Source organism: Pungitius pungitius, chromosome 6 (genome assembly GCF_949316345.1).
Source record: "Pungitius pungitius chromosome 6, fPunPun2.1, whole genome shotgun sequence".
Classification (NCBI taxonomy): Eukaryota; Metazoa; Chordata; class Actinopteri; order Perciformes; family Gasterosteidae; genus Pungitius; species Pungitius pungitius.
This window is the reverse complement of record NC_084905.1, coordinates 18161529-18304460: the sequence shown is the minus strand read 5'-3', so window position 1 is coordinate 18304460 and position 142932 is coordinate 18161529. Positions and strand designations below refer to the sequence as shown.

General features: G+C 46.1%; 5 protein-coding genes across 7 annotated transcripts; 3 read left to right on the top strand and 2 right to left on the bottom strand.

The window, feature by feature from the left end:
* Nucleotides 1-31787: 31787 nt before the first annotated feature.
* nuak1b (NUAK family, SNF1-like kinase, 1b) lies at nt 31788-49035 on the bottom strand. Of its 2 annotated transcripts, none has more exons than XM_037451750.2 (8): nt 48575-49035; nt 47667-47924; nt 43032-43152; nt 39650-39801; nt 38544-38609; nt 38305-38424; nt 36729-36861; nt 31788-36175 (listed from the first exon to the last, which is right to left on the bottom strand). In XM_037451750.2, exons 1-8 carry the CDS (start codon nt 48704-48706, stop codon nt 35073-35075), a joined length of 2085 nt encoding a protein of 694 aa, XP_037307647.2. In that variant the 5' UTR covers nt 48707-49035; the 3' UTR covers nt 31788-35072. The 2 variants fall into 2 exon arrangements, with proteins under 2 accessions (XP_037307647.2, XP_037307648.2); XM_037451751.2 differs by having other exon boundaries at nt 47667-48274; nt 48575-49034.
* A 3889-nt stretch (nt 49036-52924) lies between these two features.
* Nucleotides 52925-61727, top strand: mov10l1 (Mov10 like RNA helicase 1). 2 transcript variants are annotated; one of them, XM_037450453.2, is made up of 27 exons: nt 52925-53032; nt 53318-53456; nt 53557-53744; nt 53913-54069; nt 54352-54464; nt 54628-54815; nt 54909-55049; nt 55226-55534; nt 55656-55853; nt 56034-56148; nt 56463-56640; nt 56743-56813; nt 56895-56986; nt 57087-57142; nt 57714-57808; nt 57887-57959; nt 58050-58231; nt 58333-58479; nt 58694-58815; nt 58907-59006; nt 59085-59231; nt 59494-59667; nt 59761-59910; nt 60082-60189; nt 61025-61165; nt 61259-61350; nt 61637-61727. In XM_037450453.2, the coding sequence occupies exons 2-27, from the start codon at nt 53360-53362 to the stop codon at nt 61662-61664; spliced, it is 3462 nt and encodes a 1153-aa protein (XP_037306350.2). In that variant the 5' UTR covers nt 52925-53032; nt 53318-53359; the 3' UTR covers nt 61665-61727. The 2 variants fall into 2 exon arrangements, with proteins under 2 accessions (XP_037306350.2, XP_037306349.2); XM_037450452.2 differs by having other exon boundaries at nt 52935-53456.
* Nucleotides 61728-64267: 2540 nt separating this feature from the next.
* Nucleotides 64268-65568, top strand: szl (sizzled). Its single transcript, XM_037452174.2, has 4 exons — nt 64268-64616; nt 64708-64874; nt 65048-65140; nt 65258-65568. The coding sequence occupies exons 1-4, from the start codon at nt 64333-64335 to the stop codon at nt 65566-65568; spliced, it is 855 nt and encodes a 284-aa protein (XP_037308071.2). The 5' UTR covers nt 64268-64332.
* Nucleotides 65569-67446: 1878 nt separating this feature from the next.
* On the bottom strand, nt 67447-71954 carry dbx2 (developing brain homeobox 2). The gene is made up of 4 exons (XM_037451790.2): nt 71292-71954; nt 70365-70448; nt 68403-68587; nt 67447-68259 (listed from the first exon to the last, which is right to left on the bottom strand). Exons 1-4 carry the CDS (start codon nt 71539-71541, stop codon nt 68068-68070), a joined length of 711 nt encoding a protein of 236 aa, XP_037307687.1. The 5' UTR covers nt 71542-71954; the 3' UTR covers nt 67447-68067.
* Nucleotides 71955-77380: 5426 nt separating this feature from the next.
* Nucleotides 77381-139809, top strand: LOC119195586 (protein kinase C-binding protein NELL2). The gene is made up of 20 exons (XM_037450622.2): nt 77381-77810; nt 78094-78222; nt 86427-86577; nt 87530-87703; nt 88259-88355; nt 90785-90857; nt 91695-91777; nt 92172-92300; nt 93723-93825; nt 96163-96254; nt 98111-98216; nt 98548-98676; nt 111119-111244; nt 119163-119285; nt 120443-120538; nt 130477-130617; nt 132002-132195; nt 134842-135018; nt 137874-138098; nt 139013-139809. Exons 1-20 carry the CDS (start codon nt 77759-77761, stop codon nt 139052-139054), a joined length of 2442 nt encoding a protein of 813 aa, XP_037306519.2. The 5' UTR covers nt 77381-77758; the 3' UTR covers nt 139055-139809.
* Nucleotides 139810-142932: the final 3123 nt, after the last annotated feature.

Below are 142932 nucleotides of genomic sequence, written 5' to 3'. Positions count from 1 at the left end.
CGACTTTTCTTTCCCTGCGCTGTAGATCATTAGGCATGCCCGGGTCATGCTGGGTATCGATGCAAAAGGATGGAAAAGGGGGAATGAGTCTGTCTGGCAGATGTGGCGCATTGACCTTGTTCGGAGACAAAAGCTTGCCTTCTGTGCTGGTGCAGAATTTCCGGAGGTTGTGCAAGACCAAGAGATGCCAATCTGACGTGAGCGTTAGCTGCGGCCCCGAGGGCTGCTGAGGAACTGTCATCATGGAGGTGAAGTGTGTCCATTACACATTCCTGAACCCTTCACAGTCAGTTGTGTATTCAATTCTGTGTTATTACCCTTTCTACAGATCTCTGTGCTAATCAAAGGGCCGTAAGAGGAGGGTAAAGTGATAGTTTAAGGTTCCCGTTCGGCACTTTTTTCGGTGGAATGTTGATTCTCCCTCAGTACGTCCAATGGGGTCAACTCATTATTTCCTTAGCCCGGCTCTTATGTCAGGGTTCCTGTTTGCTCTGTCGCTTATTGGGGCCCCGCAGATTGGGCCCGGGGTGTGTTTACAGTCAGCACAGGGGGACGGTCACTGTGGTCGTATACCTCCACATTCAGAGCTCCACGAGTTCACTGCACCTCGGGGACCGGAGCATTCCCCCTCTGGCGCTGCGGAAAGCTCCTCAAGGACTTGTAATCAGCAGACATACGCGAGACGCGCCTGAGACACGCTGCAAGACAGTTTGCCCCCGCTGGCACGTCACCAGCGAGACATCAGGGTCACACAAACTCACACGTTAAAGCCCCCGCGTGCCGCACCGTGAACGTGGTCCATTTGGGGAAGGACAGAGTTAAAAATAGCACGCTGTGACGTCGGTATCTCATAATGACATCCTGGCGAGACCAGATGCCAGATCTGCTCTCTGTTCTCTTCACTGCACTTTTGACATCGTCATGATGGAAATTTTGAGGGGGAAAATAGTGCACCGCTAGTCGAGAGGTTTTTCGGTGCTGGTGCTAAGTATAGGGTGTTATTTTGGAGCCGAGGACACAATGTCCCAGCGCAGCTACCACACCCACACTGAGGGATAAGAAGGGGATGTGTGTCTTGACATACCTGCAGTCCGAGACAGAAGGGCTGTTTTCTTCTTTAGTGACCATTAAAAAACTAAACTACAATAAAAGAGGCTCTGTTGTATCTTTGGCCTTTATTAGTTTCTCTCTTTTAGTAACTCTCTTTTATTGACCTACTTGTGAGGTGTTGCACTCTGATATACAGAGCAGGGCAAATCAAAAACAGTATCATCTGCATTCTCTCTTTTGCATCGGAAGTGTTGTTTGACATTCGATCTGACCCCGGGTGGCTGGAGGACTGCGGGGTCTGCATGCAGGTCGGGAGCTGCTTACAAGAAAAGCACAGCTGCTGTTTGAGTTTGTTGCGGATGTGTTGACCTGTGAGATAGCAGGCGAGAGATCCGAGCGGAGGTGTGAAAATGTCTGAGGTGTCTACGAGGGGGAGGCGCACGGGGGGGGGTAAATGTGTGAGAAGGCGAAGGAAGCAAAATGCCTCTCCTGCACAAGTTCGACTGTGTGCGTGCAAGCGTCCCTCTGAGTTATAACTGCATGTGCTTCTGTACGTGTGGGTGTGCAGCTCTCTGAGAACTCTCAACCTGTCATTACTACCCTACACCGCTGATTACTGGTGCTACATGGCCTGTGGAGCTGCACCTGGGAAGCTGCTCACACCTGTCCTGGCCCCCGCTCTGGTCTTAAATTGATTTAAGGGCTCTTCATTTGCTCCCCTTGTCAAAGCCGTCCTCAGCAGGCTACTTATTCCCATGTTTTATAATGTTTTTTACTCATGTGAATCAGCTCTTAAGAATGCCTTGCCCCATCTGAAGACTCTTATGTAACGGCAAAGCGACAGCACGTAAAACCACCAGGTGTACAGGATCTACACCTGTCGGGACACGTCGCTGTCGGTAACAGCGTATGTTTCTGTGTGCATGTTTACACGTCTCTGTAATGAGCTGAGAACCCTCATCACTTCTCTGCACACAGCTCTGAGAGTGACAGCTGTGGTTGAAGGTAAGTGATTAAACACTAATGTTGACAGGGTTACATGTTACATTATTTGACCTCCTTTATACATGTGTAAACCGTTAACTAAATCTGAATACACATCAATAATACAGTGGTAAATGAACAAATCCCAAAAAATAACATTATATATAATATTATATTATGGAATGTGAAAGTGCCTCCAGCACTACAAGCATGTCGAAATTGTAAAACGTATGACGAAACAAATGAAATATTCATGAAATTCCCATACTTACTCAACTGTCCTTTTTTGGTTTTGGGTGCTGTTAAGCCAACTTTAGCCTCTTACCATGTTAAACACTATACCTGCCAGTATCAACATGTTGCCCACAGGCATGCTATGTCAGCTCTTAGCCTCACACAGCCAATAGCATGGCTGTAGACTCTTCTACTATATTGTCTAATTTGGTACTAATGGGGTAAAACAAAACCTTATACCATCTGAATAATTTAAGATGATATGAAACAGTTCTGTATAATATTGTCTTTGCAGGGCGCCACTCTCCTCTCCTTATCTGCCGATAATTAAAAGACTCGCTTGTTTTCGACATTCTTGTGAAAGAGGTTTAAGGTCAAGAACCCTGAGAAAGAACCCTATAACTCTTTGCAGCTTTGTGTGACAAGACAGTAGATGATGAGGGAGGCTTTTCTTGGAAAGGTCGGACTTTCAAGCACTCTTTGTCTTGCTGGCTCCTGTCCGGGTTTTCCTTTCGACAGAGCTGCTTACAGTTAAGCCCAAGAAAGAGACTGAACCGCTTTCTTCTTCTCCCTTGCTCTATCTATGTCTCGTGTTCGCAACAGTCACCTAGCTTCCTGCCAGACTCGTGACTCAAACATGTTGTAGAGTCGACATAAATCCTGCCTTGGCCTTCACATCCATAGCGGGGTGGAAGAGGGAATTGTGGATCGGCTCTGTCTCGATCAAGTAAATGAACACAACCTTCCCGCAGAACTTCTTCCTCTCTCCTAGGCCTTTTCTCTCTTTCTATACTTATTTAGAGTTTCTGGTCAATGACGATTCCGGTGCTGGACTTGTTGATTTATGTCCCGCTCTGCAAAGACAAAGGCCGCACAGAGCTTGAAAGGTGAAAGGCTACGCCTTGTACATACACAGAGGTATGCAATGCTCCAGCCCGTCTGCATCCCCCACCCCTTGGCTAGCCGTGTTCTCCAAAAAGCCCTGCTCCATATATCATCTGTGCAACACCCCAAAAGTAGGTCAATAAAAGAGAGTTCGTACTGCAGCTCTTACAAACTCATAATGGGCCAAAGTCTCTAAATATGTTGTGGGTCAGTGAGCAGGACTTGACCTTGTGTGGCATGTTTTTTAGGCCATCCTCTCCACGGAGGAAGGAGAAAACTTCACTTTTCATCCAAAGTTTTAGTATAACATCAACATGTGAAATCCCAGAGAATCTGCATAACAGCCAAAAGGGACTCCACCTGTGTTTAGATATTACGGTATGTGGAGGGTTGAAGGACTTGACATGAAGCCTGTAGGACATGTAGGACATTCTCAGGCTCGGTGAATACAATCACAACAGTCTTGCTTAACGAGCTTTGTTTATACATACAGTACACTGCCAAATGCAGGTCCATATACTTTGAAACCATCAAAACCAAAGATGTTGATTCAAGACTTCCGTCTTGACTTTGACAGGATGGCAGTGTTTCACATTTTGGGACATACGATACTTGAGGACTTAAGGACGCTGTGTGACTTGACCTGGAAGCAGTAGTCGCCCACGTTGGAGTTGCAGAGAGAGCTCGGTTTTGCCTCGCTGTTCAAAAGCTCTCCAGTTCGGGCACCATCAACCCTCCCCGTGTCTCAAGTGCTGCAGGATCACATGTGGAAGTGAGGAATAAAAACGCAAAAATTGGAGGGGAAGCCGAGACACCCAACCCCCCTGTGGAGACACGCTTCCACCCATGCATTCCTTTCAAATGAAGGGAGTGTTCGTCTCACACGAGGGGAGCTGTCAATTTGTTGTTCTTCGGCGGCAGTTTGAAGAAGCCCGAGAAGACGGTTCTGCTCTTGCTAACGCTCTTGCTAACGCTAACAATAAAAATGATTTAGTCATCCCAACTTCGCTTCCGGGCCCTGTTTGGCGAGTCGCCCCCTCACATAATGACATTTGATGCCGCTGATTTAACAAAGAGAGAAAAAGAGGGAGAGAAAAACGTCGAGATGACACGGGGCGAACGCTGCTTTGCAAACGAGCATTGATGAAGCTTTCACTCAAAGGTGGGAGGAAAGGACCAACCGTGTTGATTCTTTTGCGACCCCAGCAAGATTAATCCCGAGTGTTATCTCAGCACGCTGTGTTTCACACATGTCTTTGCATCCCCCAGCCCCGTGTGTTGTCGAGGTGAAAAGAGAGGCTCTCCGAGAGGCCATTTATGTTGTTTTAGGCTCGAACCCGATGTTGCTCCTTAATGCAGTGTGGAGGAGATGAGGAAAGGGACGGAGGGCAGAGGGGAGGAAGTCGGGGAGTGGAGGAAGGTTGAGGCACGCAGGTCCCGTTGGGATTTGTTTTTGAAAACATACCATCATCTTCCATCTGGGCCTCATTGGACAGAGAAATCTGAGTATCATCCCAGTTATGCAACTCAGTTAAACCAGCTTAGACCTCCGTGTAGGAGAATCACCAGAAACATCTTTATACGAGGTGATCATCCAAAAGGTATTGCCGGAGAATCTGTTTTGGGGGGGAGATTTAGCGGCCTTGGTGAGCTGAAGGTCAACAGCAAAACGCTCTGGGTCTCGAAGGTGTGAACGTAGGTACAAGGTCTTTAATTTTGCGTCACAGGATGATGTTTATGGGTCGGAGGAAGTGTTTAGTGTTTAGAGACCATGACAGCAAACTATGCTCCACATGGCTCCAGGAAGCGACAGAAGAGCCAGTTGAGTTTCTGGGTCTGAAATAAGTTCTTCCTTAGCGGCAGAGGGGTTTATTGTTCTAGCGAAATGGGAGACGATTGATGCCTATAGGTAGCTGGGGAGAAAGCCGTGTGCGGCCCGAGTGTCTGGAATGCATTACATATCCGTCTCCCCGGTCGAAAAATACCTCACCTCACAACATCGCGCTCCCCATGTGGTCCGGCTCGCCACACAGGCCTCATGTTACAGAAGGATCAAGGAATCGCACGCCAACAGTCAATGGAACAACAGGCTTTAGGTTCAGATCCTTTAGGAGAACTGCTGGGAAAAGTTTCCTGATTCTGATGGACAGTGTTTTACTTATGAAGTTATGACTCGAATGTGTCATCATCAGGACAATAAGTGACAACTAAAATAATTCTTAATAAATCAACTATATGATTTCTGCTTTTAAATCAAGCCAATATAAATTTGTATAAAAAGCCACAGATCCACAATTTACTTTGGTAAACATGTATGTATTTTTTGTGTTTGTTTTATTGACATTTTCAGCGAATGGTTGGGCCTTATTGTTAAGTAACTATAATTGCATTCATGCATAAGTGAAAATATTACAAATAATCCATAATTAAAACCTACTTAAAATTGGCTGATAATATTCATGGGATTCTAACTCACTGTGGTTGCCTCTCGGTTGACTGTCAGCGGTGACCTCTTGAAGGCCTTTGAGATAAAAAGTAGAAAAATAACTCCTGTCTGTTATCTGGAGAACTCCAGACTCACATGTTATATTAGTGTGCGTACTGTAAGAACGGATGCCAGTGGTATCAGACAGAGCAGTGCAGCTGTGGATGACTTCAAGGCCCGTCTCCCTTTGCCTTTCTGGAATCTCCTTGCACACTTTTGTCTCAGCCAGTAAAGTTCCTATTTGGTAACTTTTGCCTTTTCCAAACAGATAAAAATGTCCAGGTTGTTCATCTCAGTTGAGCGTTTAAACTCAAAAACGCGTTTCCTTTGACGCCACTGTTGACCACGCGTTGCCCGCTTTGGGCGGGTTTAACGACACTGTGGACTATCTCCAAAACTGCATTTGCAACTATACTCTGGCTGTCACACAAGCACTTAGGCTGAGCCCCATCTGTGTAATGTGTGGGCTCATTCTAATCCAAACACCCCTTCATTGGCTCAATCAGCGTTCATATTGAGTGCCAATCCATTCTTCAAGAAGAAGGTGATCTAAAGGCGACCGGCCTCGCTTTAATTTATTATTGTGGGAGCGATCAATCTCACAAACACGCACGGAAAAATACAGTCACACAACAACCACAACCCTGAATGTAGCTGCACACGTCAAAGGAGGCAGTTGGTCAACTGTTGGTAGTTGAGAGATCTATATTTTCCGCAACGCACCAACAATCTGGCTCGCGTTAGCCTGTCCAGGGGTAACAAAAAGAGCCCCGAATTGCAGGGGAACATACCTTAAAATGGTTGCCTGCATCCACATGTTGCCTGGAAGCCTGTCAAACAAAAGCCCCTTCTGTTGTCTTTTGAAATGCGCTCCCTCGCTTTGAATCGTGCCATGTAAGGGGGAGAGCATCCAGATGTCAAAAGACTCAAGTCGGAGCTGCCCGCCATCAACTGTGGGCATTGAGTTATTATTACACAGCTTTGGAAATTGCTCCGTTATTAAAGCTGCAGGCTTATTCTGGGCTTCGACAGAACTCCGTGTCTTTGCCACAACAAGGGCAGAGTGTGCGTGAGAGTGAGGGACTGCGTGTTACATCAAAAGAACAATGGAGGCCGCTTCTGTAAATCCGAAAGGCCACCAAAGGAAATGTAAACGCAAACGAGAGCGGAAATTCATTTAAAATGAGGAGTTTCCATCCACATGTTTCAACGCGGTAACGTTGTCTCCCTGTGAGACCATTGACGACCCCCCCGCTGCATCCGCACTCTGGACCCCCCCTGTCTCCCGCTTTCATCTCCCAGTGTCACGTTACACAGCCGCCTCAGCCGGGAGCCCGTCGCTGCGGTTTTGGGGGTCAATGGGTCGCGCCTTTAGCCGAGCTTTGCGCTCACTAACAAAGATACCAGGGGAACTGCACTGTAACTGGACTCACCGGAGCCCAAGCTGCTACAAAGGTATACTTCAGGAATATTAGTCTTACTGGGTTGAAGTGTGTGAGAGCAACTTTGCTGTTGTTTACATTCCTTTTGACGCAAAAATGCAAAAACAGGAATGTACTACTGTTTTTGTTTTGTTTGTCATCGGTCACAGACTACTATAATAGACATTTGTTGTGGAGTTATGAGCATATCATTTTTTGCAGATTTTTTAAAAGAACATTTTGTTCCCCCGTGGTTTAAAAATATAAATTTTCTTTTTTCCAACCATGTGTCCACTATCTGCTTCTGATCTGCAGAGTGGCCTGTGTTTGTCCAATGCCTTAGCAAGCACCCTGGAATGGTTTCTAAACCCAAACAAATGTGGAGATATCATACCAGCGTGACATCCAGGGTCGCCAGCATGAACATGTACAATAACAACATGACAGGGTGTTGGCAGTAATGCAGTGCAGGAATCAGTGCTATTTGACAGAAATGTTGGATACGCGATTCGTTCAGTGCGATGTCGAACAAAACCACTCAAGCCTTATTTAGCGAACTGGGGCAAATTCACATATTTTCAAAGTGTGTAATATTATGCACTTTTGAAGTCTATTTCTGAGTCAACCCAGTTAATGTTGGTTCTGACTGCAAAATTGGACCCTTTCCCCACCACATAATCTCTCCCTGCTTTTGGCCGAAAGCAGCGTCTGCACCTCTCGAGCATCTCGGACCTCAATGTCCCAACCTCCCCAGTCCCGGCTGCCCTGGAATCACTCAACAACCCCGGCTTCATCCCTCACCTTCAATTTGTCTTTATCGCCGACGTGGAATGCCTGGTATGTTCAACCGGCTCACCTATCCTCTCCCACCCCCCCACACACACACACACACAAACACAATCAACAATGCAAGCACATGCCTGAGCTTGTGCTTCTTTCTTTTTTTTCCCCAGTGGCAGACATGGCTGGATAGGTTCAAACCAAACCCCTGTCACGGCACAAGCTCCCGGGCCTTGTCTGTCTGTCTTTCACTGTCTTTCACTGCGACCAGGTGGTGCCTTGAAGCCAAGTTCCAATCTGAGATTTCACCTCTTCTCCCCCCCTCCGTTACCCAAACAATTAGCCCCCCCCCCTTTGTGCCGGGTTGCACTGAGGAATCCTGTCGCCTGTTTGAGATATTCATACAGCGCCAGTGTTAATGAAAGGACACACTCGTCTAGCTCCCACTATTACTGCTGAGACAGTGTGGAAATGGGCCCGCCGGGGGGGCAGAAACGGATCCAGCTCGTGGATGCTGGGAAAGTGTGTCAGTGTCAGATATCCCAAAGAGAGAGAACTTGAGTGAATGCATATCTTTGGATGCATACATGCCCATGTAGACACAAAAATGCGTGCACACTAGTTCACATATTCGTGCTTTGCTCGCAGGGGAAAATGACGGATGGTGTGCATGAAATTCCCCACACTTTAGCTCCCCTGCATCACTTTTTGTGGGAATAGGTGGAGGTCCTCTTACATTTTAGCTGTCTCTTGGGAAATGTTAAAAAAAAAGAAGAGGCCCAACATGTGGCGCACACATACCAAATGAGCCCGGAAGTTTGCTGTCCTAATATCACGGCTAAACAAATGCCAAGTGAAACAAAGCGCTGCGGCCCTCCTCTTGTTTCTAACGACCACTAAGCTACACTCGCATCTCAGTAAAGACGTGATGCCGAGCGCCAGAAGTTATATCTCATGAATCGGGGGGGGAGAGGTTTGGTTATAGTTCTTTCTAATTTGTTTACATATCGCTCTGTAAAATATACAGAAAAATTGAGAGGGTTCATTTTGGGACACTTTGACTTTTCCGTAAACAGCAAGACTAACAGGATGTAAATGTCGGCCTTTGGTGTTTTTTTAGGGTTTCGATTGAAGCAGATCAACGCTCTCAAAAATGAGAAAACACAGACAATACACAATGCAAACTTCATCTATTATTTATCCGTCACCATGTCCGTATCCATCGATCACCACAAAAACATGTGTAAGCACACACTTTCTCCATTGTGCATCTGCAATGACCATTTGATAATACCTGTGCATTCTTGCGTGTGGTGGGTGTCCACACAGGCCCTCTGCAGCTTTGGGAGGCGCTCGATATGCTCTTTGTGTGCACGGTTGACTCTGAAAAGCGCCACTTCAGTGGAGTAAGCCTAGCCTGTCATTAGTGAGCATGGGCACGGGCACGCTGTTTAACCATTAGCAAAGAGCGGAGCTACAGCGCGAGGCCCCTGCCAAGAACAGCACCGCTGTGCCACGAGGACACAGAGGAGCAGGAAGGCCTGTTTCTGTGCCTTCTTCAACGTTGCAGAGATGTGCAACATGGGAGTGTGCAACAGATTTTACCCTCATTTTGCCTTCACAGGGGAATTTTGACGCTTGCCCCATGATAATCGCTCCAACCGTAATTCCGTTTTTTTCCAGTAACCCTTCCCTCTCTCCCCTTCCTCTCCATTTTCGAACCGCACACTCAACAGTGATTGACAGCCCGCTGGAACTCGGCCTCCTGTAGCAGCCGTGCTCTACATGTTTCACGGGGTTGTGGGCGACATGGCGAACACAGACGAACGCACTCGTGACGCAGGCTGGCCGGGGGAACTGTCGAGTCGATGCCTTTGAATTACAGAGTACGGCTGATGGCGGGCTGCTGCAGCAAAACCACCTCATTAGGTCGTGGTGACTGCCTTTAGCCGGCATTTCCCCCCCTCGACACGTCCAGAGAGGCCGCATCAGACATGGTGATTAACTGCAGAGTAAACACGTCCATCTCCGAGGTCTCTTTGCCATTCAGATGGCACCAGGGTTTAAATGTAACAATCATGAACTACAGCCCCCCCCCCCCCGTGAGTGATAAACCCTGCTTCCCAATATTCATGACATCTGGACAACACTATGCGGCAAGTTCTTGCAGTTTGGTATGATGTTGCTTCAAGTTTTTTTTAAGCTGCTGCCTCCGAATATCGAACTCTTCCTTTGTTGAAGCAGGGAGGAATGTTGTTTTGACCTGTCTCGAATATTACCCTGGAGCGCGAATAAATAACAGGAAAGCAGCTATGTAAACTTTTCAGGAGACGTTTTTCTCCAGAAATGAGAGTAAATAACTTTGTAACACAGCACTGCACGAACGTACAGTTTACACGTCTTCCCTTCTGACAAAACGTCGAGAGCTCTCTTCAAGTCCGTCGTCTGTGATTGACTTGGCCGACCGAGCTCACTACCACAGCAGAAAAGCATGCAAGGGCTGGATTAATTATTGCAATATCTGCAGCAAGGCAGGGCTAATTTGCTGCACACTTCATTTGGTTTTACTACCCCTTGTCCCATGGGGTGTTGTAACAGAGTTTACCCTTGTCTGGGGAAATGTTTTACCCATTTACTGAAATGCCGGTAGTCAGTTTTTTGACTCGGGGCAATGCAACGCCTTCGCCAAACTTCACTGCTACTGGCCGAAGAAGAGAATGAAAAAAGAAAGAAAAAACGCTGAGAGCACTTTTTTTCACGTTACAAGTTGACTCTACTACAAATGCTACACCATCAAAGCTAGTTTTTATTCATAGAATACTCATTGGAGAGTATATGCTTCCGTCTAAAACAATACATTGCATTTCTTTTGTTTAGTACACTGTGGCGCTACCTTTTCAAGAGTATAGGTCGGGGTGTCAAGGTCATGTTGAGGTCGTGGATGCAGCAAAGAGAGGAGACAGAGGTGTTGGGCAAGAGCTCCAAGCTGCAGACTGTGCGGCCTGCGTCTGGAGCTGCAACCGAGCTTTGCGCAGACAGCTGCAGACACCATGTCTGGATGAACAGCTGGCCAGGATGTCTGGGAGAAAAGGCGGGGGAGAAAGAGATACCAAGAAGAAAAAAAAAAATAGAAAAGATAGATGGACATAAAAAAAGACAAATGGGACAGTAAAGGGAAGGAAGTATAGCTAGACAGAAGTGACAAAAAGGAATAGACGAGGTCCAATACATCCAGAAGCTCCAGAGAGGGGCCTCTTTGTGGGAAAAAGAGGCGTGGAGAGTCATAAATCTGGCTGGACCTGGCTGTCCCGGGCTGCCTGGTTTTCACGCTGGGTTTGTTCAGGTGGCCCTCTCCATCAGCCTCCTCCTGCTGCTGCCGTTGCCTCCTGCTCAGTGGGATGAAAAAGCACCGCCGAAAGAGAAATGTGTCGGAGGGAAGGAAAGAAGCACTTGGGGGGCTTTATAGCTTCCTCACAGAGCGAGCGACATGGGGTGACACTTTGAGTTCCCTTTCCACACGGACAGCGAGGACAATAAATACATCACCAGCGTGAACCACTCAAATCAAATTGAGGGAATGAAGCCTAAATAAAGAAGCACTGGTGGGTCAAAAGTTTATTTCCCTCTCTGCACTATGCCCAAAATGCAATTTGTGGTATTTTTTCCGGCACTTTCATTTGACAGTAAAAATGAGTGCAACGGGAACGTTTCAAATGAAAAACCAAGCTTTCTTTCAGATATTTGTCAGCATTAAGCAATTTTGCTTTATGCCGAAAACTTGGTAACAATACTTCAGTTTGCCTCAAATCCCATAAACAGCATTTTAGATTTCTGTCATAACTATCCCAAAATGTTTTCAATGTTGGCTGGAGAAAACGCGGTCAAATTAGTGTGCTCCATTGCAATCGCTTTTCCTCGATTTATTAAAAGTTATTGCACCTCCACCGGCCGGGCGCTGGGAATCAATCAGGTGACCTTTTAGCCAGAAGCGGGATTCTCATGAAGGATGAGGGTGTCCCTCGGATTCACATCCAGTATGCATTGAATATGGGGACAAACAGTATATTTCACACACACACACACATGAATCCAGAAACAAACAAAACTAAAAACGTACATGAAACGCACAGGAAGCACAATGCAAGCAGAGCGCCGCATGCTTTTCCACTTTGTCTCACGTGCCGGTGAGAAAGCGAGCGGGCTGTGTAGACAGGGCCCATTTTTCTTTTTTCCTGTGGTCGGAGTGTGTGACTGGGGATTTATTTTCGCAGATCTCAGGAGTGTGGGGGGGGGGGGGGGGGGTCACTGTTTTGCTGAATTTGAAACATCTGAAGTATCCGAGGCCCCCCACCCCCCCCCCACCCCCCCCATCCCTGTTCCACATTAGAGAAATGGCCCATTCATTTGGACCTGTCAGGGTGCATAATGGTTCTCAGATCGTGTCTGCTTACTACTTGTCAAACTGGGTCCCACAAACACTCTGGTCCTTGATCTCATTATGTAATTTACCCTCCCCCCCCACCCTGTCTCTCTCTCTCTCTCTCTCTCTCTCTCTCTCTCCTGCACTCACTCACCGTAAAGGTAAGATCTTCATTGACAAAGATTGATTCACTAAAAGATTGGACCAATGTCCTGGCCGGAGATACAGGTTTGCCTGCGGGAGAGGTTTCTCGTGTCCTCTCCGTTGGAGCCGGCAGATGAATAGCATGCGGTTATTGCATTTGGCCCTGGCTGTTGGACACATGGCTGTCTGGGTTTCTTTTGCCCCCCAACAGGAAATATTTTTACTGTAATGGCTACTGAAAGATCTGGTTGAAGCTGAAAAATGAGGATTTCCAGAGGTTTCTCTCCATGCATGACAATGAACAGTGGTTTCTTTTTTTTTTTTTTTCTGGAGTTCAAAGTGAAACGTTACCCCGGCGACTTTCCAATACAACGGCGAGCCCAAGAAATTCTGACCCCGAAGAAAGTAGAGCATTGACAGTTGGTGATAATTTGCCATCTACAGTGACACTGCTGTGTTGACTTATATTCATTAACTGATGATGGCTTGTTTTGTCTGTAAAGGTCTTAATCTCAGTGCCACTGCCTTTGAGCTCATATTACATTTAGTGAAGGAAAATGGCTGTTTTGTGAGTTGAAAAACCCAATTTGAAACAGACCCGCTCATTTTGAATCCGGTCCACTTAAGGTAATTGAATTTGACTCAAGCATTTTTATTTTTTTTTGCTCCACTTTTGGCTTCCTAGCTGCTACATCACTCACTTTACCTTCAAACTAAGGAGAAACCAAGTCTCCATCCGCTTGATTCTTCACTATACCAATAATATCTGTTTCAAAGGCATGTGGAAAACCACAAAGGATGCATACACACACTCGTGCACACAAGCACAAACACATTTGTCTCTAAAAAGACCAATAAACATTGAGGTCAGCTGCCCTTGAGAGAAGTCTACCATTTTTGAGCGGGCTAGTTAAGGACGGGGCCCGGATATTTTCAGCCTCACGCACACTTCCAGTCTTCTAGGCACTATAGTTTTTATGTACTTATGTGACCTCAAAAAGACGAGTCAGACCCATTTCCACATCACTTACCTTTTAATTTGCGAAAGAGTATAATTCATCTCTTTTAGCCAGGGTAGTGGGGCCCCGGGGCCATTTCGACGGCCAGATTAATGGGCACAGAACTACACACATTCGCGTTTCAAAGACGATGAATCACAATAGCTGGGGATCACCGGACTTGAGGCTGACATGCCGATTATTTGCTGCTGTAAAAATGATCCAGACGTTTTACTGTTCCCCAACATGATGATATCTGCGGTGAAACATTGACATTACATGCTGAGTATTCGCATGTTAACGTTGTCATCATGAGGATATTTCAAAGCTGACATGGGTGTATTATTAGAAATGGATACTGGCCTGTGTGGGATGCACATAATGACTGTTGCAAAAAAAAACAAAAAACATTCTAAATAGTGACTTTGTGTCTTTTTCTTTGGTTTGAGGGCCCTCTCAACAGGTTCATGGACAGAAGAGCTGCATGGGATGCAGTGAATTTGATCTTATGGTACCTCAGTTTGCCCAAACTAACTTTTGAATGAAATGCTCTTTGCCATCCATATTTCCCCGGAACCGTCCGTATGAGATAAAAAAAAAGAATGCTGAACAGAAATAAAGGTTTCTGCATGAAAAATGTGGTCAAATGCAAAAGTCAATTTTGAAAACACAAAACATTTAGCATTTGTTCCTTTATTTTTTTCATACAGACCGAGTGATCTTTGTAAAACCCTCGCGTGGAAAACAACCCCATCATTTACCCTGAACAAGTGGTGACAGAGTCCATTATGTAAAGTTAACTGGGGTTTTGCTTCACTTGAAGTGGGGTAATTAACAGCACACTAAGTGCATTGGCCCTTTTTATTGAGCCATGAATAAGTGGAAACCCTTTTTACAGGAGTCAATGGTTCATACTCATGCTTTTTTTTTGGTGGGGGGGGGGGGGGGGGGGTGGCCAGACAACACAAGGCCCCTGACAATGATGGATGTAGGCTTTGCACGCATAGAGCTTCTCACATCCCATCTTCACCCGATAGCTCACCTCCTCACCGGGATCGTCTCCACAGGAAGGCACTCTGTTCAACGACCATTAAGTCAAATGCTATTGGTCGGAGGTTTGACCAGTGGAGATGGTTGAGTGAAAAGTGCTGGTACAACGATGTGTGCAGTTGTGCATGTGACCTTTTCTCTCTTAAGTCCTTTACCCTTTAGCCAGAATGTGTCAACACTTGAACTGCGCGAGTGAGTCACTTAATTGCCCACGAAGCTGCACAGAACTCTGTCGATTGTTCCTTGTGCCGACGTGTGGTTAGTGTGCCTCTGTGTTCATGTTCAAGTGCACCATGTGTTCGGATTTATGTTGAAATTCACAGCTGCCGAAGGTCCCTCACTTGACATGCAGCTTTTTTTGCACACGGTGCCGCTTGTTTTTCTCGTTAACGCAGCATCGCGGGCACATGAGAGTCCCACTTGTCAATGCACATGTATGTTTTTTCTGTTCCCCCCTATGTAAACACAGCTTTTCAGGCTGCCTGTAGAAGACAAAAGTCATGCAAGCCCACGCCCTAACTCCCCCTTCTTGCACCCCCCATCTTCCCTGGCTTAATTAATCTTCACAGTCAGACTGCTTGTATGGGAGGGGGGGGCAGACCATTTCAACACTGGTGTGATCGCTGGGTCTCGCCGTCATAGGCTGGTGGCGAAAGACATGTATCCAGGGTATGTGGGATGAGGTGGCGTGAGTAGTTCACTGATAGCTTTGCAAGGTCGTTGGCGTGATTTTTGCTGCCATGGGGCGCCTGACGCAGGTGTCCGAGGTAAAGAGCGCCGGGGGGGGGGGGGGGGGGGGGGGGGGAGACGAGCTGAGGTAGCTGGAACCCTGAAGCAATCCTGCTCCATCAGTTACATCAAAACTGTAATGAGAGGCATAGATGGCCAAACAGAATCACATCAAAGATTGAATGAGCTCATGTGGGCCCATGGAGTGGTAGCCAAATCAAGGAGGAGAGGATAAGCTATGGCCAAGGCCCCTCACGGATTTGGGGAGGCTGGAGGAGGTGCAGTTGGAAAATGAAAGACTGACCATGTGCTGATGGAAAAACGTGTTGGCTATACCCTTATTTGTATACGACTGATTCATTAAAGTTGTTAAATTCTAAGTTAGTGGAGCGTATCCGTTGCCTCCACATGGCAATCTCCACATGGCGCAATCTCAATGCGTGAAATTGAACTTTAATACCTCCTCCACCGCATGTAGTTGTTTGGTGCCACAATCATGCTCAAAACATTGTGTAGATAACCATAAGCAATTAGGATGCAACACTAAACCTTTTTTTCATGGTCATTTCAATGCAATTTGTGCTGCACAATTTTCAGATCAAATGTTATCTACACAAACACACACATACACACAGAAATAAATAATAATGAGCTATGACAGAGTGAGCAGTCCCTTGTTTTCTCCGGAAACAAGATGTACAACCGCCTTTCCTATTAGATTCAATGTAGGCTGCAGTAGACAAACAGTATAAACATTCAGGCTCCCTCATGTGGCTCAAAGGTCAACTGCAGATATCAACAATTAGTAAAAGACAGCAAGTTGTGGCAAGTGCAGACAAGCAAAATATTCCACTACCTAAATACTCTGTATCAAATACAACTGTAGGTCCGTAGTTAAGGATGTGACTTGACATCTGGCAGTGGTGTTAAACTGTGTGTAGTAGCACTGGTCTGTTTTGACTTAGTGGTGAATGATGAGAAATACGGAAAATGTTAGTCTTAAACTTGCAGAATTGTTATGAGAGTGATCTGTAAGAGACCTCATTGTGTATCCACTTGTAATATCACTGGTAATGGGTTCTGCCAGCCCTTTCTGCTGGCACGGTGCCACTGCAGTGTGGAGACAGGTCTGGCAATGCGGGACTACAGGGCTCAAGGGTGCAGCCACATTCCCATCTCGAATTCTCCTCAAACTCCCCAATAAATTGCTTCAGCATCTGTTTTTTTTTTTTTTTTTTTTTTTTCCCGACTTACACAGCCTAAACAAGGGAGGTGACTTATATGGAAAAGGGATGAGATCAGTTTCTCCCCTTGTCGTCCCCTGGGTGTCACATCATCACATGATCTTGGCTACGGAGCTCAAAAAGGCTCACGGACCCCGCTGTACCCATCTGGTGCTCATGAGGCCTTGGGGAGACATCAGAAAGACAGACACACGACACACGACACAACACGCAGGCCCAGACCGCGGGAGAGCTGGTGCATTTGGGAGAACATAAGACGTGCAGAGTACAAAGAAAAGGCCGGGGTTACACGTGCTTTTTGGAAAGGGAGGAATGTTGCCGGGTAGATCATGAGCAGAGAAATTATTTATCACCGCTCCCTCGATCATTTCTTCTGGCAGAGACAGATGGCCCGGAGTCCGATTGCATCACTTTGGACTTTCTTTGGGATTCTTGCATGCGTTATATTTTGGGTACATACACATGCGAGCAACCCATTCACCAACACAGAAATACACACACACACACACACACACACACACACACACACACACACACACACACAGGAGGAGACTGACAATTGGCAGTGTCAGCTAAATGTCATCTGCCTCTGATAATGATCTGACTTCATTTAAACACATGATCATTGTAGTGACAAAACTCAACTCATGCAAAGGAGTCAGTCTTTCAACAAATTGATAAAAGGGTATATTTAAAGCGTTCTTCACAGGATAAAAGATTAAGAAACCTTAAATTATAATCCATCATCTTTGGCACTAGAAAACTGGCTTTTTTGGCGGCTTCCAATTTCCTGTCTGCTAGGAAGACATCATCTAAAACTAGCTGGCAGCACTGTTAGGGTGAAAGGGTTGAGGTTCAGTAATAGAAAGATCATTTTGCACATGGCTGCATCATAGGTTTCAACATATCAATTCATTTGAAGTCATTGCCTTCTTGTTGTCAGTTGAGGTCCGTTATTTATTCATATTCAAAGGGGTCTGACTGCAATAACAGTCACTCGGTCCCCAGGACAGGATTACAATCTTGCTCCAAAGCACTTCACCAAGGTGAATGACTACGTGTAACTAAATAAGTACAACTGCAAAAAGATACAAAAATACAAGAATAAAATACAAACATAAATCATCATACTGAAGATTGTTGTTGGTGTTAGGTGAAAACCCCACAATTAAGAATCCTACATATTATACTTGCCTTAACAGTTAGATAATAATAAATATTGTGGACTTTGCAGGTTTCAAAACTTTTTATGATTTTGACGTAGTTCTGTCCGACCATTAACAATATTTCAAATATTGAAACTAAAGGTTTTTATATTATGGCCACTAGTTGATTCTTTCTTTGTTTCTCAGTAACTGTGTTTTTCTTCATGCAATGGAGATAAAGCTGGTCAGAGGCGTGGATTGGAACAGTGGGGAACTAAACATTTCTTTAGCTCATAAAGATTGTTAGCAACTCCACCTCCAACTGCGCAACTACTATTGATGACAACACTTTAATTATAGTCAACTTTACTCATTTTCAAACTAGCACGCGTTCACATCTCTTCCGGACACAAAGTGACTCAAGATGTTTTTCTATATAACTGCTGCTAGCTTTAAAGCAAGACAAGCTGCAGGGATGCACTGCTGTGACTGAGCTGTTATGCTGTCAGACTCTCACGTCTTAGCTTTCCAACAAGCGTGCTGCTGGTAAATGTTTCTTACAAGGGACAATTATGGCTGCATTCCATTCAGGTATTCCAGTGCCAGGCCCCTCACACTGTGCATGCTATCCCTCGCTGGCATTGCTTGCTGGCACAGTAAAATGGAATGCAGCTATCATTAATATTATTAGTTTCACCTGTTCTTTTTCCTGCAATGACAGTTTAAAAACGTTTGCTGCGGGGGAAGGAGTGTGGTAGATTATTGCTGCATGAACCTCGAAACCATTGTTCAAAGCTTGCTCGGCCAGTTAATCAGATTTTTGGAGAGCCTGCGAGTGTTTCTGAATTCTTCAGAACGTCTCAAAAGCTTAGAAATCTGTGCAGCAATTCAGGTTAACAAAGAAGAAACCGATGATGATCAGCAGAACCCCTGCTGCTCTATTGGTAGTTATACTGATCCAGTAAAACATTAGATAATACCTTTAAATGCTTTTGTTCCATTAAGATGGTTCCCAAATAAAGGTTTGCTTTAATGTCGCTCTGTGTATTACTGCCTTTAGGAAAAGGGTCACGATCTTTAATTGTGAGTGATCATCGCCGTAAACGCACACTCGTAAACATGTAAAGACTGCAGGGTATGAACATTCACAAGGTCAGTTTGGTCCAAACAAAACGGGCCTGCCGCAGTGAGGGGACATTCTTACGTGAGCTAAATTAAACCAGAGTGGATGATGATGATGATGATGATGATGATGCCAAAGCACAAGAATGAGCTAATTGCTGATTTGTTGTACAACACAAGTTGAAACTGCAAAGTGCACCTGACGCAGTTCTTTGATGTTAATGAAATACGGCTGGCCAACTGGGTTCTTCGCTCTGTACCAGGGCCCAGCGGCCCCAGTTGTGAAATAAAAACAGTCATTCTTTTCAGGATGAAAGTGAGCACAGCGATGGACCAACGTCTCACTCTCGATTTCCATTCATCTAATCTGTCCAAGTGCCCACGCTCGAAAACACACACACACACACACACACACACACACATACGCACACACACACGCAAGCACATGTTTTTCTTTTTTTTCAACATTTTCAGTCACGCTAAACGGCTGGCTGTAAAGATAGTCATGCCGTGGATCTCTACAGCTCCTCCCTTCACAGGTGTCTTCGTCCTTCTCGCGTCTTGTCTGTCAACGCGGAGATGAATCGCAGATTGGAGGAATTCCCTGGACTTGAGCGGATGTTTGGGAGCGCTGGAAGGCCTTGTTTTCCTCTTAGCGTTCACGCATTTTGGTCATAGCAGTTGAAGCAGAAAGAGAGAGGACGAGTGGAAATCAGGAAAGGAAAAACAACACGGAAGTCAGTGGTGGTATGGATGTGTCCGGAGCACATTTGGGCTATTTGGAGGTATGATTGGGAGACGGCTCATTTGAGAACCTCAAACACCGGCGTGTCCGAGCTCTCACATGTAAGGGGTGGGGTGGGGGGGGGGGGGGGGTTACTTAAACCTTTTGGCTCAATAGCTGTGATTTGGAGCTCATCTCACATGTTTGGAAATCACATTAAAAACATGAAAGACACTTTCTGGCTGGATTCTTGCTGTATCCACACCCGCCCCCATGACACACACACACACACACACACACACACACACACACACATGCATCAGCTAAATCAGACAGTCTGTGAAAGATATGAGCTGTACCTCCAAGTCGTGATGAATAGAGCGCAATACCGTGAACTTTATAATTATGATGATCACACAGGGCTGTAATTCTCACTCGACACACTTAACACTTTAGCTCGGCCTTGCTGGCACGGACACGCCGCACCAATAAATACACATTCCTGCTCTCCTTTCCGCAAAGATTAAAGCGCCGTTTCATGTGCTCGAATCTGAAGCTGACGCGTCGGTGTCTGGTTTTATCAGCATACAGTAGGCTTGCGCTGTGAGATCTTCAGTGTAAAGGCGAGCTGGTTTACAATATACAACGTTTTGATAAGATAAAATAGTGCTTTCCAACAAGGATACTTGTGCGTGATATGGTTCATCTGAGGGGGGAGGTTACCACGGTGTACATGGGGAAAAAAGAAAGAAATTACAATGAAATGAGGGAAAATGGAATCCCCATTTCCGTGCAGATAATTTAAACATTTGGTTGTATGTACATACGTATATTAGTTGGGTTAATGTAAAGAAAACAACAAATACTTAACTTAAAGTAAAGAATAAACGGTTAAATGTTCTTTAGTTTGGGCTAATGGACAAATGGTTGACGCTAGGTGTCACATAAATGGTTTGATACTATAGCTAGAAGTGAATAAATGGATAAATTATGAAACAGGTAATAAATAATACAGTAAATGTATTCAATGAATGAAATGTCCTGTTGCAGCTCAGGGGAAGGCTAATCTTACCAAACCACCGAAAAACATTGCACGAAAACATTGTTTTTCAGGCACACACACACACACACACACACAAACAAACACTGTGTTCTTATCATAGACATCCCAGAAGCTTACAGAAAACAAGCCAACATGCCAACACGACTCTCTCCCTGCGCTACCCACAATCCTTATCTGCAAAGTAAATAAGGGCTCCCATCCTGTCTGGAGGGGTTTTGTCTCTTACTACACCGAGCCTTGTCTGCCGACCATCCATAAAACAGAGGAAAGGAGAGGGAGGTTCAGAGAAGGACTTGTGAAAATGTTGCATAAGAATGTTGAAACATTGTTTAAAAAAAAAGGAATGAAGTGCTGCACATACGGTGTCGAGATTCCAAGATCCTTAGAGCATGTAAAGAAAAGTAACCTTGAATAAGATAAGGGTATATAAATAAAAACAGTTCACTGTCCGGGGGAACTGCTTGACAGGCATTTTTTTCGTGCATTATTCCTGAAGGTTATATTTGTCACAATCTTCACAGAAGAGGCCGACTGGAAAGGGGGCGGAGAGAGGAGCTACAACATGCGACGCGTGCACCACCCGCCACCACTCAGCTGCCAAGGTGCCCCAGAAAACCCCAAAAGCCCAACGGTAACAGAAACCTGCATCTCATACACAGCTGATGAACCCTCTACTCTACCGGAGGAGAGTTGTAGATTGTTCTACAAACAACTCAGTAACAATAACAATCAACGCAACCTGACAAAACCCACCCGTGAGCTGTACGTGTGCGCAACCTTCGTGACGGGATCGTATAGCTTCTAGACTTCCTGCTATTTTCCGTCTGCGGTTGGAGAAGCAAAAACACAAAGTTCCACTTTGAGTTGCCAAGTGGAGAAATGCAACAGTAAACACCAGCATGCCTCTCCTTTTATTCGCGTTGTGAGCGGCGATGCCAGAAAACAATTAAATTAATCTTTGGCAAAGGGCAGGAAGACTGTAAAGGACAGGATAAACACACACACACACAGGGAAAAAAATGGAGAGAAGAGATGTACCAGGAGTCGTCATTGCGAGGTAGAAAATGTGGGGGAACACAGAAACACGCCGGGCCGCTATGATGAGACATGGACGCCATCGCTGTTCAACTGTGGGAAACATCAGCAGGGGGAGAGCAAGGACCGGTTGCTGGTGCCAAACAGTGTGTGTGTGTGTGTGTGTGTGTGTGTGTGGATGTGATTATAAAGTCGTGAACACTCATGCACACATACAGTTATATGGCTGTAAATAAAAGAGGGCGGGGGCCTATTTAAGATTAGAGCGCTAAATGTTTATATCTACTCGCCATAAAAGCTGATATGAAAGTAATTGTTTACAGTGCAGAGGTTTCTTTACACAACCCCAAAACCCACAGAGACACAAAGTTGTGTGGACGTCTTCAAACAGAGACGGGTTACTCTCATCAATCAACAAAGAGACATTAGATGAGTTTTTTTTTTTTTTTCTATCTGGATGGCCTATAACCCCCTCATTTACACTGTTTTTATAAGGCTATGACTGTCTCTTACACGACCACATCTTAGTGAGCAGGCAGCATAAACAAAATGACCGTGTATATATAGGCCAATGTAACTGAGCATGCAAAGCGCAATGCCATCTGAAAACCAATACCTCAAGAGCCATTGCTGGATAAACTCTTACGTTGTGCCCAAACAAAAAGTTATTACTTGGCGCCACAGAAATAAGTGGAGGTAAAAATAGTTACGGTAAAATAAAATACTCCTACCGAGTGACACATTGACGTTTGCCCGTCAGTGCAAACAACGGTGTCATACTCCTGCGGCTGCTTGGAGAAATACTGCCGGGAGACACGTTCCCAGAAAAAGCCCCCCCCCCCCCACCCGCCCTTTTTTTTTTTTGGTCTGTGTGCTGAAAAGGATAATTGCACATCTGAGCTCACACAAGATGCCTCGCTCCCTTTCCAATGGCAACATAAACTTCTGCTGCATTCTTGAGAGAGGAGTTATGTTGACCTCCTCTTCCTCTCCTAGAGTGTTTGTGTGTGTGTGTGTGTGTGTGTGTGTGCGAAGGAAAGACTGAGTGTGCATGCGTGGTGTGTTAGTATACAGTAAGTGTCTATGATCACATGCGCCGTATGTACAGTACAACAGGGTGTGGTGCTGGTTTTTTGAACCGAGGGGAGGATACAGGGGGGGGGGGGAGAGCTTTACTGGAGGGTGGTGAATCGTGTGGGAGAAGGAGAAGACTTTGGGTGGTGGTGATGAGAAGGAGGAAGGGAGGGAGGGGGGAGGGAGGGGGGGTAGCACTCCAGCCGTGTTTGAACGTTTGTGAGTCAGTCTTTTGCAATGAGGGAGGAACAGAGGCCATGAATGAGAGTACTTGTTTATGTGGGTCAGTAGGCTCTCTTTAACCCCTTCAGCCTTTTCTGCCTTTTCACGGGAAGTAGCTGCTCCACCCACACGGGTCGTGCCTGACCGGAACACTATGTGTGCAGGGAAAGGAAGTCAGACACATCACCAGCGAGACAAGAAAAAAACCATTTTTTAGGCTCTGCGGCTCAACAATTGCGATATGATGCTTGGTTTTCGTCACTCGCTGCAGCTCAAAGCTTCTGTCTCCATCCGCAGAAAGCAGAGGTTAATTGGAGTGCGATTGTCTGTCTATGTATGAAACTCTTCTCTCTGCGGGAGGGAAACCGGATCAGGTCTTAGAGCTCTAAACTGTCGCTGACATTTCGCTGAGAGCCAAATGTGGCGAAGGAAGCCTTGGCGCGCTTAGCATCGCATGCACATAAATTGCTTGTCCCTGTTTATGCAGCTGCTTTATTCAGAGGAAATTCCAGATAAAACGGCCTTTTCAGGATGCGAATTAGACGAAGGAAAATGCCGCGTGTAAACACTGTAAGTGCACCTGGTGGAGCTCAATCAAAGCTCTGCGAGCACCGACCCTTTGAGTCAAATTTAAGATGGAAGAGAAGGTAATTGACTCGATTGTGCACCTATTGCTTGAAACTTGATAAAATAATATAAAAATGTACCGTTTTCTTAGGGGAAATTAGCTAAAATAACCTGAATACCTTTTTAGAACAATATAAACCCCCGTCCCGCAGTTCAGAAGACCCGACCTTTTCAGTCAGTCTAAATAAACCTGTGGCGACCTTAGGATGGACGAGCTTCACAACAGACTCATACAGAGTGATTCACCACAGCATGTCTGAAAGTGGGGAAGAACAATGATATCAAACGAACCACCCCCCCCCCCCCCCCCCCCTGTGCCACACAGGCTGTGAAGCGGACATCTGTCCTCCGTAAACCCACCAGGATGTCACTGTCAGGGTGCAGAATGTCTGGAATGTTCCCTTGTGGTCAGTGGGCCAGTGAACCAGTCATTTTGCTCCCAGCGTCTGGCGGCGCAGGGCGACTCGCTCCACCTCTCACCTTTGTGGATTACCTTTTTGGACCAGGCCTGAGGCATTTCTAACTTAGGAGTTATGATTTCGACCTCCGGGGGGGGGGGGGGTCAGCCGGTTGGGGACCACCCTCGTGCAAGCAAGTATATCAGCTGTCACATTGTCCAAGGCGCTCATATTTTGGTTGGTGAAATCACATTGAGCGGCTTTGCAATAATACTTTGATACTTTGACGTCAGCTGGTCAGGAATGTCCGTCAGTCCGCTTCCGGTCTTGCTTCTCGGCGCACAGCTCGCCGCCTTTAGCGTGTCGTTACACAGCGTGTGTACGGAAGGTCTGCGTTTTTAGAAGGAGGCGCGTGCGTCTCGGTTTAATGTCTTTGATGTTGTCAGGTGCTGAGTGTTTCAGTGGTTCAGGAGGACAAGTCATGGCAGCTTCCCCGCTCATCGCTGGTGAGAGTTCTGAAGAAATTGTCAGGTAAAAATGTGACAAAATACTTTTTGCATGAAAGTGATATTATTGTTTTCTTTTCCTCTCTGAACCAGTTCATAGCCTTTGCTTGCGGTGAGTATCTGCTGACTCTGCAGGTCTCCTTATCTGTATACAACTTTCAGCCTCATTTATCTTATCTGTTTTGGTTCAAAACTCGTTCTCCATCATCGTTATTAGACCCTCAGAGCGACTGATGTAAACAGACCACTGTTGGTGTCCAGTGCAAAATGAAAATATGTCCTTTTCCAAAAACATTAATAAGTGGTTTTGTTTGCTGGACCCAACTTAAGTTTATTTTGACATGACCGTAACGAGTGGAAAGTGACCTGCTGTTTGGTTTGACAGCTCAGAGGTCCCCTCTCGTCCCCCACGTTTTTTGGCTGAGTATAAAAGCTCGAAAAAAAAAACGTCCTCATATTTTTCAGCTTTTCAGTTTACCTTCTCCTAGGCACAACTCCGCTGTCATTCATCCCCTCTCAGCTCATTCTTCTACCTGCTCTCCTGCTACTGCACATTTGTTATCATCGTGCCGTCGGTCCTCCTCCAACCCTCACTTTCTCCATCATTCCTCCCTGCGCCGTCTTTTAATTTGACCCCAGCACCTCCCTCCCCTCTCTGTTGCGTGCAACCGAAGGAGGTATACTCTTTCATCAAGCCTGCACAAGTGGGGGGGGGGGGGGAGTTAGGATTGAGGAGGAGGCGGAGGGGGAGTGGTGGTGGTGGTGGGGGGGGGGGGGTGGCTGCTGGGACGGATCCATTTTCAAAGCGCTATCTTTTCATTTGTTTTCCTTTGACATTTCACTGCTGTTTAGAAAGGGGTGAAAAGGAAAAAAAAGAAAAACTCACTCACATACTGAGAAAACGGCCCAGATGGTCGTCGCTCATGAACGGGAATCTTTCAGGAACAACTCACCAGCTTATCTCCCGTGTTAAGACGAGACCCCCCCCCCCCCCCCGACTACAGCCGACTCCAGCAAACCGCAGCTGCCAGAGGGAGATTTGTATCTTTGCCTGGGATGAAAAAAAAAAGAAGAAAAAAAAAGCGCAGCGTTCGCGTCCAAGTGTCACCTTAAGTGAGCATCAAACAGGACTCACCTGCAGTCGCAGAGCGCTCGATTTAAATTGAAACCCAAGCGTTTCCAAAAAGTGCTTCCCCACCCCTTGGTCTTGGCAGGCAGCACAGACCTTTATATCTGTCTCTAGGATGTTCCTCTTTTCTTAAATCAATCCAGGAAGCGTATATTCATCCCCCCCCCCCCCGAGGCTGCTTTTAATCCCGTCATCACGAAAGGAACCACAGATGACCCTCCTCATCTCCGTTTCCTCCATTCTCGTCAGTGACACGCTATTGTAAAAAAGCAGGAGAAGAGGAAGGGATGGAACAGAAGGGCCCAGGGTGGAAGGACAGGAAGGCGAGCGATTACCTCAGTGGTTAGCACTTCATTACCTTGTGTCTCACGTTGTTTTATGTGCATGTCTGGTGTCTTAGGTGGGCTGTAATGGGATAGTGAATATCAGGCCCCACATACTCCCTCTTCCCTTCAAAAAGAGACACCGGTAGATGGACCACCCTGACGGGGATCAATGTCAACCTGGGCTTTACTACCAAACATTCCGAACGTGGCAAAGAAAAAAAAAAAAACGTTCTTGGTGATACGTGGTTACAGTTGATCTGAGCACATTATCCTAATGGACAGGGTGTCCTCTGCCAAACTACCTGCTGAAACACGAGACTAAATGGACTGCTCTCACGGGATAAATTGTCAGAATGTGGAGGAAAAAAAACAAACATGGTAAGGACGAGCTGAAGTCTCATCCGGGGTTGGAACGTGTAGAATGAACGTGTGTTTGGTCACGCAGTGATTCATCTTCATCTGGACGCCGCAAGCAAATGAACACCGCTCTGTCTCGTCCTCAACAACCAAAATCATTCGACCTCCCACTTGAAGTCTATTCAACTCCCCCCCTGGTCCCCCCCCCCCCCCCTCCGTGTGAAACGGCCCCGGCCAGGTCTGGAGAGCCGCGGAGGAAGAGGAAGCTGGACAGGGGAGTCCACACCCCGTGCTGATATCAATCACTGCAATATCAGTTTGAGGATGGCCAGTCAGTCGGGTGCAGCTGATAAGGCCCAAGGCGAAGAGATTGTGTGAGGCTGCAGCGTGAGAAAGTGTGACGGCGATGCTGTAAAGATTTAAGTGACCACATTAAAAATGATTCTTTGTGTCTTTTAATCAAAACTGGATGGGAATTCCCCTGCTCAAAATTTGGGACACAATTAATATTCACACGAAAAACGGATAGGGCGAGAAGAGAGGAAAGTAGCAATGAATGGAAAGAGAGTGGAAAAGCAGAGGGTGGGGGGGGTGGGGGGGGGAGGAAAAGAAACTTTAATCACAGAAACACTGACCCATAAAAGAACGAGAAGCAGACACAAGTGGAAATCAGAGGAATGTTATCCAGCTGGGGGATACATCCATCCATCCAGTTCTCTGCTGTATTTCTACTTTAAGCTATGGCTGAATTGGATCGGGGGGGAGGGGGTTGGTAAAAGCAAAAAAGCCTCTGAAACAAAAAAAACAAAAAAATTGAAGGATGAGCTAAAACCATCAGTGCTAAAACGTAGCGGCCGTCGGATCGGGTGCCCGAGAGGCCCGAGCCGCGCGTCTCCGGGCCTTGGCCGCGTGACGCCTTTGTTCCACGTCGCTCGCCTCGGCCTTTCACACTCCGCAGGGAGACCACGGCTCCCCTACGGAGTGCTGAAGGATGTCTAATTACCTGAGACGGCTCGGCTAGCCAGATCGCTCGGTGGACTGGAACTGAACCCGCGTCCCCTCACTGGGCCGAGGCCAAATAGCTGCATTCGCGCTCACACTGCTGACCGTTGACTTTTCGTCAGTGTGCGTCCTGATGCTAACAAGAACAAGATGTTTTGTGATTGGTGAATTCTTATCAGCAGCTTGAGGATCGTCAGTTCTGGAACACAATGATACCCGAGAAGCATTTCCTCCTCTTGGCCTCTTAAGAGGTAAAGTGGGCCTGAATTCACGTTTTAGTAGACTTGGCCGTGTCCCATCGTGTTATTTTTACAGCCTCCTGTTCATGCCCTAATCACTGGGGAAAAAGCACTCCTTCGCCGGGTAAACTCTCATTGCCATTTGGATGGAAAGGGTTTATCTCGTGAAATAATGATGTAGTTGTATCTGAAATACACCCTGAGGAATGACAAGCATCTACACAGCCAGGGTTTACGAAAAAGGACAAGCGGGACGGTTTTGTCTCAAAAAACTCTCTTTCCGACATTTGTGGATTCGTGCATGGCTATTTGTACTTTGCATTTCCACTGCAGTGCATCGCCTGCGCTATGGGGTAATCTTGTGGAATGAATTGGCCTGTCCGGCCCATTGATGTTTTTGAGTGGCATGCTGCAGTATGTCTCTCGACAAGGCCCAGCTCATGCGGATCTGTGCAATCATGAGCAACAGGTGGGCTTGGACGGCGTTCCTTCCGCTGCAAACAATTTCGCTTTGAAACCCCTAAAGCCTGATCCAAGACAGGAAAAACTTCCCATTAGTGCTGCTTATTTTCTTTTCACGGACCACACACACAAGTACACACACACCAAAACATTTAAAAACATGGACTTCCATTCATTTCCTGGAGATTTAAACCAAACTTGAACCATAACTTTGACAGTGGCTAACGCCGAACCGAACGCCTACCTTGAAGGAGAAGTACAGCATGTTAGGAGGTATGTCTATTCTATGTCTATGTCTATATGGCTTCTGGAGACAGGTTCTGGTGTGTAGGTCGATACCATTCTCATTTACCTGTCCAAAAAAACAAAGCTATAGCCAGCAGACCGTTAACTCAGCATCCAGATAGGAAACAGATGTAAACAGCTGGCCAGACTCTGTCCAATGTGAAATAAATAAACTACCTGCACCTCTAGCTCACTCTGATCGGCTTCGTTCAATCTATATTGTATTCTGTGTGTTTTCTCGGCTAGTGTGTCTGTCCAGATCTTTAGAGGTGCTTTGTGGAAGGATTTTATCACCTCGGGGCCAGGCATCGTGTTCATGAAGCGGATGTAGTCAACGAGATGTCAGCAATTGGTTTGTTGACATCCCGTTTTTTTTTAAATGTATTGCTTATTATGCAACTGAGTTCAACCCAAACTCACATCCGACAAACAGAAAATGGTTACAATTGTTTTTTATGTCCTGAAGACACGCTGCTGAGGGGTCCAAATTCCCCCCCCCCCCCCCTCGAAACGTCCACCGTGCACCGGGACTCTGGAGTGGTTTGAGAGCGGGCCAGACATTCCTGAAGAGATCGCCGCCCAGACACCCCAGCAGCAGCAGCAGCAGCAGCAGCAGCAGCAGCCAGTCAGCAACAAATTCCAGAATAGTAGCGCTGCCGCTAAAAATAGTCATCTGGACAGGGAGAGGGACGGAGGGAGAGCTGGCTGCGCGGATGGAGCACCGCTGGATGGAGAATGAATGATAGAGGAGTGGAAGCCGAGCAGGAAAGGAGGGCTTTATTCCATTCCGTATCCAGTCACAATGTTATCACAGCGGCGCAGAGGAAAAGGAGTCCCGCAGGGTCGTGAGTCAGGGAACTCGTGTGAGAGAGAGAGAGAGAGGGGCGAGGGAGGTCATAAAAAATGTGCACAGGCGAAGGGTGGCCACGCATTTGTGTGTGTGTGTGTGTGTGTGTGTGTGTGTGTGTGTGTGTGTGTGTGTGCATGTGAAAGGGGCATGGAAAGCGGCCTCTCAGACTGTTATTACTAAAACAATGTGTCAGCTAAGCAAGGGAACACATGCTTCACTGTACTCGGGACTTTCTTCGGGCCCGGCCCTCTGTTTATTTTTCCTGCAATGAACGGCACAGCTCGGTTTACAACGGCCACCCTAAACCTTCGCTGCAGAACGTCCCGCCTGCGACAGCCGCCAGACGAGCCCAGGCAGCATAGACCTCGACCCTTTTTCCTCCGATGAAGCCATTTTTTCGACGCGTTGTCAATGCATAGACATTTTTCAGCTTCTTCCTCTTTTTTTTTTTTTTTAAGTCTGCTTGCATCCTCCTACGTTATGCAGGGTTCCGTATCTCGAAAGGCGTAGAGTCAGGGTCACGCTGAAGGACCGGAAGGGGTGCGTGGGGAGGGGGCCTGCGGGTGGTTTGGCATTTTGAATGTAGCTGCCGTCTCCACCAATGAGCCCTCGCCTCCAGGGGCAACAGGCTCACCTTCCCCATGTGGAAGGAGGAGGGTGAAGGAGGGAATAGTTCAGAGGCTGTAGCAGCTGGACTTTATTTAGGGGTCAAAAAGTGAACCAGAAATTGTTCTACAGACATAGGAAAATCTCTTTGAAACTCAGATCATATCACTGTCAGTGGTGCAGCCGTAGAAAATTCAAAAGATTTTTTTTTTTTCTTCTCCACAACATTTACTGCGTCGGCCTTTGAATGCGACTGACAATTAATTACCATATGCTTTTAAATTGTTGAATAATTGCCTCATTATTGTCTCTCCTCTGCTTGTAGATTCTTGCTGGCATCTGACAACTGTAATTTGCAGATGTAATTTTGCAAAAAAAGACCTCTGCTTGTTCCAAGGACAATTACAGTGTATTAGTCTTTTAGAGAATACTTCCCCAAAAAAATGACTTAAGAAGATGATTGATGTAATTTTTCTGCAGTTCACTGTCCGTGTGACAAAGGAAACATTGTTGCAGGAGGGATTTATATATAGACGACTTGAAGGTCTACTTTTATAGCTCAGACAAGCTTATAAAGGCCAATTTCAGACTTGGAATAACTGTTTCAGCGTGTGATTGGGGGAAACCAAATCCTGCTCCGCACCATGCTGTAGAAGAATTTCATGTTGTCTTCCTGCGAAGTCTGCCGCTTGTGTCTGGCCAGCGCGAGCTGGGGTTCAGGACCAGAGCCCAGAACGACTGCAGGGCTTCCAAACATCGACATCCCTCCTGCAAAATGTGGATCAAATTAACCTAAAGTAGCAGCGGCAGCAACGTTCTCCCTCCACTATCGAACGAGTGTCCAAGTTTTAAAAACAGATTCTCATTTCTTCTCGGAGCCAGACATGAAATATGTTCTCCGCCTCATGTTGTCTGCTGTTTGTTTGACTCTGTCAGTTCTCTAATTAAAGAAATTGCTTCTCTCCAGAGGCTGTTATACTTTTTAAATCCGTTTTTTTTGTAAATATCAGCAGGTGTGCTGGGTCTAAAAAAAAAAGAATAACACTATTGATTAAAGATGTAAAGTCAACACTTTTGTCACGTAACTGCCCTGAGCATTCTTTGCCCGACACAATGACACACAACAGGCAACAGGTCTTTCATTGTAATCCATACCGAGGACCTCTGCTTCACACCAGAGGACCACTGCAAACATTCCACATGCGATAGCTTTCCTTGGGGTCATCTACTGCATGGTTTTCCATCCTCTTCATTTGATATTTTGTATGATGTCATTCACTTTGGTGTTGTAGAAAAGTGGAGCACCTTTTAAATTGCCATGCAGGACACACAAATCACACACTGACCGGCCCTCAATACAAGCTGTGTCAACAGGCATCTCAAATATAAACTCAAAAAATGTAAAAGTATCAAAACAAATTCCACGGAATCATGGTCACGTTTTTAATTTCTCCTTTTGATTGGGCGCCCAAATGTGCACAAATGAATGTGTATTACCGCTAATAAGCTTAAAAATTGATTTTGGGTGGAATACATAAGTATATAAGTTCATTTAGGCCGTGTGGAAACACTGGCGGACGTTCTCCTTCGGTGCCTCCGCCTTGCTTAATAAACAAAAGTATCAACAAATGTTTTCAGGCTGTTGTTTAAGTGTGACACGTTGACCCAAATCTTCTGGCTTCATCAACTAATTAAATCCATTTTAGAGATGCAAATAGAGACACCTTTGCTATGTGGAGCACCAAGGTTGACCTCCTTCCTGCCTTCAAGTAGGTTTTTGGGCCACATGTGCTGGAGAAGAAAGTGGGACATGTCTCCGCTAGTCGTTTCTCCCAAATGTCAGAAGGCGATTTGGATGAAGTATTTATAGTTCGGTCACACCATGACCCCTCGGAATAATTTGTTTATCCAGTTCAACAACTGGATGAAACCAGAATTCGTCAAGCAGCCCTCGACCTCAGAAGACCTGAACTGTAAATAGATTAAAAGGAACACTAGCAGTGTGCAGTCAGACTATTTTGTGAATTGGATGAAGGGTGTTTGCAATTTAAATGTCCTATACTTATTCATCCCCACTGAGACCAATTTATACCTGTTTGTATTGGCAGTTCCTTCGTCCTATTCAGGGGAATATCTTAATTGCACTTATGAAATTTGAATGAAAACACACAGCATAAAAAGAAAACATGGGTAACTTTCAAGATCCATTTATTTGAGTTGATTCAGAACTACAGCAATATTGTGTCGTGTAGAAACGCACCCAGGTGGACGTATTAAGACATTTTACAGGATTCGAGGAGCTGTTAATTTCTTACTCTTAAAAATAACACGGCTGACTGCTGCTTTCACAATGAGATGAAACCACTTGATTTCGTACAAACGATTCTGTTCTTGTGTGCAGTCGGACCTGAACACAACACACAGTCTAGAGTAGGCCCGAAAGCATGAGAAGGGAGTATTTGGGTCAACAAATGAAATGGCTTGATCACCAATAAATACAAGTATCAAAACACATTCATAATAATTTTCATTATCAAAAAAAAAAAGTAAGGAAAAAAAAAAAAAAAGGGTTGATGAAAGATACCAAAGGCACACGACTTACTCCACCTCGGCAGTCCAGGATCACCCACAGACAAGAAGAACTGTGGCAATAGCCATCAATGGTAATGAGCCATAACAAAAATAATACTTAAATATCATAATAATACTAATTTACTATTATTGTCATAACAATATCCAGTCAAGTTTTTCTATGATTAGACTACTGCTAACTAACAGATATGCACCACGTATTTCCAGTTTGGCAGAGTTACTGTTTCACCATCCGATTTTGGACTTTGGCAGAAGAGCAAATCCAACTTTCTTAGGGTCAGCTATCAAAACATCAATGAACAATCTTGCATTCTGACCCTTTGCATTAAGTGTTTTTAATGAACTACTTCTGAACTGAGCTTCTCCCTCCCGCAGGTGTAGCAAAACAGATGGAAACTGAGACCACACCAACTTCAGATCTGAAGTATTTTCTGCCATAACATAAAGCAATATAAAGTTTCTTATATTTTGGAAAATCAAAAACAGAAGCATAATGAAACAAAAATACTAACATAGTATAATTTTCTCACTGTAAATCCAGTTGACCATAAAATGCAATACAAAAAGGCAATAAAATGCAATATAATACGCAACGGGTCTTTCATTGGAATTGAGACCCAGGACCTTTGCTTCGCACCAGAGGAACCCTGCAAACATCCACCATGAGATCCCTCTGGGCTGTTTACGGCATGTTCCTACATCCACATCATTTGGTATTTTGCATGATGTCAGTCACCGTTGTCCCACTTTCTGCTGCGGGAACGGAGCGTTAAACACTTTCTAATGCCACGCAGGACACACAAATCACACACTGACTGAGCCTCAAGACAATCTGTAGAAACACTCTCCAGCATCTCAGATAGAAACTCAAAAAGAAAATGAAAAAAAAACGGGATTTGAAGCCAATGTGGGGATGATTTCATTGATTTATCGGGACTTCCAAGTCAAAAAAGAAAAAGAATCCAGAGGCCTCCCATTAGTCCCTAACTGTTCTTCTGAATCCTGCCAAACCATCAACATATTTTGGGTTTAAAAACTTCCCATCAACTCTTTCTACTCATGTTCTTTGCTTCCACTATTCCACTTCACAATTCCTTTTCCAACAATAAATCTAACACCTCGACCTTTTTCCCGTGTTCTACAGGAAAGTCCTTTCTGACCTCAGCGCCTTTACCGAGCATCTCTCTTCCACACACACGCTTCTTCTCCCTTCAGCTATAAATCTCTCACGTCTCTCTCTTACTCTCAAACGAAAAAAAACAAAAAAAAACAATGGCTGGCTAATTGTGCTCCGTTGACACAATGGAGTAGTATACACAGCTGGAGGGCTAAGCACGCACCGCAGATCCCACCTGTGCTGAGTCGGGGCCTGATAGAGATCTCCAGCACCAACACGTCTCCAGCCTTTGTCTGAGGAATTCGCAGCGTCATCAGCAACCTAAACTAATAATCTTGCTTGGAGGTTTTTTAAAGAGCTTTCGAGGGGGGAAATATTAACCAGATTGAAAGTTATGAGTGTCTTTGGTAAAAGAAGATTAAAAAAAAAAAAGATTCTCAGGTAGTTTTATCAGGTAGCCCCGAAAAATGTGAAAACTTCCAAGGTTGAGTGAGCCGGGGACATTCCAGGACTGTGAGATGGTGTCTGGCCCATCTCCCTTCGCTAAGTGCCCCACTAGGTGAGTCCCTCCAGGCCTCCTGGTGCTGCCAGCAAATCTGTGCTCATCAAACCACCTAAACTGCTGACAATCCAAACTATGGGCTTAAAACCCAGACAAAGAACACTGAGGCAGCCTCTGTGGTACTCTACATGTGGAAGGAGGGGAGTCTGTTTGATCTCAACTGTCCCCGGTTTGACCTTTGAACCCCGACACAAGTAAAGCTAGTCGGGCCGTGCGCGCCCGAAGGCCCTGGGTCTCTGCACATTCACTTATTTTCAAATATTAAAAAAAAAAAAAAAAAAAAAAAAAAGCACAACTGGTGACAGGTTGGCCTGGCTTTTCTCTCCACTTTAAGGAAATGACATAAATAATTCTTAATTATGAATCAAAAAAGGCACTTCCTACATATTCCCTGGCATAATACATATATATAGGTCATACGCTTTTATGAAGGTATATTTGTCTACGTGTTTTACAAGCGCAGACACTGTTATATATGCTGAGTATATATACGTTTCTCACCACGGAGTAACATAAGTATATATGTCAGTTCCACTCAAAGGAGCTTTGGACTCTTCCAGTAACAGCCAGCGCCCACCAGTTTTGCACTTAAAACTAAAAAGCTACAAAAGTATTAATAAATAATCAGCAATGTCCGTTTTTTGTTCTTCTTCTTTTGGAACAAGACCCTGGTTGGTTTCTCTCTTTTTCTTTTTAAAGGAAGTAAAAGATCACAAAAGCGTGTGCTCTGTGTGAGTTTTTAAGGTGCTTTTGTAAACTCAAACTCGATACGGGTGGTGCACGGGGAGAGCCGACCGGCCTCTGGTGGCTGCGTTTGTGATGATTCTAACTTGCTTTCTTGCTGAATATGTAAACATGTCGAACACAGCAAAGTCTACGGGGCGGGGGCCAACCAAAAGCCGACTGGGTGGCATTCTCCTGTGTGTCGGCTCCTCTTTAGCCCCAACGGAATCCCCTCCGGTCAGAGACAAGTGCACGAGTGTGTGTGTGTGTGTGTGTGTACACTTATGTGCGAAGAACATATCATTTCCATCAAGATTTCAGCACCCATTTGGAAAACCACTACTTCCCAAAAGGTGTATCCCAGTAACACACTGGTCGTTAATGCCACCTGTAAAAATCACACACACACACACACACACACACACACAGTCATGATGAATTCCTTCTGCGTCCTCCCTCTCTCTCTCTCTCTCGCCCATCTGCTAAGTGAGGTTGCCGCTGATGTCCAGGGCTTGCTGGTACACCTGAGTCATGTCCTCCAGGTCCCCCAGCAAGGAGAAGCTGCCATTGTCCCCCGGGGAGCCTTTCGTTTTGGGGCCGCGGCTGAACTTGGGTCCCTGGAGCGGCGGGGCCGCCTGGAAGCCCTGGAAGCTGGCGAGCTGCAGCAGGTCTTCAGCCGAGACGCAGGCCCTGATGTTGGGGCGCAGGCGCGGGGCGGACGGGTGCCACTCGGCGCCGCCGATGGAGGTGGGCGACAGCGACAGGGCGGAGCTGTCCTCCCCGACGATGCTGGAGGGCCGGCTCTGGCTGCGCGACAGGCCGGAGTCGGCCGGGGGATGAGGCTCCCCGAGGACGCCGGCCGCCGCCGCCGCCGCCACCGCCGACGGAGGCCCGCTGTAGGTGGAGTATTTGCCGTTTCGCTTCAAGATGCCCTTTCGACCCATCATCCTCCTGGGCGGGGAGGTGGCCAGCAGCGACATGCTGGCACCGCCCAGCAGCTCGGAGGACTCGCTGCGCTCCGGGGAGGAGTAGTACCCGGATTCCCGCTGTTGGTTGTTCTTGAGGATGCCTTTCCTGGGCAGCGAGGGCACCATCTTCGCCGGCGAGCCACCTCCCAGGCTCAACTCCTGTTCCTCTTGGTCCGGACTCGAGGCCTCCTCTCCGCCTGCGGCCTGCTTGGGCGGCGGCGCCGGGCCCAGCTCCACTTCTTCCAGACTGGCAGACCGCTGCTCCCCGGTGAGCCGGGTCTTCAAGATGCCCTTGGGTCTCTTCAGACCCGGCTTGTCCTCCGCTCCGCAGTGGGCCTCCCCGGCTTCAACATTTTCCTTCTTGGACTTTTTGGGCCTCTGGCGCAGCAGCTGTGGCAACGCGGCCGCCTTGGCTCCAGAACCACGTGGCTCAGTGCGGTTCTGCCAGTCGAGGAAGCGGGCCAGCATGGGCGAGCCTCCGTGATCGCGTTGGGTCTCGCAGTCACACACACTGTTCTTCCAGCCCCAGTTCACCCACCAGTGGTTGGCTATGTCCTCCACTGTGGCCCGGCGCTCGGGGTTCACCATCAGCATCCAGCGGATCAGTCCCCGGGCGTCTGGATGGAAACAGATGCAGAAACGCAAATAATTCAATATACAGGCTTTAAACAAAAAGTCAAGTGCTCTTTTATATACTTATTAAAAGTATAAGTCACTATATGTCTTTCGAGTTGTATTTCCATTGTTCACAACGGTGCATCTTTGGTTAAACAACCCAACAAATGAAATTTACACCATGTGAGTGTCGCCCAGAGCTTAATATCAAAAGGCTTTTTGTTGAGATTGATTAAAAGAAATTTGCACCTAGTTCTGACTATATGATTGATTGATTGATTGATATTATGATTCCACATGATATCAGATTAATTCTAAATTAAACTGCTAACGTGTAACGAGTTGTATGACAGGTTTGTACCTTCTGAGATATTATTGTGTTTCTTTATATTGTCATACTTAAGGAATTGTGCATATTTCATTCAGAAGTTACTAGACTTTAGAGTATTTTCTGAAATGTATGGACAGAAAGACAAGCATCAATGTTTTAAGTTTATAAAGTTGAACCTTATAGTTTCATAGATGTGGAAAAAGAACAGAAGCAACATAAAGTACCTGAGGACTGGGTGGGCTCTTTGTAGTCGCCGTTGCTGATCTGGCGGATGAGGTTCTTGTGGTCTCCACCATCAAATGGCATTGTCCCGTAGACCAGGGTATACAGCAGCACCCCAAGAGCCCAGCTGTCCACCTGGGGACAACAACAACAACAACAACAACATATATAGTTATAAACTAGTGTTACATTGGTCTTTCTATCATGGAAATACATGTCTTCATGTTTTGGTTTCATTAATAAATGCATGTCTCAGACCTACGAGTTGTGCGTTTGCGTTGCAGATGTTATGGCAGATGCCGGTACGCTGGGAAATGGCTTGTTGTCACAAACATAAATCCTTTCTTTAATGCCCCGTCCCACTCTGCCCTGGTCTGCCAAGATAGAAACAAGCACCGTCTGACCTGCCGATCTAACGCGACGCGGCTTTTCTAAGCAAGCGGTTACATGGGGCTTTGTGTCCGGGGGCGCGAGGAGGCGCGGGGGCCCCGTGGGGAGCAGGTGGGAGTGGAAGAGGCCAATGAGTCTCGCTGGAGGCATGCTGCCATTCATTCGTCAGCAGACGAGTGCGCGAGAGTGAGAGAGAGTGGCAAAGAGGGACTTTGGTTAAGGGAGGATGAGACGCTCGGAGGCGTGAGCGTCCGACGGCGGCAGCGGGAAGTCAGGAGTTGCAAGTGTAGGAAGAGGAAATCAGATAGGACGGGTTTAAGGAGCTGGTGCACTTCCTCCAAGGACCTGGACCCGCATCAAGAATGTCTCTCCCTCCTGTCGGTCCATTCCCGAGGGCGAGACAGGGCCGGCACTATTGTTGTGTTCTCTTTTTGATGCTTGTGTTTGCTGTAATTTGTGGCCTCACCCCAACCGGGGATTCTGTCATTTTGATTGTAATCGGACTGCTGTAGTTTTTAGCACTCTGGAGTAAATTATAGTGAATTACGCTAAATTGAATGGTTGGACTAGAATATCTAAAAATGCAAGTTTTTTTCCCCCGTTGTGTTGCTTTGTTTTATGTAACTGATGCAATTTTAAAGCCAACGCCTTTCAGAATGAGTCTGGAATTGCCAGATAAGTAGCGTCGAGGAGATTTTTTTTTTTCTTTGACCAGAACTATTTGACTTTGACCACGAGCGTCTCTTTGAGGCTGTGGAAGCTCATTCCGATCCCATTAGGATGAAGAGAAAGTGAGGAAAAGCTATCCTCCAGTTCCTCACATCAAAGGGCCCAGACATTGAGGGAAGGGAAGTACATGGAAGGGATGCAGACAGTATTTGAGCTGACCCACTGAGGAGATGCAAGAGATGCCTCCCTTTGACTGGAGACTAATAGTAATCCCATCAAAGAAGCAGAAAGCAAAGCCCTTCCACCTCTTTGTGTACGGCCTATACGCGTTGACGATAATCACTCGTGAGATGATAAAAGCTTTACAAGGTGAGCAATCTGGGAGGTTTCAGGCTAAATTTAACAACCAGGGTGAACAATGATAATGATGGATGGATACATCCTGTTGCAGAAATTAAGTTCTCACACACACACACACACACGGCCTTTTAATCATGGTCATTGTTCACTGGCCCTCACCTCTGGGCCACGGTAAGGTCTCCCATTGACGATCTCTGGCGAAGCGTAGAGCGGACTGCCGCAGAAGGTTTGCAGCAACTTGTCCTTGTGGTACAGGTTGGACAGCCCGAAATCAGCGATCTGCCACCAAAACAAGAGGTTTTGTCTGAATCGTACTGTAACCACGTGATTGTTAATCTCGCACAAAAAAAAAGATCATTTGAGGGTTTTTTCGGTCACGGGTCACAGGACAGACGTACCTTGATATTACAGTTTTCATCCAGTAGCACATTTTCCAGTTTCAGATCCCTGTGCACCACGCCATTCTGAAAGACAGGGAGAAGTGGTGCATTGGTCGATGCATTATTCATAGAAGATGGATCGGAGTCATGAACACTCCATTGTGTGCACTCGGGGGAAATCAAGGAAGCCTGTTGGTCTTGCACTCTTTAATTGGTCTTCTTCCCCTCTGGGGTCTTTATGCTCACTTCTGCTGCGATTTCTCTCTTCAAGTCGACTCACGTAAACATGAGCCTGTAATTGCCACCCTGCGTGAATGATGTTCTTACAAAATCTAGGGATTAAAAAACAACTATACTGTCAATGTTAATGGCTGGGTGTAAAGAAACGGAATTAACATGTGGTATGCAGACGGAAAGACAGAATCCAGACCTCACTATCGCTCCACTGCGCATCTCCCATCGGCAGGGAGCTCATGTTCACTTGTTCCTGATTGGCGGATACAAAGGAATAAATGTTTGTTTGCTTGTCAGTGACTCACACCACGGCACCCGGGGGGGATGGGGGGGATGGAGGGGGGGCTGTGCTTGGCGGTGATGAGTCATCATTTCGCGGTTGTCTGGGACTCTCCGATCTGACGAACATGACATCATTCCTATCTCCAGCTGGGAGGAGGATGAACAGGGTGACAAGAGAGGAGCCTATCGATTTTGAGGTTTTGATGGGAGTCAGTGATATGTGGCCAAAGCTCAATCTGTGATGGAAAGTTTCGGGGTGTGGGGGGCGGGGGGGGGGTCGGGGGGTATCTCGGGACATCCATTTGAGTGCCAACAGATGAGGACCGAATAATGCCGGGTCTGTTTGGCTCACTGTAATCGGAGTGTACGCCTGAATTAAAGTGGCCTGTGTTCCTTCTTCACTCTAAAACAGATGACTCCCAAACACCAGCGCCAAGAAAAGCACACTGTGTAGGGCCTGCAGATAACTAACTGGTTATGGAAGTGCATGGTCAACGTCACAATAAGCACGCAGCAAAAAAAACTGAAAAACAAAGTCGAAAGAGGAAAGGTGAACCACAGAGAGAAACGTTTGTTCCCCCCCCCCCCCTTAAAATGGGTTTCCTCACCTTGTGGCAGTGGTGCACGGCGGAGACTATCTGTCTGAAGAAGTGTCGCGTCTCCCGCTCGCTCAGGCGCCGCCGCTCGCTGATGTAGTCGTACAGCTCGCCCTTGCTGGCATACTCCATCACTATCACGATCTTGTCCTTGTTCTCGAACACTGCGAAGCGATGAAACATTTGGAGTCGGTTCATGTCAACATTGAGACGGAAAGACGGGTGAGGTGTTAATTTTGCTCTTCCCCTGTTTCGTTTTTTTTTTTTTTTTTGAGCCGAGATGCAAGTTCCAGAAGAGCGCAACATAACATCTCTACATTTCTCCCGAGGTTACATCACCCAAACCCCACCTAGTGCATCTGGCTCCTTCACCACATAACAAGGAGGGGCTGTTAACTGGATCAAGCCCACTCCTCAGGGGGGGACCAGAGCGAGCGGAAAGCAGAGAGGATTTAAGGGTGTTGTGTATTTCTGTGTGTGGACTACAAGGAAGGCCAAGGCAAAATTCATGCAACTTATCCTGCATCTTAAAGTTTGAGTACAACATAATCGAAATAAATGGGAGCCGCATTAAAAGTGATGACTCGTCGCACTTCTGGTGACCGGAGATAGTAATGTTAATACAGTTGTATTACTGCAATGCCTCCCCGTCCCGCTGTAGTCCCCTAACATATCATTCCGTGTCAGTATTTAGCCTTCTAGTGTATAATTTCAACTTGGCAACCTACTTCCCTCCCGGCGCCTTGGCACGGAAAGGAACCGAAAAATGGTTAGGCAGGGAGAGAAGGACAGGGAGAAGGGAGGCAGAGGGAATGCCGAGGAGATGACAACCACACAGTCGCTCAAGTTGCTCCGCATTGTGCGGGTTGATTTTCCCACACAGCAGGGTCACCGGGGGTGAGGGCCTCTGCTTTCTGCACCCTTGAGTGAGCACCTTCATAGTTTGTCGCACTACTCCCTCCCTCCCTCCAAATCCCAGGGTTCTTTTAAAGATATAATCCTCTACAAAAACACACAGTTGCTGAGTGATGGTAATGCTCTGTGATTGTGACTGTCTGGCCCCTCGGGGAGTAACAGACGGGGTGTGTAAGCCAATCACCTGGGGGGGGGGGGATGCAGAGCAGAACCAGCACTCTGACTGATGGACAGAGCCGTGACCTGGACTGACATTCGTGGTGATCCGCGGCGGTGGGGTCGCGCTTAGAGAGTCGGTCCTCCGCTTGCACTGGCTTTTACCTTTGACCCCTGTTGTCGAGGTAATTACCTGGCTTACATAACTTGGGTCTCGCTGTCACTCACCAGGCTTTGTTCGCAGGTCGAGGCCTCAGGTCTGACTTATTAGCACCTATAGTCCTGCTGCCCTCACTGATGATAGACAATGATGCAATCTTGCAAAAGGGGCAAGAAATGTCCTATTGACGCAGACGATAAATAAGCAAACATTGGAAACTTGGTGGTTATTAGCTGAATGTCAATGCCATGACAAAAGATCTTCAGAGTTTAAATGACTATTTAAAGCGTATGTTGAATGGCTACATGATTTGTTTGGCGCAAGAAAAAGCAACCACCAAAACAAAAATTAAAATTAATTAATTAATTTTCAAATTTTCTTTTTTTAAATTCTAAACCTAAAAAGTCCCATCCCGGCCGTGGCGTCATATCAGTGTACAGACATGAGAGTAGTATTGATTGTCTCGCAGTCTTACTTAGTTATTTAGCTATGACATGCGTGGAGGTGTTACCAACACGTTCAATAGCTTGTAGTTGATGTGTCCTTGCATTTACAGCATTCTGCGGGATTTATAATTTCTTTTAAATTGTGCGCACTGGGGCATTGAGCCCGAGGAGCGAATAGCAATATCTGCTTTTAAACGCTCGGCACGACATGCTGATGGATGCGGAATGGGGGAGGGAGTGGCAAAAATCAATCTGCACAAACACATCTGGTTCAGCTTTGCTTCACACACGGCAGTTAGCAGGGGCTGTCCAAGAGGGTGTTGCCGGATACACAGATCGCGGAGGCCTCCTATATATCTGTAAAGCAGGGCTGGTCGGAGGCCAGGCCACAACAGTAAACCGTGGGTTTAAGGAGCGCGAGCATGGAGTCTGGTCGGGTTTGTTGGTGGAGTGGGGCCGCTGATGAAGGAGGGGGCGGCGCACATTTGGAGTTTGATCAAAATGAGGTGTTCTATCAATTATTCTAATACAAAACACGTACAACTTGTCTGCGGTCAGCTGACTGCTGGCACGTTTCCATGACAAGGAGGCTACGTTTGTTGCCTATCGACTTAGCAATAACAACCTGGGGATTTTGACACCGAACAAAGGACGGTTGGAAAGCCAGTTTGGGCAGTGGCACAAAACCGGCTGCCATTGTGCCAGGGCAGCTACCCTGAAAAGGCCATTAAAACCGCTGCCTTGTTGACACAGGCATAAAAATAGTCACAAATCACATGAAACCGACTCACGCCAAAACAGCGCCTTGTGACTCTAATTGCCTGCACAGGCAACACTATCAGAGATGATTGATTGCATGCAATATGGTGAAGGAATTCAATGGGAATTGTTCAACCTTTACACACACCATTAATCCCAATCTATGTTTTCTTCCAGCAGAGTTAAGGTCACTCAAAGGTGCTCATGCATAAAGAAGGAGCCGTTTCAGCCTGACTTGAAGGCTTTGATATTAAGAGAGTTGCTTCCTGGGGTAGATATACGCTGATGTTGCTCCAGGGAAGGCTTAAGGCCTTTCCTCCCTCTGCATAGCACCGTCAGACAGGGTGCATGTCTGGGTGACTGAGGTCACTTCAGCGTGACCCCTACCATCATATGGGTAAAGCTGTAAGCATTGGGAACACACTGCACTTGATACACACAACCACACACAGGCCCGTGCATAAACAAAATTATTCAAAGACATATGCAAACACACGTATGTGCAAGCACACACCCACGCACACAAAAAAGTACAGTCTGGTTCCCAGCTGCAGTTGTCTCTAAGTGTCAGCAGATGTCTGGCCCTGAGATCAAGACCAGAGAAGACAAGAGATGATACCTCTTAGATGTGGTAGAGGCAATCCCTTAAAATACCACCACTTTTCCACGAATACACATGCACACACACACTCACTCAAGAGAGATCCAGGCGCACACTGTGAAAGGCATCCAGACTCTTACTGGCCAGGGCAGCTAGACAGAGCAGATGAGATGAATAACATCCCAGAGCTGTAGTCCAGGTCTTATTATGACATCTGCACGTCATAACATGACAATCCTGCAGCTCGGCCACAAGTGCTGAACGAGGTGAGGGGGGATTTTTGGACATGTGTGTCTCTCTTTACGTGCGTTCAAAGCAAAGAGGACCGCATGATACAGGTGTGCAGCGAACCCTCACCTTCATATATAGAGATGATGTGTGGGTGGCGGAGGGAGGACATGATCTCAATCTCTCGACGTATGTGGACCATGTCCTGCTCGTCCTTGATCTTCTCCTTCCGAATTGACTTGATAGCAACCTGGACACAGACGACAGAGGATGATCAGTTGACTCATAGCGTTACAGAACATTTCGATTTCACAGTAACAGGGAGCTCTCGTGCCACACAATTTGCTTTTCGTCCACGTTAACTGATTACATAACAATATTTGTGTAATTTAGAGCAGGGAAATGGGACTAAAGCACATTTATGTCACAGTGATTATCTTATCGGTGCTCTCTAAAATGTGCGACTGACGCAGGGTGCATGCTGCACACCATGTGCCGCCCGTGTGTCTCGGTAAAAACATGTGAGCCAGTACTCAGTATGTACTGTACTGCTACATATCTTTCCATAATAGATTTGTTCAACCTCATTTGCCCGCCCCCACTCGGGGGTTGCTGCGGGCCCAGCATAATGACCTTTGACCTCCTCTCCAGGCCTCGCTGGTATGACAGCCAGATGAATCAGACACGGTAGGAGGTGCCATCTTAAACTCACACTGTGTAATCTACTCAGGCTCCCTTCACAGTATGAAGCCAAATGAATGTTGAAAACAACCTTAGACGTGATGCCATAATGGAGGCTTTCCTTGTCGTCTATTGGAGTTTGAGCGTACATTTTAACCAGGTGACAGTGTCTGGGTTCGGGCCTCCGATCCAGACCCTGCGACCCATCTCTAACAGAGAGAGAGATCAGAAGTCATTTTCACGAGGTTTTCCACAGGAACTTTCTTCTCTTAAGGGACGCTGCTGAGGACAAAGTATCATACCAGAGAGATAAGCCAGGTGTTACATGTTCTGGGTTCCCTGGAGGAAGGCTGGAAGGCACGGAGGCCAAGAGGGCACCTCCATAAATCATCAGACGTCAGTATTAACCAACACCGCCTCGTTTCCTCCCCCGTCAAAAACGTCCTTGAGAAGACGAGACGTCACCACCCCGGCCTCTTATTTTTAGTCGCTCTGATTAACAACAGCTATTGGCCTACTTTTGAAAAGGCCTTAAAATTGGCCAGCTGGGAATTTTATGGAGGATTCGAGAGAATGCGCAGGGGTTTGAGGAAGTGATTCAGGCTACTTGACTCGCCTTTCACAAGTTCAACAGTCGACAACCACACATGATTTGACGTTTTTTTTTTGCTGTCATGGCGATACCACCGGTGTAAGAGTCAGTTACAACTGGATGCATTCAAACCAAAGGGCTATTTACTCCTTAAATCAGAGGTTAAGGGCCTTTTTCCAACGAGACCAATCGAGAGTACACAGTCTAGCACATGTCACTATAATTGCAGCCTAAACATTCTGGATTGGGTTCCGACTTTGCTTTGATTCGGCCTCTATCGAGTCTGTTAGGTCTGAATTCTGTTAGTTTAAACTTTTGTCCTCCCCTTAGCGAAGCGGTGGTATTCTGAGGAGCCCAGCTTTATTCCATTCAGCAGAAACCACATGCAGTAGTGAGTGCCAAGCTAATTACCGTGTACATCAATAAAAATAACCCCAAACCGGAATGGTTCCCTTCCAGAGCATGCCTTGATTACATAGAATTTAAAGAAATGATACCATAGTAAACAAGATGGGGTCCACATGCTGTGTATTTAATTGAGTAAAGTTGTTTGTGTCTTAACACTGATGTTTATCTTTACCTCATCAGATTCATCAACATTTTATCACTGATTCCCAAAAGGTAAGTAACATTTTTGGGGTTTGTGTTTAACAGCGAGGTTCTTCCTGGATTTAATGTAGGAATTAATTCAGGAATTCACTAATTTAGGCAAAATTACCTCCTGCAAGAAACCATCCTGCGTAAAAAAAACGCTGCCTAAAACACTAACATGATTTATTTTTTTTTCCCCAAAAAGGATAGTAATCAATCTTTAACAGCCGTGATCTTTGGTTCCGCGTCGCACGTCAAGTCATCGACTTGAGCCAGCTCTCCCACGTTGGGCTTGAGAAAAAAGCCACGCATCTCTGGTGCATCTCCTCGTGTTCCCCTGGCCCGACCCCGACCTGGATCGCTGCACAGGACTTCAGATCAGCCACTTGCCAGCTGGCCCGACACAGCTACGCTTGTCCTTAAGTGGATCCCTATTACTGTCAGTCACGGTAAACAGGCGCCGCACTGCTGCCCCGCGCCGGCCTCTGCCAGGTAGGGGGCGTGGCCTCGTCTCCCCCCCCCCCGAACCCCCCTCTTCACGGAGCTGTTTGAAGTGAAAGTCCACGCTTCGCTTCAGTAGAGCCTGACATCTTCCTGTGCTTTCTCAGGCCATTAAAATAGATGAAGTATTCATCACAAGCTCACCCTTCTCCGCGTTCTCTAAAGATCACGATCATCTGTTGTGTTTCGAGTGTGTGTGTGTGTGTGTGTGTGTGTGTGTGAATGTGTGTCTGAGTCAGACACACATTGGGGGAGGGAGAAAGTGAGTGGGAGGGGAGGGGGGGGGAGGCTCGTCAGTTTTCCAGAACTATATTTTCAAACACAGCCAGGAATCATAATACCTCACCACATATAGCAGAGGAATGTCAGTGACTCCCCCCCCCCACACCCCCCACACCCCGTGCGTACCTCTCCAGTGAATCCATTGTTGGAAAATGATGTCATCTTGGGCTTTAAACTCGTACTAATTTAACTCTCAAACCCCTTTAACCGAGGCTTGTTATGGTGGTGAGCTTCCATGTGTCTCTGTGCAAACTGCCCCTCCCTCCCCTTTTGTCCGCGATGGATCCCCTCATGCAGGATATTAACCTTCTCCTTCAGTCTCATTTCCTGCTGAGCTGTCACCACGACCTTTTCACTACAGTCACCCTGGATGGCAAATACTACATTAAGACACACAGTGTGTCAGAGCGTCACAGACCACTCGGGCCCCCTCGGGCCCCCCTCCCCCCCCCCCCCCCCCCGAAAACCCCCCCACACGTCACATTTTTCCTCCGCTGTGATCTCTGCGATCAGTTGCACTCCTGCGCACGTCGACGGCTCCCCGCTGAGCCGCCGACCACTGCGACATATGGCGCCGCAGATTAAAGCGGCCGCGGCCACTCAGTTCCACTTTCGCTGACACGGTGAATGTGCCCGCGTCTAATCGATCCCCCCCCCCTCCCCTCCACCTCCCACCTTCGGCTTATTGCACACATGCGGTGACAAACAGTCGCAGTCGCGCACAGAAGCTTCTCTGCCTTTCTTCTCTTCTCAGTTCTCGTTGGTCGTCTCATTCGGTTTTGAGGAACGAACCGGGAAAAGACCACAGGGCTGTATCTGCCACACGGACACCAGGGGGTCAGAGGTCAAGTAAACTCTAGCAGCGCGGGGCCAGACACACACGTGGCCCGGTGAGGTGACAGTCACGCTTCTGTGTGTTTCTTCTTGCTGGTACTCCACGTGCGGAGGCTTTGATTTCCAAAAGGACCGCCCTAACGTATACAAACTCCCACGTGAAACACGGGGGGGGGGGGGGGGGGTGCAAGGAAGTCCTATACTTTACTGAGATACTATTTAAATGCTAAATGATTACAGGAGAGTGGAAGGCATTGACTTTTTACATGCAAATGTATATGGTGGCAGGTGTTTTTATTATTTTGCCCACCCCATTTTTATCAGTGAGGGTAGTGACTGAAACCCCTGTCTGTGTAATGCAATGCAGATCAATAGCACCAAAAACAACCTTAGAATTGATTCAATACTTCTCTTAACCACTATAATACCCACTGTCATCTAATTTAATTTCACATAGAAACACTCAAATGAAGAATTTAAGAGGCTGTCAAGTACTGTTCAAACTAGATATACACAATAAATAAACGTATTTTTATCCTTCCAGTCAAATATTGTGCCATTTCACGGTGAAAGTGAAAGAAAGGACGAGGAGCGAAGGGTTTACGGCGGTTCCCCTGTGAAGCAAGAGCTGTGCAACCATTGGGGGGGAACATAGTTGACCTATGAGTTTCCCCCTGGCCTTCTCAGCTCATGGAAAGCACCTCACGTCCTGCCAGAACGGGGACACGGGGGGGGTCACATTTAGCCACAGGGGGAAGTAAACTTGCCTACAAGTATACATCAAATGGTGGGCACAGAAAGAAATATTTATAAATCTATATATAGCTTACACATAATAAAAACGGAAAGTGTTGGACCGACTCATGCAAACACACGCGCGCGCACACAGCAAAATACCAAACCGAAAGTGAGTGTCATAAACACTGCACATTGGACTGGCTGAGTCCAAATATCCCTGGAGGACTGTTTATGATGTTTACTGGACCACTGAGTCGCATCAGTCAGTCAGTCAGTAGCCGGATTTGCACTCAGGCATCCGGTGGTGAGGCCCCGCACAGGACACGGCGTGTGCAGCCACAGCTCCGCGGACCCAAGGGCCCCTTTTGAGCATAAGGGGAATTCCCAGTAGGGAAAAGGGGGGGGGGGCATGCATACGCCTGTGAGAGCAACAAAGCACTTATTATAGAAGCAAAGTGGGGGGGCTTTGTTGTTGTAGCTACAGCATGCACACAACAAGCTAAAAGCATCGCAGACAGACGTTTTCAACCGCTGCCGTGGCTCACCTCTCTGCCGGAGCGGCGCTCGATGGCCTTCTTGACCTTGCCGTAGGTGCCCCTTCCCAGCGTCTCCAGCAGCTCGTAGCGGTGCTTCAAGTTGTGCTTGTGGTGGTGTTTCTTCACGCCCGAGCCCCTCCGCCCATCGGCGCTCGCCGGGGTCTCTTCGACCGAGGAGCCGCCGCCGGCAGGGAGGGATGGAGCCGGGGGAGGCGGCGAGAGGTCACCTCTCGCCGGTATCCCCGCTGAGGTTTGACCCCTCTGGGCCTGGGGCCGGGTTGGCGCCCGGAGGGGCGATAAATAAGCGGTTTCCATCTCACTAGGGAAGTGTTTAAACGACCTTCCCACTGTTAAATATGTCAAACTACCTAGCTAAAGTAAGTTGCTAATATAATACTTAAAAGGTCTAATAATAGTAATAATAAATAAATAAATTACAAGGAATAACGTGTAGTCTACTAGTCATAGCCTATTATTACATGTGGAAACTGACATTTCCAGATTGTCTAAGTTGATCGATTGGGTTTGATCAAAGTGAACAGAGATGTTCTCTTACCTGTTCATGGTATTATCTCTTTTTCCTACTAAATCTTCCAAATGATGAATCACCCACATGTCTAGAAGAACATCATTGGTACATAACTACCCGATACATAGTCCTGTGTCACAGGATAACAATGAATTATAGTGCCAATATGAGATAAAATATGTCTTCAGGTTTCGACAGTGGGCAACATGCCGGAAGCTGAATACACGTTGGATTCAAATATGAAATTATATTTATATATAAATATATATATATTGGCTATAATGTTTGTGCAAGCTTTATCCCAATCAAAAAATAAAAATAAAAATAAACGACTAAATCAATTGGTCTGATGTGTGATCTAGCTGTGTGTATCTCCTGGCTCGTTCACCTCATCTGTCGTCCTAAACGCTGCCGACATCACCGACTCACATCGGAAAGGCGAGAAAGCTGCGACGAAACCGGCGTTTTGGATGAAGATGACCCTCATTTTGCCCTCCTCGGCCCGGGTACGGCTCCTCATTCATCGGGGCTCTGTCTATTGTGCGGCTGCATGCTCCGTGCAGTGGTCGACGGCGGTAGAGGTGCGCAGGGATCGGACACTATCTCAAGCTGAGACGTTTTGGGTATCGCCATGGTGGTTTCGCTGCGCCCCTGCTGCTGCTTCTTTCGGTGTTTTTTTTTTTTTTTTTGGTCTTCGTGTGCCTTTCTTTCTCGTTTCTCCCCCTTTTCCTCTCTGTGTCCTCAACGTGAGAAGCTGTGAATAAGACTTGCGGGAGGATCCGAGACCGGAGGCGGGGTTTTACGCAGACCTCCTCCTCCTCCTCCTCCTCCTCCTCCTCCTTCCCTCTTTGTGCGCTCTTCCCGTGTTTGATATGACAGTCTGCGGATGAATTCAGCGGCGTAGCTGGGACCCCCACCCCCCCCCCCCCCCCCCCCACCACCCCCTTCACCTTCACTGTCATTCATCTTTATCAATCTCTAATCAATACAGGTCCATTGATCAAAATGAACTCCCTATGTTTATATGATATGATTATTAGCTATTTATTTTTAATGGCCCAATCCGCAAAAGGAAAAAGCTCTCTGATGACATCAGGACATCAGAACTAATTGTAGCACTTAAATTGTTCTTCTAATGGCTCTTATCTATAATAAGATGTAAATCGGCTTATTTGATGAAATTGCATTTTCTTGTCTCTTGCTCTTCTGAGTTTGTGTCCTTGTGGTTGAAATGCACTTATTGTAAGTCGCTTTGGATAAAAGCGTCGGCTAAATGACACGTAATGTAATGTAATGTAATCTCATGCTTTGTTTCTGAGACCAGGAGGCGACCTTCAAAGTCTGTTATGCCAGAGTGGAAATGTGCTAAATGTGTATTGCTTCTAGTGGCCAGTAGGGGCGACTCATCATTGGCCTCATTAAACAATGTAAATATGACGGCGTGGTCTCAATTGATATATTTCAAGTCTACTCCAATACAATATTACGCAAAGCAAGACATGCAACAAATGTTTTTGATGAAGAAATGTATCAATACGTGAATCAGGATTTCTTTTTAATTTGTTCAAAAGGCATCTTAACGTTAAGAGATGTGTGTTTTAACACTGCTCAGAGGAAAAGAAAATGGTCCGTATCAGGATGTTCTGTTTCAAAACATCACAAGTGTGTGTGTGTGTGTGTGTGCGCGCTCGCTGCCAGGGCGAGGAAGGGTTTCGGCATTTGCTGGATCGTAATAGGCTGATCTTCACAAAACAAATATCTGCCTCTTGTCCCAAACAACAGCTGCTGCACAACGCTCCAAAAACAGTTTGCCTGCAGTTTTGTCAAATCGAAACGGAAGAAAACTCAAGAGCACTGTGAAACAAAATGATAAATGATCTGAGATACTCGGGTGTGTAATGTTACACTAAACTGTTCGTCTCAATATAATAACTAACAGACCATCATATGTTGGCTCTGAGGGCCTTTGTAATGGTCTTACACTTCCCCTGTGTTTTATACACGGTCACGGTGCCAAATGAATTCCTATTTGCATCTGGTTTCCATACTGAGAGCGGACAGAGGCGGATCTCAGAAGAGATTATCTAATTAATCACGTTTTTTTTTCTCGTTTTTTTTTCTCATGTGGGCGGCACCCCACTCTCCAGCCCAGTGTAAACACACAATCAGTTTGTTACCTGAAAAAACAAAATAATAGATCTTTAACTGGAGACAAATCGCCACTTTAACAACTGACGATTCACGTTCGCCCAAAACTACTATGAAGATCTATTCTGTGTACTGTCATGCTTATACCTTTGGGGGGCATTTCATATACAATATCATGTCATCATAGAAAAATATTTTGATTTAATTTCTATTCTATTTCTATAATCTATTTTGTTGTCGGTTTTATTTCATTTCATTGAGAGGATATACATTAAATTCATTCTCATTCTCATCCTTTATACAATCAACAGGCGCCCTGCTGTGTTTAAACTCAACAATCAGGTTGTGTTGACTGCACAGCTCTTGGATCCCAGCTCTAATGACGGAGGGGGGAGTCGAGGCTCGAGTCCATAGTGTTTTTTTTTGCCCCCCCCTCCGGTCCTGAGGATGGCTCGTACCGCTTGTTGTCATTCAACAGGGTAAGCAGAGTGTCCACTTATAGCGACACATGACTCTGAGATTAGTATGTGATCTGATCCCTGCCATGGCCTCGTTTGCACTCTGCAGCGGACTCCAGGGGCGCCACTGCCCTCTTGTGTTGAATGTGTACGTCACAGCAACGAGAGGAAGAAGAGGAAGGCCCCCCCCCCCCCCGTGAAACTAGTGACTGTGATTCTAGGCAGCGACCGTGGAAACAGCTCAAATGTTAATGCACTGACACTTGCCACAGTCTTCTGGAGGCGCAGCATTTTAAAGCACCTACATAAAAGTGCTTTTGGGGAACAGCTGTAAATCATCATAACTGCTCTGCCATACAGACCGTATCAGTGTTTTCGCAAGTCCTACTACTTCCTTTGCAGAGTCATGCACGCCGATTGACAGCTGAGCATTTTCCAAAGCATACCATTTAAAAAATATAAAACCTTGAAGGGTGGATTTTTAAAACCAATTTTATGTCAGAGTAAAAACTGCTTGCAGACATTTGCAAGATATATATATTACATAAAATTCTAAAATAATGATGTTATTGTAATAACCTGTTGTAAAATTATCAAAAAGCTCCAGAACAGCTCGTAAATGGACCTTGACTTCATCAACTGCTTGTTCCAAGATTAAGAATAACCCTTGAATCCATATTTCTAACTCGACATTGCTCAGAAAAACTTAAATCTGGAATTCTGTGATGACTGGCTGAAGTCCAAGCAGTGAGGAAGACTTTGAGATGTAATCATAAGGTAGATAGAGAACAGCTTCCTAATGGACACAACATGAGATCAATATTTAACAGATTTTATGCTGATGGTTTATTATTTACAACAACACAAGTACACCATTACCATAATGACCATCAGACATATTGATTTTGTATTATTAATATCGACTATGAAAATATAAACAAGAATTTCTTATGTTTAATTTACCATTCACTGTGTGTGTCATTTTAAATTATTGATCGATCAGGCTTGTAATGCAAATCAGCAGTGTATGTATTGCTGTTGTTGCTCGGTTTGAAACGCTGCAAAGGAGGAATCGGTACGTATTGATTTTCAGAGAACTTTCATTTGGCATAACCGTTGCTGTGTAATGTCTCAATACATTGAATATATTCAGTTAATAAAATCTCTTCTCTATCTATTGAAAAATATAAACATAAAAGTTAAAAGTGATTTGTAGTAAACATCCTTTTACGTGTGTCAAAATAAGTTTCAGAATAGATTATGTACAAAAAACTCTAAAAATTAGAGTGACGTGGCAGGATAAAACATATTTAAAGTGTATATTCTGTGATGTACTGTTTTTTAAACCTTGCCAGCGCTGCATGACAATAACCAAAGACACTGGTATGATGAATCCATTGGGCCATCGGGCTAACACCTCATATTTGACAACCCTGTTAGGAAAATATGAAATGTGAACCTATGAAATATGGTTCTAATACTAACACGCAAGAGGGAGGGATCAAACTTGGCAGCAACATACCATATTTAAAGGTTCTATCTGGCCAAGGAAAAGCTTGATCGTACACTGAAATAATGCTGAGTGGCATTCAGAGGTTTGTGTTGTTCCCTCAACCCGCGTCTATAAAAAGGAGGATAATAACAGGGGGGATAAACTGGCAGATAGCAGGTGTGAATGAGATGGGACCGCGAGAACGTGCAGTGGGCTGTTGCTAAAAATAACAGTAAATGTTTTTCATCCAGATGTTACATCTGCAAAAATAAAAAAGTGTTTCACAAGATGCCAAAAACAATCCAACAGATGAGTGTCAAATTTAGCTTAGAAAGCTCGCAAATACTTATTGATACTGCATTGCATTCTTTAATTCTGGTAAAGCAAAAATGATTCACATCGGGTTCTCCAAAGAAGCAAACGTGCGTCTCTAAATGTCAAACTAATTTAGTCAAACACAAGAAGCTTTTTTGAGGCATGATAACAAACATTTTCGAGTATTCGAGTAAGCAGAGACAAAGACATCAGACTATTCTGAAACGGCTTCCTCAAACATTTTGGGTGGCGCACAGTGTTTCCGGCACACGTAGGGTCGTAAAACTCGTATATAACAAAGTTCGCGTCGGTCGTGAACGTGCGTACGCGCGTTCTCGTCACGTGCTTAGCATTCGGGCGGAACCGAAAGGGTCTCCACACCTACACGTGAAGCGTGAACGGTTTCGTTAATATTTGCGTAAAGAACAGAACGGTAATTCAGAAATAATTTCTTCGTAGCTATAACATGTTCTCAAATAATGGCGCATTCACGCTATTCTTTGTGTTAGGGCTGAGGTAAATTCACTGCAAAAAATAAGTTTCTAGTTGATACGGGCTAATCTTAGCTAACTAGCATCGGGCTATTTGGCGAATTTGACCCAATTATTTTGGTTCATTTGAAAACCGCTTTCTTTTCCTGCACGTGGTAACTTAAATAACTCTCAAGCGGCAGAGGTTTGCGACGTTTAAACACTCCTAATTGGTTTTGTTTTATGAGTGGGTGGCTTGCTGAAGTTACCCCAGCTTCCACCTTGCAGACATGCTCACGGCCGTGCGGTGCATGCTGTCTAAGCTGGTCTCTCCCTTGTGGAGGACCGTGGAGGTGGACGAAGAAGGCCTTTTCTCCGGTACAGCAGGTAAACGCAACGTGACCCCGGTGAGACGGAAGTGCTGCAAACCCTAAATCACACACACATATCAAATCCCTTCTTATCTACACTTCTCGTGCTCGCTCAGGCACGAAGGACATCCGCACCCTGCGGGCCAGCGTGGTGACACAGCTGTGCCTCGACTACGGCATGATCGACCACGCAGTGTACTTCACCAGCGGAGAGGTGCTGGGCGGGACGCCGCTGAAGGAAGGGGACCTGGTGAACTGCATAGCCGTGCAAGACGGGGCCCACGGGGGGTGGAAAGCTTTAAGGGTGAGAGTCCGTTGAAATGTGTTGCACAGAACGTGCAAACGGCACGGCGAATTGAGCCTGTGCTTGATTATTGTTCCCTCTACCTGCAGTAAGTCAGTCAGGGAAAACAAGGGCCTAAATCTTGATGGAAATTGTGTCCGACGTGCAGCATTTAAATGTGACGTTTAGGTGGAGAAGAGTGCAGATGCTTGGGAGGACGGTGCAAGAACCTCAGAAGCTGACAGTTTGCAGCTGCGGACTCTCATTGGCACGGTCACATCCTTTGATGGAGACGGCGGCTACATAAACCAGACCACGTACTTCCCACGCAGCAGTCTCTGGGAAGGTACCGATCCTCAATGTACTGCAAACACACTGTGAGCTCGTTGACCCTTGTAATGATTTCCATGAAGTTGTTGTTGCAGACTGTTGTCTACACCCAGTGTGGCCGTTCAGTCTCTGATGTCCAGCGTTCTTGACTTATTTACAGCTACATTTATTTTTTCACAATGTTGTATGTTTTGTTTGCTCTCTCACACACACACACACACACACAGTAGATGAGACAAAGTCACAGCCACACACCAAAAGTGTGTACCGGCACATTAACAATGTCCCACCTTGTCAGGTTATGAACCAATGAAAGGAGACTGGGTCCAAGCAAAATATTGTGTCAATCCTACAAAGTGGACCACCCAGGCTCGTTCCGTGGTCCCTTTACGGTACCAGCGCAGAAACCAGGTAATTTCACCTCAATTGAATAGTCTTACCCACCCATTTGAAAAATGCTTTGCACTTCATTTGCATGGTGTTATCAAATATTGAATACAATTTTTATTTTATATTTCAATCTTATTTGGTTATAAGTTTTACTACTTTTTACTAAATGATCCATTGTCTCCAGGTGCATGTGACCAGTCTGAATGGTAAAATTGGAGTGGTTGAGGACAGTGTGTACTTCAGCCTCGACTCTCTGCTGCTGCCTGCCCACTACAAGCCTTTACTGGGGCACCTGGTCAACCTGGTAATGGTGGAGAGCAGTCAGTCCTTGTACTCCTGGAGGGCCCTGTGCATGGCCCCCTGCCTTCAGAGGTGTTGGACTTTCTTCTCTTTTTATAGGGCTTCAACTTATGATTATTTTTAAAAATAGTTTAGAAATGGAATTATTTTTTGTTCCTTTTGCAGTGGGAATATTTCTGCCACACATTTTCCGGAGGGGGAACTTAAGAACATTTTGGAAAACAAAGGGGGTCTGGATGTAACAGACTATGGACATTTTGTGGATCTGATGATCGGGGAGCAACAAGAACTCGTGCTCTGGATTCAGTGAGTGACCGAAGAAAGAAAATATGTTTCTATGATCTAGAAACATGTTTATTATTAGCAATAGTTACGTGGGTACTTTTCAAACAAAAAATTCTTGCCACCTGAGGTTACAAATATTTGACCACCAGTATCTCAATACAATGTATTGTATAATTTTGCTGTTTTTCTCATAACAGAAATAAAGGTTCAGAGACTCACAGGCTGAAGTACTGTGACTTTTCTGGCTGGGACTCAGAGAAACAGTTCACTCTGGTCACTGTGAAAAACTCTGCACCGAGACAACAGCCTTTGCCAAAATCCTACTCAAAGTCGGAAAACTGCTCCGACTCTTCAGAAAAACAAGCCGCTGATGCGAGAGCGGTGCACAAAGAAAATGGCGAGGTGCCGGAGGAGACCATCCATACCGCTGGTGTGAGGAGACAGGACAGAGATGTGGATATTTTACCAGGAGAGAGGTTGCCTATTTTTGTGGCCTGCAAAGCAAAGTAAGTTCTCTCTTAAACCCTCTTAGAGGCATCAGCATAAATACCAGAGGAGAAATGGATCAAAAAGATAAATGTGCATGCTGTCTGGCCGTATCTAAATTCCACGTGGCACATCGCTCAGGATCCTGGGAAGCTGTGCTGAGCTGCTGTTGCTGCACTTCTCCTCTTTCACCATCGGGAGGCGCCTCGAGGTCACAGTGGGCAGCAAAGAGGAGAACCTGCTGCGGCCCTCGGTGCCCTACAGCTGCAGAGATGTACGTCGGGGCCCAACGGCGCCTTCGAACGTCATCACCGTCTCTGCTCCGAAATGCGCTCCAAGGTGCCGAGGCCACGAGCTAACGATGAATGTCATACCTACCTCACGCATGCATTCCAAATAGTAATGGATAGATTAAATGGGATATTATTTTTTCCAGCAGGGAGCTTCCAAGGAAATTAACTTAATTATTTATGTCCCTTTTTTTTCTTTTCTTTTCAATATTGACCGTCCTATCGGAAGGCCAATCCAGCGGCGGCTGCCGAACTTCCTTTCTAACTATCCACTGCCGACGGCTCTCAGAGACTGTGTGGAGGCACAGAACGACGTGCTGGCAGCCCAGCCCTGCCTCGGAGAGGTGAGCGTGCCTGTGATCGAGTAGAGTGACATCCAATTTGCTCATTTAGAGGCAGGCTTCTGGCGCAATAGGTATTGACTAATGATGCATTTAAGCACTTTGTGTAACGGAGTCTGCCAATGTTTAATTTATGAATATCTGCTTCCTGACTCAGTCTCCTAATAAAGGTGTGAGCATCTGAGTCTTTTAACAAAGCAGGGTGACGTATGATATGTATTGACCGTGTGTTATTGAGAGAATGGCAAATCATTGGCTCCAGTAGTTCTGTTCTTTGTGCTGAGGCAAAGAAAAGTTTTTTTGTTTTGTTTACTCAGGTGCTATCGGCATCCAACATGCGTCAGCGTTTCTCGGTGCTTCTCTGGCTGGAGGAGCTGCACGCAGAGAAGGAAATGAGAGAATTCACCATCATCGGGGCCCTCCTCAGGAAAGGGGCGGCCTACCTGCACCTAGAGGTCCTCGGGTTGGCCGAGGGGCGACCGAGCCTCAGTATCGGTGAGGAGGCCTTGCTCGTCTCTTTGGTAGAATTATTGCCACGGTTCATGTTATGATTCTGCTGAGCAGCAGCCGAGGGGCTTTGACGACTTTTCTCTGCAGGTGACAGAATAGTATTGAAGAAACCGCAGACTGGCGGCACGGTAGTGGAGTACGTTGGTTATGTTGCAGAGGTACGGAGATATTTTATACTCTGAAACATTTTTTCGAATGTTCGGCAAAGATTCATTCTCCTCTTTTTTTCTCTCATGCAGATAAATGATGAAACTGTGAGTTTGAGAGTGAACTCAGATTTTCAGTGCAGCTACCTCGGAGAGCCTCTGGATGTTGAGTTCTCTTATAACAGGTTAGGAAGAAAAAAAACCTTTCATACATGCAATGTGCTCTTATTTCGTTAATTAATGATCAGTTTTAATTAGTAATATTTTGACCACTCTCATCACCAGATTGACAATGAGGCGTTGTCACAAAGCACTTGAACACACACAACATTTTGGAGAGAGTAAGTCGTGTTTTTAAATTGCTCTGGAAGACTGTTTTTTGAAAGGAAGTGTTACATTGACGGATGCCTGATTGATGGATCAACACAGTTTAGACATTACGAAGCCAAAGTAGATTTCTTGAGCGCCTATTTTCCTCTTTGCTGTACAAATTCATACACACATCAAATATAAGGAGTTTTGGTTTAAAAAAATCAATGTACATTTGGATAATAGACAATGTAGAACATAAATTCTAAGAAAGGCGTGGACTTTGTCAGCAGAAAACACAGTGACAGTACCGCTAACTCCGCAGTTTCTACCTCACCTCCTTCTTTTTGTTCACCAGAGTGCAAGAAAGTGATACAGGTGCATCTCATCCGCTCAATCAAAATTAAAATAATTAACGCTTAATATATATCAATAAATCTAATAATATTTGAGTTTACCTTTTTTAAATTGATTTACAGACATTAATAATATTTTTGATATCCTAATTCATCAAGATGCATATTTGACATACCAGCTGAGTGAATTTAAATTTGCACATCTGGTTTATTTCATGGGGGTTTACGTTTTCATATTGTTGTGCAGTTCTCTTCCCCTGCAGAGTGACGGTAAAGACCTCCCAATGGACAGCGAGGTGGATAGACGAGTCAGACCAGAACAAAATAATGCAGGACAATAAGGTGAAGGACAGGGGACGTGAAACGTTGTTGTCATTTACACAAACTTTGATTAAGTCTAATTTGTATTTTGAAAAGCAGGTGCCAGCCATTACAAATCTCAAAGCTTCCAGCCTTTCCGTCGACGTGATGTCAAAGGCCACACAAACCAAGGGTACACTATTGGGCCTTTTGATTTGGTAAAAAGTTGTATCTTTTCATATCAAGATGACGTCTTGTGTTTGTGTACTTTTTTTCCCCCTAGATGGTAGTGTGCCATCTAAACCCGTCCCCAGCATGGGCCACTTCTTCAACCCGGTCCTGAACCCCGCTCAGAGAGAGGCGGTGAAGAGGATCCTGGCCGGGGAGTGTCGGCCCCTTCCTTATGTGCTGTTTGGACCGCCGGGCACCGGAAAGACCATCACCCTCATAGAGGCCATACTGCAGGTACTGACGGGCAGAATCTCCCTCATCATTTTGTCATTTGCTGCTGAAGATGACTCTTCTCTCCCCCCCCTCCCCCTTTCCTCCCTCCGGTACACTTCCAGGTTTACCACTTCCTGCCCAGCAGTCGCGTACTCGTGTGCACTCCATCCAACAGTGCTGCTGACCTCATCTGCATCCGCCTCCATGACAGTGGTTTCCTGCATGCTGCGAGTTTGGCCCGTGTCAACGCCTCCTGCAGGCAGGAAGAGGTACTGGACGGCATCAGGGGTTAAAAACATTCTCTGTGGAGTCGTCTCATTTAATGTGTCTGATGAAAGGGAACCAAATGCATGAGCCTCTGCGTAGTGAGGAATGTACAGATCCGCCACAATTGTCAATACGGCTCCTGTCTGTATTTACCCTTTTTTTCTGTACATTTATCACAAAACTTCATGTCGCGTTGAAATGTCCTTCTTATTTTAGTCCATTCCTGAAGTGCTAAGACCGTACTCAAAGGCAGGGGAGGACATCCGCCACGCCTCTTTTCACAGGATTGTGGTCAGCACCTGCTCCAGCGCCAGCATGTTCCATAATATAGGACTACAGTAAGGCCTGGGCTGAGTGTTGTACACCGTCTAATTGGGCTGCTCATGTCCCGTCGTCTTCGTTATTAACTGTCTATTTTCTTTTCCTCAGAGTGGGACATTTTTCCCACGTGTTTCTGGATGAAGCCGGCCAGGCCACAGAGCCAGAGTCCTTGATCCCCATGAGTTTTCTATCAGAGCAAGATGGCCAGGTAAAAAGGAAAATGAACTTCATTCTTGGTGAAAACGGGGGTTGACAGTGACTTTTTTTAATTATTTTTTTTGCTTAGATTGTGTTGGCCGGGGACCCCTGTCAGTTGGGTCCAGTCGTGAAATCCAAGCTGGCCGCTGCCTTCGGCCTCGGGGTGTCGATGCTGGAGAGGCTGATGGCCAACACACTGTTCGCCAGACATGACTGGGGATACAACCCCAAGCTGGTCGGTGCACTGCAAGCATTCTGTATTTGTTTTAAATTGAAGGGTTTTATTGATGGCAGGTTCCCACAAACATTATTGAATATGACACATATATCGTTTATATCCTAACCAGATGCTAGATTTCCTGTCTTTTTTATATATATATATTTGAGTGCCGTTGTTGATGCGAGTGTATCAAGATTAACAACAAATGAAATAAGAATGCTCAGCAGACTATTTGCATGCACTGTATGCATAATGAATAAAACTTTTGCTTTCACAGGTTACTAAGCTGATCTACAATTACCGTTCTCACAAGGCCTTGCTCGCGCTGCCCTCCAAGCTCTTCTACAAAAACGAGCTGTGTACCAAAGCACCGAAGGCCGAAGTGGAGACTCTCTGCAGGTGGAAAACCCTGCCCAAAAAAGGCTTCCCGCTCCTCTTCCATGGAGTCAGGGTGAGGGGATGAAAGCGTCCACGAGGAGCACTCGTTCAAGTAACTGTCAAATTCAGAGCCCACGTCTGATCTATGGAATTTGCTGTGCACTAGGGCACAGAAATGAGGGAAGGTAACAACCCGTCGTGGTTCAACCCAGTGGAGGCTGTGCAGGTTATGATCTACTGCTGCCAGCTGGCCAAGAAGCTCTACAAACCGGTGGCCGCCTCTGACATCGGCATCATCGCCCCCTACAAGAAACAAGTACGACTGCACGGTTTAATCATAGATATCATTCCTTCTCTCATCTTACAAGCTTTCTGTCATTTCATTCAACTTTAATGTAGCTTGAATGGTTTCTATTTTCTTTTTTTTTTAACTAAGCGACTGTATATTGTAACCCAGCAGTATCCTTGTTTCTTTGTCATCCTCCAGTGTGAGAAGATCCGAGTGCTGCTGGGTAAGGTCGGCCTGTCGGACATCAAAGTGGGCTCCGTGGAGGAGTTCCAAGGACAAGAGTTCCTCGTCATCATCATGTCTACGGTAGGATTAAATGCAATTTGGTAGTTGCCAGCACCCGAAATGGGCTCTCTTCTAAATTACACATTGCTTTGCCTTGGTCCAGACATGTCAATGTAGAGGTGATTGGTTAGATTCTGCAGGCTGTGTCACTATTAAAAATAGTGCGACCTCTGCGTTCACCCTGATTTTTACAGTTGTTGGCACCACCTTGTGGTAGGTGTTGCAGTTTATAAAGAATCTGATCATTGGATTGTTAGTAGTACCAAAAAGTATATTCCCAGTCTGGTTTCTTAAACAAATACAAATTTCATCCATTTAAATTTAGCTGGAACACAAACTATTTCTTATTCTCTTTTTTTGGTGGACTGTTTTACAGACTTCACACACAAATCATTCAACATTTGTCTTGTGCTGATGGGCCATGGGATCCTATCAAAGGGATGTTGAAAGTTTTTTTTTTTTTTTTTTTCTCTCCACTTACATTGAGGCAATTTAAACTAATTTACCATCAGAACTTGGATGTTTGAAAATCATTATCTCTAGAATCTGCACCCTGCTGTGCATTTCTGGTGGAGTGGCACGTCTGCCCCATTGAGAGGCAGGAGTGAATATTCACCCATTAAGCCCCACCCTGTTTAGCAGCCTGTTCATCTTCACCCTCCGAAGGTCCTGCTCATCAAACTGGAGCAATAATATTTATGTTGAGTGACAAGATGGTGGACTATTGCGTGCATAGCAATAATAAAATTTGATGTTTAAAAGAGAAAATAGTCCTGAGCAAATTCATACGTTATAACGTTCCCATAGTTTATTCCACTGTTTGGTATTTTGCATTCCTCTTTTCTTCATGATGTAGGTGCGCTCTAATGAATCGGTACAGAGTGAAGATTTACAGAGTGCGCTCGGCTTTCTGGCCAACCCCAAACGCTTCAACGTGGCCATCACTCGTCCCAAAGCCCTGCTCCTGTTGGTTGGAAACCCCCACATTCTCATCAGGGTGAGTGACGACACCCTTTTCTCTCCATGGTTTCATTAGAAATGTGTTTATTATAATTGTTTCATTGCTTCTAATCCCTTGTTTCCTTTTCAGGATCTATGCTTCAGGGCTCTCCTGCAGTACTGTTTCATCAACGGGGCGTACTTGGGCTGTGACCCCCCTCCCTTTCTAAGAGACTCTGAGATGTACGTAAACTGGTCCTCCCACATTCATATTAACACTAACTAGCGGCTTTATTTTGTACACTTCTAGAATGAAATGTTGTCCGATACAGTAAGGACATGAGGAATCCAATTGATTATGGGTTGAAAACTTTTTTTATGGTAAAATGTAATGTTTTTTGGTTACGATGATTTCAATGGAAAGTAGAAGCAATTTCCAATTTTAATAAACATATTTTTTTCATGCAAGTAATTAAAAAAGCCCTGGGAGATCCAGTCGTGTTTTAATGACTTCTTTTTACTCCCACAGTGTTGCAGAACAGCAAAGGGCTGCATAAGAGACGACGTGATGTTGTGCTTTAGCTCTGGCAACCTGTGTCATTGTTAACCGTCCCCCCCCCCCCCCCCTGCGGCTTATCTCTGCTGAATGTTTGCATGTAAAGCTTTCTTGATCAGTGTTTAAAAAAAAAAAAATACATTTATTTTTCTGTGAAAGCAGCTGCATGCTCCAAGTAAAAATAAAGCTGACACTCGTGTACACTGCACAAATATGTCCTGTGATTATTGAATTATAGTGGACTGCATCCCCCAGGTCTCCGCTGAGAGCCGGACATTTAACAGAAGTTCATGTTTGAGCTCTTGGGAAGTTGAGTGCGTGACCCGGGGGTCGGCGCCCGAGTTGTCTGCCCACAAGGCCCGGAGACTGGATGTGACGATTGAGTGCTACTGACAGTCTGCACAGGGCTGTCAGTCCTGCTGGAGCCCAGTAGGGAGGGGAGGGGAGGGGGGGGGGGGTGAAGCTCTTAAGTTAATGAGGCTCTTATGTGCTTGGAGGAGACAGCTTTTATCTGAGTCGACTGTGTTGTGAGGCAGGTCAGACGCCCCCCGCGCCCTCCTTACCAAAACACACCTCTGTCTTTGAATGTCCCAGGTGTTCATGCTGCTGTCCCACTCAGACATCACGTACTGTACATATGACGGAGGATCAAATACCCACAACAGAATTCCCACTGTGCTGCACAAATGATTTTTTTTAACCTTCTTTCTTGATGCTGAAAATTGACGGATGACGAGTCTTAAGAGTTGACTTGAGTGAGAAGCGTAGACGTGTCGTGGCTCAGTGATTAGTACGGTAGTAATAAAAATAAAAAAAAACGTAGGGAAGCCCATCCTCTGAATGTTGATCCTAAATCAGACTTATTTCACATGCTATGTTACATGAGAGAAAAAAATATATTTTTAGTGTGCATTCCTGCTTAAAATATAGTTGGTAGAGCCAGAAAATGTGATTTCGACTTAATCTTTAGTTTAGATTTTGCCTGAAATTTACCTCAAAATATGTGACTGTATGAAATAATCCGGTGACTATTAAGACTTTGGAACCTTTAACACATTTCAGTGTACCTCCGGATACGGTAAATCTGTCTTGCGGGTGAAGCGTGTCTGACAGACAGGTGCCCATCCATTCATCTCATCTCACCTTCTCATTAACTAAGACTGGGGCAGGCGGCACAGACACTGTGTCTACAGGGCGGCCATTAGGCCCGACAACAGACCCCTGCTGGGCTCCCAGCGTGGGGGAAGCTTGTTAAATGTGTGGCCCTATTGTTCCCCTAAATTGGTCTGTGAGTCTAATTGCCCAGTTAGTCCCCTCTTACGGGCTGGACTCGTCTACCCAAACTGGAACCAGCCTCCACTCATCAGATCAGGCTGTAAAAATTGGCTTAGCTAGTGGGGGGGGGGGCTCTGGCTGGCTGCAAGAGCGCAATCCTCTCCGCAGACAGGGCTGACACGCACGCCCCGGCAATTGGGTTTATTTTGGCACGGCTCCACAATGAGTGCGATAGAGACCTCTGATTCATGAGGGAGGAGTCCTCGGGGAGAAAAAGAAAAAGGCCCACAAGAGGCATCAGCAAGATAAGCATCTAAATCTGGAGACAGACGACATCCAAACACACGCACGTTGACGCTGTAACGTAGTTCCATTGTCGTATGAAGAGGCTCAAGCTCACTGAGAAGGGGGCAAATTAGCATGTTTCTTTGTGTGTGGGCTCCGTGTCTGCATCTGTGCCGAGATCTCTGGCGCCTTGAATGCGATGGTCGTGTGCTTACGACCGAGGGTCAAAAAGAAGCATGCAAGTGAAAGATTATAATTTCTATGTCCTTATGGCAGTGCAGCACAGCTCTGTGTGTGTGTGTGTGTGTGTGTGTGTACAGTGGTGCCAGGCTTTGCTTTGTTGATGATGAACGAATGCGATAAGCCGAGGAGGTAGGCTAAAAGTATTTTGCACGTGGCTGTGAGTTTGTGTCACTGGGAGATCAAAGCCAGGTGAGCCAAAGGAGACTCTACTTTGCTAATGAGAAGTGGAGGCTCTGCCCGGTGAAACCCTCCAATTAGGAAGCAGGGACACATGAAAGAGCCTTTCTAATGTGAAGGAGTCTGCCCGTCTGTCTACAAAAGCCTCAGATTCATTTCTAAAGGAGCATGCAGAGATGGATTTGTGTAACTGTTGGCCAGATTGTGTGCCCGATTTGCAGCACGTTGGACTTCAACAATTTCTTCTCCTCGAGCCCCCCCCCCCCCCGTTACCTTTTCCACCCTCCGGGACTCATTAAAGCAAATGAAGCAGATTCCGTGAATGAGCTCCAGACAGTGAAAGCTGGGCCGTCATCAGCCATTGTGCAGCCTCCGTACTCCCCCTTTCACACACACACACACACACACACACACCCTCTCCCACTAGTTATTACCCCCCCCCTCCCCCCCCCCACCCCACGTCTGCAGTCATCCCAAAACAAGCCGTTGTCTCCAAACGCGTCGTCTCTGCGTCTTTGATAGGTGGTTGATAACAGACTCGCTGGCTGACCCCTGCTGCATATAAAGCCGGGGCAGCGTCTCCACAGCCATTCGAGAGGACAGGAGGGTCTCTTGAGAAGCTCGCATCCAAATCCACCTCGCTGCGGATTTGTTTTTTTCTTCCTTCTTCTTCTCCTCCTCTCCCCCAAATGGCTGTGTTGTTCTTCGCCGTGGCCCTGCTGACCGCGGCGTGTCCCTCGGCGGCGTTCGACATGGGTCAGTCCACCCGCTGCGTCACCATCCCCAACCGGATGAAGGTCTGCAAGGATGTCGGCTACTCCGAGATGCGGCTGCCCAACTTCCTGGGTCACAGCAACCTGGAGGTTGAGGTGGTGCCCCGTTCGGAGGACTGGAGGCCTCTGCTGCAGACCGGCTGCCACCCTCAGGCCCAGACCTTCCTCTGCTCCCTCATCGCCCCCGTCTGCCTCGACACGTAAGAGGAGCTTGCATGGCTGGTTCTTGAGTTCTGTCCAATGCGCTGGTCTTTATTCGTTTTTCTCCCCCCCCCCCTCCCCTTCCTCCAGATTCATCCGACCGTGCCGCAGCCTGTGCGTGGCAGTGAGGGACAGCTGTGCCCCGGTGCTCGCCTGCCAGGGTCACCCGTGGCCCGCGGCTCTCGACTGTGACCGCTTTCCTGCCGAGGAAGACATGTGCCTTTCTCCCCACGCAAAGTTGAACTACTTCACCAAAGGTAACGCCTGACATTAGACTGCTGACTAATTACCGGATCCTCCGTTTGACCACAAGCCGCCTCGTCATTCCACTGTTGGCAGGACGACCGACCGAGTGCTTGTTCTTTTAGGTGTCCTATAAGTACTGTCTGCCCTCCAGTTTTGTTAAATTACGTTCAATTTGCTTTCGTAGGCGTACCCAAAGCCTCTTGCCAAAGCTGTCCGTCTGTTGAAGAGGCCCCTGCAGTGAAAACGGTGCTGGATAGCTTTTGCCAGCATGACTTCGGTAAGTTTCAGAATTCTTTCACTACGCTGTGGTTTCTTTTTTGTTTTTTTGTTTTCTTGTCATTTCTTAAAACCAGATGCTTAATAATCGTTTTCTCCTCTTTCACCCCCCCATCAGCCGTGACCGCCAAACTCCACCGCCGCCGCAACCCCGCCGGAGAGCCCGAGTACGAGATCGACGGCCGCGTGGAGTTCATCCGCCAGGGGCCCCTCCTGCCCTACGACACGCAGCACCTCCTCCAGCAGTGGCTCCTCATCAACCTCGGCTGCGCCAACGGCCTGGTGCGCCCCGGCAGGTCCCAGCTCTGCGTGCTGACCGGCTCGGTGCGGCACGACGGGACCCTCGCTCTCGCCCGCGTCTTCCCGTGGAACAAGAAGGACGCGAGCATCGCGGTGGCCACGCGCAAGTGGAAGCACCACAGGTGCTGAGCTGGTGGAGGGTGGAGGGTGGAGGGTGGAGGGTGGAGGGGGGGGGGGGGGGGGTGGGGTTGTGATTGGAGAGAAAGACGGCTCGCTATCTCATCCCAGCTGGGGCAGCACACAGTAATAGAATGCACTCAAACCTGTACATAGTGTGAATTAATGTAAACCCATTGTAGATTATATTTTTCTTTAATGATATTGGTGTATTTATATCAAAGATGACAATAAAATGTTACAAAACAAACAATTGTGTTCGCCTTTTATCGCCCCGTGGCAACTTTGGACTTCTTTACACAGCAAAAAGAAAGAAGTCATGAGAGGGTCCTCATGACTTATTTCTCCACAAGGTGGCGCACTGACGGAGAAGCAGAGCACGGGTTCACTTCAAAAGGACCACGTTCCCTTTTTTTCATTGTCCCATTTTCTAGTTTCAAAAAGGGGATTCACAGGCGTCTTTTCAAGGCAATGTAATAATAATCTTTGAAATTTTGGCCCTTTTCGCTTGAAAAGCTGATTTTATAATATTGTTCACTGCATTTGCAAATGAGTCATTGCGAGATGTGAACAGTGTCGAAGCCATCTGTAGAATGACTCATGCGCTGCAGATTTGTAGGCTAAGTAGCGCTAATGAGGAGACAGATGACTCACTTTAAACATGAATGGCCTCGTTTTCATGACAAGGCCGAAGCCAGGGCCGTGGAACAAATGGCACGTTCTATACTTATGTGATCCTACTCATTTTTATCTAGTGCTCCTGACAGATCATCTAAAATAAATGTGCAAGTGCTAAATGCTTTAAGAGATTTCAATATTCTTAGTTGCCACAATTATATCTAAAAATTCCTCAAAATAAGAGTTTATATATTATAGTTTATAATTCATTACATGTTGTATTTCCTGCCAAAGCAAGAGGCTTTTTATGGGGCTTTTATAGGACCAGTTATTTTAGTTTAGTTAAGTTTAGTTGAGGGGTTGCCCCTTTTTTGTATTTTTTTGGACTTGAATCTCAGCTCAAATTTTATATCTACACCATTCACAAATGTTCATTATTTTAAATGATTGAATTGCCTAAGCATCAACCTTTTCTGCCCGAGGCGAACTTTGTCTGTACTCAGTAGTTAATGAAACAAAGCATTTGATGTGGAAGAAGTCTAATTTCCCGAGTTTAGTTTAATCAAAACAGTTACAGCTCCTCTTCATCTAATCCTGCACAGCAGAAAAAGAACCATAAAACCAGGTTAGATTACAAGATGATGAATGAAATGTTTATTTAAATGCGTTGCTATGATTTTAAGTGACCCAGCATTTTTCCCCTTTGGTTTTGTTAGTTGTACCTGGAGCTTCCTGTGAGGGTTGTCGCTGCTCCAACTGGTGGCCATTTTCCTTCCCTGATAGATCCCTTCCACAGAGTCATACAACAGTGTGCAAGAATGCATGGCATCTCCACTGATGTGCCCTCCGAATTTGGGAGTTCTTTTATTTCAACTCTTGACATCGATCATCCATCACCATCAATCAACTTTTCAACCGCCGTTCACCCACCATCAATCACCGGGGTTCGTTTCGAACCATTTAGCCCAAATATCACTACGTGCTATGTGTGTGGAGCGATATTTATTTCCCAGGAAGGATGTAGGAAAGCGTGGTGGCACACTGACACCAGAAGGTAAGGAAAACGCATAAAGTCCAGGGGTGAGCGTTCACGTTACTCAAGCAACGCTTAGATTTTATAGAGGGAACGGTTGACAGAGGTGATCCTGAGGCTGCTCTGGGCTTCGGAGGACACTTCAACAGCCCCCCCCCCCCCCCCCCACAAACAACACATAATCTACTGAGGCTCAAGCAAAGAGAACCATGGTCTTTGTATCCGTGCTGGCCTGTGCATGCGATAGAGAAGCAGTCCTTTAGTGTGTGCATCTTGCATTATAGTTTTATGATAGTTTATGATAGTGAAAATAAAGGTGCTGGTCACATTCTTTTTAATAAGTAACACAAGCTGTATGTATTTCCAGAAAGTATAGATAGTGTATCTGTTGAACTGTATATACATAGTCGGAATAATCAATGTGGAAACACTTTATTTACAGTTGACCTGTGTTCACGATCATAAAAAAAAAAGAAGATATTTACAGAATGTACCAAATGATTTGAATTCACTTTTGGATTATGTCACAAAGCTGTCCCAAAAAAGAAAAGCGTAAATGCACTGAATGAAGAGACTAATTGAAGTGCATTTGACGGATTATAACCACAGCAACCGGGAAAGAGTTTTCAGTAGATCGTACACCGAAGCCACAGAGACGCAAAGAGATGATTGACACAGCAGTTGAACCTCATAGTAATAATTAATAAGGTTTTGACAAAACATTCATTAAAAAGTTAACGTTAGTCATGTTAGTCTCGACAGTGTTTTTCATCCATGTCATTTTATTGCCCTCCCGGTACTCTTTTTAATCGCTTTTGTGGATTTGCGAGTCGCTGGTTTACTTCACCCATCACTATCTCTCATGTGTCCCAGCCACTCTTCTGTGGCGTTGATCTCTCCGTCTTTGAGTCACAGTGTTTCTGCAATGGTTCTTCCTCCTCCTGAGCAAGACCTCGGGCCATGAGCTCATCCATTGGGGATCGAGTGTTATGAACCTCCTTTTCCTTACAGTTCCGCCACTTCATTCGGCGGTTCTGGAACCAGATCTTTACCTTAAGCATCAAGAGAAGGGCAGATGGTGATTATTGTAATGATTATCAACATGGGTAAATATGTAAACAGATGGGGTTTTTTTTACGCTTTGTCTTTTAGGTTTTAGAGAATAACCAGGGGATAAAAAATCCCCCTTAATTACCTGGGACTCCTTGAGACTGAGATCTGCTGCCAGCTTGTTCCGATCTGTCTTGCTGATGTATTTCTGTCTCCGAAAAGTTCTCTCGAGCTCTTTCCGTTGTTCTTCAGAGAACACGGCCCTTCTGAGGATCCCTCTTCTTGATTTAGGACTTATATCAGCAGACCACATTCGAATATTTGCCACCTCTGAAACGTAAAAAATAAAATAAATGAATATCAATGTGATAACTGGAGCTACTATACATCTGCATCAGTGAGATAATGATCACCGAGTAGCAGCTGTCATTGGTGATACGTGGAAATTAAAGTACAACTGGAGATTACGGAGGTTGTGTGACTTGAATTGAAATTTAAAGTGTTTGAAAATGTAGACCGTCTTGATTTGAATGGCACAAAATCCAACAATCAATATGCCCACTTTACCAACCGCATTTCCTATCTTTTCAACCCTAGATTATGCCTCTTTTCATCACACTTGCTTCATCACTCACATTTGATTTCTCTTTATCATTTTGTCCAATTTAACAAACTGGGGGTGACTAAAGAGAATAAAAAGCCACTTGAACTGAGAAGAAGCGATTTGGTGAACTGTGAGGACCAATCCCACGCTACTTCACTCACAGGTGCAGGCGCAACAAAAGTCAAATGGAACAATTGATCAGATCTATTCAATGTTGCCTTTTTAATCTGTACGACAAATCTGCACATGGACCACCTCTAGGGAACACATAACTGGTTTGGACATGCTTTTCACTTCTCTATTGGGACTCAATGGCTTTCACTTAAAGAGCTGATTACCGGGTCATTCCTGGGCAACGTGTGTGTCTGCGCTAGTGGGCCAAACACAGAGCCCTGGGGGACACCAACAATAGGGCCGTTCAATGGAAATGCCATTACTCGATGGCTCAGTGGCCCAACACTAAATCTTTTCACTTGCAGGTATGAAGCCAGTTTGTATGAGAAGATGAGCTCGAAAAAGTCTATAAAAGTCACTTTCATTGAATTCTTTATGTCCTAGTCAAGCAGCCTCCAATGGGGAGGAATGAGAGTTGAAGGACAGCAGAAAAGAGGGGGGGTTTGAGGACGAAGCTCTTTAGCCAGACAATGGTCGGGGGATGTTCCTGGACCAGCCCTCTTCTGTGGAGAAATGGGCGAGCGTTTTGTGCTCGGCGGAGTTCATTGCTGCAGTGAAAAATTGCAGCGAGGTCGCGTGTGGATGGTGGAGTGAAAGTGGCAATTGGTCACGGCCAGACCGGGCATTGTTGTGGTGCCGGGCACTGTGGGAAAGTGTCAACCTACTAAAAAGACTCGAGAGACCCGTGGGCCGAGGGGATGATATGTTTTCTGATTTGCGCTATTTTAACACAACAAGTTTAGATTGCACAGATATACAGTATAACTTAACCAATAAGCAGTCGGATAGTACCAAAATGAGAAAGCTGTGCGTCTTTGTTTATTTGAGTGTGATAAAGCCCCTGCACTCTACTTAGGTTATACAAACTTTAAAAGTTCAAGCGAAGTTTGGAGCAAAAATTGAGGAGCAGTTACATGTTTTCTGGATGTTTTCCATTCTATTGACAACCAAAGGTGATACTGCTGAAGGAGAGGTATGATTTGAAAGCATCTTTGTTATTCAGAAGGAGGAATTCCCAACTGGTAATAATCTTGACATGACATGAGACAGGATGTTTTTGTTTTTTTTGCTAGAATATTTGCGCAAGTTAAAGTGTATTTTGGGAAGTACAATATAGGGGGCCTCTGGAACTCTGGAAAGCCTTGCTGCCCACCCTTCTTCCTCCATCCTAAACAGCCGTGAATGTTTATGAATAGAGCCGTGCAGAGTTGAACGGAGAATTAGCTATTTGGCATTGCATCGGTAATTAGCTGTGGAAAGCACGGGGGACCCCGCTGCTAATGCTTAGAGAGTAGCTGAGGCATAGCTGATGAGGCATAAATCACTCACTGGAGAAAACAGGAGGGGGGCTGGACCCACCGCAGCACGCCAGCAGATACGGCGGGCTCCGCAGGAAAACACTGCTCAGTACACCTGCAAAGAGAGACGGGAACAGTCAGATAGGGTCATGTGTTTCACAGGTGAGACAGGTACAAGACGCCATGGACTGTAGCCGGATCACCGCCGGCTTTAAAAGGCATTTGGATCCTTGTTTTCTATATTTTTTCAGCAGTGTTAAACTTTAGGTAATCAAGGGTTTAACTGTTTATATTATATATTTTAATGTTTGCTTAATTATGGTTTGGCTCTAATAACACACACCATAGTAAGAAATAATACATAATTGTACTGTTTACACAGGTTAATATTCATTTCATTTAAAAATGTCGAATTAATCTGCAGTCATTATTGTTTCAATTTAAAATATTACTTAAAATGTCATTTGATTTCTGAATAATTTTAAATTTTTTAGATTATATGTCATCACATTACTGAGAGCGAGAGACTTCCCCATTGAACCAAAACTTTTTACTGTGTTTTCAAATGTTAAGTCCTAAAACAGGCCTCAAAGAAACAGCTTCTTTACTCTGCTAGTGAACAGAAACACGTGCTCAAAAAAAAGCAAGGGAAATTCAATTTTTTATCATTTCTCTGGATTCAATTATTTTATACAAGGCAGTGCGTCAGTGACTTACGAAGTGACATACAATCTTTTAATGCACTTTTAAAACTATAAATAATTTCCAGGCACAAAATTTAAAATTTCCTAAACAAATTAAATGTAACAATATTTATCCTTTAAATGAATATAGCGTTTTATTAAAAAAAGCAAGTAAATAAAATAAAAAATAAAAATAGCTGGCTTTGTGTACACAGTGTAATTTAGTAGATTCAAACATTCCAAATATAATGTTTCATTATATTAAATCAGTGTACCTGAGTGTGGTAGCAGCGGCCCTCCTAAATCTTTCCCCTGCTGGGGGCTGTGGGCCTGAAAGGCTCCGTGCTCAGAGCCCCAGCTCCTCCTCGGGCGTTCACACGCGGCCCTTCGCAGGTGACGGACCGAAGGTGTCTGCGACTGCAGCAGATTGTCGATGAGAAAACTCTTTCCAGAGTTCCCGAAGCCGGGTGGAGCAGGAGGAGAGCCGGCCATATTCCTCCCGGCGCAGCTGTGAACTGAGACCATCCTGTTCACACACAGTGACCCTGAACACTCGAGCTCAGTGACACTAAATTCTCCTTTAATCCCTTCTTGAGTGACCAGGCCAACTTCATTAAACTCGGGAGGAAAACAAAAGTTCTCTCCGCTCGTCCTCTTTGGGCCTGCACTTTGCTGCGGGGCCGTGCGCTGATTGGCTGAGAGGCTCTAATGTGCTTCTCAATTCAGATAAGGCCGGGGCCTTTCTGGAGTGGCAGAAGGTGGGTCTGGCTCATTCATTATGTCAACTACCCTATTAAATGATAGACACCAGAGACAATGAACTGCCGGCCAAAGTTTAACACGCACCAAACACTCTTCTCCAGTAGTAAATAGTTCTCTCTTTTCTCCAGCCTCCCATTGTGCCTCATTCAAACCCCCGGAGTTCATTTGCAAAGTGCTTTTTCTGTTTCATTTTAGAAATGTTGTTCACTGGAGTGTTTTCTTGAAAAAAAACAGACCACGATAGTGAAAATAAATATATATGGGTTGTCAAAGTAATGTAGTCCAATTTAACCTCAAAGATAAGCAATGGGGCAAGTAGTACATTTTCTCCCCCTTACATTCTCTTATAGATGATTGAGTTATCTTTGTGGATATTTTTTTTCATTTCATATTCAATTTGGGGGACTTTTCTCTCCAGTTATATGCAATAATGGGATGTATCAGTATTTCCATTGCAACTCAGCTTTCTGGTATCTAAAATATTTTAAAAGCAAAAAAGTGAATGTTTCAAACAGAGACACATTTATTGCATTATATTGAAAAACTTGAATTCATTCAAGGATGAAAGACAACCTTCCCACTCATTACGTGTTCCACTTTGGTAACTTTTAATCTGTCATTGCTTTTATTTGACCTTTACAGAGGGGCTTAAAACCTCTCTCCGGGTCCCCATTGAGCGGTCATGTTGCTCCACAGGCATCAGACTCAATCACTTAAATGTTTATTCAGTACCAGTTGTCAGTTATGGGGTGAGTGGGGGTGGGGGGTTTGCAACTGTAGAAGAAATCTTTGACAGACGTGCATGCAGGGATGTTTATGTACAAACACGTCCGATGAGAGGCTTGTGTAACCTTTCACACTGCAACTAATGATCCTCGGCATTAGAATAGAAAGGTCCAACAAGAGGGGCGACAGACCCGGAGTTCAGGCACAGTAAACAGGCATATCCACACTGGTTGGAGGGGGGGGGGGGGGGTGACAGGGAGCTCCGGTCCGCGCGTGTAGATACCTCATGCTGAGCATGGAAATTGGCCCAGACAGCTCGGCCTATTGTGCGACGGCCAGGGAGCCAAAGGTTGCTTGTAATCAAATTTGAGGTTTTATTCCTCTGGACTGGTGGAGAAGGCACAGCGCTCTGTCACATGATGAGTGTTAGCAATGTGCAGCTATCTACTTTTGTTTAGTGAGCGCGTGTTAACATGCTCCACATGGCCCGGGATGGTCCCCCCACGGCGTTTTTGTTTGGTGGAGAGTCATTCGTTCATATGACAGAGAGAAAACCAGAGGCGGACACCACACGGCTTCTAACAACTGTGTGCGTTTTTTAAGCTTTGAAAGGACGCTGATTTGTGTCCAGGTACGTTTTTTATGTCATAACACTGGGAATATTTATTTAGCTCATCCTTAAGGCCTCTCTGTCCTTTTACTTTAATTAGCCGTTCAACAAAAAATAATAATGTGCAGCAAAGTTTTTACAAGCACCAAAAAAAAAACGAACAACCCTCTCTGGGTTTGATTGATTCCTGTTAGAATCACGTATTTGTCTGTGTTCACAGACATTCTGGGTAGAACCAATCTCACACGACTGCTGTGCACATTTTAAAAAGGCACGGCCAAGAGCGTATCATCATTAAGATTCACCACTTCGTAATTAGCCAGATTCCAATAGAGCTCTCCAGGAGAGGGAGGTATAATTAGGCTATTCTTAAAAAGTGGGTCCTGGAAACAGCCTCAAGCAAGTTCATTTGAATTTATTTGATGTCCATCTCTTTTTAGAAATGGAGGGGAAAAAAACAGGGGTGCCTTCATTCAGAATCCTCACAATAGGCCTCTTGAAAGCTGGCACTCTGCAGACCGGCTGAGATCCCTTTTCTCTTCTTTTTTAACCCCACTGAAGCTCTTAAAAAGATACCGGCCCATTGCACACGCAATAGATATTCCACCACTCGAACTTAATATCGTGAATGGAGGGCCAGGCTCTATGAATCAGGGGGGAAGACAATGCGCTTAGCTTAGCAGCAAACCGGCACTTTGTGTGCGGTGTCTGTGCCTCAGAGGAGGAAGTTTCTAATGTGAACCTCGCAATTGTGCGTCTATAGAGTTCTAATGAGCTTCTGTGTGCCGCGTTGAATGGCTGCAGGCCATTCACCGCGAGGGCCCAATGAGCCAGCTCACTGCACACATTCACAAAAGGGTCCGGGGAGTGGTGGGAGTGGCTGTGTCGGGACACTGCGCTGTGTGGGCAGTCCATAAAAGATCAACGTATACGCATAACCGCGCTTCTGTTAAGTGTGGAAATTAAGCCGGTAACATTTAATAAACATGTTCTTCACTCGGTTTCAGCCCGCTGCCAGAGTTAATCTGGTGTTTTTATTGTTAAAAAAAAAAAAAAAAAGGAAAAAAGGAAACGTTTCCATGACTCAATCCAGAGTGGATGAACGGTAACATGCCTTGATCTTTGCATGTGTTGAGAAAATGGAGCTTTTGCAAAACAAAGATGTGAGACTGCCCACCCGCTGACCTGGGAGGTAATCAGAGACAAAAGTTTAAAAAAAACTGCCTCTGCAGCATGTTAAAGTAATTTACTTGTTATGGACAAAGGTCATTGACTGAAAATACCACATTAATACTTTTCATTTAATTTAATTTACCTAATATCAACTTCTACAAGACATGTAGTCATGTTGGTAAGGGCCAAAAAAAGTTTCCTTTCTCTACTTTGGCATCAATTAAAGTATTTGTGCATTGCAGGCTGAGAACACTTGATACTTATACTCATGCATACATGACATTACAGTTTGACCTTTGAGAGAGGCCCCACAGTACAAAGTCTATTGCTTTTCTATGTCAACCCTGTTTCTGCAGTTACTTTGTGGCGTCCCATCATCGTGGAGTCTTTAGCCCTGTTGTGGTCCAATGGCGACACTCTCTGCCGCACCTCAGTATTGAAAGCATTTGGTATCGTCGCTGCAGTTCACTTCCTCGCACACAAGATGGCGCTGAGCAAACGAGGACCTCATCCTTGCAGCTCTACAACACTGAGTTAAACTCAACTTGTGACATCACTAAAGCTTAACAATTAATCACGATGAAGTTATTGAATATGGGAACTGTCTGTTTTCAGCTAAATCTAAATTACAGCTATTAATAGGATTCTTACTGGTCTCATTTAAAAGACGATGCAACAGATGTACGCCGGGGTTGGAACACAGAGAGTTTGTCTGCACATGATTTCAACACTGGCACAGCTACTGCGAGCAATTTATTTTGGTCCAAGGTATTAGTGTGTCTATATGGAGCCTTCATGGCCATAGTGAATATGCCTCTGAGAGTTTATACATCAGCCACCTGGATCTAGTAAGGACTTCTAACCTTAACCTGAGAGATTCTGTTTGCATTTTTTTACATGTATTACTTTTCATTCTTGGCGGGCCATATACTTCAAAAAGGCTTATTTTCCCAGATAGCACTGTAGGCAATGTAGGCATTACAAAGTAATGACATACCCTGGTTTGGTACCCAGAAGAAATCTAGTTTTATTAAAAATGAATAGAGGATTGGGAGGCTCTAACATGCAGCAGATGTGACTCTCTCTGCCACTGCAGAGCCATCGCCTGCCTGGTTTTATTGAGTTTAGCCGCCCATTAGCTGCACACCGTGGACCCGAGCAACAGACAAAAGGCTTATTTGTCGAAACACATCAGTTTGGCACGAATCATGATTAAAATGTGTCATTGGCATTAGTAGAAACTGGATTCAAAGTGAAGGGAGAATTGATACGACATATATATATATAAATAGGTGTTAATCTGGAGTACAGCACCACCCAGAATCTAGAACTATTATCATATCTGCTGGCCTCCGATTCAACAGACCAGCAGAGCCAACAAAACACTTTCCCAGTGATCCAGGGATGGGGGGTTTGTTGTGGACTTGGGACACGCCATTACAAAATGGCTGCGATTCATGTCCATCTGGCAGGAGCTTGATTAGCATTCAAGCGAGATGCAACTGTTTATCCTTCTCTTTAAAAAAAAAAAAAGAAAAAGAAAAAACATCACTGTTATGGCATGGCTGCCGATGAATGGTTATGTCTCACAAGAGTGACTGGCTCCATGGGTGAAGAAGATGTAAAAAGGCATTCAGAAATATTCAAAGCACAGAGCATCTGTGCTCTATAAAAAGGAACTGACAAGGCTGAGTCACTCCGACCGCCAAGCACACATTCTCATACCACCTGCCAAGGAGCCAAACTTCAACTTTACTGGACAACTAAATGAAAGAACCAAGTGGTGTGCTCACAGGAAGTCGTAATTATGGTCATATTAACATTTCAGCATCTATGGAACACCACAACCTAATTCTTTAAGGCCGTTGCTATTCTCCCAATCGACCTCAACCTGTGAGGACATTTTTAAAGAGGAGTAAATGAGGTCTTTCACGTCAAACTGGAACAAGCGCTCACGACCAAATGAGATTTCATAACCTTTGACTCTAATGGTGGACAACCCTCCTCAACTAGAAATATTAGTTCATGCTATTATCTCTTTTAATATATTAAAGGTAAGAAATATATAGGAAAGATAAGATATCTAGAGATAATGATACCTCATTTGACCAGGGGTAATTGTTTAATATCCCAATTAAAAATAATTTTTCGTTGAGTTTGTCTGGCAACTGTACAGGTCTCACATTTGTGCCTCACAAGACATTACTCTTATCCCACGTCCCCTTCATTAGCCCGCTTCGCCAAGAAAGCCCCATATGACTTTCATTTGGAAAGCATTGCTGTCAGGGGTCTCCTTAAAGCCCCTTACTCCTGCTGCATTAATCTTCAAACCGTTGAAAAATAAAGGTCACACCTACATTTTTTTTTTTTTTAATTCATCAGAGGCCCTTCTCCGGCTCACTCAAGAACTGAAGCATTTTCTCCTGAGCAAAGGCCCCTTTTTCCTTATAACCAAGATATACACAGTACTTTGAGAGCATGTGGAAGTGCTATCTATATCTGTGGGACCAACCATTTGTGTTGCACTATGATAAACCTTTCGTGAGGTCAGAAGCTTATGGCAGAAAAAAAAATCTGTAAATTATTTTGGTTTGTTAAATTTGCATTTTAATCTAAGAACCCAATAATCTGAACATTGGTAAACGTTTTCCTGTAATTTATTATTATTGTAAAAATGTTGAATTCTGTTCTTGCCTATTTAAAAAGGTGGTTGTGGTGGTCTGGGGAACAAGGCTCGTCCATCTTCTGGAGGCTGCGGACCTTCCTGTGAACTTTCAGCGTTTAACTGGAATTAATAAACTCCCTCTCCCTCTCAATTTTAATATTGCCAAATTAGTTGCTTCGTGGAAACCCTCAACGCGAATTTATGGGAAAATATCGATCCGCACGACATTGATGTCTCTCAACAGGGACGCACTTGTCCGTCCGCCCCCGGCTGAAGGCGCGCCGCTGGTGATCGATTCGAGGGCCCCGCTTCGGATCCACGCGCGCGTTCTTATCTCGGGCCACAAGGGGGCTTCATCGTCCTTCTGTCTTTCTTTCCCTTACTCCTCGACAGGTTTCTCCCCTCCCTCATACCCTCCCCCCCCGCCGTATGAGCGTCTGTTCCGCTGGTGAGGCAGCGGCAGCTCGTTCCGTGCGTCCTCCGGTAGACACCTGTGCCGCCGCTGATGCCGCCACTGCTGCTGCTGCTGATGGCGCAACCCTCGCGTTACGTGGAATAATTTGCAACCCTGTCACCTTGTGCTCCTTCTATCCGGATTAGATTTTTGTTGTTGTTGTTCTTCTTGTTCTTGTTCTTCTTCATCCGTGCACCACCGGGCGTCTAAAGTTGCGGTGATGCCTCCGCTCAGCCTTTGGGATTGGTAACAGCCTCCCGCGCAAGGGTGATCCATCATTCGTGTTCGAACAGCACTTGTCTCTCGGAAGTGGACAGAACAATGGACTAATTTTTATTTTTATACATTCACCATGGAATTATCTCAGCTGTTTGTGTTTCTCGTCGTATCTTGCGCCTCCTCAGGTAGGACACCGGGCTGTCACTGATAACAGTAACCGTCTCCCGCAACATGTAGACGGCCGGATGAGATACACATCATTCCGTTCGGTGTTTTGTAAGATACTTACTGCCACCTCGGCTCCACAGACATAATCAGACCCATTTGCTGTAGCAGCTGGTTAACACCACAGTAACCTTCCCAAATCTTCACTTGACACCTGCAGTTAGATTTCTCTTCACAGCATCCCAGGTGTCCTTGCCCTGCTGACAACAATGACCCTCCTTGTTTTTTGTGTTTGTTAATCAGCTGTAGGATTTGGGGTCGACCCTGCCCTGCGCATCAGTCCGTTCGATGAACTAGCGCTCGGAGAAGGCTTTGATGGAGTCACTCAGGTCCAGGGCTTCCACAGCGAGTCCAGAGCTTTCCACTTCCAAGGTACGGTAACACACCGTCCAGAGGTGGGAGATGAAAAATGGGTCCCAAAGTGCTTTCAATGAGAAGCGATTGTCGCAAATACTGTGGTCCCATTCACATTTTGTTCAGACAACGTGCAAGTTTGCAGCCCGTTGAACCCCAAATCAGCTCCTCTGGTGAGAAAACCTCAGATTATCTGACAGTAGCGGAGCCTGATGTGCTTGGTTCCTACTGTCCGTAGCACAATTGTGCATGCGGACTGTCAGCGGGGGGGGGGGGGGGGGGGGGGGCATGCGGTGCATTTGCAGTTCTCTTAATGGGACTTGGCTCCGGGGTTATCAGAGTGCCACCTGCCATGAACAATAGTCGATGTTAGGTCTTGGTGTAAAAAAAAGGGGGGGGGGGGCGGGGGCGAGCACGGGGGAGTGATGGGTAAATCACTCAAAGAATCATGGACGGATTGAGCATAATCCCATTAGGCAGAGACGTTCGCGGCGATGCGTGGCGTGAGTGAGCGGGCCGCTCGCATTTCGCAATTCCCATTGACGATGATCTTCTGTAGCTTCAAATCGGTCTGAACACCACAATATGAACGGGTGCGAAGAGTTGTGTGGCATCATGGCGGGATGAGTTATGTCATCCACGGCATTTGGGAGATGTCACGGCTGCAGTCGTACTTGACTCTTATTTGCTCTGTTTTGTTACATCTCTGTCATTTTAGATGTCAGACTCGTTGCGATCCAAACGAGACGGTCAACCCCCCCCATCACAGCATCATAACCCAGCCAAAAGTAGCAACGTGGGGGGGAAGGGTGTTGGGGGTAGGGGGGGGGGGGGGGGGGGGGCTGCTTTTGTTTCCCAAGATCAGCTTTCCAAACCAAAGACGTGGCAACATTCAGATTTTCACCTGCAGGATGTCAACGTGGATCGCACGAAAAAAAAACAGAAGTAACAACGTTGTTCTGGGTCAGAGGAAACAGCAGAGTTCTTTGTCGACATTTTCCCCCCTCCCCTCCTCGTTCCCGAGGTCTTCTAATCTCCCCGCACAGCCGAGCTGAGACAGGCAGCACTTCTGGAAGGGAAGCAGCGACTCCAACACCTCTGTGAAGGCGGCCCATTTGATGTCCTCTATCTATAGACGCCGCTCAGAAGTGCCGTGCACAGGCAGGTAGCGGGAGGAAGGGTTGCAGTAAAAGGGAGGGGAGAGAATGGGATAAACAACCACAGTTACAGAAAGAAACTCACAAAAAAATGAAAATCCCGACTGGCACGCCGTCGCCACCGGTCTCTGGTTTTCCTCCCTGCGTTACTTTTGCTGCAGTTACCCGGGCGGAGGAGGCGACGCTTTATTTATGGCCGAGCTCGGCTCCGTCCTTCATTCCTCATTCGGGATGTCTGTGTTGAGTCGACGACGCGCGATGAGGAGGAGGAGGAGGAGGAGGCAGGGAGAGGGCCGTACCCGGGCAAAGCGGACCTGGGCTTCTGATCAGAAATAGACAGGGGAGAGGCACATGCTGTAAAGATGCACTGAGACTGAGGGAGATATGTATATATATATATATATATATATATATATATATATATATATATATATATATATATATATATATATGAAGAGAGAGAGAGAGGCTTGCATACAAAGAGAAGGAAAGCAAAGAAGAGGAGTGCGGAGCGGAGCCGCCTGCCAGCTCTCTGAAACGCTGCGCTGCTTCCACATGTAGGGATGCTGGGCTGGCTGGGACCAGCAGATAGGCCCTCGGTGACATTCCGACGCTCATTAGATAGCAGCCAGAACACATCCACGGCCGTCCCCTCCACCGCCCGCCCCCGGAGGGGAGGCTGTTATCTCTGGATGCTGGGTGGAGGCGGGAGGAGGAGGAGGAGGGGTAGCTGCTGCGAGCTGACAGGGAAGAAGCACAGGGGGGGGGGAGTGTAATTCCCAGTAAAGGAACGTGTACATGCGCGGGGATAAGCAAAATTTGGTGTTCTCAATGTCTTTGTGGCTGCGTCTGCTGCCACTGTGAGAAAGAGAAGAGCAGTTAGCAGTGGAGGGGGGGGGGAGGGAGAATCGCTGTTTAGCGACACCCCTGCTGATGCTTTGGTAGGTAGCTGTCAGCGCTACATAGCGTGGCATTAGGCGAGGTGGACCTCAGGGGGGGGGAGGGGGGGGGCATGATGGAGAGGGAGAAAAGCCCCCGGGCTATGTTCCTTTCATGTCCCGATGCCAGGTGAGGAGGCTGAGCCACGCCACGAAAGCACCACATCATTAGCACTTCCCCCCACAGTTTTTAATATCCACACATCCAGATATCTATCTGTCTCTGTAAAAAAAAAAAAAAAAAAGCGAAGGGGGTGCCACACCCAGGAGCCCTCCCTTCCCTTCCCCCCAACACACAGTCTGCCTCTCTGGCTACAAGCGCATGGACCAGACTCATTTTGAAGTGCAAACAGCACGATTGCTAGAAGCATCCTTTCAGCTGCAGAGCAGGACTCCCCTGTAATTGTATCCGTGTTTGTGTGTGTGTGTGTGTGTGTGTGCACCCAGTCGGAGGCAGCCTCTTTCTCAGACTGTTTGAACACCACCACGCGAGGTGTTTCACTGTAACTTGTGCTGATTATGTCCCTGAATGCAGCGACACTGGAGTGTAAGAGGATGGAGGAGACTCATTTATAATACAGCAACACGGCGCGTGAAAGGGGGGGAAGGAGGGAGGGAGGAAGGGAGACATGGGGGAGGATGGGGGGGCGGCACTATGTGTGAATGTGAGTCGTCTGTTATCCAGCATTAATGGGAGTGTAATAGTGTTTGCACAACAACGGCAACAGTGTGCTTCCACCGTAGCGGCCGCACTTGTTACCGAACTGCACGGCACTCTGGAGGGTCGGCCAGTGTGGAAGGATGTCATCTAATAGGTGGACCGGCAGCTTTGTTCTGAAGAGGCCAGATGCGGGCGCCTCCGCGTGAGAGCAGCTCTGCTGCGCTGTGCCGTGTGTGTTTTCGAGCAGATTCTCGGGGAGCCGTTGACGTAGAGAATTATTCGGTCAAAGCAAATTAAAAGCAAAATGTAATAAGGTCGAAACACTGACGGTTAGTGTAACCTTAATGCTAGACTTTAAGCTCTCTTTATACTGTAAGGTGCTTTGAATAGGAGCCACAAAAAACAATCACACGTCGGATCGAGGGAACTTATGATAAGTATATTTAGCCGTTGGTCTCAATGCAGTTTGTTGCATAATGCAATTTGAAAGGCAATTAAAAGTGGAGAAATGGGGATAGTTTAATTAATACAAAAACACACAACCTGGTTGTTTTCACCCTTTAAACCCTTTTCTAGTCCTTTAAACCATTCAAAATAATAATGAGCACTTACGTGATTTTGTATGAAAAATCGTGTGACCTACAAGAGAGAACTTAAAATAGTGCGTTAGTGTTAATATTAAAGCAGCCAGGCCCAAGACTCACTCGATCCTAAGAAAGCACTAAACGCCGCCCATAGTGAAACTCGAATGAGACGCTCTGGAGCAGATCAAAGCTTTGAGGATCCGTTTGTAACAAATCTTTTCACTTCCATTTGTATTCTCTAAAACCTACGTTCTCTCCCTCCAAAAAAAACCAAAAACAAGGGTTGTTGTCATCATTGCTTGTAGAATTGCCGGAGACGCTATAAGCAAAGATGCTCAAGGGTGGCAAGGATATTTCATGTTAAAGCTGCTCCATTTATCCGAGGAATAAGTATCTGAAAACAGTTGCCTGCTCGGGTGCATTTTGCCAAGAGATTCAATATCAATGCAACAGATGGGAAAGACAAAATCCACAGTCTCAAGATGGATTTCAAAGTTTAGCTGGAGTTAATATTTCTGCAGTCTTCACAGGACAAATCCATTGTTCCAAAGTTACAGATTTTTTTTATTATGGAATTCCCCTGCGGGCCTCCTCGGTCTCCTTGCCGAGCCGCAGCATAAGGATAGTAACACAAGCGATAATTTGGTAAAAAAAAATATACCCAAATGATTTGTGTAACAGACTGAAAAAGTCTCACATTAGTTATAGCAGAACTTTAGTGCTTTTGTGCAGAGGGAGGAACGGGCATTTTATCCTCTCATCTCTTACATTGCAATGACTTTTATTGCTTTGACGGTGGTATGGTCCACGTTCATTTAAGGTGTGTAAGAGTATTATAGGTCTAACAGGAGGCTTTAAAAAGTACAGAGGGTCATTGCTTCGTTTTCTCTCATCAAATGGATTTAGTTCTGCACAGTGGAGCAAATCTCGTACAGAACTTTTAGGACTCAATGATAGATCAATGTTTTTAAAAAAAAAATCATTTTATGGTGAATCACATTTTAATCCGGTTAAAAAAATATGGCATCTCCACATTGATTATCCCACATTCTTCCACATATGCCATCATTTGTTCTTTCTGCTGCTGCACGCCTCAAAAAAGTTACCCAACCTTTTTTCCAAACTGTTGACTGACATCATCCCCAACCCCCCCTCCCCCCCCCTGCGGTCAAAGTCTGCTGTGCGCGCTGCTTTGCGAGGCGAGCCTGATCCGGTGTTCCACGCAGCAGCGCCGGTGACCGTGGGGACGCTTCCTTCCCCCCCCCCCCCCAGGGCAGTTATGCGGTCTGGCGGCTGGAAGGCTGTCATTAGCTCCGTGTGTGCGTGTGCGAATGTCAGACACGCGGCCACCGGGGAGGTGATCTGAGAATTGGGGAGAAATTGCTGGCCAAAGCAGTCCTGGAGGTGCCCTTGGCTCGGTTTTTGTATTTGTTCCAGGAGAGTGGACACGGTGGGGGGGTTGGGGTTGGGGGGTGGGGGGGATGCAGATGGACGGAGCCGGGTGGAGCGTTCAGGAGCTCCAAGAACTAGCTTTTGGGGCCGGTATGTGTGTGTGTGCACCCCAATCACTGTGTTAGCCTGTGCTTCTGCATATTTCTGTGCTTGTCTTGATTGAGTCAATATTTGATATTTGAAGCAATAGGCCAGTGTGCCTTGTAGTGTCTGTGTGTGTGTCTGCCTGTGTGGCCAACTACACCTGTTTGTGTCTATGTGCGCTGTGCATTTGTTGACAGTAATGACGGGTTGGAAGTTTTTCTGCCGGTGGAGAGTTTATCATTACTCTAATCCCTCCGGAGAGAGATATCCTCTTGCCTAAACCTCCCAAATATATCCCTTCCCTGAAATCAGGCCCGGCAGATAAGTCACTTTTCAAAGAGAAAACCCGACCACACTTTTGCATCGTTTGGCTACGTGTTTCTTCTTCCTCTCCCGATTGGATCACTGCGTATTTCAGGCCCCTCTTGGATCTACGTGTTTAGTGCATCTCGTGGCTCCCCCGTAACTGGTTCGAGAGATGCCTCATTTGCTAAATGTCATTTAAAGAGTTGTTGCAAAGAAGTAAGATGTGTTATTTTCTCCTAGCAACCCACCAGAGACCAAATAGAGTTCTCATTATTCACACACAAAAGTGTCAATGATCGTCATTTCAGCATTACTGTTGTTAGCTTTGTTGAAAAAAAAGGGGGGGGGGGGGGGGAACTCTACCGTTTTTGGACTTTGTATAAATACAGTTTGAAGGGAAAGCAGTGGGCGAGAGAGGGATTGCGTCAAAGCCGGGTGCATCTGGACTCCCGAGCCATGCTGCAGGGCACCTGTTCTAAATGCTGATGTTGTGTGAGCACTGGATTGGTGCAGCGCTGGCAATATGCGTCCAATAAGAACACAGTGAGGGGATAACAGCTGTACGAGGAGGGGAGGGGGGGGGGTCAAACAAAATAAGACCACATTAGAAGGTTTAAGATTAGGAATAAAGCCGAGGGATGGGGAGCGTAACCATTAAAGCACAATGTACCCGGGAGATGAGATTAGGATACGGCCAAAAGCTGCACTTGCTTCAGATGCTACCGAGTCGGAGGCCGCTGGGAGATCTCCAGTGAGCTGGTGAAGCTCGTATGTCTCAAAAAAACGCTTTCCCACAATCAGCCGGTCCGCATAGCCTGGTTGTATAAATGTGCCGATTGGAATTTTATGCGCTGGATCATCATTTTCAAGCCATTTTGTGTCAGTGTCTCACATGGGAGTGGTAGTTAGGAGCAGGTGGCTGCCCCATCCAGGCGCTGCCAATAGGTAATCGACCAAAGGCCCCCCCCCCCCACAGCGGGACCACATTGATTTGGCAGAAGGGAATGCCGGCCCAGCACAAACTTATATACTGCTCTTTCATGAATGTTTTTATGACGCGGTCACGTGTTCTTAATCCTCCGGTGCCTGTCAAGAGCGGCGAGATCTTTTTTTTGCTTTTCACGCGGGGCAACCAAACACAGGCCAATCTCATCGCTCCATCCGAATGAGAAGATGTCTCCACCCTCCAATCCCCCAGAGTCCCATTTGAAGCAACCTCATTCCCTTCCAAGTATTAAGACTGGTGATGAGAGTCCTCCACTCATAGATCAAAGGCTCATAGCCGCCCAACCTGGGAGCTGCCCGCTGATGCAGGTTTTTTTCAGTTCTCGCCATCCACCCCCCCCCCCCCCCCCCCTTCTGCCAAATCCTGTCAGAAGGGACCCCGCCCTGACACCTGCTCCCACTGTGCTAATTTCGCTCATGATCGCTATTCAACACATGCCGTGGCAATAGGTCGACCACGATCATATAGTCGTGGACGTTGTAAATCCTGTTTGGCTCAAAATACAGAAGGCCAACACCACAGAGCAATTTATTAAGAGTTATTATAATTAAATAAAAGACACAGAACTATGGCTGTGATTAAAACTCATGGTCATTTGGATCCAAACAATAATAATTTCCTAACATTTCTGAGATTATTGTCAGCAGTGCTCATTTGGATTTGGTTATTAAAGTGGGATCCGTTGATGGCAGCAGATTATTTCTGTGCAGAACTCCTGTTACGGTCATTCGACCATCTGTCCCACCTCGGCCAATGTCACTGGGTCCCTAAACTGGCGCTGCATCTATTACCATCTAATCTGGTGGGCATTTTTTTCGTTTGGAGAGACATTACTCAAAACGTCAGTAATGAGTAGTGAGCAATGAGTAATGCCCTTCCCGGATGGGCCTGAAGGTCTCCATGAGGAAAAGGCCATTGCTAGCACGGTAACATTTCGAGTGGACGTGAAGAAGAGCTTGAAAACATTGCATCCTGTGTAAGCCGCGAGTGCACTGCGAGGGCCGGTCCTCGCCCTGACGTTGCTCGGTGTTTTCACGTCGCTTTTGTGTTAATTGGTTGCTTACCCGGCTTTTGGAAGTCATCTTAATACACAGAGGACGCTGCCACGCTGGTTTCCTGGAGCGCCTGAGTGTGCCGCGGCATCTTGCGTTCATCCCGTAGCTGCAAGTGAACTCTTTGATGTGATTGCTTCTGAGAAATAGCATATTTTATTGATGCCTCCATTAAAGTAGCGTAGACGACTGTGTAGAGTTGGAGCGGAAGAAAGGGGGGGGGGGGGGGGGGGGCACAGGCACAATGGTGCAAACAGGAGCTTACCAGCTAACTACACAGAAAATGCCTTCCCATCCTTAACAGTACCATCAGCCTTCGGCGTCCTCTCTCCAAATCCTCAGCTTCATGTTTTTATTCCTGCACTGAATCCACTGATGAACAATGGGAGAGCTGATACAAAGTAACACGCTGGGATACAATATTCGGTAGCAATACGGTATCTGATGAACTCGTGAAAGGGGGGGATGACTTCAAGGTTAATTTGAGCTCAATGACCTGGAACGCTCCAAAGCGTCCTCGGCATTTCTTTAAGGAGGGCGGTTACATGAACCTTTTTATCAAAACGGTTTTGGGATCAAAATTGTCAACCGCCTTTCAAACCAGTGCAAGGTAATACTAGCAAAATGTTTTGTGGGTTAAGTCTTGATTTGTAATTCATGAATTCACATCAATACATCAAATATTTACAGCTTATGGCCTGTGAAATCCCAACCAGAATGTTCCTGTTTCCCTTAATTCCGAAATGTCAGTACCATCTCAATTATGAATTGGCCTTCAATGGTGTGAATAGTACAAATTATAGAAGAAACCTCTCACAGTCCACATGGGGAACCTTAGAACGCTCCAGCTGCTTTGAATAGCACCTCACACGGTGGCTCGGACGGGTGAAAGACAGGCAAATTATTAAACGCTTTTGGGGATAAAAGCGCTTCATAAACGCAGGCATTTACACAATATCCGATACGACTGTCTTCCTCCTAGGATCCGCCAGGGAAGTGATGGCTCCCGCCGAGGTCTCGGAGCTAATGGTCCAGAAGTTGAGAGGCAAGAGTGAGTTTACGGTGCTGGCGACCCTCAAACAAGACCACCTCAACTCTGGGGTCGTCCTTTCCATTCACCACTCCGAGCACAGGTAAGATACGCTCACATTTAACATTATGAGGTATTAAAAAATAAAAAAATAAAAAAGATACATATTGTGAGGTTAAGGTGTACGTTGGCCGAGTGAGACAGAATGTGACACTCTGCAAAGCTGCAAATAAGTTGTTTTCTAAATTTAGAACCACCCTTCTTTTTTTTTTTTGTCCCATCAGCGGTCTGCAAAAAATGCTGATTGAAACCTGGATATTTGTATTTGATCTGTGTTTAGATGTCTTACGGCCCCAGTCGGGTAAACAAAGCAAATCACCCCGTGTGCCAACTTGTTATTCACAGTCCACCAACGATCCAAACATTAGGTCTGGAACCGGGGATCAGTAAGTGATGAGACACTATCTGCAGTTAGCATGCTAATGCTTTCCATTAGTTAGTGGTGGCTGAGCCGTTGGGTGATCAAGGCGGCAATCTGAATCCACGTAATGCGCTGATTGAACAGTTTGTACATTAAAGTCAGAGCTCGCGGGGACGTTAATGACTTTCCCCGCCGATGATTAGCTTTCCCGGGCGTTCACATGCAACAAAGCTTCACGGTTCACACGGAGAAACACGGAAAGGACTAATTCAGTGTCAGACATGTTCATGGAGCCTGGGATCAATGTGCATGCATGGCTGGGGGAGAGTAAATCTATTAGATTGGGCTCGCAGATAAATCAACCCACTGCTACACTCGCAACGAGTGTCTATTTTTCCTTTGAATCAGATTTCCAGCAAATGACTGGTTTTTAAATAAGTCTGCCTTTAAAAGGCGGAGGTGATGAGTGCGTCTCGGCGGCTCTTTCCATTAGTGTCACCACGCCGAGTGATTCTCAGTGGTGTGTGCGGAGAAGGGGATTCTGCAGGAATACTAATACGGTTTCAGTTCTACCGGGACCGCAGGGATTCTCCAATCCCCCTAAGGCCACCGTGGCGGCTTTTGGTTCCCGCAGGTTCCTGGAGCTGGAGAGCAGCGGCCAGCGCAGCGAGATCCGTCTTCACTACCGCACCAAAGGCCAGCAGCCCCACACTGAGGTGTTCCCTTACAGCCTGGCTGATGACCAGTGGCACAAGGTCTCGCTGGCCGTCAGCGCCTCCCATGTGATACTGCACGTCGACTGCAACAGGTGAGCTGCGTCGTCCGACGCTGGACGATGGAACGTTGCCTTTAAATGTACTAATTTGCACTAATTTTAGATTAGGGATGAACAGATCCCAAATCACAGACTGGTATCAGACCCGATGCTGACCGACAAAAGGAGAGAGATGCAGAGTGAATAAACAAGAAGAGGTCATAAACATAAGATTCATGAAACTGAAAACCTGGTTATTATTACCACAGGCTTAAAGCCTTAACCTGGCTCATATAAATGGTCTCCACGCTGGTCCAAGCGCACCTTGAGGTGACCCGCATTATACGTGCATCTGCTGTGTGACTGCTTACGTGTGAAGATCCACCCTGGCACAACAAAAAGGCGCAGACGGCTGCACCATGTGGGTCTAGTAAAGCATGTGGCTATCTGTACCGTCCTTGGGGAAAGCGTTAAAAGCAGGATTCAACAGGGCGAGACCTTGAGTGCAGGACGGGGGGGTATTGTTTCCTTAAATGAATAAACAGAGTTTAGAAATGAGCAAATAGACATTGTGAACCTATTTAACCACATCTCATCATGATTTTGCAGGATCTATGAGCGGGTGGTGGAGGCCCCGTACATGGACATACCCCAGGACGCTTCCTTCTGGCTCGGACAGAGAAACGCTGCCCACGGCTTCTTCAAGGTGAGCCTTGATCTGTGGTGAATGATTCAAAATTGGCAGGAGCCATTAACGCATGTCAATTGTTCCTGCCCCACCCACTCAAACTTGTTTTTATCTTGTCACTCTTCGTTTGTCTTCATCTATTGTAGCTGTTGGATTTAATAACATGCATTTCTCAATGACTACTATTTTAATTTCAGGGTTGTTCTTCCCACCCTAGGAATTGACTTTTTTTTTTTTTGGTCGCCTCTCCCTTAGTCTGCAGCTAAGCCCAGTGCAATTATCCCAGCCAGCCCCACACAACGCAGATTTGGGGAGAAATCATTAAATAGCCTCTGGACTACGCTCATTAAGCTCGGGTCTATAGTGTTGTTTATCAGGCAGGGAGACATACATCGCCCCCCGCCCCCCCTTCCCACCACGACTGTACCGCTCTCTCAAACGTCCCACTCGGAGACACGTCGGGGCAAAAATGTCAGCTTACCCGCAGCAATAACTATTTTAATCAGTCCGCTAGTGACTGGCCCTGCGTTTGTACGGCGTGGAGATGTTGATAGGTGTGTGTGTGTGTGTGTGCGTGTGTGTGCGCGGCAAAGCTTTGCACATTGTGTCCACGGCGTTGCGGTTTTTTTCACTGTGTTAATTGGTGGATGAAAGGAGCCGCCGAGGTCACTCGCTAATCTCGTCACGTAGCAGCATCTCTCGCCGCCGCTCTCTGAAGCCGTGATTAGTTGGGAGGAAGGAGGAAGGCCGGTCTTCTTCTTTTAAAAAACGCACACTACTTCATTAGCGCACATGCGCTCCCACGGCGCAACCAGTCGATGTCCTCCCCCCCAACCCCCAACCCCCCGTGGTGGTCAGATGAAGACGAGAAAAACTACTACTACCTTCTTTATTTACTCGCCTGGCGTTGGCCGTTTTGGAATTGCATCAGTGTTGGGTCATCTGGAGTCGATTTGTATGCAGATGCGGCAAATTGTCCCACATCCTCGCCTCGGAACGCTGAAGACTATTTCCTTTTAATTCAGGCAATTTCCAGATGCAACAAGGAACAGCAAGAGACACGTTGGTCTGATTTGATCTCATCCTCGGATTTTATTTTAGAGTTGTGTTATTAGTCGAACTGCTTGTATCGGCTCATGAATGTTAAAAAAATGTAGCAGAAAATTGATCTCAGTGCAACAGAAGTGATTCAGCTCTCACTGGGCCACTAGTAGTTTTTCCACTAGTTTCACATTTCCGGTTCAGATTTGGAGAATCATCGACGTCCCACAAACCCAATCACCAATGACTCAAAATGTCTCGTTTTTTTTTCAGCTTTCATAGTGGCGCATTGGTCATATGATTTATCTTGTGGTAATTATTCCTTATTGCAACAACGTCTTGATACGAACCAAATTTTTTTTTTCCTTTTAGTAAAACAAGAAACTAAACCCAGGAATGCAGACATGTTTTCATCCAATCACATGGGATCTGGGGAAAAAATGCCAATCAATACCGTAAATCAGCTCGAAGATAAAAGGACGTCACAAGAAAAATGTAGCTGAGATCTAACTTATTAATAAGATAATTGAAAGCTCCTTATCTCTGTCCACCAACACCCAAACAAATGTAATCTAATAAAGTTTTTCGGACACTCTTTCCGCCGCTTCACTTGAACTACTAAGCAGTAATTGCGTAGCATTGTGTTTTCATAACAAGTTTGACGGACACAACTCCAATCTGCTTCCATTTCAGCGCGTTGCCGTGACGAATCAGCGCATCATTTCCGCAGGATTTGGAATTCATGGCCAGTAAATTGAAGTGGCGAGACAATTTAAAAAACAATCTGTCCTAAGTTGCGCGGCTCCACATCTGTAAGGGAAATAAAACCACTCCAGGAACCAACTGGCCCAGGTTACCATGGCGACAGAGTGTCCGTGTGCATATGTGTATAAGTATCTGTGTATGTATTTCGGCCAAAGGGAAGAAAAGCTATCAATTGGGTGATATGAATCAAATTGAATCTGTATCTTCTGTTTATGCTTATCAGAGGAGAAGAATACAAATTCCATACGCCTTCCTAAATTCCCACATCATTGGGAGGTTAAGCCCTCTGTTGGTATCCGGTTTTGATGTGATTCATCCGAGCCACAACCCGGGACACACACGATCTCACCAATAACCCCCGTCTATCTCCCCGATCCACGGAAGAATGTGTTTGCAGTCACTTTTTGGATTTTAAAGCTCCTTCACTGTGTTCTGTTTTACGATTGCAGCAGGGAGCAACGCTCCCATGAACACGGCTGTTGGTTTTGCGTTTGCATTTCCGCCCCATCTCATGCGAAACATGTGCCACTCTTATCCACTTACCACACATTATCACGCTCTATCTCGTTTTTATTGCCCGCCCCGTAAAGGCCGATGTACCCCGGCGTCTGAAATGCTTGTTTGCGCGTCTGCGTCCGCAGGGCGTGATGCAGGACGTGCAGATCCTGGTGATGCCGCAGGGTTACATCTCACAGTGTCCAGATCTGAACAGAAGTGAGTGCCGCTTCTTCCTTAAGACACTGAAGAAACATTTCGTTGAGTGTGTACTTGCATTTCAATTGCCTCTGGCCAGGCCCTTGGTTGAGCTAATTTGCTCTTATATTTAATTTCTTGAAAGGCTATGAAAAAAAAGGAGAAAAAAACGCTTTAAACACTTCAGCAATTGAGAAACCATTTTTGCCCCATTTTTAGAACATAGGTTAGTAAAATGTTTAGCAAATAGCAAATCAATTAGAAAAAGCAATATTTCAGCCTCTGCTGTATGTGTTTTATTATTATAATAATAATTCATGTGTCTACGTTCGTAGATCAGCATGACTTTTATCAGATATTATTTTTGTCTCACAGCAATTACCAGAGATCTCAAGAGGCCTTATTTGCTTTGCCTGCACCATGATGGCAAACTATCCAGCTGTGCAGTTTGTTTGCAGTAAACCGGCTCACAGGAACGAGACACCAACATTTCATAACTTTAAACAATTTTCACACAGATGTTATGCGCCCACGCATCAAAAAGTCCAAAAGAAGACTGTTTACTGCAGTTTACTTGGAATGAGGAAACCTCCAAATATATTTACAATAACATCATATAGAATTAGCGACCTACAGCTGGTGTCTATTAAATCAAGTTAGCTATGGCTTTTATTTTAGAATTATATGTTTGTCCTGTTTCAAGGTATATATTTATTTTATATGATTGTAATTATTACTTATTTTTCAAATAATTGGATGTGGATTTTTTTTCTCTGACTCTAAAACTGCATTTTAATTAAACAATGTAGTTTTTTTTGTACTAACTTACAGTGCGCTGTATTGTGTCTTGTATCTCAGCATGCCCAACCTGCAATGATTTCCACGGACTTGTGCAGAAAATCATGGAGTTGCAGGATATCCTCGCTAAAACATCAAGCAAGGTAATGTAATGTGATAAAATGACCCTTCATTTGACATCCAGTCCACAAACGTGGAACGGTGGTATCTTAAAATAACAGTAATTGTCTTTTTCAATAAACTGATACAATTACAAATTGTGCAGTGCCATAAAATATCCAATTGTCATTGTGCAACTGACATTGGCATTGCTTGCAACAGGCGGTCATTAACATTAACATTAGGCGTTGGCTATTACCGAAACCCTCTCTGTTCTGATGCAGAAACACGAGTGTGTCTAATGGCTTACCTTTGTAATGCCGCGAGTTCGCTTCTGAAGCTCTGCTTTCTACATGTGAATATAAACAAGCTCTCATCTTCCCTCCTTCTTGCCTTTTGTTTTGTTTTTTTGGGGTTGGGGGGGGGCGGCGTGAGCAGCTGTCCAGGGCGGAGGAGAAGATGAATGGGCTGGATGGCTGCTATTGTGAGAGAACCTGCAGCGTCAAGGGGGTCGTCTACAGGGAGGACGAGGGCTGGACAGATGGCTGCAGGAACTGCACATGCACGGTGGGTTTCACTGGGTGTGTGTGGAGATGTTTCAGTAATAAAGGGCATCAGGGGCATTACATTTGAAGGTACAAACCCACTGCATCTGGAATGATGTGCCTGTCGTGTGATTGTGCAGCTGTTGCATGCCTCCATGCATGTTTACAGGCATGCAAGCCCTTCGTGAAATAAATAGATAAGGGACAACATGCATTTTACATCACGTCTGGCACTCCGTTTTGTGTTGTGTGTGTGTGTGTTGCAGAATCTACAGTTTCATCGCTCCCATTGTAGGTCTTGGCTTTTGTTTTTCTCTCCTGTTCATCAATACTATGACGGTGGGGGTTTGTGTGTGGGCGTGTTTCGTTGGTGTAGAGGTGCAGAGTGCAGGGGCCCCCCTTGTCCACGGCTCGTATTCTCATTATGTCCTTGCATTAGAGGCGGGTTGCCCCAGTTATACAAGAAAAAAAGATACTGTATCGAAAAAACCTCCACAGTTCTCAGGAATAGACACATCAACAACAGCGCTTAGTAACGCTCAGCGCTCTCAGGGGTCCACTTTGTGTTACATAAAGTGTGAATAATTGGCAAAAAGAGAATTAGGGGCAATTGGAGATCTGGGGCTTGTACCACATTAGCAAACAGATTTCCCTGCCTGTCAGTCTTCCTAACTTTGGAACATGAAACTCATTCACTGCTATTGAACTCCTCCAACCAGCCAATCAGATGCCTTCGCGCACCACTACCCAACATGCAAAAAAAAATAAATAGAAATCAAATATCTCTCAGTGCACTGCACCTAATTGCTCTTGACAGATGATAATTATCATCAGGGATTTGTTCTGGCTACTTATCCAATGAAATTGCTTCATTTGGATCGTTGTGTTGCCATTCCTGTGCTGCAATTAAGGAATTAGATGGGATATGTTCCTTACCTTATGTGTGCCATTTAGCTTCGACCTTTAAAATGCAAAGGTCATGCATTAAGATGTTATCAATTATGTGGATCAGGTTCATACATTTTGCTGTCACAGAGCTTCCATCCGTGGAAGCAATGTTAATTACCGGCACAGCCGGGCAAAAAGAGAGCATTGAAATATATCGGGTTGCTGTGGAAATCTTCCGTGGCTTTTGCCGCTTGGAAGAGTCAGCGAACCCTTGATTTCCCCTTTAGCATATTTAACAAATGCAACAGAAGGGTGGACAAGAATGGGACCTGGTCACTATGCTGAAATAAATGGTAAACATTTTTGTGTAGTAATGGTGTCTTTTCAACTGTCTCGGGGAAAGCATGAACACAAAACAGTAAGCGCCAATTTGAAGAGATGCTTGAAGTCCAAAATACGTAGGCATGTCGGGACCGCGGCCATTCCGGTAGCCGCCGACCCCGTGGAACTCGCTCTTAAAAATAACCCGTTTCCTCCCTTCTCTCTTTTCGACCAGAATGGCACGGTGCAGTGCGAGGCCATGTCCTGCCCTCCCTCTCAGTGCCTGGCGGGCACGGCGCCTGCCTACGTAAAGGGGGCCTGCTGCAAGGAGTGCCAGCGTGAGTGGAGCACCCTTAACCTCAATCACCCTCCTACTCTTATACAATCACGGGCGCAATCGGCGCACTGACGCGCTCACACACACATACACACACACACAACAGCAGAACCACCAGCAACAGATTCAAAGATTAGCATCACGCCTCCTCTCGGGCTGCCTGACAATTGACCGGGGCCTTCGGGCTGCGTTGCTAAGCTACCTCCTAACATGCCTCCCGAGATGAGTCCGTCCTTTTGCATGTACACGGCGCGATCAATTATTCACGAGCTGGCTTCAAAACACGGCTGGCCCACGAGTCCCGCAGACGTGAGCCGGTGGATCGGGGGTGGGGGTGGGGGGGGGGTGGGCGCTGCATGTTATGTAAAGTGGTTCCTATTTACGGTCGCGAGAAAAAAAGTTGAGACGGCAGAGATGCTAAATGCCCGGAATGACGCTCACTGTTCCTGGCAGCGGCGTCTTCCTAAATGTCCGTTTTTCTAACTCTTGATCTGTGATGTGTTCTTGCCGGGTAAATTATTCTGTTTCATCACATATCTACATAGAGGGTCGGTTTTTCTCCCACAAGATTCAGCACTGAACTCTTATTAGCCTCCTCGCCGCAGCACTCTGCATCTCATATTCTCTCAATGAAAATGGATTTCAGGGGATATTAGCTTTTCTCACCCCATCATTCTTCCGGTAATAACCCAAATTAAACCTTAATAAATGTGACGCATTGGCTTTTAGAAGGTAGAAGACCCCTCCGTCAATGCACAGGACACAGGAATGGATCACCGTAATAATAATACGATTGTTCGCTGTGAATTACAGAAGGCCACGGAGCACATGAATGATACTTTGCGTTTGTGTAATATTTCGTCGTAGATCTCACTCCACAGCTTGAGCAAGCCGTCTTCACTTGAGAACTTTCTCACCACACACACACACACACACACACACACACACACACACTCTCTCCCACACGCTGCTGCCGTGGCTCTGCTGCATCCCTTCGCTAAAAAGCAAATAATAGACCAGATCCAGGTCTTTATCAGCAACCAACACACTCGTCTTGGATCGCAATCAGCTGGCGTCGGCGTTCCTTCCCCCCCCCCCCCCCACACACTGACCCCGTGGGTCACGGCTGCTGTGACGCAGGTTTCTTAAGTACGACTCGGAATCCGCCGCCGTGTTACACAAATATGAGCACGCAGCTGGTAATCCCCTTAAACTCGACACCCCTGTGCTCACTTATCTCGGCGAGGTAGACAAACACGCGGCTAATTACGCACGCTGCGGCTTTGGAGAGGAGACCGCCGCAGGTTCCCCACCCGCCCCCCCACTACAAAGACGTGTTTCGCTTTCCAAATTAAAGCCCTATCCGGCAGCACAAAGTCCTGCAGGGAGGAGTCGAAAAAAATAAAAAATAAAAAATGTAATAGTGTGTCAAGCAGAACGTCGACTGGCTGCTTCAGAAGTCCTTCGCTTTCATGATGCACTGCTTTGTGACGGGGGCTCGACCTGCGGTGTGTCAATCACTCCTTTTCCTCATATCACGCTCAATCCAGGCTAAACCCAGATTCTCATCAAACACCCATGTGATTATTTTCACACACCCCACACCCCCCCCCCTTCGCCCTGGAATACTTTGAAACGGAATCTCCTCGGCGGCGCAGCGAGGAACGCCTTCTCCTTCTACATGTTAATTGTTTCATTGGGCTTAATTGGGTTCGATGTGCTTGATTTGGTGTGACTCCGTTTACCCGAGGACTCAAACAAAGCTGTAAATAACAAGGACAGATTGTATCATACGTGTAAAGCAGCACTGCTGGATACGATTCCTGGTGTGAGGGAGCGGATTTAAATAAATATGAATCCATTAAGGATTACGAGTAGATTAACTAGGTAATACGTCAAGTAATTGCTTTGTAAACCAATTAAATGACAAAGAACTGGAATCTTTAAATATATAGTACAAATAAATGGTGTCTGTGTCAAAATCTTTTCAAATGATCCCGCCCCGAATCTACTGTAAAGTTTTGAATGTAACAATTGACGAGCTATTTACCTGTTCAGGTGCTGTACAACAGAAATCTTGCTAGTTTCTCGTGAAATCCAAACCACGCTAAACTGAGAATTTCTACCACACATTGAATTCACATAATATACAAATGATTGATGGTCTTCAGTCACAGAAATCTTAAGGGGGGGGGGGGGGGGGGGGCTATCTCATGTTTTATATTCACAAATATGGCCTTTGTGTTGAATATGACATGAATGAAATGCGCTTTCATGCCTTTACGTGTATTTTTTGATGTGTTCATCACGCTGATGAATTCTCCGTGCCTTCTACCAGCCGTCTGCCTGTTCGGGGGAAGAGACCTCGTGGAGGGGGATCAGAGGGCTGTGCGCGACTCTTCTGGCAGGTGCCTGCTGTTTGAATGCAGGGTAAGTCACGTCAACACACACACACTTAAAAAAAAATACACATTCAAAGATATCCTCTGTAAAGAGACACCATAATAACTCATCTTACCAAGCACTTCATCTTTAATAATTCCCAAGTAGCAGTGCATGACAGCTCACTCAGTGCTCATTCAACAGCTACCTGGGCCAAGCCGGAGCATAAATCAAACCTCAATGAGCCAGAATGCACGATTGTCCACTAAATGTTATTGATCGGGCCTGTCAGCGTTTTCTTCTTTAATGTAAAGAAATTGGCCAAATGCCTTTTAATCAAGTTTACATTGGTATAGGCCCGAGCAGTGCGTCTTGTCAATCAGAGGCTGCCACAGCCTTTCTTCAGATCACATCATGGTCCCAAACGATATTCATTTTCCAATTATCCCGGGTTATTTGCTTTTGTTTGCCCGACGCACCAGATGGGTGGGTCGCTCCCTTTTGGGAATAATTCACTTGATGAAATTATGCCTGACAGGCCCAGTCAATCACGAAGGAGTGATTTTGAAGTTTTTAATCACCCAACTCCATTGTAGCGACCGGGCCCCTCCATGAATTCTCCCCCCCGACAGAATCTGCCGCTTCAGACAGCTGTCTGGCTTGCTTGCCCACACCTGGTCCATCTGTAGTCCCAGTTAACTGACTGGCAGTCACGGGGCAGATCAAAGAAATGGGGACGGGGTGTGCTGTCAATCAGAACCAATGTTGCAGACTCCTGCAGGCTTCCCCTGACAGCTGCTTGTCCCGCTTCTGATCTTCTGCCTGCCTGCTGGCTGCAGGGATGGAGGGGGGGCGAGTTTCGGGCAACAAGGTGGCAAAAAGTAAACGGCAGAGCTGGTCTGTAAAGTGTTTCGTGGACTTTTGGGGAACTTGCAATTCGGAGTCCTGTGTGTACCGTAACAGGATCGCACAGAGGACTTTGACATAAAGGGTACTGCAGGAGTCAGATGGTACGTAGAAAACAGTTTTTAATTAACCAAACTAAATTATAATCTCAGAATCGTACCGGGTCGCTATCCGACTTATTGCTCCACCCTGGGGGAGGCCACTGAGGGCGCAGCAACACTGCCGTACCTCTCTCCCAACACGTCTGTCTGCTGACGCCCTCCCTGCTTGTCCTTTTGTACCCGCTTCATTGATGCGGAGACGAGGTGCAGGTGTGTCTCGTGGCACACCTGATCTCGCTTCCCCCTGATGGAGTGGGCGGGAGCCTTCTGGCTGGAACGTACCCTCCCTCCAACCAATCTGCGGCAGTCTCTTCCTGACTCCTCATGAGTTCACCTAACCATCTTTCCTTGACCCCGTGACCTTTCCCACGGAGGTCAAGGAATAGTGGTTAGTGAATAGACGTTATTAGGTGACTTTTTGACAATTCAAATCTGGCCTGCGAGTGGAGATCGTGACACTACTTGATCCCTGAAGTCTTTGCCCACCACAGATAGCTGTTAAAGTGTGTTGTCTTTGTCCAACTGTGTCCCCTGTTAATGAGTAAAAATTAGCGTCAGTCAGAGGGACGCGCCGGTGAGATCACCAGAGGGACCTGCCAAAGGCATGCTGGGAAAAAGAACCCCCCCCTAATCAGGTTTCATGCTCCGACTAAACCCACATGCAGGGACATCCACTAGATTGATTCAATGTTTGTATAATAGAGCTGCATCGTGAATCCTGATGTGGAAGAACACCTTTTAATAGTAGTTTGGGGAAGAAAAATAAAATGCTATCGGCCAACGAGTAATCTGTTTGTAATGAACACACACGGCTGAAGGGGTGGATGAATAACGACCTTTCAGAATCACATCCAGGTCCTTTAGTAAAGGAGGATTCTTTCTCTCTGCCCATCACAGGACAGGAGCATGCGTCGCACGGCCCCCGGTGACCCGTGTCCCGAACTCAACTGTGCCGAGTCGGAGCAGATCACCTTGAATGACAGATGCTGCAAAGTCTGCAGAGGTACGGAGGAAACATCAACCTATTTGGCATTGTTTCCATGGCCATCGTTTTCATATGGCTGAGCTGGATTGAAGTTGTTATTTTCTAAAGACGAACGGCGCTTTTGGTATTGTGAAGTCAGATGTAACCTATGTAAATAATATAAGTATATTAGCGTAATTCAGCCCTGATATGTACTGGAAAGAAGCCACGGTATACGGACGCCCCGAGAAAAGGGTTGTGATCCCGTGACACGACCTTTCCACCGGCCCTCCGTGCCTCCATCCCTCCAACTCGCCCGCTCTCCTGTGGGGTCTCAACCTTTTTTTTTTCCTCTGCGGGCCTCCGGCAGGTCACGACTTCTGCTCGGAGGGCCACGGCTGCGTGGAGCACTCCGACTGCGTCAACCTGGAGGCGGGAGACTGCTGCGTCTGCAAGGACGGCTTCCGCCCGCTGCGAGGCGATAACGCCTACTGTGAAGGTACGGCCCGGCCTGCGACAAACCACCGCGGATCTTTAGCAGAAGCTTCTTTGATTTTCCAAAGTGGTCACGTGGTTTTTTTCTTTGTGATTGTGCCTGGGCTGCGTCAAAGAAGCCTTTGGCGTCTTCGGTTTTATTCGTCCCAGAAGAATCCACCGCTGCAACGGGTCGCTCTGCTCGGGCCTCCACCTGGTTTGATCCGGTTTGGTGAAATGAGCTCAGGGGATAACGCCGCGTTATTTGACGTGACAGCAGCAGTTCAATTCAAGTGATTCAATAAGCATCAAATCGTAGATGAAGATATCTCGAGGCACTTTTCTCACAGAGCAGGTTTAGACTGCGCTCTTTTTGGGTTTTTTTTACAGGAACATTCCGTCACGGGCAGGGACTGGACAAGTAAAAAAAAAACTCCCCTCTAACAGAGAGAAAACGTGGGCTGGACCAGGCTCTGGGTGGGCGGCCATCTGCCTCCACCAGTTGGGTTCTGAGAGAGATTTATCCATCAAAAAAGGATTACGGACTAATGCAAAGACACGTTTCTAATTGTAATAACGTGGTGGATAGTCAGATGGTGTAAATATACATCGAGCCTGAACTCTCACATGTCTGTGTGCGTACACAGACTTTTTCTTTTCTTTAAATGTGCCCCTACAACCACCAACAAGACCTTGCCCTCACCTTAAAATGAATTCAATACAAATTCTCCTTTGATTCTTTTCTTTTATCAGGGTCATCTCACGGTAGGCATACCAGGAGCCTTACAGAAGAAGAAAAGGGTTTTCTGCAATTCATTTTGGAACATTATGAAAGCCGCTTACACAGACTTGCTTCAGGCCCAAGTTAGATAATCCAGCACAGTAAATACAATTTGAGTTATATTTATTTGTTCTTGCTGACCTGAGAGATTTCTCTCAAAAAGCATTGTCACTTTAAGACAATATTTTAGATTTAAGCTGCTTTTGTGAGCAGAATCTGGAAATATAAACAATATATATATATATATATATATATATATATATATATAAATACATAAACATTGAATTGCAAAATAATGTGACATTTGCTAAATACTCATGAAAACACTTATATTCATATTCATGCTTTTATCACTTAATCCTTTTGTGATAGGAGACTGTAATCCCCTCATTATTTCTGTCCACAACGCACAATAACGGCTGCTTTAGAGACGAATGTTTGCCTTCTCAGTCAGTTCATCAATTTTGTGATACAAAGCCATGCTCAAGGGCCTTCTGTCTGCATAGTGTCGCAGTGCAAGGGGAGCGATTATAGTCACGCCATCCACCCTCACTGAGGTCATTCATTACTGGCAGCACGCCGAGGCTCAGATGTTGCCCTTTACTTACGTAAAACACGCTGCGATTGATTGAAAACAGGCCACTTTTACTTGCCTTGCTGAATGTCCCACATTACACGAGGTGTACAGCATCGGCGTACACCTCGTTGAACAGGTCACTGATGGCGTGGCTTTTAAAAAGCCTGCACAAGATTTCAAACTTCCCCCCCCCCCCCCCCCCACACACTAAATTGGCAGTGCCTCGGCTGATTTCCTCTTCTCGTGTCTTGACTGGATTTTGCCAGATGCATCGTTAAAAAGTGATGACTTTTTTCATCCCCGGTTGCAACGCGGCGCAATATGCAGTAAACATCGTGTCGTAACGGCATCTCAGGTATTAATGAGCAGACGTGGCATCAAAGTCGTTCAGAATCTTCCGGGTATGACCTTGACAGCTGCCTTGTCAATATACAGCCTTCTTGATCTTCCCTCTGCATTGCGTGCGGGAGGTTTAGAGCTTTTGTGAGTACATGCCTCAGCCTTTTTTTTTTTTAATCCAGAGCCTACAAATGATCTGTAATGTTCTTACTGTCGACTTCATCAAGACGATGCTGAAAGGTCACACGAGCCACAGAGCGTTTTGTTCTTGCAGTTGAAGTTCACAGCTTCTGCAGCTTCTGGATCGTTTGCACACAGCAGCAGTTGGTAATTAGACAGTCAGATAGTCTGCTTAATTGAAGATACGATCGGTTTTGAATTAATAGGGAAACATATGAGCCAACCATAATTATAAGCACATTGTAAAGATATTTTTAATATTAAATGGATTTGAAAGTCTTCGTTAAATTCTTTATAAATGTTTATAATTGTGCACGTGGACAATGTTCCAGTATTTTAAAAGGGAATTGGTTAATTCATAATTAATGTTGATAATTCAAAGTAAAGATGTTTGTTTACTAGGCGAATAACCTTGTCCCGCAGTATAGTATATCCAGACATGTGTTTAAACAGAACATTATTTAATCTCAACTCTATTATTACTAAACTATTATTCATAGCAACACATGGGAAGACATACTACAAACAATACATGTGTTCAATTGAATGGCCTTACTCTGTACACACAAAAAAAATGATCCTCAATTATACAGACAAATCTTCCAAAAGGTCTCTCTAATATCGCTGTGTATTTAAAGTTACTATAAACACTACATGGGGGTAGCCAGTAGTGCTGACACTTTCTCTGAAGGCCTTTTCCCCCCATTTTAGACAACAGCAGTGTTGTCGTACGACAAATGCTAATAAGCTGCCACTCAGCGAGGTCTGCCATGCCGATGCATAATCGAGGGATTTAAAAGTATTTTAAAACCCTCTAGAATGCGGCCCGCCCAGATGGTGCCGCTGCATTTTAGATCCGAGGCGATGCGCTGTGATGACAATCAACAAGGGGCTTCCCCTCATGAGCACTAGAAACATTTTGTTGATTAATACTTCCTTCATTTTGAATGCAGGTATCCTAGTTTAGTTGTTTCCCCTGATTGTTATCTGATTGTTAATTGGTCTTCAATCATAGCTGCTCACACATTGTTGTTTTGCTTGGAAATTTTCCTGAAAACAATGAGAAATACTAAAACAGTACAGCCCGCTTTCTTTTCTCTTCCGTCAAAGCCACCACACGCGCAATATCCAAGGACATTGAAGTGGTTTGATGTGGGGAAAATAAGCACAGAGCAACCCATCCCATTACCTGTGCGAAACTAAGTACAGGAGGCCAGACCTCCAACATCAACACCGTTCATCTCAAGAGGAGCCCGACTCTCGCCATGAAATTGACTGGCAGTGTTTGTTTCAGAGGCTGCACAGAGACACCCGAAATTGACTCAATTTGCTGATGGGGTTTCTTCTTAAAAGCCATTGATTTGATGTGTTTCTCTGTCGCTTACTGTATGATTGCATGTGTCCCGCATCCAGTGTCGAAAAAATGGAAGAAAACATTGGGAATACCCTGGGTCGATAGGAAAATGTCTTCATATGAAAAGGTGCAGCATTTTTTTTGCGGATGTTCGAGAAAGATGAGCGAAATCTGCCGCTTTCAATTCTCGATGAGTTCCAGCGCAGCGGTGGCTGTGAGACGAGATAAGGAGCCTTACTTAGAGGTAAAATTTGCGCGTTGAAAGAACCAAGACCGCAAGCACATAAGTCTTTCTCTGCACACAATCTCTTCTTCTCATCATCAAAAGTACCGAAAAAAAAACATCAGGCGAAGCGGAGACTACCGCTTTAAAAACAATCCCGGGTCAGAGACGGGCTCGAAATAGCCGATGAGATCACTTCTGTGTGAATTTTTCATAGAAGCAGAAGTGGAGAAGACTCGGGGGGATACTGGCGCTGCCTTTGTGTAACTCTGTGTGTGTGTGTGTGCGCGCAGGTGCCTCTCTGCGTTCTGTGTTCTCCAACAGAAAGAAGAAAGAAAAAAAAAAGAGCCCCGGTTAATTTTCCATCCTCTCCTCCTCTTCGATGCCGACAGACCGAAGGCCTGCTTTGCTGCATGTTTAGGGCAGAATTAGACGGAGGGCCGCGCCGCGGAGAAGTGACAGACTGTGTGATTGTCTCCAAATTGAACAATCAGTACAGTTCAACGTGTTGAGATAATACCATTATTCATCTCAGCGTTGCGGAGGACCGCAGACAGAGAGACGTTTCCCTTTGTTGTCTGGTTTTGAAAAGCCCCGCTTACAACGTCTCTTTGAAAGGTTGCTGCAAAAAAAAAAAAACGAAACTGAGGTGCACCAAATTTAAGTAATAGGTAGATAGATAGATGGATAAATAGTTGTATGCAGATATAAAGAGCATCTCAGAGGTTTTTGGTGGATCTCTGCCTCCATGGAATGGTTGGTGAACAAGTGCAAGTTGGTGGTACGCTGCACGAAAAGACCAACACATTCAATTCACACCGACATCCCGGCGCTGTCTGCAACATTCGGTCCCAAACAGCGCTGCATGTTGCTAGAAAACACACGTGTCGAAAAAAAAAAAAAAACAGTTTGCACGCACACACGGATACGCATGGGGGAGATAACTACAGTGCCAATGTTCATTGTAATAAAGGGAACAAGTCAGCCAATGCATTGCCTGTGTGCAGCTCAGTGAAGTGGTTTTAATAGATTTTGGACCTCAATGGAGTTTTATGGCCCACGTGAACAAGTCAAATCAGGCTTTGGCTTCACAGGTAATTCTTGTAAGAAGGATCAAGTCATTGTTGAATTTGGATTAGTCTTAACATTCAAAGAAAATGGATTAAAACGAAGCCTATCCTGCTTTCACACAGTAGGGCGTGTGTGTGTGTGAGTGTCCTTTTTTGTGTAAGCGCGTCATGTGTGAACAGAGAGCGACCCGATTGCCGCTGCTGTCTTTTGAATGTCACAAGGTGCCAGCAGGCTAATTGGCACTGACTGAAGAGCAAGGCCTGCTCCGAAAACCAAATTACTGCCTGGATGCCCCCTCCTACCCCGTACCCGACCCTCCCTCCCCTCCACAAACACAAACACACACTCGGATGGACCACAGCCATTTAAACACCAAGGCCAACATCGACACATTCTGACTGACTGTGTGTGTGTGTGTTTACACACTCCTCACCTCCGTGACCGCGGCGAAATGTCATCCGAGGCAGACGATCCCACGAGCATCCACACAGTATCTGTGCACTGCTTAACCGATATCCTTCAAATGCCACATTGAAGACGCCCCCCCCCCTCTGCACACATCCTTTTTCCTGGATGGGATCAAACTTAGTTCACTGACCGCTTCCCCCCGGACGGGGATTTGCTTCTTGACGTCCGTGACGGCTGCACCATGCGGCGGTGCACGCTTTGTGTCACGCTGAGAGTGGTGTGGGCATTTCGAAGTAAAACCTTGACGCAAGACCAAAGTACATTTGCACTTATTTGCGATGTACTATTTTTTTTTTTACGTCAGTGAAGGATCTGAATATTTGTTTCCTCCACTGAGTTAAACAGTCGAACATGTTATAGAAAAGTGCCATTATAAGTACAATTTCAGTGCTACCTATTTGTTAGTGCTACGGTTTACTAGTGTTTTAGTCAAGGTAGAGTCTAAAAAGGTGTGTCTTGAGTTTTCGGCGGAAGATGTAGAGGCTCTCTGCAGTCCTGATGTCATCAGAGAGCTCATTCCACCATGTGGGAGCCAGGACAGCGAAGAGTCGGGATCTCACCGAGGGCTTTTCTCTCAGAGAGGGAGGAACAAGCCGCTTGGCAGATGCAGATCGGAGTGAGCGGGTTGGGATGTAGGGTTTCACCATGTCCCGGATGTAGACTGGACCCGATCCATTCACAGCATGGTACGTGAGGACCAATGTTTTGAACTGGAACGCAGGCAGCCACTGGTAACCAGTGAAGAGAACGGAGGAGTGGTGTGGTGTGGGAGTATTTTGGAAGGTTGAAGACCAGTCGAGCTGCTGCATTCTGGATGAGCTGCCGAGGCCGAATGGCGGCACCTGGGAGACCTGCCAGGAGACAGTTACAGTAGTCCCAGCCGGAGATGACAAGAGCCTGAATCACTACCTGCGCCGCCTTCTGAGTGAGAAGGGGTCGAATTCTCCTGATGTTTCAGAGCGTGTACCTACAGGGTCGTGTTGTCGCTGTGATGTTGATGTGATGATTTGATATGGACATCACAGTGGCATTAGAATTGTGACAGACAATCATGCACAACAAATAGATGCTCATCAAGAAAATACATCCCAAAATGCACACGCACAGTACAAATGTATTTCCAGGAGTGTTTGTTGCTTCTCTTTTAACCAATATTTGATTACCTCAATTAAAAAAACAAAACAATTATGTATAAATAAGCTCAAATGGAACGAAATTACAATGCATCATATTAATAATGATTCAGAGTGCCTTGAACCTGTCGGTCTGAGATTAGCAGAATCATAGAGCTCTGACAGACTCGTTGTCTGCAGGCGGCTCATCGCACACGACGAGTGGTGCTTGATGACGCTCTGCCAATTCAGCGCGCCGTGCAAAACCGTTCCCAGTTTAATGAGAGCCGAGGAGGAGGCGAAAATTCCATTCCCAATGACGCTCATAAACATGTCAATTTGGTTTATATGAGATGCACCGGCCTTCATTTCAGGCATGCCAAATCCAAGTGTGCTAAGTGCATGTTTACTGCGACATATGGACACACACACACACACACACATTGGAGGCAGTCATTGAGGGCTGCTGGATGTTTGCACGAAAAGATCCACCAGTGTTTTCAGTTCGGCTAGAGCTTTAAGTGGAAATGATCAAATGTCATGTTTGGAATATGCAGGAGGTGTGTGCACACAATCACAAGAAAAACACCCTTTTATTGCAAAAGCCACCACAGACCGACACACACACACACACACACACACACACACACACACACACAGCTCCTCTTGCACCTTTTTCTCATTTGATGTGCATTGTTCTGAGTCAGTTAGCAGGCTTCTAAGTGTTCACAGTGATTGATCACACTCTGGTTTCTAGACAATGACGGCGTTCCCAGTATGCAGATTTTCACTCTTCTTGCTTCCTAATGGGATTCTCTCCACTCAGTCATCTTAATTGGCTTCTTTCTTTTTTTCCCCCAAATCGGCATACAGTGTACGCTTGTTTTGGATCTATTTGAGGCCGTTTATTTCAAAGTGATTGCCCAATTTGGTACGTCGAAAACATGAATTTTGTGTTTAGGTAATGACTGAAAAATAAACTAGGCTGCATTTCAAAGACAGTTTTCTTTGTTATTTCCAGTAAAGCACACGTGAAGATAATAATAGTCCCAAAGGATTTCTACAATAACAGAGCAAACTGATTAAAAGAACACCCCAAATTTGTAATATACAGCTATTGTCTTTTGAATGTAGGAAAATACATTTTAGAGTAATTTTGTTCAACCATTTTTCCCCACACACCCTGCAATATAATTTCCAGTACCACAATATGCAAATAGCCATAAATATGCACTCGCTCAGCAAAAAAAAAAGAATGAAAGTGAAATAAATGAATAATATAATAAGTGAACATTGGAGTCATTAATTTGTGGCAACCCAAATTAAAGTCTTTCATTTTTGAAAATAAACGGAGAGAGATTAATTGAAAATGATGCTGTATCACTGTTTCAAATGATTACTGCTGAATATTGAAGAACCAGTTAAACATTTTAGAACAAAACAAATCATGGCTTTCTTGCGGAGAATTTAAAACCACACTAATATGCCTCTTTCAAAATGAAGCTAGTGCCAGCTGGATAATGACAGGGGGCAGGTAGCCAAGCTAGACCGGCACCTCTAAGTCTAATCAAGGACAACTCGACGTGACACATCCAGGAAGTCATCAGGCCGGCGGACGAAGCCAGGCTTTCACTCTTAATGCTGAGATTAAATAACCCTCTCCTGCTTCATATTTACCTTTAGACATGAGAAAGCTATTGAACTTCTCACCTCACTCCTGAACCGTTGCTTTCAAGTGCTATTGATACACACTATGTAGTGATCATACTAGTACGTAGCAATGTCCAACTTCACAAGGGCCTAAAGCAACACACGTTGGGCATTCATTTTCACAAAAAAAGAAAAATGTCATTTGTTAGAAGAATAATGACTAAGACTTGAAAATCACATGAAAATTCAACAGACTCCAGCTGAGCATTTGATTCAATGACACTGGCATCCTGCGACGTTCCCTTTCACCTTCGTCCACCCGTGAGAATCCGAGGCCAACAGTGGAGATTATTTGCTGAGTGGGACGCTGTTTGGGGCGGCAGGGACGGCTCTCTGTCTCTTTGCTCTTTGCTACAGATCTGGCCATGAGGGAACCGGCTGCTGAAGAATATCAGACAACCCGTGCCCCCTCTGTCGCTTAGTGAAAACCATCTGCTCGAATAAGCGTGCTGGTTAGTGGAGGGATGGATGGATGGATGGATGGATGAGTGAAAGACAGAATGAAAGAGAGAGATTTTGGTGTCTTTGTGGGACATCCAGAGGCGACGCCCGTGTTATCTCCCTACTCCCAGACCATGGTGGACCGCAGTGTGGAACACAGACAATGAGGACGCTCCCCTTTTAGAAAGTGTTAGGCAAGCGAAGAGCAATAAGCTTGTGTCCCTTTTTTCCACAGTAAGCGGAATGACTTGATTGGCCAATGGTGGCGGGATTAAAAATGTCAATGAAACGTTTCGACCTCCAACAATAGGACAACACTTGGCATGTATTCATTGTAATAGAAACACATTTATGGATGTATTTATGAGGTGAGTTTTAGTTTGTAAACAGGCAATTTTACACTAGAGCAGGTGGAACAGCACTGCATTGCGTTATGACCAGGCAAGCTGTTGCTAGTAGTGCATATAACCTATTAGAATTGTTTTTGTGACCTCGAGTGACTTGCCTTAGTGATGCAGCAAGTACACACGACCCAACCCGACCGGACCCATCAGTAATACTCAGCGTGGGGTCAGACCTGAACCCTCCATGTGATATTTCAGCCTCAGAATTAGGTAACTCTTAAATAAATAAACCTCTGACCCCTTTCTGAGTGAACAGTACCAGAGGCATACTATTGAGGAAGGTTTTGTCGTAGTGCGACTAAGTAGCTGAGACTGAAACGCTTTCCATCCACCCTAACCCCTAAAAGATTGACCCCCGACTATACTCCGCTCGGCGTTAAAAGCCTCGGGGCCGACTCCTGGCCGGCGCCCTCCGCTATGGCGCAATCACGCGTGTGCACGTGACGGGCCAATCAAGGGAATGGAGTGCGCTAATGGAGACGGAGATGCGCAGGGGCGCGGCGTCCCTCGTCATCTCACCTCCTAACGTATTGTTTTAGCAAATGTAACTGCTGTCACCGGAGGCGGGATGGATGGTGTTTTTTACGGTTAATAGGCTCTAAATCAACGGCCAATCACGGGGCGGGCGGCTGGGGGGGGGGGGGGGGGGGGCGAGCTGTCAACTTAGACCTCCGCTCAAGGTTGCCGTTGCGATTGCGGAGTGAATTTGTTCCCTCACTGTCCGTCTCTCCAGCCGCAATTAACACCTTCCTCCGGATTCTCCCTCTTCCTCTATGCCATCTAAATCTCCATTGTTCCCAATCTTTCACTTTTACTTCACTCCGCTGTCTCTCGTTCCCCCGTCTTTCGCCGTTAAATCCACCACTTTGCCTCCCATTTCGTCTCCACCGCCTTCTGTCCTCCCTCCGTATGGGTTTCTACTTCCACCACCTCAGTCATCCGCTCCCTGTCTCATCTCCCAGTCGAGCTCTACAGTGAAGCTGGCCTCGACTGGCTTTGTCTCCTATTTAGTTCTTCTCCTCTCGACCTGCCCTGCTTTCCGCCCCCCCCCCCCCTTTCCCTCCACTTTGCATTTTTTTTTTTTTTCCCAAGCAAGTCTCCGCATCTCTGTTTCTCTCTCGCTCGAAGAAAAGCAGTCACCCGGGTTTATGCGGCCTCCGTTCAATTAGCGAAGGACACGCGTACTTTTATTGTGACTGTCTGCTCCGCTTATCCGTAAAGCGGCTTGAATAGCAGGAGGCAGTGCGTGCTGATGAAAGGAGTCCAAGGAAGTGCGTTGTCGCAGGCAGGTGCAGAGAACGTAGCTTTTTCACGTTGTCGGGCTATTCTCCATCCAAGGACATGCGAGCCGACTGAAAGCCAATGCAAATCCATTGAAATTTCATTTTCAGGCGCTCTTCGCATAAGCACCTGGCACGGAGCATGTTCAGGGCTGAATGTCCTCTTGTACACTACAGACACGGAATGAATAATAAATTGGTCGATTGTCAAGGACTATGCACCCCTGTCTCTCAAAAAGTGTCTGCGTTTGACCTGTGCTTTCAACGGGAACAAGGCTCAGATCCGCTTGGATTTGCATTGCCTTGCATTTGGTTGCATCACATTATCAAGATTATTTTGTTTACCCTGGCAGTGCATCTTTTTTTTTTTTTTTCTCGAAAAGATTTGGCACGCAGTTTAGAAACCAGAAATAGCTGTTGCCTTAGCAACAGCTAATATGGATCAAAATATGCAACAATGAGAGCAAGAAGCAAATGCAATCTAATAAATTATAATCTACAAGCAACACTAACTGAGTTTTAATTAATAAGATGCACAAAGCCTTGGAAACATTTCCCAGAAACACCGCCCACAGAATTGCTTGGCGATCCAGATACTTCTGCTGGTGTGACCACTGACGCTTTCCGATGGTTAAAGAGAAACGACTGACTAATCAAAGATTATGGATAGAAAATTGGAACTCTTTTTTTCACTTTTTTTTCTTTACGAAGCTAAGTGTCCATCTACATTCATGAAAAACCGCAGCAGAGAAGCAGCTGTACAGTTTTCTTGGAAGTCAAATCACCCAATTAATTCTTAAATCAACATATTTCTTTCGTCAACGTGGAAAAACGAGCAAACTCGACTTCAACTAGTGACCGACAACGATGGGCTTTGTTGAGGGAGACATGCCACTCACTTCGGATTGGTTAATGCAACGCCATCGAACGCATGTCAGTGTAATTATCAGATCATCATTAGATGTATGAAGGATGAGTGGTGAGACCCAACGTTACATTCTTCCACCCGGACTCGAGTCAAAGATTCTGGCCGATTGGACCTGTGGTCGTGTTGAAATTGGAGGAAATGATTCAAATGTGAATCATTCGAGGACACCGAGCTCAGTGTAGCCTACTAATTATCTGGGGGGAAAAAAAGCCCACTCTGAGTTAGAATCGCACTAAATATTTAAGTGCCCGGTTGAGCAGAATGGAGAATAATTAAAAACAGCTACTGTATGTTTGTGTGTTTTTTGTAGATTATTTCTGCCTGCGGCATGATTCCTACGACACAGTCGCCGTGTGAAGATTACGCAGCAAGCTGCTCGAGGCCGGAGGAGTGGAGAAGTCAAACCGAGTGCTTCACTTTGAATAGATTGGAAAATCGAGTGGTGCAACCTTTAGTGCCTCAGCGCCCGCCTCTCGTGAACCCTTCTGCTTTTTGACCTCCGTCTCCCGCTGATGGAGACAAATGGGCCTTTTACCACATGGCTGCATAGAAATGTTGAGGAATATTCTTTTAGGGCCACGCTGCACAAAGTGGTTCCCGCGGATGTGAGGGACGCCCGCCGAAATAGGCCACAGTGAAATGCGGGAGACGTCACCATGAGAAAAAAATAAAATAAAATCAGGACTGGCAGCGTTGTGCCATCCCAAGAAATACATTTGTAAATCAGACTTCGACAAACATCCAACTAATACCACAATCATGAACCAGTTTTTGTAATTGTTTCCATGGTGATAGACCAAGTCGTTGTGTTAACCCGAGCCATGAGCTATCCCCAAGACAACCAAACCCGAACCGTGGCCTCGTCGTCATGACGTCACATCAGAAAAATAACACATCTAATTATCAGTTTGTCATTTTGGAAGACAGACAAATTATGTCGTTCTGCTGATAGACGGCTTGTGGTGAAAATCAAAAGGCAAAACCGGATTCCTGGATTTTTTTTTTTTTTCTAACCAAAAACTCTGCTTCGCTACATGTTGACGTTGTCTTATCTCTAATTATAAATTAACGAATGTCGAAGTCAATTATGGCCCGCCCCATTGCCTTTGATGAAATCAGGAAGCTTCCGAAACATCAGCACCAATTTCGTAGAACCCCGGACAGACAATAATCTCGGTCAGCTGGTGCATTTCTTCAATCAGCAACAACAAACATGCACATCAGCATGATAAGTATGATAAACAGGCTTAATGTTGGTCCCATCAGAACATTCTGGACAAATCGCAACTCTTTACTGTGAACACAATCGTCTCCAGCATCTCCTTTCCCTCGTCTTTGCCAGATTATAATATATTATTATATAACGCTGCGTGTCTTTGAATGTTTTCAGACCACCGTGGATACAAAATTCTGTTCACACTAATGAATTGATTCAACTGGCGTCACTCGGCTTAACTACAGATTAAATTAAAATCGATCATTAGGCTTTGAAGTTGAGGTTAAAGGCTTGCGGCATCACTGCAGAATACAGATTAATATAAAGGTTTATATAGAAACAGCTTTGTTCACGCCTCCCCTTCTCTCTTTTTTGCCCTGCAGATATCGACGAGTGCGCCGAGGGGAAGCACTACTGCAGGGAGAACACCATGTGCGTTAACACCCCTGGCTCCTTCATGTGCATCTGCCATACGGGCTACATCAGGATCGATGACTATTCCTGCACAGGTGAGTTCCTCTGCTGACCTTTTTTTTGGCAGGCTGGAATTTCCACAGCAACCATTTTGCACCATAGAGTGGCTGGCCGACTTGAAGTACACACAAATAGGGACCCTTGTGATGGTTGCATGGCTGTGGGGACAAGGAGAGACATGCAAGCACAGAGGCCTTCAACAGGAAGATATGTCTTCACTGCATTGACTTTTCAGAGCGTACACACTGGCCGTTATTTGATTAAAGTCAAACAGCAGAGGACTGTATTGGATTTCGTTGCGATAAATAAAGAGACACAGAGAGGACGAGGCAGCCAGATGCAAACACGGTGAGCGATCCGTGTCAGACTGCAGGGTGACACGGAACGAGGGAAGCTGTGCAATGATAACGTAGTTACCATAAAACACCTGTGGAAGGCGGTAAACCCCCCCCTCCCCCCGCCATGTGCTACACCTCCTCTCCCCCTGTTTTTTTCTCCCGTACGTCACGTCCCAGACGGCACCTTCTGAGACGCGCTTGGTCCGTGAATCTGTTGCCCCACAATCATGCACGCCCTGTTCATTTGAAACGCGTGGGGATAAACGGCTCCGTGCGATTTGCTCCTGTCGGAGTTGCTCGGATTACTAGCAGCACATTAAAATTAAAACATGCACACAGGAATCAATAAGAGCCGCCTCTTTACCATTCAGCATAAGCTAGCATTGCTTGGATTGGACAAGTGAGAGAAAAAGGCTGGGTTGTGTTTTTGCGTTGCGTAGATAATGAAGCCCATCTAGTTGTAATTTTATTTTTATGTCGCAAAAAGCATTACTATCAATCCTGTTTTATTGTGAAAAAAGATAGTTGAATTTGTTGTGTGGCAACTTTTATTCCCGGCAGCCTAGAAGATAAAAAAGTTGATTGACTTCATGCCTCGTTGGAATTGTAAAAGTCAGTGTGGACTTACTGCCGTGATTGCATGTGCGTGTGTGAGTGGACAGCCTTCGTCTGGTGTGTGTGTGTGTGTGTGTGAAAAGGAGAAAGAAAGCCACCGAGAACCTGAGAAACAGAGCGACAGAGTGGAGGCGGCAGACCCATTTTGTTCCTGATCAAAGTTGAAACCACATTCTTTTTCAAAGGCACACCAAATCAATCTAAAATGATTGCTTGGATGATTCACGGCCTTTGTTCTCTGTCTGTGTTGGGGTGGATTGTGGAAGTGGCCCTGCTTGTTCATGAGAGCGTCTTCCAGTTTTTCATCAGGTTAAAGGAGAAAAACAAAGCGAATCCCCTTGTTTGATCGGACCAATCAGCTAAACACACCGATTGCTATTGTTTTGTTATAAAAAAATATAAAAAAACAGCATACGTCTGTGGTTCGGTCCATAAAGTCAACAATACAGTCGCAAATGGATCCAGGCTTCCTCATAAAACCGATATTTTTTATTTCGGATATTGAATGCCTGATGCCCAATTTTGCTTTTTGGGTCTGAAGAGGTAATAAACAAATGCAAAAGAGTTACTGCAAAATTCACTTAAAGTTGGAACCATGACGATTATATTCATATCCGCTTTATTCAACCTTAATTCATCCAGGATTTTGCAGTTGTAACTTTGAATCTATTTGAATAACAGCATTGTAAATAAAAACAGAGAAAACAAACAAAAGCAAGAAACAGCTGAGGAAAAGCTAAACATTAATACAAGAAAAAAATTATTTTTTTTCTTGTATTAATGTTTGTAAAGAAATTAGGTAGATCTATCATACTTTTGAAAAATCAATTCACGCCAAGAGGAAAGTAAAAAAGAAAATGCAAAGTGAAAACAAAGATGAGGAGGCAGTTTATTTAATGTGGTCTTTGTGATTCCAACCCAGGGTCACAACCCCTGAGCTCGATTAATACATTGTGTTAATTCAGCCAAAAATTATACAATACTCTCCTTTCAGGTTCTGAATCTACTTCGAGCTCCGGGGAAACAAACTCTGAGAAATGTTGCCATTTTCAAGCTATTAGATAGAAGGTTTCGAGGCAGACAGGACACCTTGACTTTGTAGGGACTGCTGCGAAGCCACCTGCAGTACAGGTTCTATTTAAAGTAATGGCTTTGTGATAAAACCACCTACAGCACCCCCTGTAAGTAACCCTTTTATAATGCCACGTCTCCGTCCTTCCTCTGGAACGACCCCATATTTGACTTTGCATTCCTTGCATGGTTGTTTTGCAACCTGGGAAACGTACCAACAGCACCTCCGTGCGTGCGCGCGTCATCTCCGAGGAGGAGGGGCCCGCGCGACGTTTCCTCGGCGTCATGTAATTAAAGAAGCCAACAATTGCGATGCAAGCAAAGCGATTCAGAGGCGGCGGAGTGAAGGAGCCGCTGGATTTCGCCTCGCAGCCTTCCTGCAGTGCCATTGGAGTTTGGATTAAAGCCTCAAAGCTTGAGTAACATAACGAACAGCTGGTGAAAACTCCCACTTCCTGCTACATCTAGGACCCCTGGGGAGCTTCTCTCTCTCAGTCTTTCAATAGAAATTTAGGAAATACAAAAGCAGAGTTTGAGTCAGCGTGTCTTGTTTATGATTTGAAAAAAAAAGTCAGAATTCGACATTTCATCTCCTTTTCACATGCTCATGGGACGTATTTAAAGAAAGGAACCTCCTTACTTTGTGTGTAATTTCACTAGCTGTGTTTTCTGTGATCTCCTGAGCTGCGGGCAACTTTTATTGTTTCGCACATTTGTCTTTCTTCCGCCCGGCCGTGTGCTCATTCCTGCGATTCACAACGAAGATTAATACCCCGCCCCACCCCCCCCAACTCAGTGGATTAAACTGTCACTACGTTTTATGTAGTTCCCCTTTTTAAAATGCCCTCGAGTCGCCGTGGTGGAACACACAGCTACGCGCCTCCTTATGAAATTCCATTTGTGTGATTAAACCAAGGCTTATACGAGGGCTCGATATGATGTCTGCTTCAGTCAAATGACCACGGCAGTCCAACATCATCTAGAACTCAGTTCACCTCTTAAAGCCTAAAGGGGTTATGGAAGAATAAACAGCAGGGTTCTCGCCGTCGTACGTGTCGATGCCCCCCCGTTGTCTCGGTGGCGGTAGTTGACAATGACGAAGATGAAGATACTCAGCTAGGAGCTGCGGGGAAGCTGTCGTTCCATAATAGCAATTGAACATCTGCCTGTGTTTGAATAGAGTCCAAAAAAAAGGGGTTTGCAGAGTCCTCTAAGTTGCCCGAGAGGAAATATTACAGCTGGAAGAAAGCATTAAACCGCCCCCCCCCCCTTCAGTACCTATTGACCTCGCGTGATGCACGAGCTCCTTCATCGTCCGCAATGGCTTTCACCAATTAGCAAGTCGCAGATTCAGCAGAAACAATGTCCCAGTATTGATATCCATATTTCCACACGCAACGCAGTGTCAAATGAGAACCAGTCTGCCTAGTAAAGAGGATTAAGTTGACCGTAGTTCATTTCATGGCTCAGTGTTTATGTGTAGGATTGCGGATTAAAAAGGACTGATCCGCAGATTTAAGCCCAGACCAAAACCGCATGGAGCCGTATATTTCCCCTCAGCTTGTCAGGGGGTCACTGAGCTCAGACAGAAATCTGTATTTTACAGCAGGACCACCTGCAGCGAGAGGGGTGGCGGGTTCAGATCTCGGCGTGGTGCTGGACTGAAACACGTGGACAACGTGTTCTGAGGCGAACCCGGGCTGTCATCCCCAACTTCCTTTTACGCCCCTTCTTTGACCAGCACTTTATCGTTGATCATGAAGGTCAAGATCCCCTCCTCTCTTCTTTCCCCTCCTTCCAACTTTTCCACCAAAGTGCCCGAGGGGCTCCTCGCTCGGCGAGATTAGCAGCTAATCCATGAAAGGTAGCGGATTGGTTTTGCTCTCCCTTTGAATGTTATTAAAGAAGGCTGTCCAGAGGTGTGCGTGTCTGCTCGCTGCACCTGTGCATGCAGGGTGTGTGTGTGTGTGTGTGTGTGTGTGTGTGTCCTTGTTCTAATCTTGTGAGAACCAGACCCGGGACCCTGAGGAGGAACCATGGAGGCGAGGCCGGGTGCAGGAGAGGGATGAAAGGATGGACAGGGGCCAAAAGGTTGGGTAGCGGGTTTGACAATAACAGAAAAAGAAGACTTTCTGTCTGACTACTGAAAGGGTATGGCATGGGGGGGGGGATTCAAGCATTGCACTGGTGGTTGGACTTTGGGAAGATAAGCAAGGCGTCAGCTGATGGGAAATCCGGTTAATGAACAACAAACATGCTGCTAATAAGTAGGTGCACTTTGTTGTTTTTCCTCACTTCTACTTGAATCATTGAGGTCTCAAACAGGTTAAATCCATTTTCATTTAGAAAAGCCAATTAAAAATACATTGTCAAATTGCTTAATTTCTTGATACGTCGCCGCCACCAACGTGAAATCAACGGCTGCGCTTTGCATCATTTGTCCAAACAGTTAGAACTGCTTCTTTGCTTTTTGTATTTTTTCCATCCTTTCCCTCAGTCTTGCAGAGTAGTTTTCACTCCCCCCCCCCCCCCCACCCCCCCAAAAAAAACAGCATCAGGAGACCCTCTCGCTCGCAGCCGTGTAAATTGCGAAGCTCAAGCCGAGGCTCCGCTGCTGTTGTTTTGGCAGAAGGTGGAGGGAGTCAAAGCGGGGGGTGGGGGGGGGGAGAGAAAACGGCCGGCCCCACAGAGAGAGAGATCCCCGGCGACGGGTTGTTCATAATTGATTGTTTATCTGCCAGCAGCCTGAGCAGCAGCAGCAGTCAGCAAGGAAATACCTGTCCCACACACACACACACACACACACACACACAGAAAACACCTGCCGGCTCCGCTGCCACCTCTCTCCGTTCAGACTGACGGGCTGGCTGTTTACCCCGCTATGGCAGATGTGACCTTGTGAAAAGAGCCCACCACGTTCTCTTTCCCTCCCCCCCCCCCCCCCCCGCCCCTGGGCCCCTATTACTGTTTTTATACACGTGCCCAGGAGCAGACTTTAATCCTGCCCAACAGCAGGAGGCTGTGTGCGATGCAGCAACAAGAGCAGAGCGGAGCAGCAGGCCCCCCTCTTAAGTGCCCTTCAATCCATCTCACACACACACACACACACACACGCATGCATACATCACACCCTCGATGGAGGAGCTCATCACAATGTCACTTTCAATTTGGAAGAGCCGGCCTGTTCAGGAGAAATAATGGATTGGGTGACGGCGGGGAAATAGATGATGCGGCTCAGGTCTCCTGCAACAAGCATCCCCCCCCCCCTCCTTTTCTGATGCTCCCACCCTTCAGGGGGCGCATTTCGTTCCTCTCGTACCTCGGTGTCTTTCGCAATTGGAACACATTTAAAAAAGCCCCAAGGTGTAGGAAGTGTATTGTAAAAAGTGTATATTTGTGTTAAAGAAGGGGACTTGAGATCTGCTTAATGTGTGAACAAAATGTGCAAGAAGAGACATCTGAGTTCTATTTGCTAGCAGGTGCAGTGTGGCCCAGAAAGTCCCTAAAATAACAAGACAGAGGTCAAACTGTTGTCCCCAGATTAGCAGAAAGGTTTTCTGTTTGTTTTCTAACCTTTTTTTGGAGAGATCCCCTCGCGTGCGTGTCCTCGTTATCTCTGCACCGCAAACACATGCTAACACAAAGTGTTTTATAAATCCTTTCATTAGAGAGAAATCGTTTTTTTTTTTTACAAAAACACTTTTCATGATCGTTTTGTGTTTTGCACCCTTTTGGGTGCTGACGGAATAGCGGAGCAATTAAAAAAAAAGAAAAAGGAGATTTTAGAAGGTTAAAACAAGTGCAGAAAGTTGTCTGTCCTTCTTCTGAAGTGGTCGGTGCTCAGTAAGCATTATTTATGTGAATCTCCTAATACGACAGACGAGTATTTTCCCAGAGGGATAAAGATCTGCCTTTGAGTTCAGGGGCATACGAAGGGCGGGCCTTAAATCGCTTGTTCATACTGCAGGACAGATGGCTTTAAATGATTTACACTTCTTTCACTGTGTAGTTTAAATATTTAGCCAGCATCAGAAAAATGATTCCCGTTGGTTTTGCAGGCATTGGTTTCATTAGGGATTTAACTTTTTTTTAAAAGGTTGAAGGCTTGTTTACGGCATATTTAGAATGCCAAAAAAAATGAGCCCTGCATTATTAGTGGTTAAACAAAACAAAGAAAAAATATGAATATTTTTGTAACCATGTGACGTTTATTGATTCAGGGTGAACCAGAAATTAGCCCAAACCCCGATGAGGCGCTCAAAGGATGAACAAAGCTCCCCCAATAGCTACAAATGAAAAGGTTTCAGCCTGCCCAACAAAGAGAAACAATACTGGACCTTCTAGCGGGCCACAAAACAGGGATTTAAGGAGGGTAAACATTCACCTGTTGGGGAGGAAGGTTTGTGCACAAGTGTGTAACAATGACATCCTTTTTGTTTTTAAATCAGCAAATCAGATTCAGATCCACATCATATTTTTTTTTTCCTAGCTCACAGAGGAAACTTTTCTCTTCCAACTTCAATAAGATGACATCATTAACTTTGGTTCCCTATTGCAAATGATGTGCGAGTATATTATCGTCTATTATAATTCTGTCCTGTAAAGGTAACACGAGATGTGGGATACGACAAAAAAGATCTCTTTATCCCCCCCCCCCCCCCCCCATTAGTAACCTGTAGCCTTAATGTTCTGCTTTCCATGATTTGTGAGGCATCATCCATCCGTCATGATGAGGACAGCGTGGTAACAGTTTTAGTTCCATTTGTTAGAAACACACATTAAAGTATGTTGCACACTCTATGACTTTATAATCCCACGCGTGTTAATTTAACCCTTTCATGTGCCTGTGCGAGTTTATCGTAAGACAGCGGCAGACGTTATTGTTCCATTACATGTCATTTATCTGACGCTTTTATCCAAAGCGACGTACAATAAGTGCATTTCCACATAGAGATACAAACTCAGAAGAACAAGTAACAAGAAATTACATTTTTCATCAAATAAGCAGTTTCAAAACATGCACATTACAGTTCCATCAAGAGATTTTAACATAACGAGGCATTTATTCTCTCACCAGCCATTGATATCCCAGTAAATATAAGACGATACACATTTCCTCCTCTCGCACACTGCAGCTATTTCAACTCGCTGCCTGCCTTTTTTAATCTTATCCTAACTCTATTTGTATTGTTTGATTTTTTTTTATTTTTACACTACAGTCAATCATTCTCCAGGCTTTCAGCACATCATTTTTAACCCCCTTATTTCATGTCATCTCTCCGGATAGAGGAGGGGGGGGGGAGATTTGTCCCCCAGTCCGTTGCACTATGTAGTCACGGGGCTGTAGCCATTAGTCAAGCTTGTCAGCGGGATATTCATAACAAACCACATCACTGACTCCACAGCGGCGCCGGCGATGAGGGTTTGGGAGTCGCTGTCCTGAGGGGCAATTTTGGTAATTGTTTTGCTGTGAAACTCACAGAAAACATCCATCTTGGTACTCAATTCAGTTGTGCCGTTGTGCTTAAACTAAAAGGCCGGGGGGGGGGGGGGGGGGGGGGGGTGGTGAGTGCCAAATGCAACGCCTCATTACTGTACACGCGTATATGTGCATACGCAGCAGCGTATAAGACCAAGCCCCAGACTGCACGTTGAGCACCAAAAAACCCAACAAATTACAGGCAAACACCTGAAACAGTGTTTCAGCTGGTCAGCTGTCTGACCATCAAGTCATTTAATCAGAAATTATAAGCATGAGAACCAGCCAGATTGACCATCCCTCTTATTTACAAAGACATCTCCCAGTATTTTATAATCAAGTGTTGTTTTCTTGACCGTGCACATGTGAAGATGGGAGAATAATTACTTATTTTTTTCTTTCTTATAAAACCATTGATGAAACGTTTGCGCTTGTTGTCTTTGTCCTCAGAGCATGACGAGTGTCTCAGCGGCCTCCACAACTGCGATGAGAACGCGCTGTGCTTCAACATGGTCGGAGGCCACAGCTGCTCCTGCAAACCGGGCTACACGGGCAACGGGACGGTCTGCAAAGGTAAGCAGCACCTTAATCAGGCACCGAAATGATATGAGTGCCATTACGGCGACGCACAAGTCACAAAGGAAGGTCTTTGCTCTTCAATTAAAATCCGCCACAGAAAAGAGTATCTAGCTCAAGTTAGTAAGAATAGAACATTATCAGAAATAAAGGTCTTCCTATACTGATCATGTAATGAGTGATAACACATAAAATGGAAGTTATCCTCAGTGTCACATGAATAGTCTTCTCTTTCTACAGCTTATGGTAATGTGTAGAAACTGAGCATGCATATATCCTTGACTCATTGTTCATCTGTGCTTCATAAAAGGCTCCGCGCTGTGGTTAGCACCGTTGATATCACACTCAATTAATATGAAACCATAATTCGGGGATGCCCTGCAAAAAAAAAAAAAAAGCGTGTTTTGGTGGTACTTCCTGAAAAGCCGCCTGGGAACCGGGTTTAATGAGAGCTTCTCTCTGTGCGTTGATCTATTCGTATTCTACGCTCTTACCAGAAAACTGGCTTGACCTTAATCAATCCCTTGATTAGAAATCTATTTATAGGGGAAGCGCAGCTATTTCCTGCCTGAAGAGCACGTTACTTGTCGTCAGGAGTACTAATCATCCTGGGGGAAGAGTTTTTGTGTTCTCCGACTCACAGTGTCATGAAACACAAGGTGATGCTACTTCTTCACCTCTGATCCACAAGCTAAAACACCTCCAATGAAGAAATGAATTCCTCATTAAAGTTACTGATCAGTTTTCCGGCTAATCTAATATTCACTAATACTAAATCGCTGCAGAGCCCCTTCAACAAAATCTGAAGCACTGTGTTGTGCTCCTTGTGCTTTTGACACGTCTTGTTCTTTATTCTGGGGAAGCAGGGTATCATTTGTGTATTAATTCCATTTATTTACTACAATGAGTTCTGTGTTTTGCAGACCCATTAGCCAACAGTCTGCCCATGGATAATGAACATTTTAAAATTAACCTTGGTGAGATGCATTCATCAAGCGAAATAATATCGTGAGAGCCCGTAATCAATCAACTCGCCAAATTAGCTCTTATTCTGTATGCAAATACATATGCTGCTGCTGCTGCTGGTCCAATTACATGGTTAATGCTCGTTAATCTTTGTGAGTAACGATTCTTCTCGCCTGGTCCACCTCTAGCCATGTGTGACGGATTGTGCCAGAACGGGGGAACCTGCGTCTCCCCCAACAACTGCGTTTGCCAGCAAGGGTTCACGGGAAAGAGATGCGAGACAGGTAAGAGACTTTGTTTTGCTTCCTCTCCCCCCCTCAAAAAAGTCTCTCAGGAATGAAATCAAGATCCCAGTTGTTGCATTTAGTTTCCTTTTCGTTTAAACAAGTAGTGACTGTTCGAACTTTTAGTGACTTTGTCACTAAACAGCTCTGACAGAAACATCTGCAATACGTGTCGATGTTTCAGCGCTCACAATCTGCCATATTCACTGAGTGTGTGTGTGTGTGTGTGTGTGTGTGGGTTCGCATTTCCATGGTGAATAATGAGCTTGTGCCTCTTCCAAAGGGCACGACGGAGGATTAGAACTGCGGTTGCAGCCGCTAGAGAACCACCCCGTATTAATCAGCGTGGCATTTCTCCCTCGTAGGGGCACCGCGCCACATCCAAATTACCACTGCACTGCCCCCCCCCCCCCCCCCCCTCCCCCGAAGCACGACGTCTAATAGGGGTATGATGGCTTAACCGGGTGTTAAGTCACCCTGTGTTTACAGCAAAGACCGTATCGCTGCCCAACACAACATTTTGATAAGACTCGCCGTACGTCTGATCTACAGCAGCGACGGACCTTCTCACGAGCCGCTTCCACCTTCCGCAGAAGGTGTCCCTTGGAGGGGACGAGCGGGCCGATGCTAATGGAACGTTTAGTCGTGGCGGTTCTCTCTGGCGTTTGAGTGAAAGCGAACGGCAGCGTCTCTGCTCGCTCATTGGTTCGGCTGTCGATTGCAAACGAAGGGCCTTTTTTTTGCTGCTTGCCTCAAAGTGAATGGATTTCCTCGCGGTGCTGCTCCCAGGAAGCTGAGGAAGGGGGAATAGTGCGTGTAAATCCGCTGAGAATTTGTTAACACGGCGAAACCATGGTGACTTAGCGTCCTTCCCGTCGTGCAGCAGAGGGCTCCGAGGACCTCGTGCCTTCGTGCCTTGAGGTCCAGGCAATCACACATTTCATTAGCTTCTATGGCGTCTCGGATCCCTGCCTGTTCGAACTTTTAGTGACTTTGTCACTAAACAGCTCTGACAGAAACATCTGCAATACGTGTCGATGTTTCAGCGCTCACAATCTGCCATATTCACTGAGTGTGTGTGTGTGTGTGTGTGTGTGTGGGTTCGCATTTCCATGGTGAATAATGAGCTTGTGCCTCTTCCAAAGGGCACGACGGAGGATTAGAACTGCGGTTGCAGCCGCTAGAGAACCACCCCGTATTAATCAGCGTGGCATTTCTCCCTCGTAGGGGCACCGCGCCACATCCAAATTACCACTGCACTGCCCCCCCCCCCCCCCCCCCTCCCCCGAAGCACGACGTCTAATAGGGGTATGATGGCTTAACCGGGTGTTAAGTCACCCTGTGTTTACAGCAAAGACCGTATCGCTGCCCAACACAACATTTTGATAAGACTCGCCGTACGTCTGATCTACAGCAGCGACGGACCTTCTCACGAGCCGCTTCCACCTTCCGCAGAAGGTGTCCCTTGGAGGGGACGAGCGGGCCGATGCTAATGGAACGTTTAGTCGTGGCGGTTCTCTCTGGCGTTTGAGTGAAAGCGAACGGCAGCGTCTCTGCTCGCTCATTGGTTCGGCTGTCGATTGCAAACGAAGGGCCTTTTTTTTGCTGCTTGCCTCAAAGTGAATGGATTTCCTCGCGGTGCTGCTCCCAGGAAGCTGAGGAAGGGGGAATAGTGCGTGTAAATCCGCTGAGAATTTGTTAACACGGCGAAACCATGGTGACTTAGCGTCCTTCCCGTCGTGCAGCAGAGGGCTCCGAGGACCTCGTGCCTTCGTGCCTTGAGGTCCAGGCAATCACACATTTCATTAGCTTCTATGGCGTCTCGGATCCCTGCCTTTCACTCTTTGTCGCCTTCTCTCACTTCACTCTCTTTTGTGTCCTGTTTCTGGAAAAAAGAAAAAAAAACTCACAGAATAGTCCATCAAATGAGGAATCTTCAAAAACGTATAAAAGATTTGACCAAGGCCATTTCATTCATCATCAGTGTCTTAAAAGCGCTACAAATTGATGTTGAATTTTTGTAGGAATTTGTTGGAATACATTTTTTAAAATCTATTTCTATATTCATCAGATCAGTCATGTCAAGGTTAGGCTTTATGCATTTGTTCCAAAATTATGGATATGTCTTCCTTAAAAAAAGAATAGTGACTTCAGTAAAAAGTTGAAGGTCACGTCCATAGAATTGAGGTATCTACATGAAAAACAAGACCAACACACCGGTCACACAAAGTGAATTTATTATAAGCTTTTGCGGGAGAATTCTCAGTCACGCTCGGCTCCCTAATTACATACTCAAGAAAAATGAAAACACATCTAAATGATATATACATATAAATTATTTGTATGGATTATCTTCACCAATTGATGCCTTTTTTTGGACACTGATTGCTTTGATTCACATGCCTGGAGACACTCAGCATTAAGATTGAGAGACAGGGCTGTGTAGTTTTTAAGGAAGTTATGTGCAGCATGAATAGAAAATCTGTGGAACTAGAAGCGAGCCATTCGTTCCGCTGGGTTTTTGCATGAACCGAACCTTTTAAGATGTTCTCTCCTCCATGTGAAAAACAACTGTTTGCCAACCCCGTCTCTCCACAAATGCAGCTGTCTCTGTCTTAATCACACCATGAGGGGAATGAGGGGATGAAGGATTGGTGGCTGAGGGATGTTTTTTAGACCCCCCACCCCCCCTTTGCTCATCATTGAAACTGATTACAATTTGTGGTACACAAACAAATCGTTGGTGTGCATCCGATGCCTCGGGCGACATGATGTTTGTCTCGCTGCTGCCTCTCACAATTTCACTTCTTCCCGTCCTCGTCGTCTGCGTGACAGCCGGCATCCACATGTGCCCCACTTCCTGTTCTCCAGGTTTTGTAGTCCAGGACCATCGCTGCGCCCCCCCCCCCCCACCCGAACTGCAGGGACAAAGCCTGTGGCACCGTTTAGAGACTTCACCAGTCAGTCAGTGCGATAAGAGAGGGGGGGGGGCGTCTTTTTGTCTCCTCGCAGTCTGGCAGCAGCTCCCAGTGAGGGAAGCGTCTACCGGTGGAGCTCGCTGAGATGTATGGAGGTTAATGTGCTGTTGTGTGGGGAGGATGGGAAGAGAGGTGAGAGATGGAGATGTACGGAGAGAGAGGGACAGATGCAAAATTCGAAGAGGGAGAGGAAAGAGAAGTAACAAGGGGAAAGAGGGGGGGGGGGCGGGGTTGGGAGGAGGTGAAGCGGAAAGGAAGATACAGAGATGTTGGGAAAAACTGACAGATGCAGGGACGCAACGCGAGGAGAGAAGAGACGGGTGGCGGGAGGCGGAGGGTTAGCGGGTTTTCTCTGCATTCGGATGCGGAATGAGGCCGGTGGAGTCGGTGCAGCAGGAGGAAGAGGAAGAGGAGGAGGAGAAGCGGAGCTGGGTGGATGAACATGGAAAAGCTTTCACTAAGTCTGGGTTCCCCGACCACCCCCCTCCCCCAGAACCGGGTGAGCTTTTAGAAGCCTCCCTGGGGACTCGGAGCACTTCTGCCGCCGCGATGGCAGACTGACGGCCTGTCATGAGACGCCGAGCAGGAAGTTCATCAAGTCACGCCTCTGAACACGCACACACACACACACTTTGTGTACATTTCTAGTCCGAACCATCATTAGGTCGCGTGTCGGAATCGAGATCTTCTTGTGGCCGTATGTGTGCGCTTGGTGGCTTGTCATTACCATTCCAGGCAGGGGGGGAGGGAAAGGGGACACGCATTGCTGACGGACAGACACCAGCTAGTGGAGAACTTTTGACACGTCATGAATTATGCAGGACACAGCTGCGGCAGGGCACGCGCACACACACACACACACACACACACACACACACACACTTGGTCGTGGATATAAATGTACGCAGGGCGAGCCATGTCATGTGTGCCCCGAACACGCCGCATAGTCAATGCGGTGGCCTCGGGCTGGTTCCATTCCTCATACGGCTCGGGTGAGGGATGGGCGAGAGGCTGCAATACGGGGGGGGGGGGTTTGTTTTTCAGAAAAATGGGGGCGTCCATTTTCTTCCCTATAGGAGGGAGCCAGACACAAGGATTGCAGCTTTTGCCTTTTTGGGTGTCTCTGCACTGGGTGCCCGTGCATATCCGATGAAGACAAAGCGTTTGGAATCCTCAGAATAAGCACAATTCCACGGCCATTAGATGCAAATCAACAATTTTATAAATATATCCTTCAAAAGCAGGTTAAAGAAATTCTTCTTTCCCGTTTCTTCTTTCCCCATTTCCCCTTTCTTCTAGCCTACAGGGCTATTCATCTAAGCATTTTTAAAAGATATTCACTCATGTTTTATAAAGGGCCACCTAAATAGAATCGCTGTAGCATTGAAAACAGTATTAAAAAAAAAGATTATATCGAACAAAACCAGAAAGGTTTTTAATAAACCATGCCTTACTTGCCTCTGATAGAGGAATCTACACGTCTCAAGAGTCTGAGAATTCTTCTAGAAAATAATTCGCAAATGCAAGAATCAGTTTTACGACGGTCTTGGCTTCGTAGGAAACAGCGGACCGCCTTCTACCGGCCGATAAGTAATTGGAGATAACATCTGAGAACCACCCCTTCTGTTCTGGCCTCAGATGTGGGTTTTTATTGACTGAGTTGCTCCACTGTGTCTTTGTGAAGGCGGCGTTTGTACCATTTCTTTTGGGCTCATTATCGGCTCCTTTCAGGCCACCTCTAAGCTCGTTAGGGTGCTTTATCACCAGGTTAAAATGTCCCCGTCACTACGCCATGTCAGCTCTGAAACTCTAATGGCCGTCCCCCGGCTGGCCTCTTGCTCGCTTCTTAGGAGGCGGCGCCCGAAAAGGGGGAGGCGGGGCAATTTGATCGGACCCCGTGGACGGACGCCTCTTCATCTGTCGAAATCACAGGGAGGCTGGTTTTGCATAAACGGCGATCTTGCACAAGGAGAAATAGATCGAACAGTTTAACGTTCAGTGTTAATGGTGCAATTTCGTTCATGTGACTCCCACACACTCCTGAATGTTTGTTTTGTTCGAGAGCCGAGTTTTAACACCTACACAGCACGTTTATGTTTTAGCGGGGGGGGGGGGGGGAAGGAAACTCATTTCCTCAAGTCGTGATGATTTACCGTATCATCTGAGGTGATACTCTGATGGAGAGATGCGACCCGTTTTGTTTCATGTTCCTTTTCGTCAGAGCTAACGTTTCTTTGAGTTCTTTAAGGATTAAGGGAGACAAGTTATAGAAGAGGACATCATGTAGAGAAACAGTTGATAAGGGAGGACAGACGAGGGCATTTAATTGGGTAATAGCAGGCGAGAGGAGATAAAAACAAAAAACGAGGTGATTTATAATGAGATGTAAAAATGGAACGGGAGAAAACAGCAGTGAAGAAGAGCAGGCGAGTCGGGGGGGGGAAAGCGGACGGACAGCGAGTTCATGAGGCGGCTTGGAAGGTGGTGAGAAACAGCCGTGAGAGCCCCGGGGGCCTGTTGGCTTATCGACTTATTGGGAGAGCGAGCCCAACAGGGCCACACAAACAATTTGTGCCCTCGGACCTCATTTACATCGACGTCGAGCTCCGGGAAGCCGTCTCAGAGTTTGAGACAAAAACAACAACTCAGCAGACGGACTGACACGAAGCATGAAGATAAAATCGACGGAACACAGTCAGGTGCATGTGATGAATGGAGATAAAAAAAGTGGCACAGGACAGAAACATGCTCGGCGGTTGTATAAGTTTAAACGGGGAGTAAAAGTATAAAATCTAAAGTACCGTAATCTCCCCCCTGGACGCCACCCACAGGACTCTCAGCCGCGGGTAGTGAATTTTTATAAACAGTATCCTTTTTTCTGACAGCTCCCATGATGCATCGCTGCTGCTCTCCTTCCTCTGCCCCGCGATTTACCCACATGGCTCGGTGGGGGGGGCGGGGCTGCTGTGACCGCCGAAACCCTAGCGGCTTATTTAAAGCACCGTGATTATGTATTCGTTATTTATTTAGGGGGCGGCCATGCAGAGAACCTCACTCCATCACTCCTAATTAGTGCGTGTTAATTAGGCCCCCCGCTGATGGCCAAAGCGGAGCGGTAGTCTCTCGGGGGGGGGGGGGGTTAGCTTGCTGCAATGGACGTTGGGAAGCTACATGGCTTTAAAAGGCCATCGGAAATTCAATCGCCCCCCCCCCCTCTCTCTGCCGCAGCACACAGGTCCGCTCTGTAGACTCCATTGGAGGACGTGTAGGTGCTCCTTCTGTAGCTTGACCAAATAACCTCAGTGGTGCCTTTGTCTTTAGAGGAAAGTTTACAGTTGGGACTAATTTCTGATTTTTCACTTCCAAAGCAACCCCAATGCTGATGTCCCGTTCTGCTTGTTTTGACTGCAGACCTTTGTTGACGCGTCGGGGTGATTTCAGTTCAGCGGTGGATGAATTTCCGTGATTGCGCTTGCAGCCACTGAGGCTTGTTTTCAATTTACCATTATTACTCATCCACTCTCCCGCTCAAGTGCCCTGCCGATACGGATTGGCGTGTCAGTGTCTGTTTCATCTTCAGGAACCCAGTGTGCAACTCAATTTTCCACCGGGTTTTATAATGATTGATTACTCGAGATCGCTCACTCCCTTAATGAAGACTGAGGGCCGGTGACAATCACTCAATTAACTTTACAGTACATTAAAGATCCGGGATCAGGAATTCATTTCTTACCTTGTCTCGGTGTCACGTACATGCCGATAAAAGCTCGGTACACATCGACTTATAAAAAAAAAAGGTTCTGCTGTCTTTTCCAGTAGTAGTTCAGTAGTAAACGTGATCTGACATGACAAATCCAGCTAATTTTAAAATCCATTCGTGGTTAAATGGCCTCCGACTTAAGAGCAGGAAGGGCTGGTGGAGTCAAGATGCAGAGACCTTAGAACAATGCCCCCCCCCCCCCCGGTGAGGGCCCCCGGGTCAGGACGGCCTCTACGGGAATGAAACTCCTTTTGAATGAGGTTACTGTACGGGGGGGAGAAGTACGTGGGGTGGCGGCTCCAGTGATGCAACGCCGTAGAACTGCACCACAACCCCCCCAGGCTGGCTGTCAGTCAGAGAAGGTGAAAGACATGAGGGGTGGGGAGGGGGGGGACAATGGATGAAAGCAAGGAAAAAATGACGGGGTAAAGGCAGAGAACTGCACCTACGCAGCATCAGAATAGGAAACCAGCATGAAGTGGAGAGGTTAGGAGACAACGGAAGGGAGGGGGGAGAGGGGGGGGGGCAGACTAAACTTTAAACCCTGTCTTTTTTCTGCTCAATGAAAGAGCAAACCGCAGCGATGTGGAAAGGTGAGGACGGGGGGGGGGGGGGGGGGGCTCTGTGTTTGCCTGAGCCCTGAAACAGAAATCGACAGGCAGAGTGAAAAAGGAGGACACGTGGAAAGGATGAGGAAGAAAGAAAGGGATGAGGAAGGAGGAGGAGGAGGAGGAGGAGGTCGCGGCGCAGAGAGGCCCACTGCTTGTTCCTCACTGTGTCCTCGGAGAGTTGCCTTAATAGAACCCTTGATTCCAGGCCGCCACTCAGGATAACGAGCAGGCTAGCCGCGGCCCGGCTCATCTTCCTCCTCCTCCTCCTCCTCCTCATCTAGCCCTTCCTCATCCTCCTGTTCATGTAGGTTTTTTCCTCTTGACAATTTCCACATCTTTCAGTTGGCAAGGTAACTCCAAAATAACTGCTCTTCCGTGGCCTTGACCTCTCCTGGAGATGGATTCTGAATTTTTTTTCTTCGGATTTTACTGTGTGTGTGTGTGTGTGGTCTTTTTATTCTTAAGCAGAGAAGGAAAAACATGCCATGATTTGACAAGTAAAAAAAAGAAAAAAGGAAAGATACTGCGCCATCCACACGTCTATGATTCAACTAGAGCCTCGTGACTCAGTAGAAAACGAAGCTTTCAGGCAGCGCCCTTGTCTGGTTGTCACTGCTGATGATTTAATTACAACCATCTTCCATTATCTTCTACGCCGGATGATAAAGGAGAAGGCGAGACTTTTTGGAAGCGCGCTGCACCCCACGCATTCAGTGACAGTGACTTCCGTCGTCCCTCAAAACACACGCTGCCGCTGCTTTAACGGTCGGGTCCACAGCGTCCCGGGAAGCAACAGCTTCAGTTCGGGGCTCGGTAAAAAAAAAATTGAATCTTTTGTTGCCACACAGTCACGTTTTTTTGAAGATCTGAATGAAACTAGCCGGAAATAGCTATGTGCATATTTTTAGACTCCCTTTCGCCATCGGTGTCCGTTATAAATAGTATCTGACTGCTCAGTCGCACCAGTTTCATCCAGCCATGTATATGGGGGAGAAATGGATGATCCAAACAAATTTGGCGTCATCGTTGTTGTTTTTCATAACCAGCAGCTTTTCGCTTTAAATGACCCCTCTCTTCTTTTATCACACCGATATTCATAGGCAGCGAAGAGCATCGGGTGTTTCTCTTCAGGAGTAGTAGGAGAATTGCTACTACTTAACTTAAGTAGTGTCCTGTTAAACCCAAATTGTTGACCTAAGGCGAGAAAACGAGGTGCTCTGCTCTCAAACGGATGTAATTAGTCAAATGTGAGCTTTCGCTTTGAAGCCTGCCACTTCGAAAGCTGGAGTTGGTTTTTTTTTTTAAACCTAAAACCTTAAATACGGAGGGAACAAAAAGACATGCAGACGTTTTTTTAAGAAAACTTCTCAGACAAATGCAGGTCATTTTTTTTAATAGACAAGGCCCTAATCTGCAGGACATTTCATCAGCAGTTAATCTGCTTGCTGAAATTCTATTAAAAGGCTGCGGGCTCATTAGCCAATAGATCTTAATCCCATTACAGCCTGGGCGGTGGGGGACCATGAGCCCGTCTGTCTGTCGCTGTATGGGGGGGGGGGGGGGAAGAGAGACTGTTGCACGCGGTTGAGGAGAAGGTCAGACGCGGCACACTGCCATTTCCATAATGAGAGCAGAGCATCATGCATCATGCAGGAAAAAACATTACAGACTAATACAGAGGCATTTAATCACGTTTGCATGCCTGGGCGTAACTTATTTAGCGGTACTGTATAATAACTGGCGTTATTTCCTCCTGCGTTGGCCTGGCCCTCCGTTTAATTAAATGTTAGCTGGAATACCAGAGTAATCCGTCTCTCCGTGCGCTTAAGCGTCGTTGTTGGAAATCATATTAGGTTTGTTCTCGGGGTCGATGTTTGCAGAAAAGTTGCAAACGTCGGCCCCTTGTTGAAATACAAAGAGTTGGGATGTTGGGCTTCTGCAAACAGAAAACGGGCAGAGAGAGAGAGAGGGAAGAGAGACGCAAGGGAAGAAATACAGCGTCAAAAGCATGTAATCAAAGTCTTTTACTAACGACAAGAGGAGGAGGAGGCAGAGTCAAGGATATTTCTAAGTGGAGCCCTGCGCAAATAAACATGAGCTCCATCTATTGACAACCGCCCACACGACGTGTTGGAAGCTGCGTGTTAAAGCCCTTTGATGAGCTTCCCCACACATCACCTCAGCTCCTTTTGTCCAAGTGAAGTTCAATAAAAAAAAAAAAGAAAAAAAAGAAAGCCTTTGCACACCTCATAATTTGTGTGTGAGCCTGCATGCGTTGGAGGATTAGACTGCAGTATTTTTTACTGGCATTTAGAAAATGTCAGTCAGACGTATTAGAGGAATTCCTCCACTGCCATCTTTCATTTATACAGATGTCCTTTTTTTTTTCCTGCTGTGCAACTGCCGGCCGATCAATGAAGCCTCCGGACTAGATTCACTCAAACGTTAAGACGTGTCGTTGTATCAATTATAAGTCGGTCAATGTTGAAAATGCCTACCGGGCTACAATGGAGCTCAATAGCGCCTTCACCGTGAAGAGCGCACGAGATAGAGACTGTATATGGATGTCTTGTTCTTCTTCCTTTTCAGATATTGATGAGTGTGCGGACGGCTTTGTCGAGTGTGATAGTAAATCAACTTGTGTCAACTTGCCCGGCTGGTACCACTGTGAGTGCCGCGACGGCTACCATGACAACGGCTTGTTTTCCGCCAGCGGGGAATCGTGTGTAGGTGAGTGGTCCACCTTCTCTACTCATAGTAATAGCATATAAAACCATGGTGAACGTGTTAGATGGTATTGCAATTTTGGGATTGAAGCTTGGATACGTCTAAAGAATCCTCTCTTTTGTGTGAAATGTATTGTTTGAAAACACAATGAAATAAAAAAATATATATTTTCTGTGTAAATATTTTTACAATTCTGGTTGATTTCTTTTTTTAGTAATGACCATTTTTTTTTAATCTTAGAACTCCACAATGCCACGTTACTAGACAATATTTACCATTAAATGGTCCCTGATAATATATTTCATCACATATTTGCTTTATATTTCTGTATTATTTCATGCTTCAAGGCTGGGTTAGGACTCAAGAGCAGAGACTGACATTGGAGACGAGATTTAAGTTGAAAAAAGATGGTTCTTTACTGGTATAATGAACAAAAATAACTCAAAGCAACTCAATGCCGGCGCAAGCAAAAAACATCAAAAGGCATTGTTATAAGTCATAAGTCGTTGAGGAGACCCGAGGGCTTCGGCAGCGGAAGAACAATGGAAATGTGACCAAAAGCGCGGGAGACACAGGGGAGAATTTATGAGTGGTGCAATGAGGCAATTGGAGGCAGCTGGGTGGACCGTCCAGGTGAGCAGGAGGAGTGCAATCAGGGGAAACACACACACACACACACACACAGGTAGAAATAGAGACTAACGAGACGTTACGTGCTAAGAGATTAAAGAAGCAAACAACGGAAAAAAAGTCCCTTTGTAAATGGACTTTTCTGAGTCACCAACCATCAACAACTGTCCTTTTTTGTTACACACGATGTGTTGTTTCACTCCTGTAAACCGTCGTGTGATCGAACAGGTTTGGCATTATCGGTGTGCTTTTCCTCCCAAACCGTCAGTTTTTTCAAGGCTTTTCCGTTTTGCCGCCTTCCCGATTTCTGTAACATTCTGTCTGATGCCGCCTGTGAGGGAAAAGTGTCAGCTGTCAAAATGCAAACCCTCAATCTACAGCAACGTCGAAGCATCGCCTGCAACAATGGTACCAGCTCTGCTCGACTCGTTGTCCTCATCCTGCCTGTCAGGATGAGTTGGCAGAGGAAGGAAGAGGAAGCAGATTAAATAGACTCTCGAAAAGAAAAAAAAAGTACCTGCTTCACAAAGCAAAGTAATAATTTCCCAGGGTTCTGAGTAACATCACGGTTATATACTGTATGTTTCCACCGGAGTTTCTTTGCTATTTATACAGCCGAGGACAAAGGTGTATTGTACTGTTGTGTAACGGGACATTGCTCCCTTGCCTTTTCATCATTTAGCCGTACAATGAATAAACTGCGGTTCCGCACCGAACACACCTGTGATGTCACCCTTTTTGCGCCCCCCCCTGCTAGATATTAACGAATGCAAGACGGGGCGAAACACCTGCGCCAACGACACGGTGTGCTTCAACCTGGACGGAGGCTACGACTGCCGGTGCCCCCACGGGCACAACTGCACCGGGGACTGTATCCACGACAACAAGGTCAAGCACAGCGGGCAGATCTGGGTGCTGGACAGCGACCGGTGCTCCGTGTGCTCCTGCCAGGTAACGGGAAAAAAGGAGGCGTAGACCACGTAGCGTGGCGTGTAGGGGCCTGGGCAACAGAGGAGACGAGGCCGAGGTGCATGGACGGACCGAAATAAGACTTGGGAAAGACTGAGGGGCAGGTAGAAGCGGAATGAATGCATCCCGCCGCCATGGAAGAGTCGAGGCAGGATGTTCCTTTCGCAATATTTACCGCATTTGCGCCCAACTGGTCTGGGATTGAGTTTTCAGTTCTTTTGTTTATTGTCGATTTCTATTCTAGTGTCTAAACAAAGAATTACAAACCGTCTGTGAACGGTGACGTCTCCCGAAGTGCCACTCAGCAACATAGTCACCTTGTTTTGTCCCCCAATCACACTGCTTCCTTTGAACCAATCCGCGGTGCTTCTGAAAAAGATTGAACCACCGTGGTGCAATAGATGAAGGGATTTTTTTGTTTTAATTAGACATGGCGTGACTGTGCATGAAAGACCAATGTCATGCCACCTTTTAAGAAGAACGTATTAAAACCCATGGAGTTGTAACATGGAGGTCAATGAACCAGGAGCATGCACAGCTTCCAGTTTGCTCTTCGAAAGCAAGAAAAAGTCTAAATTAAACTACGGCAGACGACTAGCGGAAGTGGTTCGCTCGTAGGAAAGGACTCCGAGAGCTAACTATTAGCAACGCTTCTGTTGGTGTCTTTGACCTCGTGTTTTGGTTCGTTGGCCACAGAAGGCAGCGTTTCCTTCAGACTGTGCGGGCGCTGGATCCCCAGCACCAAACAGCACCAAACAGCAGACAATGTTTGCGATTCAACGAAGCCTCCAGCAGATGAAGAAAAGCTGGTGGAGCCCTAAACGGAGCTAAAAAAAAAGAGTGTGAGGATTCTTCGGGCAGAAGCACAACTGCAATTTTAAACAGAATCAGAAATTAAGATACACCGCTATATTTTACTTGTATCTATTAAAACAAGGAACACGTGTTGTGTGTGTGTGTGTCACCGGCTCTGCGTGTCTCGTACTCCTAAGCTAGCAAGCGTAGCTGTGCAGCCCTCGGGGCCAAGTCATTTTCGGAGGAAAATGCAGCGATTTCATTAATCAAATCCTTCTGGAAATGAAAGACCTAAAGAGAGTGGCGCAATAAACGTAAACGTGACTGCGCTGTTAAAAAAAAAAGACACCGGTCCTGCTGTGAGAGGAGATTTTATTAAAGTACAGGATGAGCTGTATGAAGGGATTCTGTAAAGGTGTAGCAGAGTGATTCGGGTTTTGGATGTCGCTGCGTTGATTGCTTTCTGACACCCCAGTGGCACGGCATCCGGGAACAGTGGGTCCAAAACACCTGACGCTATCATCCTAAACACATTTTCTCTCCGTGATTAGTAGGTCATGGACCAGTCATATTTAGCATTTTCAGTGTTTCACTCATCGTAATGCCAAGTGTGTGGCAGAAGTGGAAGGTGATTATAGAGCATTAGTGTCGCATTGTGAATGCTCAAGCAACAAATTATTCATTTGATTACAAAGGGACCGGGGCAGAAACGGCTCACTAATTAAATGAGTCATATTAATTGATTTGTGAGATTGAAGGGCTGCCAGTCAAAATGAGCTGCACTGAGCGATTTGAAGGAGCCAAGGAGTAAACATGTTGTTGTTTAGAAGGACGCAGCTGGATATTAGATGGAGAGCTGCGACTAACCCATGGGGGGAAGCCAAGGTCGAACATGACGGAGAAGACAAAGGCTGGGATGTGTCCAGACTCATGCAATATGCAAATGGTTCATTCTTTCAATCTGCTAGAGGACCATATGTGTGGGGTTTAGTTTAAGAGTGCATCTTGCAGCGTGGCAGCTAATTACTAAAACGTTTCAGAAATGAAGCTACTTTTAGCTTCTATAATCACCTCATTGGCGGGGAGGACGGATATATTCCAGAAACTCGTATAACTATGTATAGCTGCAGGGGCAACTGGTCCAGAAATCCTTTAATGAGGTGAAAATAAAGCTGCAGAAAATAATATTTGGACTTGCAGGTATAAATGTGTGTCTTTCCCCTTTCATCAGCAGCCAACTCTTTTCTTCTCAATATTCTAATAAAGGCATAAAAAGAAATTATGCAGGTACATTTTCGACTAATGATCCATTCATCAACCAGTGTTTTGTATGTGTCTGGAACAATCTCTACTATATTTATTTTCCAAGATAGTTACAGATCAGTTGTGACTGGGAGAGCAAAATGTGAGTAGTGAGTTAAATTCAGATCAGGAGCGGTTCTTGTACGTTGAAGGCACCTTAAATCCCTGAGACAAGAGGCACTTCCTCAAACCCACCGCTGACGATCGAGAACTCCTGAAGAACCTCCGAGCTTCAGTGTTGACAAAAAAGTATTTTAATCTCGCGTGTCTTCCCCTCAGCAAAGCCAGGCAAAGCTATGAAACAGAGCTTTACATCGGTTGCTAGGCTACGCAGGCTTGGTTACACCATTGATCATCGACGTGCACGTTTAACGATCCCATTCAAAACAAATGGCCTCGTCTTTGCGTCACCATTAAACGGTTTCAGCGTAGACTAAAACGTATTTTCTTTTGATTTCTGGATTATTTCATGGATTGAGGCTGGGTTAGGACTCAAGAGCAGAGTGTTTTAATCTGTGCCCTCCTCCCAAGGCCGGCCAGGTGATGTGCCGCCGGATGGTTTGCGACTGCGACAACCCCAGCGCCGACCTGTTCTGCTGCCCCGAGTGCGACCCTCGACTGAGCAGCCAGTGCCTGCACCAGAACGGCCTGCTCACCTACGGCAGCGGCGACACGTGGGTGGAGAACTGCCAGCAGTGCCAGTGCCTGGTGAGTAGGACTGAATGAATAAAAAAATAAAAAATAAACTCCTTTTATAAAGACCGCATCGCTTAAAGCCAGGCGACGCTTTTATTCAGGGCGAGTCGCGGGGGAAAAAACAGCCACGCTGCCCGACACGGGGAATCCGAACGAATACGCCGCGGAAATGCTCACAAATGTGATGTAAAGAGAGTCAAAGAGAGATGTTTTTGCAGCAAGAGCAAAGGGATTGATGAAGAGGCCAACGGGAGGGGGGGGGGGGGGGGGGGGTGTGTGGCAGAGAGGAGAAAACGAAGAAAAGGGGTGAGTGATAAGTGGGATTCGAAGAAGCTCAAACTCGCTGCGCTGTTGTCTGCTGTGAAGGAATTGTACTTTTATATTGGAGGACACTTCCAAGGTGGAGTTAACGGGATAGAATGTGTGGACGTGGAGAGTGGGAGGCGTAACGCGGCGTGTCGTCTTTGTGTGGGCTCTGAGAAGGTTACGTTGATTGATGAGTATTTGCAGCATTTGGTTGTTTTGTTTTTCAGACCGTCCTCTACACGGCGTGTAGAGACAAAATCACACCGTGTTCATGGTATAAATCTTTGGCTGTGAGACGCGTAGCGCTGTTTTCTTTGTGTTCTTCGGGCTGCGTCGACCTTTTCCCAGGTTTACACAGCGCGGCGACCGGGCGTGAAAGCGTAAATCCTGCTTTCTACCTGGGAGGCCTCCCTCTCCCGCCATTTGGCCGCTACGCGCACACGCAAATGCAAATGTCACCGTTTACATTCCCGCCACGCCGTCTTGCCGCGATCGCACTCGGCAGTACCGCACACCCACGCTGGTGTCGCTCCTTCTGCTCGGTGACTCACGAATCCCCCCCACGCCCCCACCTCATCGCAGACGACCACTTTACGACTCCATTTTTTTTCGTCCTGTTTCCTCCCATTTAATGCCAATAAAGATCAGCCCGCACCAGAAGATAGAAGTTGTCTTTATGGTCTGAGGAGCAGCACTGATTTCCCCCCCCTCGCCGCCCCGGCCTCCACCCGCCAGTCGAATGCTGTCCCGATGCCCGGACCCCCCCCCGAGGGCTGTTTTTTTTTTTTTTTTTAGATTCCTTACAGCGAGCCATTATACACGAGCTGGAAAATCACCGCTCGGGCTGAGAGGCAGGGAGGGAGCCGGGGGGGGGGGGCTGGGAAATGGGCTCGCTCGGCTTTCCTCTCTCTCGCTGAGGCCGTGCACGCTGTCGGCACTTGTATATGTTGACACAAAAAACATAAAAGGACACAAACGCGTTTTGAGAATGCGGGCGCGGCAGTCTCAACAGCACACACACACACACACACACACACACACACGCGCGCGGTATACAACGCAGAGTGAATGAATTCCTCGTGTCCAGCGGGGCGCCCAAAAAGACTCTTGGTTCAAAGGTGCGCAGCGACATGCAGGGGCTCCAGTGGGCGTGACAGCGACTTGAAATGAGCCTTGAAGGCTGCGACACCTAGCAGAGCCGTGTCTGTCCGGGCTCAGCGGGGGGGCGGCGGGGGGCGGGGGTCCCCAAAATACACAGCGACAGCAGCCAGATGGGCGAATCGTTCTCCAAAGACCAAGATGTGAATCCTTCCACGCTACCCCGTGCAATCATTTGAAATCAAGTACGTGGCCTTTGCAGAAGGGGACGCACCATGTTGTTTGCTATCTCGGTAAGTCACCGGTAGATCAGAGGAGCAGATTTCTTCCGCCATAGTTTTTTACTTAAGGCCAGGGCGGATAAAAGAGAGAGCGTGATTACATGCCGACTGATTCCCAGCCAAATATAAATGTCACCAGTTTTAATCTACTGGAGGCTGTTGGTAACAACATCTGTCCAAGTAGAAGCAGAGAGATTAAATAACTACGAACCACTGAATGCAAACCTTCTATAATATCACAAAGAGGTGAAATAACGGCGTCGGTTTTAGGCCGATCAAGTCTCCAATTGTAATTCAATATTCTTCCCATTTTGTGATCCTAGGCCATATCTGCATAAACAGAAAAAGATAATGTCCCTTTCCCAGCGTGGGATAGATACCTGAGGCTACATTCAATCCCCCCCCGAGTACCAGTGCCACTCGAGGATTTCCCAATTCAAATGTTTACACAGCACACAGAGCCATTGAGTGGGCATTAGCCCCGTGTGAGCCTTTCCTTTATAGCCTAATTTACTACAACATTTCCAAAACGCTGAGCCAGACAGTTTTCAGTGATATTAAATATCCCCAGTGGGACACTTGCATCCAGCCTCTTGTAACTTAATGTTTGTGTGTGTGTGTGTGTGTGCGTCTGCGTCTGTGCTTAAACATATATAGTCTGGAGCCATATTTCATTTTCAGAGTAGGAGCTGTAAGGTTCATGGGTGCCAGTGGAAACACAAGTGGGCCAAAGCAGAATGATGCAGCAGACACTGGTTTGGATGTATATAGTAACATATATATTTATATATACAGTATATATATAGATATACATGACCTGCTTCCTCAGGCCAATCAGAAATGGCAGCGGGAGGAAGCCACTGTAAATGAGAACAACGATGGGAGAGGGGGACGAGAAGGAGTCAGTTAAGAAGCTGCAGCTTTTTCCTCCGACTCTGTAAAAAGAAAGTGCTGACAGTTTGTCCTGCTCATCTATATTTCCCCGGTACCTTAACAACTCTCTGTTTCATTATCTCAAGTAGAGACGCTCCCTCCGGTGGCAAATGCACAGCGTCAGGAGAAATGTGTGCATGTGCATGAAAAACTTGTTTAGATGCTGGAAAATGCAATTGTATTTTTTCTAAACCCCTCTTCTTTTTTTTTCTTCTTCTTCTCCCAAATGGTGTCCCTCTGCCTCTGCAGCAGGGGCAGGTGGACTGCTGGCCCCTGCCGTGCCCCCCCGTGGACTGTGAGTTCACCGTGGTGCCCGAGGGCGAGTGCTGTCCCCGCTGCGTCACCGACCCCTGCCAGGCGGACACCATCCGCAACGACATCACCAAGACGTGCACGGACGAGCACAACATCTCGCGCTTCAGCGGCTCCTCCTGGATCAAACACGGCACAGAGTGCACCCTGTGCCAGTGCAAGGTGAGCCCCCCAGTCCAGTCCAGAGAGGGGAGGAAGATTCTGCATCTTTGACACAAGGTGGTAAATATGTGTGCGTAGGTGTTGATTCAGCTGAATCTGATGTGCACCGCATGCAGCAGTGAGTAGCAGTAAGAGAAGTCGAAATAAATGAGTCTCAATCTGTGAGGGTGATTGGCAAGAGAGAAAATACGATATTCATAATCCAAGAATATATATTGCGCTGAAACGTTGGACAGAAACAGCCACATCGCGTCTCGGGTCTCTGACTCCGCTGCAGCACAAAGAAAGAAACGTGTAGATATCAACGTGCCGAGATCTAGAAAACTCAGACAAACTAGCGTAATTGCTTTGAGCAAATCGGGTGGAGAAATTTGCTTTCCAAAAGTTTTTTTGTTTCAGACTAGTGGCACAGAACAATCACTAGAAAAATAAACTATGCAGCAAAATGTCCTCTTCGTTATCAATCGTGAGCATAAATTGTTTGCCTCAGCTTTAGGACTAATCCCCAAAGACTGACTCCCCAGAGTTTTTTTCTGGGATGGAATATTTTCTCTCCGCCTGCCTGACACTGATGTTTACATCTTCAAAAATGATGACAGCCATTAAATGTGTACTGTCTGTCAAAGAAAATGCCAAAGACCTCCATTGAATTCCAATTCCAATATGGATTTATTAATGTTGAACAGTCAGTTTTCTATCACAGCTTTGGTCAGTTTGGGGATTTAGTATATGTCATTTTTGGATGTCATTTTAGTTTAAGGCAGAATAACTGCCCAGAGGAATCTGAAATACCAGACAGTCCGTATTCTGCACCTGCGGATATTTACCGTTGTGATCCACAAAGACTTGGGTGCCGAAGTGTGACAATGGGCCATTAACATGTTTCTGTGCCTCCTCTCTCCTCTCACCTCCAGAACGGACACATCTGTTGCTCAGTGGACCCCATGTGCCTTTAGTCCGGGCGGACCTGAAGGCACCTGTACAGTGTTCTCCATGTAAAAACAAAGTAACACCACCCTCACGTCTCCTCACCGTCCTCCTCGCAGGCGTAGGTCACAAAGTGTTCGCATTGTTAGGATTTGATTTTGCCTGCCAAACCAGACTGGGAGGGGGGGGGGGAAGAAGAGTATCATTTATCAAAAACATCATGGTCAAAATACAGATAATTGTACAAATTTAACCGTCAGGTAATTTCTGGTGATTTCTAGATCTTATTGTGTGCTCCACTTTGTAGACCCCAGCCAACTTGTGCACGTCCAGCGTTAACAGTGTTCTTGCAAATACTCTATGACCCACGTCTGCCCCTCAACTCCCCTTTATACCAAAAGCAGACCTACACCATACCAGACAAACCGGTGGACTACGGTTTCCCCCTTAACCCGCTCCCTTTGTCCTCTCCGTACCACTTAAGGGTGACCACTTAAGGGATCCCCACTCTGCATCATGGCTCCATAAACCTGTAAGATATTACTATTACTGGCATGACTTGTGCTTGATGTCCAAACATTTTTGCTGATTTCCAAAATCTCAGCGATGCTGATGATACCTTAGATAGAGTAAAGGCAGTTAAGGTTCCGTTGCCACATTTATGGATCGTCTATATTATGTGGTGCTTTGTAGCGTTTTGTTCCATTTCTCTTTTTTTGTAATCTTTTCTTTCCAGGCTTGTTATTGTGTAATAGTGAAATAAAGTATTTCCATTTACATTTAACGGTTGTCTTTGCCTCATGTATGAGTGTGTATTCATTGTGTTTGAAGCTTATTGGGTACATCTAGTCAAAACAGAAGATAGAAACCACCTTTTATGAAGGTTATAATGGTCATGTTGTGATTATTTTGTCCACTCCATTTAAATCAATGAATGATGGCTGAACAACATAAACAATTCTCTGTATAATACAATAACAAACTACATCCTCCAAAATTATAAAGACATCAAAGAAAAACTAACTGGAATATCAGCACTCATTTACAAGTGAAACTCGTAAAATTCGAATATCGTGCAAAAGCTCATTACTTTCAGTAATTCAACTTAAAAAGGTGAAACTAATATATTACATAGACTCATTACATGCAAAGTGAGATATTTCAAGCCAAAATGACAACAGCGGCTTTATTAAAGTTGAATACTTAGTTTTCGTTATTGACCCTACAAACAACAATGTACAAACTATTCCTACATCAAGTCAAGCCATTAGGAGTATTTTTGCCAACACCATTATCTTGTGTAATAGATGTGTTCATTTATTAAATATTTTTGTTTTCTTTTAATTTAACTCTGCTCTCAACAGATGTACTAATAGCAGTTGACACCGATGTAATAGTTTGTTAGAACCATTTTTGATCTTTAAATAAATAAGGAGTCCTCTACAACGATATCAGCTTCTATTCATTGAGGGGTTAAAGTGTGGTTTACTCTTTGCTCTTGTATGAAACTAGTCCCTCAATGGGATTACCTCACATGTACCACCTGTAATCTCAGACTAAAGCATTTTCTTACAACGGCAATCAATACTTTTGATCTGATTTGATACTTCTGTGATTTTTCCGTCGCCTGTAAGCCACTAGCCTTGGATTGATTGATTCGATTGATTCATGTAAACCGAAGAGGTGAAAATCAAATCCATGGCTTTCACGGATTCAATACTGATGTTGTCGTGACACAGTTCTTGATTTTAAATTGGGCCGCTCGTGCTGGAATGAAAAAAAAAAAAACCTCAACAAACCGAGAAGAACCGCTGCAGCACACGCGTTCCTCTCGTAGCCCACTCTGTCCTGTGCCTCTGCAGATGGTGCTAGTACTCGTACGGAGCACTTATAGCCCCTGATATAATTACACGTCCGTTCATAGCCGCGGACAAATGAGTTCAGCCTTGAGATGGCTTTATTTCCCCCGCGGAGCATCCTTCTCTCTTTCTCCCGGCTCCACCTCCGAGCATTAGCAAACACGCCACGCAACAGGGCCCGTTGTTATTACTCCAACGCACTCTCAGTCAAGATTTCTCTTCCGCGCCCTGGGTTGAATGACAGGGCAGGGCACGTGGGCGGGGGAAAGAGAGGGGGGGGGGGAGCTGGGCAGTTTTCAGCGGCTGCCCGTGAGGTTGGCGGGGGGGGCACCATCTGGCCTGCTTCGGGTCCAGCGGCTTCTAGCTGGTGGGTTGGCGGCGGCGGTGGCTCCGTGCCACCACCTGAGTAGCGGTGGCCCAGCAGGGGCCCACTGGTCCTCCAGCTGGCGCCTAAATGTCCCAATTTTTCCCGCGGCGGCGGCGCTGAACCCTCTGCAACAGATGCCGGGACCCGGTGGGGGGGGGATTCCACTTTACTGCCTGTCCTGCATTCACCAGTAATGACTACGCACATATATCACTGCGATTGTGGCTGGCAAAGCAAGGCAAAAAGTAGGGAGTTTAAATGCATTAGCGGGCAATGGTGAAGTGCTTCTTTTTTTTTTTCTTCCTTATGTTTTCAGGGATCTTCAAATGGCTTTTATTGGTCTGTAAAATGCACTCTGCATCCCTGCTAAAGGGATCTTGGAGAATGCAAGAAAGAAATGCCTCCTGCAATGTCCACACAATTCGATCTGTAAGGTCCTTTCGCATTTTATGGGTCCGACGCCTTCTCTTTCATCCTGTGCCTTGTGGGCTGGGCCGTTTCCAAAGGTATGCGACACAAAAAAAGTCAAATGAATCAGGATTAGACGGCGAATGTAACTGGATTTTTCAACCCGTGGATTCCATCACAGGCCGCTACAAAGCCTCTCGGCTCTGCAACAGTCATCACTATATTCTTTGCTTGATCTGACAAAGGAACGATTACAATAAAGCTTCCTTCCCACCCCGTTCAAGAATATATGGAGGCAAGACATCATTATCACCAACCCACGTCTGGGGACTCAGTCCCCCCAAGTGAATTGTTGGATAACTTGAGAAATACATCCGAGCCACATGTTCCTCCGTGAGGTATCAGAAATTTGATAATAAAGAATTCTGTTACCCCCCCCTTCCCGGTGTCCACAGGGGAAGGAAACCGTCCCGAGGTCAGTGAAAGGACCGAGGGGGGAGGGGGGGGGGGAAACCTCCTCGCCGGCTGGGATCTGTTTCACAGAGTCACAGAGCTGTCAGCACAGAGTGATGAGCACACGTCAGGACGTGATACAGCGATCTAATTGGACAGAAGAGGAGGAGACTGCGGTTGATCTGTAGCCACGGCTCGTCTCCTCTTGGGGGGGGGGGGGGCACTGTTCTGGTTTCATTTTTGCTGCAGAGCGGTTTAGTTTTTCAAAACTATCTGTTGTGTCTTTTTTTTTTGATTTGGTACCAGAAGACGTGTCGACGGAGCAATTTGGGGAATGATCTAAAATGTCACAAAAAGGGCCTCCGGAAAGATCCGGAGACCTGTGAAAAGAAGCTGGTTGTGTTTAAAAGCCAAATGCAATCAATCACAAAGGCTCCCGACGGAGAAATGCATTCACCGCGCGCATCGGGGGGGTCCTCAACAAACCCTGTTAACGCAACATGGGCTCAGGGCCTCAACACCACACACACATCTATGGAAATGTGCTTCCAATGTGTTCTCTCAATTATTGAATGCCCCTGCCGAAAATCAATATCTCATCTCTCACTCGGAGGAGGCCAAACGGTTAATAATTTCTGACAATGAAATATATTTAATGTTTTATGACATTTCATTTTTTTAATTGAATTTTATTGCATTTCTGCTCAGAGGTTTCCATTTGAAATGTTTTATGAAGGCTTTTTTTGGGCAAGTTGTAGTATAACAAAAGGACGAGTATGGAAGTTTAAAAGGTTTATGACATACCATAACATTTTTAACA

What these genes read in the sequence shown, in the direction of transcription:
- nuak1b (XM_037451750.2), bottom strand. Translation starts at nt 48,706, where the DNA reads ATGAGGAGCCGTACCCGGGCCGAGGAGGGCAAAATGAGGGTCATCTTC. An exon ending in AGCGCCGCTCCGGCAGAGAG is followed by an intron (nt 43,153 to 47,666) that starts GTGAGCCACGGC and finishes GTCTGTGTCCAG; the next exon opens with GTTGCTATCAAGTCAATTCG. An exon ending in CCGTGCACCACTGCCACAAG is followed by an intron (nt 38,610 to 39,649) that starts GTGAGGAAACCC and finishes CCTGTCTTTCAG; the next exon opens with AATGGCGTGGTGCACAGGGA.
- mov10l1 (XM_037450453.2), top strand. Translation starts at nt 53,360, where the DNA reads ATGCTCACGGCCGTGCGGTGCATGCTGTCTAAGCTGGTCTCTCCCTTG. An exon ending in CCTTTTCTCCGGTACAGCAG is followed by an intron (nt 53,457 to 53,556) that starts GTAAACGCAACG and finishes GTGCTCGCTCAG; the next exon opens with GCACGAAGGACATCCGCACC. An exon ending in TCCTCTTCCATGGAGTCAGG is followed by an intron (nt 59,668 to 59,760) that starts GTGAGGGGATGA and finishes GCTGTGCACTAG; the next exon opens with GGCACAGAAATGAGGGAAGG.
- szl (XM_037452174.2), top strand. Translation starts at nt 64,333, where the DNA reads ATGGCTGTGTTGTTCTTCGCCGTGGCCCTGCTGACCGCGGCGTGTCCC. An exon ending in GCCCCCGTCTGCCTCGACAC is followed by an intron (nt 64,617 to 64,707) that starts GTAAGAGGAGCT and finishes CCCTTCCTCCAG; the next exon opens with ATTCATCCGACCGTGCCGCA. An exon ending in CTTTTGCCAGCATGACTTCG is followed by an intron (nt 65,141 to 65,257) that starts GTAAGTTTCAGA and finishes CCCCCCCATCAG; the next exon opens with CCGTGACCGCCAAACTCCAC.
- dbx2 (XM_037451790.2), bottom strand. Translation starts at nt 71,541, where the DNA reads ATGGTCTCAGTTCACAGCTGCGCCGGGAGGAATATGGCCGGCTCTCCT. An exon ending in CCCCCCTCCTGTTTTCTCCA is followed by an intron (nt 68,588 to 70,364) that starts GTGAGTGATTTA and finishes TTTACGTTTCAG; the next exon opens with AGGTGGCAAATATTCGAATG. An exon ending in TCAGTCTCAAGGAGTCCCAG is followed by an intron (nt 68,260 to 68,402) that starts GTAATTAAGGGG and finishes TTGATGCTTAAG; the next exon opens with GTAAAGATCTGGTTCCAGAA.
- LOC119195586 (XM_037450622.2), top strand. Translation starts at nt 77,759, where the DNA reads ATGGAATTATCTCAGCTGTTTGTGTTTCTCGTCGTATCTTGCGCCTCC. An exon ending in GTGTCCAGATCTGAACAGAA is followed by an intron (nt 90,858 to 91,694) that starts GTGAGTGCCGCT and finishes CTTGTATCTCAG; the next exon opens with CATGCCCAACCTGCAATGAT. An exon ending in CGATAACGCCTACTGTGAAG is followed by an intron (nt 98,677 to 111,118) that starts GTACGGCCCGGC and finishes TTTGCCCTGCAG; the next exon opens with ATATCGACGAGTGCGCCGAG.